Source organism: Aphelocoma coerulescens, chromosome 8, assembly GCF_041296385.1.
Source record: "Aphelocoma coerulescens isolate FSJ_1873_10779 chromosome 8, UR_Acoe_1.0, whole genome shotgun sequence".
Classification (NCBI taxonomy): domain Eukaryota; kingdom Metazoa; phylum Chordata; class Aves; order Passeriformes; family Corvidae; genus Aphelocoma; species Aphelocoma coerulescens.
In genome coordinates, this window is record NC_091022.1 from 28,296,004 (window position 1) to 28,413,142 (window position 117,139).

At 50.7% G+C, this 117,139-nt stretch overlaps 7 protein-coding genes across 10 annotated transcripts; 2 read left to right on the plus strand and 5 right to left on the minus strand.

Annotated features, from left to right (window-relative positions):
* Window positions 1–441: 441 nt before the first annotated feature.
* Window positions 442–4,708, minus strand: LDLRAD1 (low density lipoprotein receptor class A domain containing 1). The gene is made up of 6 exons (XM_069023423.1): window positions 4,688–4,708; window positions 4,251–4,305; window positions 2,554–2,685; window positions 1,994–2,131; window positions 1,372–1,500; window positions 442–653 (listed from the first exon to the last, which is right to left on the minus strand). The coding sequence occupies exons 1-6, from the start codon at window positions 4,706–4,708 to the stop codon at window positions 508–510; spliced, it is 621 nt and encodes a 206-aa protein (XP_068879524.1). The 3' UTR covers window positions 442–507.
* A 3,454-nt stretch (window positions 4,709–8,162) lies between these two features.
* On the minus strand, window positions 8,163–16,654 carry TMEM59 (transmembrane protein 59). Its single transcript, XM_069023466.1, has 8 exons — window positions 16,220–16,654; window positions 13,995–14,100; window positions 11,762–11,856; window positions 11,408–11,560; window positions 11,062–11,146; window positions 10,669–10,753; window positions 9,839–9,947; window positions 8,163–9,125 (listed from the first exon to the last, which is right to left on the minus strand). Exons 1-8 carry the CDS (start codon window positions 16,637–16,639, stop codon window positions 8,970–8,972), a joined length of 1,209 nt encoding a protein of 402 aa, XP_068879567.1. The 5' UTR covers window positions 16,640–16,654; the 3' UTR covers window positions 8,163–8,969.
* TCEANC2 (transcription elongation factor A N-terminal and central domain containing 2) lies at window positions 16,638–22,117 on the plus strand. Its single transcript, XM_069023468.1, has 4 exons — window positions 16,638–16,823; window positions 17,874–18,015; window positions 19,241–19,434; window positions 21,178–22,117. Exons 1-4 carry the CDS (start codon window positions 16,722–16,724, stop codon window positions 21,364–21,366), a joined length of 627 nt encoding a protein of 208 aa, XP_068879569.1. The 5' UTR covers window positions 16,638–16,721; the 3' UTR covers window positions 21,367–22,117.
* Window positions 22,118–27,990: 5,873 nt separating this feature from the next.
* CDCP2 (CUB domain containing protein 2) lies at window positions 27,991–34,914 on the minus strand. The gene is made up of 6 exons (XM_069022916.1): window positions 34,839–34,914; window positions 32,832–33,179; window positions 32,409–32,753; window positions 31,580–31,933; window positions 29,514–29,692; window positions 27,991–29,346 (listed from the first exon to the last, which is right to left on the minus strand). Exons 1-6 carry the CDS (start codon window positions 34,912–34,914, stop codon window positions 29,032–29,034), a joined length of 1,617 nt encoding a protein of 538 aa, XP_068879017.1. The 3' UTR covers window positions 27,991–29,031.
* Window positions 34,915–38,365: 3,451 nt separating this feature from the next.
* Window positions 38,366–49,844, minus strand: CYB5RL (cytochrome b5 reductase like). Of its 2 annotated transcripts, none has more exons than XM_069023470.1 (7): window positions 49,621–49,645; window positions 48,502–48,681; window positions 47,514–47,662; window positions 46,305–46,392; window positions 43,171–43,275; window positions 41,864–42,067; window positions 38,366–40,241 (listed from the first exon to the last, which is right to left on the minus strand). In XM_069023470.1, exons 2-7 carry the CDS (start codon window positions 48,676–48,678, stop codon window positions 40,038–40,040), a joined length of 927 nt encoding a protein of 308 aa, XP_068879571.1. In that variant the 5' UTR covers window positions 48,679–48,681; window positions 49,621–49,645; the 3' UTR covers window positions 38,366–40,037. The 2 variants fall into 2 exon arrangements, with proteins under 2 accessions (XP_068879571.1, XP_068879570.1); XM_069023469.1 differs by lacking the exon at window positions 49,621–49,645 and adding an exon at window positions 49,750–49,844 and having other exon boundaries at window positions 38,367–40,241.
* Window positions 49,845–50,113: 269 nt separating this feature from the next.
* On the plus strand, window positions 50,114–54,093 carry MRPL37 (mitochondrial ribosomal protein L37). The gene is made up of 7 exons (XM_069022335.1): window positions 50,114–50,501; window positions 50,724–50,907; window positions 51,371–51,486; window positions 51,978–52,163; window positions 52,457–52,614; window positions 53,099–53,302; window positions 53,870–54,093. Exons 1-7 carry the CDS (start codon window positions 50,114–50,116, stop codon window positions 53,945–53,947), a joined length of 1,314 nt encoding a protein of 437 aa, XP_068878436.1. The 3' UTR covers window positions 53,948–54,093.
* Window positions 54,094–59,661: 5,568 nt separating this feature from the next.
* SSBP3 (single stranded DNA binding protein 3) lies at window positions 59,662–114,049 on the minus strand. Of its 3 annotated transcripts, none has more exons than XM_069023473.1 (18): window positions 113,819–114,049; window positions 113,625–113,697; window positions 113,382–113,443; window positions 112,724–112,808; window positions 77,090–77,179; window positions 69,217–69,297; window positions 68,350–68,409; window positions 66,299–66,365; window positions 66,115–66,191; window positions 63,231–63,295; window positions 63,083–63,131; window positions 62,815–62,850; window positions 62,574–62,628; window positions 62,014–62,084; window positions 61,206–61,284; window positions 60,982–61,010; window positions 60,693–60,794; window positions 59,662–60,087 (listed from the first exon to the last, which is right to left on the minus strand). In XM_069023473.1, exons 1-18 carry the CDS (start codon window positions 113,872–113,874, stop codon window positions 59,959–59,961), a joined length of 1,266 nt encoding a protein of 421 aa, XP_068879574.1. In that variant the 5' UTR covers window positions 113,875–114,049; the 3' UTR covers window positions 59,662–59,958. The 3 variants fall into 3 exon arrangements, with proteins under 3 accessions (XP_068879574.1, XP_068879572.1, XP_068879573.1); XM_069023471.1 differs by having other exon boundaries at window positions 60,027–60,142; window positions 113,819–114,046; XM_069023472.1 differs by lacking the exon at window positions 69,217–69,297 and having other exon boundaries at window positions 60,027–60,142; window positions 113,819–114,047.
* Between the last annotated feature and the right edge of the window lie 3,090 nt (window positions 114,050–117,139).

Here is a 117,139-nt window from a genome sequence, read left to right on the forward strand (position 1 = left end):
AACACAGAGCCCTCAAAGTCACTGCTGAAACCACCTGCAGATGTGTTTTGAACACAAATAGAAGCTTCTCCTCCTGCCAGTGAAGATCAGGACTGTGAAGATGTGTTGGAGGCTCACCTCACTCAGCTCTGCTCCTTGGGGCAGTTCTCAGTGTCCCTCACATGGCTGCCTGCAGAGGCCCCAGCACATTCATAGAGGAGAAACCCCGGCCCAGGGCTGTGCCAGCAGTGGCTGGTGAAGCATCTCCAGCACAGCATCGAGTCAGTGCTGCCCATGCAGGAAGTGCTCACCTTCACACAGCAGCAGACTCCTGGGAGCTGTCCCACAGATGGTCTCCAGCCAAGGGCTGCCACACGCCCTTGGTGTCCCTGGTCGGTGTCACTGCACTGCTGGGGAGGATTTGCTTGGGCTGGAGCTTCCCAAGCAGGCAGCAGGGCAGGACCCCAAGGCTCCAGGGTGACGTGTGGGAAGCACCGTGCTGTCCCCAGCAGGGATGGGTGCCAGGATTCAGGGTGTGCAGATGAACTCGTCAGACCAGCCCAGGCAGTGCTGGATGCCGTCCCGGCACAGCCTCCTGGGGATGCAGGAGCAGAACTCGTAGTGCACAGGGCTGCAGCTCCACCACTCCCACCCACACGGCGGGCAGGCGGCCACTGGGAAGGACGGAAAACAGGGAACTGAAATGCTTCTGCTGCACTGACCCCCTCCCTCCTTCCTTACATGGGTAAAACCTTTTCATCCCCCAGCAGAAAAGCCACTGTGACAACCCTGCGACTGTGAGCCCACCAAAGAAGACACAGGTTTGGTGCTACTCATGGGAGACAACCAGAGTGTGACATTGCAATGACCTTCATGGCAGACAGGCCATCCTGGGAGGAACAACTAACTGTAAGTCTTTTTTCCCCCAAACTATGGAGCTTACTTAGGAGCAGACCTGCTGCTCATTTTAGCGAGAGGAGGATCTCAATGGCTTTGAAGCTGCTGAGACTCAGCTCCCACCCAGCTCAGAGATGTGCCCATCTGCTGACCAGCTACCAAAGGCCAAAATGAATGGTCACTACTGACTACAGCTACACATCCTGACGAAACTGTTCCACATCAGCAAGCCACAGAGGAGGAGCAACTTTTGGGTCTGGGAGCAAAGCATGAAGCCTTTCCTCTCTCAGTTGCCACCAGGCTTTGATGCAGAAGCCTTGGCAGCTGGTGGGATTGAGTCTGCATGGTTCTTATTCACACCCTATCCCAGCTATTCTGTGTTTTAGTGGTGGATGCCAGCCTCCAGGCATTTCCAGCAGCATCCACAAGCACCACACCTGTACAACCTGTCACAATCCATCAGCAGAAAAGGCAGGAGCCAGCAGACAGACTTACAGCTCCCCGTCTCGTCAGAGCAGTCCCCGCAGTCGTTCATCCCGTTACACCTATGGTCAGCATAGACCCAGGATCTGGGGTTACTGCAGTGGAAAACCAGGTATTCTGGGAGGCTGTGGGGCAAGTCACCTGCAAGGACACACACACAGGACGTGCTTAACTCCACCAGGCATAGACACACCAGCTAAAATGGAGATAGCACACACCAAAGGCTGCTGTCAGGACACTTCCCCTGCAGTATCAAATAAACATGAGCAAATGGGGAAGCTCTGTCACTGGACACAGGAAATCTGCCCCAGGTTTCTGTTTTATTTATTTTCCCCAGGGTGACTGAACAGTAAATTACCTATGTAGGCATACAGCTTCATTGATGGAGGAAAACTACAGCATGGTTTTAAAAAAAAACCTGGGAAGATCAGAGGAGCTTGGAGTCTTTGATTCCCGGCATTCCTGCTAGGTTTTGGGCAGTGCCATGTCTCAGCGTCTGCCTTACAAAGGCTCTGCCAGGCTTATCTGCTCACTTAGGCAGCTGGAAGCATGGAACAGGATTAGAGAAACCGTGGCTGCTGTCTCACAACTGGAAGACCAGTGCAGGGGGGATGCTTACAACAAAACCACTCACCACAGAGCTGCTCCTGCTCATCCTCTCCATTCCTGCAGTTGCTGACCTTGTCACAGACCCAGCTGGCTGGGACACAGGTCACACTGTCATCACACAAGAAGCCTGTCTGGTTATTGGGGGCCGTGCAGAAGCGGTTCACTGAGGGGAAAGCAAGAAAACCTTTATTTTCCAGCATTTTTATGATACGAGGAATAGATCAAGGGGAGTAAAGGGGGGGTTCTGAAATTAATTTTTTGTTCTGGAAATAACCAGGGGCCAGGATTAATCTCTAGTAGGTTCATGGCAGAGTCTGAAAAGCACACCAATAGTCTTAAGTGTGACAGTGCTACCCAGAATTATCCCAGCCCTATGGAGCAGGACAGCAGAGCCAGGGAATGGCTGGTGGCCATTTGGGCTGTGCAAAGCTGGTACAGCCCCCACCACCCTGCTTGTCCCTTTCCTTCCTCCTGGTCTGTGCTGGAGAACACCACTAAACACACAGTGATGGACATGAGGGCTGTGCTCATGCACCACCTTTTTTGCCTCCCTTACCAAAACAATAACCACTCTTGGGATACAACCTGGTGCCCGTGGCAGGAGTGCCAGTGCCACTCCCAAGGCCAGGGCAGCCACAAGGACGAGCAGTGCCACGGCAGAGATGCAGAGGTGTCTCTGTGTGCAGCCAGTGCAGGCACCACATGGATGGCAGTGGCCTGGAGGAGGAAAGAGAGAGAGGTGAGGGCCTGGGGAAGGGTCTGGGGTGTTTCAGAGGGGAACAGTGCAAGGACACGAAGCTGATGTTTTGGGGTCTCTGCATGCGAGACTGGTATGGGCTGCTGGGGTTTAGGGGTTGATAGCTGAGTTTAAAGAGCCAAGCTCCAACATTAAACACCTCCTCACAGGGAATTTTGCTGCTTGCAGTGTGGAAGAACCTGTGCTGCTGTTACAGAGCACCGGGATTGAATGGCACAAACTCCGTGTCTCCATCAGAGCTCATCCTGTGGACTCGGATGCAGAAGGATGAAGGCCAAGCCTCTGCCCAACCCTGTGGGACAGCAGTGACACCAAAACACGAGGCAAGTCGGTGTAAGGCTGGGGAAGGTGCCCTCCCAGAGCCCACAACAAAACTCCTCAAGAGGTAAGATTTCATTTTAGAGCACTTCGGGCTTTCTGCCCCAACCAGGACTCACACTCCCACGGAATGAGGCTGGACTATCAGCACAAAATGGTGAGAAGGAACTGAAGAGCTGCCCTTTCCCTCCCTAACGACATCTCCACAACACAGCAACCTTCCAGGGACTCCAGCTTTCAGGAAGTCAGGTACATAAATCAAACCAACTGCAGAAGCTAAAGGCCAAACCCACAGTCATTGCAACACAAGGGCAGCACACATAGGAGCAACGCCAGGCACCCACCCTCACCTCAGCAACCTGCACCTGGAGCTTTGCCTCTAAACCAACTGGGTATTTTCCTCCATTCCTTCATATTCCCACACCAATAGCAAAAATATTAGTGTGGTCATCTCAGAAACGTGTAATCAGTCACTTAAGACAATCCTGCCTTTATAATTGATTTTGGTATATTGATTTTTGGTATATCTGAACACAAAAATCTTTAATTATAATTTTAAAAAGCTTTCAGGAACTTAAAGAACTTTTAAGTTAGAATTTGTCTTAGCTGTGCTTTGTGTTTACTTAGTTGTTTCAGTGTTCAAACTCAAGGGAAGGCACAGCCTTTGCTCAACAGCAAAAGGATCCTGATTCCAGCAACCTCCCCCTCTGTCACACTCAAGCAGGAGCCAAACACAGAACATTTCAGCTCAGAAGAGAAATGGTGAATTACAGCATGTCTGTGTCTACAAAACACCTCTGACCAGAAAGCACAACCAGAAATTACAAATAGACTTGAGTATAAAATAATGGCAGTGATGAAATGTTGCAACCTGACCTACAGGATTGTTATTTGATTCTGTTTGATCTCACCTTGTCCTTCAGAGTATGGGCAAAATTTGCAGAAGTTTGCCTATTAAGACGTATGGGAAGCCCACAGCAAGCTCATTATGACAGACAAGGATCACCTATCATACCACTATACATACGACTGTCAGCTCCAGGCCAACAGCTGAAGTTTATTAATTTTATAGTCTGGATATTTCACTACAAAGAAAAGGAGGAAAATCAGTCCAAACAGCCCATAAATACTGGTTGTATTTTATATTACATCAATAGTTTCAATTGACTTATACTTTAATAATAGAACTCTGCATTTTATTCATTACCTCTTTCTCCAGAGAAGGACTGTGTTGAACCAAAAGTAGCTGCATCACCGTTTCTCTAGAAGGAAAGGGATAAAAGGTTGTTTACAGAATCCCACAGCCACACAAACTTTGCCCTTCTAGTTCTCACACCATCTTACCCAGGAATACACCATGTACTCCTTTATTACATACAAGCAAAAGTTGCCTCGGTGGAAACATGGCCCAGCTTTAATTCCCAAAACAATCGACCACATACCTTTTAAACCTTAACTACCCATTTGTAAAACAAACACTAACCAAGTCCAGTGCTTTATAGCAACACCTCTCTTTTGTATCAAGTTAAGTAGAAGCAACTCAAAATCTCAGAGAAAGCAGTAATAAAGAGGTCAGGCAAATAGCACCATCAAGAACACGAGTACTTCAGAGAACATCAGTAGGATTTTTCTGAAGGACTGTACCTGGGGATGAGTTTTGTTCATGCTTCCCAGAACTCCAGGGGCCACAGGGAATTCTCTGCACCTCAGCAGGAGCGATGTAACCGGGATACAAACCCAACAGAGGCAGGAGAGCAAGGAGAGCACTGCACAGGCAGGAGGGGACTGGCAGGGCAGTGCTGAGCCTCTGCTCCAGCCCTCAAGGAAAGCCGACCACAAATTCTTGTGTCACAGTGTTTCACAGCAGGGTTCAGACAACTCATAACGCAAACATTTAGGAAGCCAAGAGCCCTGCTGAGAGTCCGGAAGAGGAGCACTCACCTCTAGCTCATCCTGACCGCATTAACCCCAGTGCCAGCCAGAGGAAAACCCCTTTCACAATGAAAGCTTGAGGGAAGAGAGTCTGCACATCTTCATGAAGGTCTCCTTTCTTCACACCTCCTCCCCAAGACAGAGCTGTCACACTGCCCTTGTGGCAGCACCAGCCCAGACTCCTGCCAGATGATGAGATCTCAGGAGAGCTGTGCAGGATACAACATCTGGAACAGCTGCCTTGCTTGGGCAATGAGCATAGGCTCAGGAAATCCTCCAGGGTCTTCTTTTACTTGTGTGCTTGAATTTCCAGGCCTGCAGGAAGTCTTAGCAGCTCAGCCTGCAGCAAACACGAAGTTACAAATACATTGCAGCCTTCTAAGCTGGCTGCAGGTCTCGGCACAGCACATGCAGAGGGAGTTTTACAGCTTCAAGGATGAAATTTCATGAGCAGGCAGTAGTGGGGAGAAAAAGCACCAGCATAAAGTTTTTGAGGAGCCCGGGTTGTTCTTGCAAGAGTTTACTAAGAGCCCTGTGTAAGAGCCAGGTCAAGCAGGCCAGCTATGCATACCCTGCAAAACAATCTACAATGAAGAGTTTAAAATGTGGAGTAAGCCCCCTCTTGGAGACAAATGTCCATCTGAGATGTCCAGAGAGGGACAACACAGCTGGGGAAGGGTCTGGAGCACAAGTGTAATTGAGGGAGGGAGCTGGGGGTTTTTAGCCTGGAGAGAAGGTGGTTCAGGGGGACCTTCTCACTGTCTTCAACTCCCTGAAAAGAGGTTGGAGCCAGGTGGGGGTTGGGATCTTCTCCCAATTAACAAGCAACAGGACAAGAGGAAACAGCCTCAAGTTGCACCAGAGAAGGTTTAGATTGGACAGCAGAAAAAAATTTGTTTACTGAAAGAGTTGTCAGGCATTGGATCAGGCTGCCCAGGGCAGTGGTGGAGTAACTACCCCTAAAGCCATGTGGATGTGGCACTTGGGGACATGGGTTACTGGTGGCATTGGCAGTACTGGGGGAATGGTTGGACTCATTCCTGGAGGTCTTTTCCGAGCTAAAAAATTCCGTGATTCTACAGCCTGACATCTACCACCATCTGTTTCCTGCTGCAGGATTATCAAAGTCAGCTGTAGCCAACCAGGGTACAGTTGGATTTTAGAGCAGTTACCCACATCAAAGACTGCTTAGAGTTCAGAAAAAATGAGTTCATGACAGTGAGGTAAGAAACAGAAGCAAGCCTTTCTGAAGTTTAAAAAATTTTTTTTTTAAATTGCTGAAGATCAGAAAAGCTGAAGAGGCAGCAAATATTAAAGTATCCAATATGATAGGTTATTGTTAATTCTAGCACCCAAAAATCCCCCAATTTCCCCCAAATGTACCATGGCTATTTCTGCCAGCAGTGAATTGCACACACTAAAGAGGGTCACCTCATTTGTGTCCAGATGATTCCATTCTAAATCTGATACAGGCTCAGTTGAACACACGCCTAAAGAGAATATAAAATGCTTTCCACCTGCAATTTCAATAATTTAAGGCCTTTCATTTAAATAGTGGTTTTGAGCAGAGATCAAACCCAAATTGCAGCCTCTGAAAATGGAGATGTTGGTAAGTCAAACATTTGACAAAAAATGAATAGGAAATGATATTTTGCAAAGCCAAATGCCAAGATGGCTTAAAGAGTCCATTTAGATTAGAAGTCTTGAGAAACAGTTCAATTGCTTGCTAGTTATCTGATTTTACTGAGGGAAGATCTTTTGATAAGTTTACAAGTACAACACTTACCAAATTCCTCAGGCTCTGGCTGGCTCTGGATACAGCAGTGCCAAGTGCCAGAGTGCCACAGGCACAGAGCTCTCTGTGACCCAAGAGCACAGTGCTGAATCACTGGCTGCACTGCACAGATCACTCAGCTGAAATGTCATTAAACAGCAAACAAAAGACAAAACACCCAATGAAAGCACAAGTTGTTTGCTTAACTCGAGCCCAGGGCTGTAAGCAATGGAGTTTTGAAGAGAAAGTTTTGTGAAATCAAGTCATCAGCCTAACAGAGGTTGTACTGTCCACGCTGGAACAAGCAAAGAGCCACGTCTGCACGGAGCTGCTCCCTCTGCAACCACACGTAATGGTAAAGAAAAACATTTTAACAGACTTGCAAACATTTCCATGAGCTGTTCAGTTAGAAAAATGGGGATTGCTGAAGTCTCTTCTGGAAATCCCAAACACCACAGTGCTAAGAAGATGGGCACTAATCCCTGAAGTAAAGCCAGCATTGGCAGAGTAATTGCTGAACAGGGTTGCACACAGCAGATCTGAGCTCTGGCATCCCCAGCAGAGCGGGGCCGTGCTGGGCTTTGCTTGCGCCAGCAGAAACGCGGCTGAATCGCTGCTGCAGAATCACTGACGGGGATCTCCTGTCCCTGCCAAGCGAGCAGTGGCCCAGACAGCACCCTGTCCCTTCTCACAGCAAGGCCTCTGCAATGACACCTACACAGAGGGCAAAGGCTGCTGCCACCCAAACTTCTGGGCTGTCCCACTGAAGAGTTCAGCATGAAGAGGTACTGCTAATTTAATTCAGATTGCAGTTGCTGCAGGCTGATAGAAACCGGCTTAAATCAAACATCCTTAATGGGCTGAAAAAGCTCCTGACAGCCACACTGTTAGAGTGCTGCTGGACTGGGGTCTGCACATTCCTGCCTGATGGCCCCTGCAAGCCCCCATCAGCTGCAGTCACACAACCATCTGCTCACAGCCAAGTTGGGAACCACCACTGAGCCAGGTTTAAGTAAGGGAACACATCACTGAGTCAGAGTCTTCACACTGCATCACACCCAGAATCTCCATAGTTCTTCAGTACCTTGTTTTAAACCTTTGAGGGAATTCTGTCTAATCAACAAAAAGATGACAGTGAATTGGAGACCATGCATTCTAGCCAGCACTCACGTAGACACCCTAAAATAAATCACTGACACCCCCAACTTGCCAGGACTGAGGGAACCAGCATATAATAAGATCCACAAAAAACAGGTTAGACATGAGGGATACTGTTAGTTGCTGTTGCTGTGTTAGTGAATCACACAGCAAAATCAGGTCACGTTGCTCATGAGAGGAAGGCTACAGACAGGCTTTCACGCTGAGCCTGTTGTGGTCAATAATTAACCATAGCAAAAAGCTATATAGTCAACATTTTCTATACAGTCAATTTTATTTGTCTGCTCTCATTTCTCAGGAATCAACTTGTTTCTGTAAATGAAGTTACAAGACCAGAATAGTTAATCAAGAACAGAAATTAGAAGTCTTCAAAAAACACAAGTGCTAACTTTACAAGCAATTTAAGACTTAAAGGCTACAGTTTGACAAAATAACTGACCATGTTATGTTCTGCATGTGAAGGGATATGTCTGTAAATTTTAACACAGTTTCCATCTTTCACAAGCTGAGTTCTAGCTTACAGTACCTCACAAATGCTTTCCACCTTGAATATTGCCACACCATAGAAAAAATAGATTTCTATTTTTGGAGACAGGGTTGTTTGTGCATGGACATTAACAAGTACAAAAAAATTCAGCAGATAATTTTATAATATTTTCTCTTAACTACAACAGAAAGTGCAACACTAGAAAGGCATCTCCTGCCTACTTAAAATGTCTTAATACCTTTACAAAGCTTACTCTGACTGTACACATTACATCCTAGAACACACAAGTTTGAAAGTGTCCTGGCAGAAGTATGGAAAGCATGCTTACAACTTCTGTAAGCAAAAAGACACATAAACACCAGTGAGAAGTGATTATGCCTGGAAACAAACATAAACTCATGTCTGAATGTGTGAATCTTCTCTACTAGCTGAAAACAAAAATCCCATGACATTTGTTGATTCTGCAACTTTATTTGCATTTAAAGACTGGCTGCTAAGCTTCTCATCTGAAGAACCACCACAATCAATCAGGAGTTGCTAGCTCTGTTAGAATTAGTCTATCGGATCCAACGGATTTAAATTGCAGATTGATCCAGATTGACTTTTGTAGGAAGAGGTCCTGCTTCTTCATGTTCCTCAGTCTTGCATCTAACCACAACAAGTGCAGAGGGTGGGTATCTGTTGAGTTTTTGCTCATTCATGTATTCCAAATCTCCGTAGATGCTCAGCTTCTGAAATATTTAAACAAGTTACTTTAAGACAAAATACTGTGAATAAAATAAATTTCAGCATACAGCTGCATTCCAGGCTCTGATGGATGCAGCCCTGCAACACAAGCTAACCCAGGCTTTCTGCAACATCTGAAATTCATGGCTAGAACTGGACTTGCATCCAGAAGAAATGCATTAAATCTGCCAGAAGAAGGGCAGATACAGCGTTTGTGCAACAGCTCCTTTGGTGTGCAAACACTGAGCCAGGACTCTCTGGGCACTGGGAGAGTGCCTGTGCCCCTTGATCAGACTCTGCACTCACCAATACTGTGCTGTCCCTCTGTTCTCACTGTTGATCCTCCTGCTTAAACCCATACTGGGTCCCCCCTACACCACCCAACCCTTGGAACAGCTTCATTCCCAGAGTAATGAGAATCAGCCTCCATTTGTTCAGAGTAATCTGAAGGTTGTTGAGAGTAGAGTACTACAAACCAAAAGACATCATGTCTGAGTAAAGCTCAGAGCTCCTGTGAGCCACAGGAATAAGCAAGCATGCTCAGCTATAAAATCATCATTCAAATAAACAAAATTGGCTTGCCATCCACAGCCACAAAATAAAAAACCCCCTCTTTCTAACTGAACCTCCCCCAAATATTTCTTAGTCTCTAGACAGCTGTAACATAAAAGCAATATAATGAATAAATTCGAAATACTGCAGCTCTGAAATGCAGTACCTCAGATGGAACATACTGCTCTACAGCTGTAGCTACAGTTGCACAACAAATCCAGAGCAGCACCAGCACTGACAGGACGAGCGTAGTGGTTAAAATCCAACTGGAATTTCTGAAATGAGAAGAATGTTGATAAATTTTATAGCCTGAATACAAGACAATAGACTCTATAAAGTCTGGCTCATTTTTGACTGCCTTTCCTGCCAATTCATTTGTCTCTGGCTCTTCCAGCTACACAGCCCACTGCAGACTCCTGGGTATTCTAATGCCTCTTTGGTATCACAAAAGACTTGCTGGATTCTGTTACTGGGCCCTTAGCATCCTCCTGTTTACAGATTTAAAAACCAGTTCTTCTGTTATGCATCTGGGGGCAACTCACTGATCCTGCATGTGTAAACTTTTAAGGACAAAGTAAAAAAGCTTTAATAAATACATACTGGGTATTTTCAGCCTGGAAACAAGACATAGCAGTGTGCTACATAACACAGTCCCAAAGAAGTGCTTTGCCCTAAAACACATCCAGAGCTAATGAACAGGCAAAACACAGTATTGACTAAACAGTTCCCAGAACACACTCAAAAAACAGTGCAGGAAATTATCAATATGTTGTTCACTTGAAATGGAAAGGAAAAATCAAAGTTGGCAGGACAGCCTGCACAAAACACGGGTCCAGCACAGCAAAGCAGCACTAACAGTCAGATACAAAATTGTGACGCTGTGTGCATCCTGAGCCTACAGACTTGGAGACCTTGAGACCTCCCAAGAGTGCTGCACACACAGAGGAAAGGCCTTTATCCTCCTCAGTGGGCACAGACATCCCAGGCCATACGTACATGGAAAGACACTTGAAGAAGCTGTCGTTTGCTCGCTCCTCAAAGAGTCCCCGGAATGTCTGTGAGCTCCCTGGACGTCCATCTGCTGAGGTACAACAGCAAAACAGAGGTCAGGAGAGCAAGGACAGGGAAAACCCAAACCCCACACACTGTCTGTGTAGACAGCATAAAAGGAAGCTTTTAAACCAGCCCCAGCTTACAGGTTTCCATTTCCAGCAGAGCTGGATTTCTACCACAGTTTGCCAAGTGTACACAGTGCACTCTGCACAGTAAATAATTACATTGCAGCTTTATAAAAATTTGCTTTCATATGCCACCTGTAACTTCGTTTTTTAAATTTGCATGACAGGGAACATTTGCATTTACTCTTCCAAAACACAAAGAACAACTTACAGGCTGTTTTACTCAGCGACAAGGATCCTCTTGTATCTCCAGTTTCCTGATCAAGCTGTGGAACATACTGCACTTCTGGCTTTGACTAAAACAAAATAAGGAGTTAGGAGATCCTGCTAGAAAGCTTCCACTGATTTTGGTAACTTACATTTTCAGAACTATTACAGAAATTAACCTTAAGACATGCTCCATTCTTTTAAGTTTGAATTTTAAAATGGCCCTAAAGGCAGTGAAAGACTAGGAAAAACGAAACACTTTTGATGGTGCTCCACAGTCTTTGGCTGGAAGGAGCAGAGTTGAAGTCAGCAGCCAGGACACCTTAATCTCAATGAAAAAAAGGAAGCACCTGGAATATGACAATTTTGCCATCATCTGCTTGAAGGTAGAAAGTCCATGAGGATGTTATGAAGCTCTGAGCTGAGTCCATCATGTCACTCCAGAACGATCTCACCAGTGTCAGAGGAAAGAGGAGATGAATTCTTGGCATCAGGGACATTAACTGCAAGCACAACATTAACATTTTTTCCATTTGTTTTTATTTGAGAAGGACAGAAGTTATGTTCTTGCTCACCCCTTGCCCCATGTCTAGATTTCAGTCCTCAGGAAGATTTATTTTTCCATTGAAGAAATTTAAAAATGAGAAGACACACACAGAACAGAAACAAGTAGGTGGTATTTGAAAAACATGTCACCTACTTACTTGCTCTTGCCTTAACTCAGCAAATGGCAACTGGTTCTGGCATCCAAGATGGCAAGCATATTGTTCATCAGATTGGGAGTATGCTTCAGTACAGGCTGCAAGGGAGAATTTCCCCAAATGAGATGATAAATTCTGCATTTTAGTTAAGAAAACATTCCCAGTGTAAGTTGGATCAGAAACAAAGCAGCAGTTGACAATCCCATTTGCAGAGGAAGATATGGCAATCCCAGGGTAGCATTTGCTCTGAGGTCTAATGACAGAATCAGAGCTTCAACAGGGGAGTTGAAATCTGGCTGCAGTCAGAGCAAATGATCACCAACGTTACCCTGGCTGAGCTCAGGGATGCAAGTTCTCATGGATCCTTCCCACTGCCACTATAGCTTTCCTCTACATATCACATAAAGCATCAGAGAACAGAGATGGAATCCTAAAGAGAACAGAGGGACCATCAGTCCATTAAATCCCTTTGAGGTAACACAGAAGCCATGGTACCACAGGAATATCAAGGGAGTGTTTCCTGCTAATACAGAAACTGCACTGAAAGTACTATGGAATAATTTCTTATGAAAAAGGAAGCTAACTCGTTGTTTTACAGAGAGCTTCTATTAATTGCTCACTAGAGATCATAAAGACCAACAAATCTAAAATATTTGGAGAGAATAATTTAGTTTATTCTGCCCATGGACAAATCAGGCAGATGATATACAGGCACAGCTCTCCTGCACAATTCTAAAGCTTACGTGGACTGTGTTGCAGTAGTGCCTGAACTAAAAAAAATCAAACCAAGAAGCAACACAGAGGACAGGTGCTCTCCCAATTTTCCAGAGGAGCAAATGGACCATCATAAAGACTAAGAAGCTGGCAGGAAGCATGGCAGCAGCAGCTAAACATTTAAGTGTTCAGCTCATGGCACCTGAGCAGCCATTCCACGCTACAACTGCCACAGAGTCAGTGTTTGCAGGAAGCACCAGAGACAGAATTGAGCAGATCAGCCAAGATGGATCTGCCAAGCACAGAACACTCACTCAGGGCACCCACCAGCAGATTACAGAACATAAGCCAGCAAAGACAACAGTCCCAGAAAGGGGAGTTAAACCAGAAGCAACTGTTCCATTACTCTACATGTGCTCTATTGCTACGTTACCCTGCTTTATGGCACTCTTTCGTGTGTGGTTTGACAACTACACTGACAGGCTGTATCACAGCTACACACACAGTGTGACAGACTGGAGCATTAGCCCATTTCTGGAGTATTTAGTGCAGTTTTGTAACACATCAGCATCCTTCCATGTCAGGCTTCTGCTTCCCTACCTGAGCTGGCCACAAGCTCTCTTACTTTCACAAGCCACTGAGAGGACAAAAGCCTTCCTGGAGTGCTGGCCTGGTGCTTACTGGCAGTAAAGATAGAGAGTTCCTACCTTTCATTTCTGAATAAAACATTGAATCAGCTTCCTCAATATTATTGAAAGAAAGTTCTATACAATTCCAAAACCACTGTTAGTTAGCCTGTATCACACACCATCCCTGGAGGAATTTAAAGGTGTGGCACTTGGGGACATGGTTTAGTGGTGGGCTTGGCAGTGCTGGGGGAATGATGATCTTAAGTCTTCTCCAACTTAAATGATTCTGTATTTCATCTTCACTGTGAAATCTTTGCTCTAATACAGATAGCCTGAGAGAATTAGTAACCAATACTTAAAGGCCTATTCCAAACAAAACACGTACTTCACTCCCAAGGGTTTTGCTGCAGGGAAAGCTTAGGATGTAGCCTAGACCACAAGTTACAAGGCATATTAATATCTGTGTTCTTGCTCCACTTAAAAATTCACTTCTATACACAGATTTTTCAGGAATGGCAAATGGGACTGATTGTCGCAGGGAATTATTAAAAGACAAGTGTTCATTTGCCTGGATTTTCCCCCAGGCATTTTGTGTTTTCTATGACAAACTGTTTATAATAAAATGAAGTATTCCTAATTTATTTACAGAGACTGATGATACTTGAGAAGTTCAGGAAATCAGCAACACTAAGGAGAAACTCACAGAAAACAACCTTCCCCTGAGATTTTTTTTTTTTTCAAATATCCTGTACATAGACTTTAAGAAGCTGTTAAACAAACCCAAAGCAACTGAAGGAATGCCACCAATTTAATACCACCCTTTCAGACATTGCAGCTCTCCCCTCCATTATGTCTTCATACGATGGGATGTTGAAGGGGCTCTGAGGGCTCACCAGAGTCGCATTCCTGTTTGGTCCGATTCAAATCGGCGCCATCGTCCACAAACTGACAGATGGAGAAGAGTCGGCAGCCCCGCTGGCAGGCGTACAGCTCCTCTTCCTGGGGAGGCACAAGGACAGGCTTGCATCCCTCCAGTCCACAACAGATTGTCAGAAAACAAGCATTTTTTTGTTGTTTGGTTGGGTGTTTTTGTGCTTCTTCCCTCCATCAGACCTACAACCCAGCTCAACGTGACGACCCGAAATAAACCCAAGCCAAGCAGCGCTAACAGCTTCCGGATTTATTTCAATCAGAGCTTTTCCTTCTGCAGTGGGCAAACCTGGAACAGCAAATGCTGTTTTGTAATTCCAGGCACACAACTCACAAGCAAAATGAATTTTTAAGAAAATGTTGTGTTTGAAATTAAGAGACAGTGCTGTAAAAGATTTATTGATGTTTAACCCTACAAAGAGTATCAAATCTCCATTTTCAGAACTGAAATGGTAAAACCCTAACCCTAACCCTTCTAAAACTTCTAATTTTTACAGTGTAATACAATGTATCTAATCAGACTAATGACTCTAATCACAACTATGACAGAACTATCACAGGGATTATTTTCTAATGTCCTACACAGCATCCTGGTTATCTGCTTATTGCCAGACCAGCTCCACAAACACAAGTGTTTATTTATTATATTGAACTGAAGGGCAAAAGTGCTTCCTCACTGCCAACCATTAAAATTAAGCAAATAAAGAAATCCTACACCTAGTATTTCTTCTGTCCACAGCACCAAGGGGATGGATGTGAACCGAAACCTTTGTCACCGGAGTGTCCCACCTCTGACCACACCCTGTCACTGAGCCGTGAATCAGAACTTCAAAGCCAGCAGCCACTCGAACTGCACAGGTGCAGAACAGGCTCTGAAGTAATTTAACAACAACCAAACACACACCTCTTGTACAACCTGTTGTAAACGACCTGGACATTGTAACTGAGACCATGAGTTCACGTGCTTTAAAGGCACAAGAGTAAAAAATTGTGAATATAAATTAAAATTCAAGTCTCACACTGACAAAGTGGGTGTGCCATCACAGAAAACATCTTCTGTAACTTGATACCCAGATAAATCAGTTTACAAATATATTTCCATGACAGTCTCAATGAAGTTTATCTCATTTTCCAATCACAACAACAACAACTTCCTTCAATTCCACCAGCAGTTTTGTGACAAACAGAACAAACACTAAACGTAAAGGAAGATGTGATTGTACTAGTGAACAGTTCCAACAACACATAACAAAATTAATATTCAAGAACTAAAGTAGCAAAATTCAAAAGTGCAATAAAAATCACAGAAATATCAGCCCTCCTTGAACTTCAAAAGGTCCTGCAAGAGAAACAAGAGCAACGCACCAAAACAAGCCATAAGCACACATGAAAATTTACTTTTATTTCACACAACTCCCTGCTCCTTCTCTCCATGGTGACACCAGGATCAGCTACAAAATCCTACTGAATTCCACGGGGAAGCAGACAAAGCCCTGTTACCTGATCCTGGCACTGCTCCACTTGCCTGCAGCCTTCCTGTGAAATCCCAAATCTGGGATAAGAGTGCCACCTGCTACACAGCTACAGCTAATAATGAAGTTTATTGCCAAAAAAGAACAAGGAAAGATGAGATTTTTGATCCAGGATTTTCCAAATTTAAGCCCGTAGTTCAAAGCTGTACAAAGCATGAACCAACAGCAAAACTCTGAGGTATGAAACTAAATTCCTATCAGACACTATTTCGGTATTTTATCATGAGATAAAAATTTCCCATAAAGGCTCTGACGAGCTACTTGTTTGTCATCATTTATGTTTCACCCTTCAACATCCAGTGCCGCACTGGCACCCTGACTCAGGATCTCTGCGCTGCCACAAACGCAGCACTCTTTTAGTGCCCAAAATATGGAACACCCCCAAGCCAAATTACAGCTGCCTTTTTAGGAACAGGAAGAAAAAACAGGAACAGCAAAACGCCCAAAACCCACAAAAGCCCCAGCACTGACAAAGCTCTACTTTGACAACAGCGCTTCTTTGGCAAGCGGCAGCCTGCCCATCTATTTCCATAACGAAGTATCTGTCTTTAGAGACGAGACGGAGCTGCAGGGGGAGAGGGGCAAAGGAGCGGCCGTGCCGGCCCCGGGGAAGGCGGAGGGAAGCGGCGCAGGTGCGGGGAACGGCCCGCCCGTACCTTGGGGTAGGTGTGCAGGGAGTAGGTCAGCTGGCAGGCGCGGTGACACGACGCCGTGTTACCCAGCACGGAGTCGAAGGCCTCGGAGGAGGCGGCGGGGAGCGGCCCTGCGGCGGCTTCCGCCTGGATCACCAGGAACAGCGGCAGGAGCAGGAGGAGGACGGCGAGGCCTCCCCGCCGCACCGCCATCTTCGTCCCTCCGCCCCGGCACCGGCCGCCGTCGGCCTCTCGCGAGATGTGCCCACGCCCCGCGCGGGGCGCGCTGGGAGGTGTAGTCCGCGCAGCGAGGCACGCCCGCCCGTTCCACGGAGCCTCGCCCCCGGCGGGCACTACCGTGCGGAAAGAACGAGGCAGCGGCACCGCCTCCCGCGCGGGGCCTGCTGGGAAGTGTTGTCCGCACCGCGGGGTGCCCCCGGCCATCCCATAGGGCCTCGCCCCTGGTGGGAACTACCGGGCGGAAATGGTGGGGCGGCGGCGGCGGCTTCCGTGAGGCCGGGCTGACATGGATCGGTTCGTGGTGCGCCGTGCCCGCGATCCGCAGAGCCCCCGCCGGGCCGCGCCCGGGCCTCGCGTCTGCCGGCAGGTCACCCTCGAGTCCCTCAAGGCAGGTCACCGGCGGGAGGGAGCGGGGGCACGGCCCGGCCTCCCGGGCCCGAGGAGGGTCGTCATCCCGCGGCACCGGGTGCGGCACGGGCGGGGCAGCGCGGGGCGGCGGCGGAGGAGGAGCGGTGTGTGAACACCGGCCCCGCACCGAAATCTTTGCAGGGCTGAGGTGGGATCCTCGCAGGGAAGTGGTTATACAGGTGCAGAGGGCTCTGCTGCCTTGGAGGGGGTTCCATGGGTTATAACTCAGCGTGGTGCAGGGTCAGGCTGGGCAGACGATTCTAGGATAGCCCGGTGGCACCGCCAGCTTCAGTATTTCCAGCTGGCTCCCTTCCCTCCCCAGCAAGGAAATCCCTTCACTTCACTTCATGGATGTCTTGCGTGAGAGCTGCACAAGAGCTGAACCCCTCTTGGTCACTTGCTTGTAGAAACACAGCAGCAAAACATTAGCTGCACCAAAAAGTTCATCGATGTGTGGCAGAAATCAAAAGAATGGTTGCGTAAAGCACTGTAGTTGTCTGACCACTGCTGAATAAGATGCCTCACATCCAAAATACGAGACTTGAACTGTTTGCAGTCTGTTCTGTCAAGGTCTGTGGCAAAACCAGTGAAAAACGCTGCAGCTGTGCAGTGTACTCAGGTCTGCATTCGTGTTCCCTAATGCTTTGTTTCTCACCTTGCTGGCATTATTTTACTTTTGCAGTCAATCTGAGTGGGATTCTAAGGATAATCGGCCACCTCCCCCTTAATCCCTTTTCCTATTTAGAGACATTTATACAATGGATTCCTTAAATTCAGAACACTCCCAGGAGATGTTTGCTGTTACCTGCCCAGAGTTTGGCAGACCAGGGTGATGCCTCTCACTTTGCTTTCTGGTTACTCGGGTCTTGATTTGCAGGGGTTTTCTAATTCCAAGCAAGTACCCATCATATATTCTGTGCCATGATCAATAATTCATGCATTGATAACAGCCCCATTAGCTGAAATGAGCACAGTGTCCTTACTTATCATAACAATGTTCCACTTCCCTAATGGCTTTTCTCTTTCCCAGAGAGTTGTGGTTGTGGAAGACATAAAACGATGGAAGTCCATACTTGAGCTTCCTGGGCAACCAAAAGAGAACCTGATGGAAGCTTTGAAGGAGCTGAAGAAGAAAATACCTTCCAAGGAAGTGTTATGTTCCACTAAAATAGGTACATCTGGTCTATCTAAACTCTGAATATTAGACTGTCTTGTGTCTGCTTGGCTTGTCAGTACACAAAGAGACTAGTCTGGAAGCTTTTTAAGAAATGAGGAAATTGCTGCCAATGAAATATTGTTGATATCAAGCCTGCAGTTTTCACAGCTTGTACTGAAAAAGTCAACTGTCCTCTGATTCCTCCCAGGAAATACTGCATCACCCCTTTTGTGGTCAGAGTTTGGAAGAGCTCTCCTTGGTACCTGTGTGTTTTATTCCTTCTGCTGTCTGTCAGTGCTCATTTATCTGATTTGGCTAAATCCTCTGAAGGTGTGAGAAAATCTCCTCAGACTGGCTTCCTGCATCCTCATCCTGAGGAATCCCCGGCAGATGGGCAGCTCCATGCAAATGGCACAGCCCAATGCCTGCCTCTTTTCCGTAGGACTTGGGGGAGGGATAATGTGTGACCACATGGTCCCTGGCTTTCCTGAACAGGGAGAGCATCCCGGCCTTTGTTTGCCATCAGAGCAGGCGGATCTGTATTCACAGAGCCCTGGAAAAAGAGGTGTGATCCACCCCTTTCCCCATCCTTCTGATCTGTCGTTTCATTTGCTATCTTCAGCTTATTCAGGCTTTTCCCGGGATTTTTCCTGTCTGAAAAGCGCCGGGCTGGAAGAGCCACTGAAGCCTAACACTGACATCTCCTGGCCGACAGCGCTCCTGGCCAGGGAAAAACACCCCTTTGGAAGCAGGAAGGTCCCTTTTGTCTCCTCGCAGGGGAAAGCCTCCTCTGCACTGCTAGGCCCTCTCGACAGGAAAGATTCTGCTTGGAGTCACCGTGATGTTCACATGTTAAAGTGCCGCAGCCATCACCAGCAACATCTGCTTCCTTAAAGGGGTTTCCAGTAAAAAACCAGCATTTTTTATAGGCCAAGCTTAAAAGCTTTCACCAGATCCAGAATCTGTGTAAAAAACTAGTGTAGCCCTGTGTTACATAAGTGTTGCTTCACACCTTGGTGACTTGGAAAGGTGATTTTCACAATTCCTTGCTAATTTCTCAGGCTCCATGCTTAGCTCCTAGTCATTTTGTATATATGCTTGTGTCAATGCTTTGGTTGTTTTGCTGAGACTGCCTGAGTTAAAAACATGTGTGGCTCCTTTGGCACAGATGTGATTTGGCTGGTGTCAGTTGTATTTTTTTCCCACCTGCCAGTCCCAAAAGAGCTGTTCCTGTTTTCCAGGTCACACTGTGAACAAGATGCGCAAACACCCCGACCCGCACGTGTCCGGCCTCGCCAAGGACATTTACAGGGAGTGGCGAACCTTCATCAGGGACCACTCCAACAGGCCCTCCATTGAGGTCAGGAGCGACCCCAAGACTGAGGCTTTCAGGAAGAATGCTCGGAAGCTGCTCTGTGAAGCCCTGGAATTAGAGGTACAATTCAGAGGCACTTGTCTGTGGTTCAAAAACTTCCTTCTTGTAGGAATAAGTTAAACCTTTTCCAGCCAGAGCTACTGCCAAGCAGAGTGGGGACAAGACCAGGTAATCTGTTCCTATTTTTAGGGATTCACAGCACATCCCTATTTATAAGTAACTCCATTTGCAAGGTAGATAATGTTTTTTGGTTGTTAACCAAGTGAACCTGCTAATTGTAAGCAAGGTGTATTTGCTGTCATTTCCATAACCTGTCAACAGATTACTTGTGTAGCCACTGCAGTTGGGCTGTACAAGAGAAGGAGGAAATTAATAGAGCATGAAGTTTTTCCTATTAAACAGCTGTGGAAGCAAGAGTGGGACTTTTTGGGTGTTTCCTAATTCAGTCTTTGTAAATTTAAATCTATAGCAAAAACGGAGAGGTAAGGTTGACAGTATATAAAGTGGTGATAAATACCAGATCCCTCAGGTATGTTTAACTAAATGGACAAGGCTTTGCTGTAAGGCTTAATAATAGTTTGCTTGGTCTATGAAATGCCATAATAATTATCCTTTTCCATTTATTCATTAATTATCCTTTAAATGATGAGTCAAGCGTTAAGCACTAAAGAATTTCAAAGTTTTGTGTTTGCTGGCTGTGAGAACAACCTCTCCAGCTTCCAGTCTGGTGCAGCATAGAAGGATGGTTTGCTGTTGGAATGCCTCAGAAAGGTAGGAACTTACCTTTGCTGGGTCAAGCTTAGATCTTAGCACAGCTATGCATGGTGATTAGACTGGTAGTAAAGTCTAAATCTGTGGGATATAAAGACTCAGGTACAACCCTAAAACGAGTAGAATTGGGTAAAGCAGAATTGCCTCTGAGCAGGACTCACCTGAAAACACCTGCAGCCACCACATGTGCAAGCAGAGGTCACAGCAGTTGAACTGCCTATAAAGGCAGGGGAGCCACAGCTGCTGCACCGACACCTGAGAGACTGACAAAAAGGAGAAGGGAAGGTGGGGCTGAGTGGGTCCAAGGGGCTTTTTAGTGATGGGTAGCAAAACCTGTGTGGTGAAGGACTTGCAGGAATACTACTTGGCTCACTGGAATCTCCTGCATGCAAAGCATGGGAGATCCCCCATCACAAAAGGCAGAAGTGAAATTAAAACCATTTCTTGAAGGGTGGGGGATTTTTTTCCTAAACTGTGCTGAATTACAGGTTTTGGCACACGTTGAAGCAATAACTACATAATTAACATTTAGCAAATCCCTTTCTGCGTTCTTAATTACACCTTCTTCTACACACAGAGAGCCCACATTTCCCTTTATAGCACCAGGCAGAGTTGCCAAGTGTTTGGCATGTCTTAGAGTTGCTGTTGGAATCAAGTTTAAAATAGTATCCAAGGTATCTTATGTCAGCAAGATCAAAAGTGAGCTTTATGGAGACACTACAGCATAGTTTATAATTGCAGTTGAGCTTGATACCCAAAGCTTGTCACAGATTAGTTTCCTGTTGTGATGGCAAAGTACTGCCACCCAGCTGGAGGTGGGGATATGTTCCCTGCCACTGACCACGTTGCCTTGTCCCTTAATTGCTAGGGTGGAATTAAATTGCTCTTCCTGTTACACTTGTGATGGGAAGCAGATTTCCTTGAATCTAAGCTGATTAATGAAGAAACGCTGAAAAGCACCAAACTCCAATTTCAATCAGCTGGCCTCCTTATTAAATGTAAAGATCTAATTTTATACTTTGCTGTTTTCAGATTGATCACCCACTGGCTGAAAATATTGAGCGCGAAGCTTTTCATCTCTGTTCCCGCCTCATTAGCGCTCCGTATCGCAGGGCCGTGCGAGCCCTTGTCTTCTCATTAAAGCACAAACCTGAGACCCGAGCAGGAGTCAAGGCTGGCACACTCACTGTCCCTGCCTTTGTACAGAGCCATAAAAAGTGAGGTGTTGAGAATTTCCTGTGCCTGCATTTCCCTGGAACTGGGAGCCCTCCCTGTGGTGAGGGGAGTGCAGGAGGGCTGACCGTGTGTGACTCCCTGGCACCACTCCATGAACTGGGCTGCTGGAGGGAAGAACTAATGATGGAATGGGTGCTATAAATCTGACTTGGTAAAAATCCATGTGGGCTTGTTGCAAGGAAAGTTTCTTCTACTCTGCTGTATATTTTCCATCCTTGCTGACTCACCTGTTTCTCTCTTCTGCACATTTGTCATAGCTCAGTTTAGCTCCATCCCTGATGTGGATCTTTAGGTGTAATCAGCTGAATAACCCTTTTAAAGGAGCAGCTCTGTGCTGTGCTGGTTGGAAATACTGGGAATTCAGGGTAATTTGTCCATGGGAGGGGATTCCTAGTGGATAATTGCAAACTCTGGTTAGCCCTAAGTCAGCCATGACTGCTGCAGGTGGGCCCTGCCTGTGGCAAGAACTGTTTTGCCAAGGTGATTTCCCTTTGCTGCATTCCAGAACTGGATGCAAAATGGATTTCAGTAACTTCCATCATCTCAGCCATCCTGTAATTTGGGGCATTTTCTAAAGCCCCAGGGTATAGGTGCTATCTAATGCCTCTGCTGTTCAAGGAGCAGCTCACTCAGCCTTCCAAACCTCACTCATGATGTAAACGTGGTGCTTGTTCTTACTGTAATGTGAAAGAAAACATGTAATGAATTTTCTAAATAAAATGAAATACTCCTTTTACAGGCTTTTTTTTTTTCCTCCAAAAGGAACATGGTTCAGAATGTTTGTGTGAACAAATCTAAGCAACAAACTATTGTTTAAATTCTTTCTGGTTACTGAAAACTGGAAATCTTGTCGCTATATTTGCTCTGACTTCTTTTGTGCCACAAGTTGTCTCGTTCTCCATAAGCTATTACTGAGGCTGTTCCAGGCATGGTGTTCATGTCTTCACCTAAAAAATTACTGACTGCCATTACTTGGACCTGCTAGATACCTTTTTCTTCTGTAGACCCTTAGCAGAAACACCCAAAATTTAGTTGAGGTGTTGAAATTTAATTAGATAATTGAGGGTTCTCTTAGAAATATCTACACTGCTTTGTTTGCTTGGGCCAGTCCAAGGCCAGTTTTGCCTGTACACATTGAAGGTGTCCCCAAACAGCTGAACACAGAGGTTTCATTTGTAGGACGTTAAGGCTAGGTGTGCTGGAGGCAGAAACTGGCAGATCCTTGAGTGGTGATGGTGTGGGTAATATTCAATAAGATGTAACACTTGTTGACCAAGCTATAGCAAGAAATGGGAAAACCCTCAGTTTCTTACAAGCAATCAGCTTCATTTCCCCCTTAAATAGCTTCAAACTGCACAGCTGTGATTGAATTTGTCTATCCTGGACTGTCAGGAGGGGTTCAGGATCAATGAATGACACAGGTTTTGCATCAGAGCTGCAACGCCAAGACCTGCAGTATTTATTTTTAGCTTCCTGTTCCTGGTGCTGGGCTGTGTTTTCTCTATTTGGGTAACATGTGAGAAGCAAAATTCCTGAAAAGGAGGAACTTCTGGTCTAAGGAAGGCCAGGCCAAGGAAGTTTCCCACACAGGTCAGATACAGTCCGGCTGTGCCAAATACTTTTCATTTAGAAAGTAACTTCAGGGATGCAGAGTTGCTGCACACAAGCAGAAAACTCTCCTATAAACTTCCTCTATTTAATGGTTGATGGTTTTGCCCCACTTGTTTCAAAGGAACCCAAGTGTAAAGCTCTGGGTCCAGTTCTTTTATCTTGATGTTAAAGCTGGCAGTAACATCTGGGCTGAGGATTCACAGACTCAGCTTTGCAGAAAACTGACTGGAGGAACTGGAAAAGAGTCTGGAGAGTTGGACTCAAGACCCACAGCACAGGAGGGATTCAGGGAACAGGGAATGAATGCTTTAAGGACAAAAACAGAGGGGAAGGTGGGGAAAGGAAACAAAAACAGAGATGGGAAAGCAATAGGCCAAAAAGGGCTTCGTTTTCCCAAAGGGTGATGCTGAGTATGACAACAGGATACTTGATACCTGCCACTAATGAAGTTTTTAATTAGTCTATAAAAACAGATTCCCTCCATGGAACAGTGTCACCTGCACACTGTTTATTTATGCCTTGGGTTACCTGCTGAATCAGTTGGCTGGTCCTTGGCTCTTCCTTCCCTTCCGTGGGTGATGCAGCCCAGTCTTCATGCTGGGAAAACCCTTCTAGATTAACATGGAGGATAAAGGGGCTTTGTGCTCAGTTTCTCTGGCATGGAGACTTTGAAATCGCTGGTTCCCTTTTTACAGGGGAGATGTTAAATGAGGGAGGCACCCAAGCTAGAGAAAAGTTCTTATTTTTCCCTTTTTTCTTCCAGATTAAGCCTATCCCACAGATTCCTTTCAGCAAAGGGGTACATACATAAAGCTGGCAGACCTCTAGAGAGCTGTTGCACCCAGTGAAGAGAGGAGGGAAGCACCTTCTGGAGGTGTCACCTCCTGATCCCCCTCCCCATGCTTGGGGAATACAGCGTGGGCTCAGGGCAGCACCAGGAGGGATGGAAGAGGGAATTCACTCCTGCCAGAGCTGACTTCTGACCCTGCCTTCTGCAGAGCAGATTTGGGAAGGCAGTAGGTGACAGCTTGCTCTGTTCCCCATCAGCAGGCACAGCTCAGGAGAGCTTTGTCCTGCTGCAAATTACTTGGGTGAAAGAAGATGGGAGTAGACAAGACCCTCCCTGTCATTTGGAAAAGAGTGCGCAGCAGCTCACCAGCTTTCAAGAGGCTCTTCAAAGGTTTCTTCACAAAGAACTCAAACTTTTAGATCTCATTTGCTTCCCTGGCAGCCCTGTAATATGAAGGGTTGGCTAAACTGGCCCTGGATTAAGAGACATTAAGGCAAGGAGCAACCACAAATGCCCTTTGGAGCCCAAAGGAGGCTCCAGGAACTTCCCTCCCAGGGTATGTTATGGAGCAGAAATTGGGGGCTGGAGCAGTGAAGGGACAGAGGGAAGCAGAAAAGAAGAGGTAGAGGGAGGGAAACACACAAGGGAATTCCCCAGCCCAGCTGACCACAACCAGCAAAGCCCTGCTCCTCCACAGCAACATTCAGGTGGATGGACTGGCACCTCACAGGAGGGGAAACTGAGGCACAAAGGAACTCTGACATGTCCCTGGAAGCAAAAAAAGGGAAGCCCATGCCAGGGTTACACTGCAATTAATGATGCTCCAATTCTTGTGCTGGCAGTCCCCTGAACAACATCCATGGTCTCTGCCTATTAAACTAGATTATGGAATAATCCTTGCTAATTATATATTATTATCTAGCAAGCAGTTATCTCATGATAAAGGGTGCTCCTATAATGGACAAACACTGTTCCTCTAGCACAGCCAGCCCCAATGGCAAGGAAAACAAAAAAGCCAAAATAATTTCTGCTGTGGCCAATATTTTGCCTAAGCTGGAATGTTCACATTGCAAACACTGCACTCCTGTCCCAGACAGAGGAAAGAGGAGGAGAAGGGCTGCAACATGCAGAGCCAGCCAGAGGGAGAAGGCAGGATCAAATCTCTACCCTCCAAAGCTGCCACAGAGACATGACTGTAAGCTCAAAATCCAGCTGTGAACTCTCCCACCCATCACGGAGCACTCAGCCTCCACACACCAAAATCCCCACGAGCAGGGCCCTTGCTGTCCCCGGGGCTGTGATGATCAGGAAACAGGGCTTAAAATAAGCTTGGAAAACAGCTCCCGGTAAATGCCGTCATTGCATTTTTAATTGTCCATATGCTTGATCCATTATGTTTTCCCAGATGGCTGGGCTGCCTGACTACTGCCTCCTCATCTGTGCCACTGTGGCCAGGGTCTCCAGAAGCTATCTGGATCCCCAAGGCAGTGACACCCTCATGGCAGGATCAGTGTCACTGTGGCCAGGGTCTCCAGTGGGTACCTGGAAAGCTTTGTCCTTCCCAGCACAAAACCACAAACACAGATCCATCCATGCCAAGCTCCTGGAGAGCCATGACTGGCTTGATGGCAAAAGTAGCTGGTGGCCTCCTGGCCTTATACACCAACCCCCAAGAAAACCACCCTGAGGAGCAGCAAACCTGCCCCTGCTCCATCCCCTTGTGCTTTCCCAAGGGCTAGTCCCTGTTAAATTACCAAAAATGTTTGAGGAGAGGATGCAGAGGATGCACACCACCAGCATCCTCAGTCATGGGGCTCAGCTCCAGCACTGGCTCCCTGGGTGTCACAAGCATCCCATTCCCAGACTGTGGGATTAGAGTATAAAAACTGAAAAGACAAATAACCCCCTGAGCAGAGGAATAGGGGAAGAGGGAAGAAATCACTGGAGGACCATGGGTGTCTCCACAGAAAACTTATAGTGAACATTCCATAGAATAAATTGCCTGGGAAGGGGTGGATCACAACACCCTGTGCTTGCTGGGCCCCCCGTGGGATGCCTGGTGCTGCCCAGTGCCCAGGGCCTCTGGGAAGAGGGAGCTTGTGCCAGCAGCAGTGCTCATTTTGGGGCACTTCCATCATCATTGTCTTGTCCAGTGCAGCAGCACAAAAGCACATCCCGCAGCAGCACACCCTCACAGTGTGACACATCAGGAAAACCTTCCTGGTAAATAGAGAAAACACAGAGAGCATGGCTGAGATTTTTCGGATATTTTAGCACAGCTTCTCTGCAGCAGGAGCGATTTCCCCAGGGAAGGAGAGGAATGAACCAATTGATCCCCTGGGGGCTCTTGCAGTCCTGTTTTCTATGATCTACAATTTTCCAACAGTTCTTCACCGGATTTGCACGCAGACGTTTGCAGAGGGATAACAGAGCCTCTCCCTCCCGCACAACAGCCAAGCCTTTGTCTGCTCCAGAGAGACACGACTCCACGTCCATAAGCAAAGCCAGGAAATGGGGTGGCTGCATCCAGCCCGGCTCAATCCAATCATCATGCTCTAAATAAATAATCAGATGAGCAACGGGAGTGCTGCCCGTGCCCGCCGCTCTCCCGCTTGCTCTGGAAGCACCGGGCAAACGCTAAGGAGGGAAACTGAGGCCTGATGTGTGAGCACCACAAGCATGGTGGAGGGAAGGAGTGCTGGTGATGGATCCCTGGTACCTGTTGGCCACTCATCTGAGCAGCTTTTACATGGGAAGAAGGGTTTGTTTCAGGAAATTACCTGGGCAGTGCCCCTCCTCTGCTGGGCTCTGTCCCCAGCCGGCTTAACAGAGGATGCCAGCGAGCAAATTCCTGCAGGGCAGGGAGAGATTGGATCCCTAAATCTAGTGGAGAGGCTGACACATGGTAGAGGATGATTGGAGGCTGAGGAGAGTGGGTGTTTGGTGAGCACCAGCGGCTTTCCTCGCTCCAAGTGGGATGACTGGCTCAAGTGGCTCACTGCTGGTGGCAGATGCAGCTGTGAATGCCATCAGAAACAAGTGGGTAAAGGGCTTTTGGAGGCATTCAAGCTGCATTAATCACCCTGTCCATGACCCCTGCAGGCCTGGGAGTGCTGGGGATCCCCTTGACTCAGGAGCAGAGCTGCTCCCACAGCTGCAGCCCTGCATCCGCAGAGATGTGTGCAGGGGAGCACTGCACCCAGGGATGCTCTAGTGGTTGTGAACTGGAGCCAGAAGTGGAAACCCTCCCTGGGGCAACCAGGTCCAACTCCTTATTTGAGTGCAACACCAACAGCTACCCAGCAAAGACTTTTTTCCTGCAAACCACAGGGTTCTGGAGGCTCCAGCTGGGCGAGGAGGTGCCTGTCCTGCAGGCAAGGGCTGGATGCTGCTGGGTGCTGTGGGCTCCCCGCCAGGCACGAGCAGCCGCAGTGCTCACCTGTTTCAGCAAAATCTGGGCCACCAAGAAGGTTAATTATATCTTTAAGTTTCTTTCAGCTGTCAAATCTTGTAACTATGGTCTCAAGCTGACAGTTCTATACCCAGCAATTAAGCGGCAGTGAGGCTTTGCAGGCAGCGGGGGGGGGGGGGAAGGCTGGCCTTGTTTACCATCTCTGCACACAACAGGCTCTCAAAACATTCCCTTAATGGAGCTTAACCGTGCTGGCAAATATTTCCCTCGGAAATCTCACATTTGCCGATGTGTTGCACCAACAAACGCCAAATCAATCCAGGCTCCGATAACGAAGGCTCCTCATTAGGAGGCATGCGCAGCTCTGTGCCTTCTTCCCTCCCCAGACACTCTCTCAGGGCTGGTGCAATCCAGGAGGAAAAGCTGCTCGATCATCATCCTATTCCTTTGCTGCTGCTTCCTCTGATGCCCTGATGTACAGAACTCTCCCAGAAGGAAGCAGGACATCAGTCAGGGCAGCCTTTCACTGACAGGACTCTCCTATCAGTCCCTGCTAAATGCTGGATTCAGCAGCACAAGGGGTTTGCTGTGCCCCTGAATGACCACACTGGGACACTTTAGGATCTCTCCATGCACTGCAGTGTGTTTCACACAGGCTGGAGGAGGAGGGGTGGCCTCTTTCCATAGCAAGATTTCATGTGGCTTTGACACATGCTGGCTCTGACCCACAGGGATGAACACAGGCTGCTCTGTGACAGCCACTCCCTCTTTGATGCCAAAGGGGAATGTCCTTTGTGCTGCGGTGGCAAAAGAGGCAGGCAGGGGTTATTCGGCCATCCATCAGGGCTCTTTGTGACGATCCCCAGTTTTCTGGAGGGGCAGACGATCACAGGACTCTTATTTTCCTGCTCTCAGGTGCTGAGCTCACCTTCTGCAGGAACCACGAGTGCAGGTCTGGTGTCACTGAGGTCCCAGAGGAGCCAGCCCCTCCTGCCAAGGTTGTCTTTACAGGGTTACCAAAAACCTCCACGCTCCAACATCTCCCCAAGCCGTAGCAGGATTTGCCCATATTTTCAAACTTCAGGAGTAATGCTGTAGAAAGTTGGCAGCCATGGACACCTGGATATGCTGTAAAGGAGGAAAACACAGAGGAGAAGAGGATTGTTCTCCTCCCCTCCAGCTGCTGGTGGCTGAGGCGCTCAGATGAGTCCTGCAAGAAGGTGAGACAACATGAGAAGATCAAACGAGGAGCTCCAGGGCACAGCGAATGCATCTCATCTCATCACCCACAGACACCCAGAAACATCACCTGGGAGCACCTACATGAGCTACATCTGCGTGTGCCAGGTGGAGATCCCTATAACACAGCTCCACAGTCCTCCCCCAAGCACGGGCCGGGAGCACAGAGAACATTTGTTGGGAATATAGCTACATTTGGGGATAGTTTGTACCTCCAAGAACTCAGCTAGAAATAACTGACAGGAAGATTTGCAGCCATCGGCAAACAACGTTCCTTTCCTGAAAGCAGCAGCACTACAGGGAAAACAAATTGAAGCAGGTGCGGGAAGAGTTAGGGAGTGCAAGAATTGCATTCCTGAGCCAAATGGACAGATTGAGACAGAGGAAAACAAATTGGGAAGGGAAACGGCTGCCTATTGCCCAGATTTTTCAGGCACTTGGAGAACGTGGAGGTTGGGTTCACGCTCAGTTTCAGGGCCTGGGAGCTGTGTCTCTGTTAGGGCAGCTGTGTTAGGGCTCAGCCTGGGGTGAGGGTGGATTTTGGGGTGCCTTTCTGCCCCAGGCAGGACTGCAGTCCCTGGAGCCTGGAAGGAGCATCCTAGAGAAGCACCAGCCCCACCACTGCGATGACCATGAGGAGCCCAGCCAGGATGCAGATGCTGATGAAGACGATGTCGCTGGTGTCCTGGCTCTTGATTTCACGGGTGTCCATTGCTTCCCCCTCCCGCTGCTGGGTATCCACCAGGTTTTCTGCCTGGCTGAGCCTGGATGGATCAGGGCCAGCGATAAGGGTCACTGAGGCTTCCTTCCTCTTTGGCTCACACTGCACCTCGTACTGGTGGATGTCCTCCTGGTCTCCCACCGAAAAATCGAGGTAGAGGGTGCTGACGATGACAGATGTGTTGTTGCGTCTCTGCAAGACAAGGGACACGGCTCCTCAGGGTTTTGGAGGGGCTGGCCATGAATCAGGCCAGTATCTACTGGGAAAATGTGAAAGGGACCAGGAATACCTCTCTGCAGCCAGCACAAGGCTAACCATGTACACAGCTTGCTTTAAAGGAGGGTTTGCTGACTGCTTACCTGGGATTCAGTGCCACAGGTGTCGAATCTGGTGTGTATTTTAAAGTTCCTGCCAACCACCTGGGCTGCACAGGAGGGGGTCCCCAAATAAATCCTACTCCTCTCCAGCTGGGCCAGGGACTGCACAGGGATTTGGATGTGGAAGTCCGTCCGGGTGCAGCTGACGTTCATGGGCACAACTATTGGGACAGAAAACAGGGTGCACATGTAGGAGCAATGGTGACCCCAGTCCCTCTCCATCACTCTCCTTCTAGCACTGTGTTTGGCCTCTCTGGATGTAGAAAGCATCCACACAGGGAAAGAAGCAGGGAGGAAAAATACCCCCCTCTTTAAAGTGAATCCTTGCTCAGCTTGAACTAACCACTTGGGCAATATGAATTATTGAATTATTCCAGCTCCCTCTGAATCTTGGCCTTATGAAACTGGGAAGATGCAATAAAATCAATACAAAAAAATAGTGTCACTTTGCTTCGCTTAGTGCATTATAAAACCATTAGAAGATTTACCAAATAACTAAAGTGCATTAGATCAAGAGGAGAAAGCGGATCCTCTCTCCTGGCGTGAAGGCTTTCATTCAATGGCCATAAATCACACACACCCCGCCCAATCCATGCCTTTTGGTGGGCCTGAAAGGGAAATATCTGCATGGCTGAAGGGCTGTGGGTGTGGAGGAGAGAAGGAAAATATCTGCATGGCTGAAAGTCTGTGGATGCAGAGATTGAGGTGCCCCTCTGCGTCTGTGGGCTCCTGAGGAAGCTGGTGGCAGGGAGAGGCTGGTGTGTCCAGTGGGAGCAGCTGCTCTCCTGGCAGTGCTGGCAGCTGGATGTGCCACGCAGGATGTTAATCACAAGCAGATGCTGGAGTCACTGGGCAAACATAGCCGGCAGGCTCAGCTCTATGGAGGGAGGCTCAGTTTCACATCCAAGCCTTTGTCCTCCCCTAGCATGCATCTGGCAGTGTGTACCAGGGGATGCAGGAGCCTTGGGCAGCTGGGAGATGTCACGCCCCTCTCTGTGGTAGCACCCCATCTATCTGTCTGCAGGCTGCTCCCTCTGGAGCAGGGTTTCTCCATGACCAGTCACAGACACCAAGATTCTCTCCCTGCACATGGCTGTAAACAGTGTGAAAACAGTGGGACAAGGACAGGGACAGACCTGCTGTGCACACTACAGCTCTACTAAATGTTCAGTACCACTGCTCTCCCTCCAGAGGCTGCAGAGGCTCAGGACAAAACTCTATCTCATCTCTAACTCCAAGAGCCACATACCTCCAAATCCTTTCTGCTACACTGGAAATAAGGAACGATTTTGCAGCTGAGGGATAAAACCTAGGCCAGTCCCTGCGTTGCCTGTGCTGCCAGTCCAGCAGCCCTGCTCTGGCTCCAGCCCTCTGGAAAGGCTGCCCCTAGCTGAATCATCCCTGACCCACAGGTCAGCTCAGATGTAATTATCTTGAAATACAACAAATGCCATAAATTTGCTGGCGTTTGAGGTGCAAAGGTTGGCAAATAGAGGAGGAAGGTTACACACCGCTCCTCCCACCAGCTATGGACATGCTGGCTGGGACACAGGGCATGCCAGCAGCAGGGATGTGCCAGGCAGGGCTGGCCAGGTGGATTTGGGAATGCTGTGCCCCGGGGGTCCTGCCCTCCCGTGCTGCTGCCAATGGAGGAGGGGACATGGTTTATGTCTGCCTGCTCCGCCATGTGCTGGCAAGGCCGGAGCATCCAGGGGAGCAGGAAACAAGGTTGTGATGTTTGAGCTGGTCACCTTCTCTGGGACTTTGGCCCATTAAAAACCCCTGGTTTTCTCTCCCTCACACCCAGAGAGAGGAACAGGAGCACAGCAGTGGCAGACACACAGAATTCGAAGTTGGAAAGCATCTCCTGAATACTAAACATGAAGTGCAGCTCACTTGCCACGTCTTCCTCCACCCCATCCCTAAGGAGCCATGGGCTCTGCTCCTACAGATAGGAACCTTCACTGATGATCCTTCTGGAAATTACATGGTCTCAGGCATGTCCCAATGGAACTAAAGCACTGAGGAGCACCCAAGTGGGACCTTACCTCCCACATAGGAGATGGAGAAGCCCCTCTTGGCCGTGTTGCGGTCAGTGTGGAGGACCAGGAGCAGCCGGTTGCTGCGGGAGGTGATGGGAGCCAGGCTCTCCCGCCCACACCACCGTCCCAGCAGGGATCCATTCTCAGTGCCACCATCAAAGGCAGACAAGTGATCATAGTCACAGCCACCTGTCAGGCTGCTCCGGCCCTCCAGCTCCATGTCCAGGAAGAAGACCTTGATGCGGTAGCCCGGGGGCAGCTGGATGCTCCACTGGCACCTGAGGTTGTTGGGGTAGAAGTTGGGGTACTGAGGGCTGGAGAAATTCCCTTTGATGGTGCTGAACACCTCCTGGCACTCACCTGCTCAGGGAAAAAAGGGGAAAGGAAAAATCAAAAGCAAACCTGAAGCTCCCTGGGTGTGGATGAGTGATCACTTGTTTTACTGCTAAAGGATGCTCTGCCCTTCACCTCACTGCTCCCTGCCTTGCATTTGGCTGATGGACAACCAGCGCTTTTGGGGGATGGAAATTCCCAAGGTAGCCAAAGTCATATAGGAACACATGGGAAAACCCATCTACCCAGGGAACAGCATGAGTAACAGAGAAGGGTGGCTCTTGCTCAAGAGAAGGACAGCCCAGGGCTTGGAATGGCCACAGTGATGCCATTTGCATTGTGTGATGGCTTACACTTCACACCATCATCTCATGGGATCTCCCCAAAGGGATCCCCCCATATCATCTCCTCTTGCTGCTGTGGGAGGAAGAGAATCCCCACCCCAATCCAGTGCCTGTCCCCATGTCCTTCCCACTGCCCCACCACCCTGAGACCCCCGCACCCGAGTAGAAATGGGCCTTGAAGCCCCTGCCACCGATGTTGAAGTCCGACTTGAAGATGATGAGGAGGTGTGGGGTGGAGGAGATGGTGCGGGGCGGGCGGGTGCTGCCACAGTAACGTCCCAGGCGGGGGGCAGTGATGGTGGGGCCATCAAAAAGGGCCACGTAGTCAAAGCCACAGCCTTGGCCCCCCTCCATCTGGAAGTCAGCAAACACCAGGGTGAGGGGGCCACCGCTGCTGGCCCCCCCGATGCTCCAGCGGCACTCGGCATCGTTGGGGTAGCTCTCGGGGTAGCGGGGGCTGGTGATCTCCCCAGAGAGCCCCGTCAGCTGCCCACCGCAGGCGTCTGCAAGGAGGCAAGGATGATGATGAGGGAAGAGAATGGATGGATGGATGCTCAGTGACCACCACCCCTCCCTGCTACCTTTCCTGTAGGCAGCGGCAAAGCCGTGCTTGGCCACGTGCCGGTCGGAGCGGAAGACCACTGCCATGACGTGCCAGGCGGAGGAGAAGGGTGGTGGGGGGCTGTGGCCACAGAAGGTGCCCAGAAGGTTGCCCCGGTCCCGGGCAGCCCCGTTGTAGACCTGGAGGTAGTCGTAGGCGCAGGCGTCGTGGTACTCCAGCTCAAAGTGGCTGAAGGACAGCAGGACGGAGGAGCCCTCGGCCACCACGATGAGCCACGTGCACTCCGTCTCGTAGGGATACAGCCCCGGGAAGTTGGGGCTGGAGAAATTGCCAGAGGGTGCTGAAAGCACTCCCCCGCATTTGATGCCTGGAGGACACAGAGGTGGGTGTGATGTCCCCTTTCCAGGGGAAGCCCAAAAGAACGGAGACAGGATGCACAGCACCAGCTCCATCCCATCACCACACTACCAAAACACCAGAATCCTGCAGACCTCCACTGGGCTTGTCCACCCACTCTCCCTGGAGGATGCGTGTGCCCCCATCACCTTTCATCCCTCCATGTAACCTCTTTGCCCCATGCTGCCCCTGTGGGGGCTGCAGCAGGGCTCAGCTGTGCCCTTGAGCTTGTCCTGCCAGTGACAGCACAGCATCCACACCTGTTTAGGGCAGGGAAAAAGGAAGTTGGGAATGAGTTTTAAAGGCTCAGTGGTTCCAGGATCGCCAGTGCCCCAGCTGCCCAGCCCTTCAGCTTTGTGCCTCCCACTGACCACACTCCCTCCATATAATGGTGGTATCAGAGAATTTGAGCTGGAAGAAACAGGGGTGAAGGGCTTGATCTGCTGAACAATGAGTTATGCATGTAGGGATCGATTTCCTAATGAAATCTTTATACTGAGACACGGTTATTATAAAATAAGGCTGAGAGGGGGCCGGCTGTCACTTGCCCCTGGGTCTGATTAGGGCTGGGGTGAAGAGGCTGATACAGGGGGCACATACATCATGTCTGGGAGGGATGCAGACCCTGCATAGCCCCCAGGAGACATGTGTGGGTTCCCAAACAAGGCTGGGTGCTCACTGCCATCAATCTGGGCCAAGTATATTGCAAATCAATAGTCAGCCTGTGCACATCGCTTTTCATCGTGCTCACTGGCATGGTGACCTTCCAGCAAGGGGGGTCCTGGGATGTGTGGGATGCAGCACCACGTGTGTGTGTCTGGCCAGATCTAAAATCACCTTGCTAATTGCTGGGGATAGGCAGTGAAGTAATATGGGGCTGGTACAGAAGGAATAACGTTGTTGAAATAAATACCCAAGAGGGGAGCCTGCGGGAGAAGTGAGTAGCCACAGTGCAGGCAGATGGATGGATTAAGGGCTGGGAGCCTTGGGGTGCTCTGGGAAGCCCAGGTGTGTGTAGGTGGGGGGTGAGCAGGCACCACAGGGCAGTGGTGTGGCCTCAGGAGCACCTGCACTAGGGCCAGGGATGGGTTTTGATTTCTGGCACAGCCCTTCTGTGATAAAGGCCCTGCTGCTTTTGGGATGGGGGTTTGCTTGGCCCACCCTATCCCCTGAATTACTGTGTCATCTGCTAACCCTGCTCTGCATCCTGGGGGACGTTTCATCCGGATAAGGTGAGAGGTCTATTGCATGCCTGCCACACACACATACACGTATACATATAAATCTATAGGCGTATATAGATTTATATAGGCAAGTGCAACTCCAGAAGCTAACAAACCCTTCACCAAAGCACCTGTACACCACAACAGGACAACCCCTACCTGCAATCCTCAGTAAGGTAAGCATGAAGCAGAAACCCAAGCATGGAGCAGTGTCCCATACTTGCTGCCACACACGGTGACTCCAGATCCCAGCTCCTTGCCCCTGGCCTGAGCCAGACCCTCTCCCTGCTGGAGAGCTGGAACCCACTGACACCCCAGAGCCACTGTGGCACCTGCAAACGGCCCTCCCCTCCTCAGGGACCATGGATGCCCATCCAGCCCACTGGGAGCTGGGACCAGGCTCTTACCTCTGCTGGGAGCATCCTCGAGAGCCCCGCAGAGCACAGCCAGCACTGCCAGGCAGCCCAGCCCTGTGCACCCCATCCTCCAGCAGGCAAATCTCCCCTCACCAGTGCCTGAGCATCCTTTTGGAGCTGTCTATCTGGGAGGAAAAAAATAAATAAAGAGAGAAATAAATAAAAAGCAGGAGGACTGTAGAATTAATAGCGGAATGAATAATTCATCGCTTGTTTGAATTAAGAGCAGCAAGGTAACTTGATCTATTCCTCCCTTCCTTCACTCAGTTTTAATGATCTGGATCAAATGTCCCAAGGATTTACACTATACCAGATACCTTGTCAATACACTATATTTAGAAGAGATATTAATGTTTCAGAAATGGTGTATAACGGCAATAAGTCTGGGCTGACAATATGCCCTTAAGGGGCTATGAAAATAATTTAGCTCGCCAGGCAAGCCAGCGAACCAAAATGGGAATTTCAGACTTACCGCGGAAAAGCATCTCAGGAATTAACATGATTTATACTGCGGCACCCACTGCACAAAGCCAGCTGGTGGTAAAGGCTAGAGAAACAGGGAACAGGATTGAAAGGCGGCCGCGTCTCCGCGCCGGCTGCCCAGTCAGCATCCCTGCAGCAGGAGTCCAGGCTCAGCGGGATGCTCAGCCCGGGGAAGCGGCAGCCGTGAGCACTAAAGATAGCAAATCCCACCTCCCCCGAGGAAGATTAGAGATGAATTGTGACTCATGGGCAAAAAACATCGATTATTATAGAACCTGCTAAGGCCTTGGAGAATTGCCACGTTCTTCCACGCTGGCTCACGCTACTTCTCGCCCAGGCTCTTGGATGCACTGAAGGTAATCAAGCCTTTGGGTTTGGTGGGAAAGATGTGCTCCTTGTGCTGTGCCACATTAGCTGGAGAAACCCCAAACCCAACAGCAGCTCAGTTCCTTCCCTCCCGCCCAGGAGAGAAAAGACTTTCCTGCTGCCACAGCCCACACCCACATGAATGCCAGGAAACAAAATCCCACGAGGGCCTCCCAGCATGAGGGACCTGTGCTAAAAAAGTCACCTTCAAAGCAGCAGGGAGAGAAGCAGTGAGTACCTCTAAATCTCAGGCAGGAGACAAGTTGCATTTATTAATTAAGCAATGAGGATCGATGCCTGAGACATTTCCTGTGGATTAATGATGGGCTGGGAGGTGCTGATGGCCTGAGGTGCAGCTAAAGACCATTAATACCAACTGGTCATGAATCCCCAGGAAATGCTCCATGCCAAGGTCGTTAAGTGCCTGCATATATTTACGGGGAATAATAACAACAATAATATTTGTACAGGCTCTCTCCCCACTACCCAGCCTTGCTGGAGCCATGCCGAGGGCTGCTGGGAGCATTGGGACATCCCAGCCAGGAACCCACTATCCTAAGCCCAGCTGAGGCAGGGAACATTGGGTTCTGTCCTGGGGCACTGGGCACTGCATCACCCCACCAGCACCAGGACTAAGTGCACAATGGAATGAGGAGGAGCAGGGCAGCTCCCCCTGTCCCTGGGCATTGTGTGAAGATCCTGCCCCAGTGCAGGCTCTGGGAGATGCTGTGATGCTGGCACATCTCCTGCTGACCTCCCAGGCACATTACAGACCTTAATTAGCTGCTTCCCTAATGGCTTGGAGAGGAGGTCTGTCCTTGTCAACAAGTGTGGGCTCACACAGCAAAGATGCAGGAGAGGTCTGGCCATGGCACAGGGGTCTCTCCTGGTATTCTCCATTGCCAGAACCCTGGTTCATCCTGGAGGAGTGTTCAGCCCTCCCAGCCACCATCCCCTGGGCTCAGGGACAACATGTTCTCCAACTTCTGTGTCGCTGCACTATGGAGCAACACATTCATCCTCATCACGTCCATCCTGGGCAACACCCTCTGTCTTCCAGCCTTTCCAGCACTGCCTCAGAACCGAGGCAATGCCTAGGACGCTGGTACCTGCACAGCTGCTCCTCTCCCTCCCCTCAGCTGTACTCTGCATCCACGATCCCCAGGAGATGGGGGGGCAAGGGCTGTGCAGCACAGCAGCTGTGCCCCACTCCCAGGAGACGGCATCCATCAACCACCAGCACATTCACCCTTCTCCTGACCCGGAGATGGCCATTCCCAGGGCCTGAGCCCAGGCAACCCGGTTGTCAGCTGCAGAGTGGAGTGGGAAGGCAGAGGGAGGCAGGCGGAGAGTGACATGCAGCAGGGAAGCAAAGGAGCCAGGCATGGAGGTCTGGCTGGAAGGGGCTCTGGAACAGCCCAGGGTACTTTGGCACCGGCCACGGTGGGTGATTTCAAGGTGTGCCATGTCAGGGCTGCCTCTGTTCCTCTGTGGGCAAATTTATAAATCATGAGTCAAAAAGGCATTTGATTCATTTAAACAGAAAGGACGTGATCAGGACTGTGAGACTTCAGAGAAGATCAAAGGTTTAAAAACGGTCCCCAGGAGAAACGGGAATTATTTAGGCAGGAAATAATGAGATGAAATTAAGAAGGTATTTAGGCTGCACATGAGGAAGAAGAAAGGAAGCGAAGCGAAGCCCCTTCCCCCGTCACAGCGCTGCACGGGTGGCAGGGGCTTCCTGGGGGCAGCCAGAGATCAGGAGCACCAGCAGCAGCCCCCCACCTGGAAGGAGAGGCAGGCTGTGAGCCCCTGCCCTGGCTGGGCATCAGCTGCCCACTCGAGCTCACACACCTCCAGCTCCACAGATGCCCCAGTCACCAAGAGCACCGACACCGATTGCCCATGAAACTGCACCATGGGGTGGTTCTGGGCCTCCAAAGGGAAGGAAACCTCTCATCTTCCCCCGGCAAGGAAAATTCTGCCCGAGAGCCTTTCCATTCCACATCCCTGCGTTTGTTTGCAGGAATCCACGCCATCCTCTGAAAGGGGCTGTCCCCATGGGGGATGGTTGGGATGAGGGGACTCGTGTAAGAGCCAGCCTGAGAAACAACAAAAGGCGGGAGGGGGAAGGGAGAGCAGGGCAGAAAATAGAGAACAAAGTGCCTGCGGGCGGTTTAAAGGCTCCTTCGAGTTCCTGCTTCCAAGGACATCATCTCCCCCATGGAGAATGTCTCGCAAAGCCCCTGTCCCCTCGGGCGGGACATGCCCCGCTCCTCCCGCGCGGCCGCAGCCCGCCCTCGCAGGATGGCAACCCGCAGCACTCACAGCTTGCTCCGTCTCTCACCACCCTCCCTTTGAGCCACGAACAAAGACGGAGCTGCGCGGCAGAACGGCCGGACCAGCTGGGTAGGGTTTAACCATCGTGGCCCATATGTGCTGAAATACCCAGACATATTGGGGTTGTGTTTAAAGGAACAGTCCCAGCTTACACGCAGAAAGCCGGCACTTTTCCAAGGCGAGCGTGAAGTTTTTTACCTTGGGCCTTGGCAAAAAGGTGGGGTGGGGTTTTAGCAAAATCTCAAAAAGACATAATATTTAAAGCAAGAGGAATAGAAGTAAGATTTTTCACATGCTTAATATCTGACAGAAATATTTTCTCCATGTTCCTAGCTAAGGCCAAAGTAGGGAAAGTAAATGGAGAAAGCATCTCATTATTTTATCAGCCTGCGCTGCAAAGAAGCACCTTCACTATGCAGTGACTTAGGGTGGCTGAAGCACATCGTGGATTGGAGATGAGAGCTTGCCTTGGACCGACCATGGACACCTTCCCTGGATCTCCATGCCTTTAAAGCCAGAACCCTATTTTGGGTTAGGAAGATGGCTTTCTTGTCAGCCCTTGCTCTAAGGAAGTTAACATAAAAGCTGCAGCTACACTTGATTAATTCCACGCATTTGGTAACTGGAGACAAATCTCAGCAGCGCAAAGCGAACTTACACTCCCTCCCAAATGTGTGAATTGAGCTACCACTTCAGTGCACACTGTGTTTTTTGTGTAACAAACTACATCTCCTTTGTGTAAGGTGTAGTGTTAGACACAGGTACAAAAGAAGGCACGAATGATAATGCAATAATCATCTGACACAGCCAGGAAAACCCCAACACAGGATGGACTGGGAATGAACAGAAAAACACAAGGTGTGCAGAGAAGCTGTATTTCCAGGCATAGATACTAAACACAGCAGTCTAAGAAGGTAAAAGAGTGGACAGCAGATACCTCAGAGGAAAAACAGCAGCATTTTGGACTGAAAAGAGAGGAAGGGGACCAGGTGCCCAGGCTGGGTGCTGTGCCAGGCTGCCTCCCGAGGCAGCTCCCTGGCTCTGCTCCGTGTCCCACAGGGAAGCACCCCAGCAGACCCACACAGCTTTCCCTCCTCAGGTGGTGTTCCTGTATGCTTAGGGAACCTCCTCAGGCACCTGGGAGAGTCCTGTGACAACACCAAACAGCTGTTTATTTGAAAAGAGGTTCAGTTTAATGAGCCAGGGCTATGATACAACACTTAGGGGACATGGAAAGCAAACAGCCATCCTCCCTGACAGACAGCAGCTACAACCTGGCCACACTCTCCCAGTTTTGGGACACGCTCTTTGTCTCCCCAGGTAGCATTTCAAGGGTTAAGCACAGGGTAGGTAGCACAGGCTGTGCCAGGGCAGCAGCTCAGCCTGCCTAAGATCTCACTAGCCATAACGTATCATTTCATCCTTATGGATAGCTCTTCCATATACAGTTGGAAAGGCTGTTTCCAGAGATCAGTGCCACCTTCTCTGTATTAGTGTACAGTGGGGAAACTGAGGCACAGGGAGGCTGAAGGGACTTGCCTGACATCAGCCTGCACATGACAGAACCAAAATGATCCAGACTCTGCCGTTCTCTTGGCCTGGTAAGGATCCCTGAGGATTCTGTCTCTCCTCTGGACACCTAACAGGGCACAACACCACTGCAGAATAACACAGGTTGCAAAGCAAGTCACCAGCCTCCGTATTACAGCAGAGCTGTGTGCATGGTACAATAAGCACCCCCTCAGGAGATCTCTCTCTCTTAAAACTGCACTTGAAGATTTCCATTAAAATTACCACACTGGTCCCTGAGGTGTGGGTGGCACACCATGTAGCAGCCACTCTGGAATGGCACCCATTCCTTAAAACACCCAGGCGTGAGGATCAACAAATAGTTGCTCCAAGGAGCTCAGTTTTCTGAGCAGGCCCATTTTGTGCAATGTCTGCAAAGAAACAAGGACATTCAAGGCTCAGCCTCAGGTTCCTCAGGTCAGGAATATCCTGCTAAAAGACAAAACAGGAATTTTCGTCAATTTCTGAAGCTTTCAAGTATCTACTCATATCTTCATTGAATGCAGAAGAGCCACAAATTAATACAAATGGCTTTCTTCGACAGGATTTTATTATTGTCTTCATCAAGTCTTCATTGAGATGACCAGTGTATGTGTTTTCCTGATAGCTCCAAGGAAGTTTTTCCAGTGAAGTTTCCTGGAAAGGTAAAAGGTTTGCTCTGTGTGATGTTAAAAAGGACAACATTGCTTAGAGCTGAATCTCCCTCCTCCCCTCAGAGTAGTACCCAGGATGATTTTCACCTTTGTGACACCATGTGGGTGACACTGACCCTTCCTTAGAGCTGCATTCCTCTTTCCAAGCCCAGATGAAATCTTTCCCTGCCACAGGACCTGGCCACTTGCTCAGAGGGGACTGAACAAAACCTGAGTGTAACTATCACTAATAAATGCTGCAGACCCTTCTCCATCGAGAACCATCTCCCATGGCACCTTTCCTATCCCCAAGTCCCAAGTCTATTCCTCTCTATTGCCTCTCCCATTCCCAAGTCTCTTTCAGTCCCATCTCCCTTGACCAAAACTGAAAGAAGCCAGCTCTGCTCCAAATACAGCTCTGATCCCATGAGAAGTGTCAGATCCTGTGGTGCTGGATCCAGCAGGGACTCCCCTGTTGCAATTAATCAGGAGCAGAAGGTGCTCAGATGTGGTGGTGACAGGCAGCACAATGAAACACAGACAGATACATAATCCCAAGAGGGAGGATGCACGAACCAGCCTTGGACTACCACAAGCCTGCTAAGAGAGGAGGGAAAAGGGAGAGAGGAGGGGCAGACAGTGTTGACAGGGGTCAGGTGGGTTTCTTGCCCTTCGCTGATTGAATTTCAAGACCTCCTCATGCTCTTGAGACAGCCATCAAAGAGTTTAAACACCCTGAAAAGGGTATTTAAGCCATGTCACCAGAGACAATTATGGTTATGCTCCTACAGAGCAGCTGAGGGGGTGCCCAAGTCACCAGCACTTTTCCCCCTACCAAATCTCATCTTGCCGAGGCCGCATGTGGAACAGAATGTATGAGGCAGTTCCACTCTGAGAGATACAAAAAATGATTCATCTGAGAAACTAAAAATGCAATGGGATTCATTCCCTTAGCATAAATAATTCTTTCTATATCCTCCCTGCAATGAATCCTCATTTCTGAAGGACATAATTTTTAACCACCAAATCCATGCAGAACACAGGCAACTTTGGGACCAAATGGAAATGAAAAAGACTGCTCAAAATATAAGACCACTGAGAGGTATGCCCTCCTCCCATGAATGTGGCAGAAAAGTAATTTTACAGAGGGGGAATCAACTTTTAGAAGTTTAAAAATGGATCAGCAAGGAAAAATAATTGCTGGGAAGTTGATGCTAGCACACCAGAGGAGAGTTCTAGCCATGAGCAATGAATGGAGGGATAAGGACAGATTAAGGCACTGGTATCAGGAAGAAAAAACCAGCTTATTTGCTGTATAGGTGCAGCAACAACTGTCTGAAATGGGGGGGAATAATCAACAGTGACTATGGAACAGCAGGTCCATCCCAACAGAACAGCTCTCAGGGAAGCAGAGAGGGACAGTGATGGTCACTTCCCCAAAATTCTCCAGACTAGGAGCAGTATGAGTACATGTAGCAGATTTAAGAACAGCAGCTACTGGATCACAGATTAGGCTGAATGACTGGGAAAGAATTAAGATCATGCTCATGGAAAAGTGGAGGAGGCAGAGGCTCATCCAGCACACAGAACCCTCACACAAACACACTTCATAATCCATTCATTTACCTGGCTTAGGACATAAAATATTCTAATGTTCCAGTACCGAGCCAAATCCTGCAGAAGAGGTTTCAAATAAATTTTGTCAAAGGTAGGGAAGCAGCCAACAAGAGTTACAAAGGTTTCATCCTCTTCATCATCTGTTATGGACTGGAGAATGGGAATCATTGGTGCAAGGCCGGTGCCAGAGGCCAGCATGAGGAGTTCTCCATGCTAACAACAAAACAGAGAATTTGGAATGAGCTGTGATGGCTGGAAATGGGTGTGCTCGTGGTCAGTTCCTCTTGCTGCCACATTGGTAAAGGGTCTCTTGAGAAACAACATATCAGAAGGTCATGAACAGCTAAATTCACATCTCAGAATGTATTTTTCTGAAAGGGATTACAGAAAGCACTTAAAGGGTTTAGATATCAAATCTAACAAAACTGGGTTTTACCCAAATGTAATAATCTATCCTAACTTTAGCCTTGATTTCAATTAATTCACATTCCAGTTTCAATTCTGCAGTACGCTTTGCTGACCCACTGTGTGTTTTCTTCCACTGGAAATGCTCCCTGGGTTTCTTCTGGTTGCTGCAAAGTAAAATCCTGAATGTCCTCTGGAGAAAAGAAGTATGTCAGGAAGCAGGACACAATTGCTCTGCATAGAGCTTGGCCACTCAGATTTTGCTTATTTTTGTTGGGGGGGGGGGAAACCCCACCAAAACAAATCCACCAAAAACCCCACAAAGCCTTGGGATCTTAATGACCAGTGTTTCAATTTAGCTCCTCATTTGAAAGGTCAGAATTAAGTAACTGAATTAGTGTGTGTGAGAAGCCTCCCCCTGAAACCAGATCTGCCTTTCCCTGCAGCCAGCCTGGTATTGGCAGGTGGGATCAGCGTTTGGGGAGCGACCTGACACCTCAACAGCTCAGGGAATACCCAAGGGAGGAGAAGATTAACACCTCCCCTTCGCCTGTGCTCAGTCACAACCCAGATATGTGGGTCAAACCAGGCAAAAACCCATCCACACTCATTGCTGGTGCAAAGAAAGATGTGCCCTTTGTTAGGCACATCACGAACTTCTACTGCAAGTGATGAACACAGAGCCTTGCTAATATGTTCCTGTCTCCCATCCACCTCCTCTTCCCTCTTAAATATTCTGCAGTTCAAGAAGGTGTTCCAACTGACTGCTAATGCTGTCACACTGTACAGTAACCCAGGAAGTCTCTAAAATAATAATGAAAAACAGTAATCAAATTGAAGTCTTCCCTTCAGAGTATTGAACAAAGCTTGCTGCCACAGGCTGAAGCATCCTATGTCTCTTAGGAACTAACCTTATTAGGTCGATATGGGAACCCTCCAAACGGCCCACGCCAAAAGACCACATCTCCTCTTTTCCACGTTTTTATGTATTGTGACATTAGCCCAGCTTCATAGCACTAATAAAAAACATTGCACAAAAGAAAAGAATAATTATACTCCATTGGAAAGTTTCCCAGCTTAAAGTCGATTATAAAGTTAGCTACATTTAAATGAAAAGGGGACAAAAAAACATTTCGTGTGTTTAAAAAAGAAAAAAAGAAAGATCTTTCTGTTTGAAAAATAACTCAAAGTTATACCCAAAACAAAGACATTTAAATTAAATCATATTGGAATCACTCCAGCTTGACTATAATGTAAACACAACCCCCTCTCACGCAGCCTGAATTTCCAAAACTGGAAAAAGCTTATCAGAGTTCTTGCTTACAAAGCACACAGAGAAGAGTGTCTTGAATGCAAAGCAAAATGCAGGCCTTCAAGTGTTCTCCAAATCTCCGGGTATGGGGTCTGGAAATGCCCTCTGGGTACTATTAGTTACATAAACACCACACAGCTCTTGCTTTGTTTCAGTCTCTCAGATGCTGTGCTGATACAATTAGTGACCCAAAGCCAGGTTTCTCGTTTGTAAAACTCTTTGTTTTCAGAACAGATCATCTGGATGCTGAGGGATGCCTCCACAATTCCAAAAGAATATGTTAATATTGGCCCCATGGAAGAAAAACACGAGCAAAAAATCCTGCTTTACTTTCTACCAAGCACAAACAACATTATCCAGGCTGTTGCCTGCAGGAATGCTGATCTCACTCATGACTGATGAGAAGGGAGGAGAGGCTGGAAAATGAAGGGCTTGTTCAAGCAGTCCTGTTGCCATCCATGCCCTAAATGTGTGTCCACTGTGTGGTTAAAGAGAACAGAAGTGAGCAAAAGACTGGCCACAGTCTGAGACGTGGCCACAGAACCAGAACTGGCCCAAGCAGCAAGAGCAGAGAAGCCCAAAGCTGCAGCACACGATGGATCTCGCCAGGATAAGCCTGGGGAAGAGCAACACAACCAGGGGCCAGAAGATGGGATGTGGTAAAAGCCCTTGGCAACTCCAGCCCACACAAAATAAGCGTATTTGGGGGTATTTCCTGCACAGGCATTGGAGAGAAGCCCAGCTCCACACCCCGGTGCCTTGGCTGGCCACCAAGCTGCACTGCAGGCAAACAAAATTGGTGAACCACAAAGCAGCTCAGAAAAAGCGAGTGAGGGAGCCTGTGCTTCTGCTTGCAAGCAGTATTAGCTAAGAAAGAACACAGATGCTCCTCCCCTCCCAGCCCCTCACTTAAACCTGAAATATTAAGAAGTATTAGCACCAGTTGTTACATTCAAAAGGTAAATCACACACACATCCAGGCTCTGAGTTATTGTCAGAATCATTTTATGTTCAGAGGGCTCTGGGCAGGTGCTAAGTCTCATGCAAAGAGTGTGCAGTTGCATCAAAGAAGCAAATTTTATACCTCCCTTCTTCAAATACATCTGGAAACCCAAGGCAAGAGCAGAGAAGTCAGGCCCACTTACTGCCTATTCCCAAAGGACCAGGGTAATGGAAACTGAAACAATCCTTCTTTCACCAAAATTATTTCCAAAAAATTGAAGTGAAAAGTCATTGAGTGGATTTAAAATGAGTTTTTCTAAATAAAAAGAAAAAAAAAAACCCACAACTCCTGGGGGAAAACTTCCACACCCCATTTTACATGGAGAGAAACCCTAACATTATAAAATCACTCAAAAAGAGGGTTATGCTCTGTAAATGGCAACTCCCTCACTCTTAACTGTAGTATCACAAATGCAATGCTGTAATAACAGGAGACAGAAGGGTTTGAACAGTGCTTGGATTGCATAGTAATAATAATATACTACTTTCCAAAATTGCCTCAATAGTGTGAAATATACCACAACCTACAGAGTGAGTTATAAAAATGGCTGCTTTACACTGGGTGTTACCAACCTCTTTTGTCACTGCCAGAGAATAACTATAGCCCCTTTTGGGATGAAAGGTTCTATATAAAGGAAAGGTATCATTACAATCATTACTATTATTATTGAAATGCAAAACCTGTGAGTAATGAGCCGCTATACATGAAATTTCACAGTCATCCTGTGAATATATCCTATTAATGCAACTCAAATGCAACATTTCTCTCCCCTACCACACACCAATTGCCACAAGAATGGGGAAATGACCCTCCCACAGGTGTCCTAGAGAAGCTGTTCACTCTTCTAAAGAGCAGGGTTTGTGTTCGAACACACAATGCATAATAAACCCCACAAACATGAAATCCTGGAAGACAGGCAGAGGACAAGTGGCCCTTCTCTGCAAGCCACCTGGGGTACCCAGCACTCTGAATTTCACACCTGTACTCAAATCTGTGTCTGCCCTGGGGAATCACTAGTGACATACAGATGCAGTATTGGAAAAACGTTCAAGCTGGTATTTGCCACACAAAGTAATCATTTACGAGGGCCCTACAAACTTATATGAGACAAATTTCCAGCCAAATCTCCTATAAAATCCTTTTGAACTCAACCAGCATTTTGTGGTTGTCTCCAGAAAGGCAAGGGCACTTGTCCAAAATGGGCTCTGCCACCCTGTCCACTCTGACAGATGCAGCCTGTGCCCATGGGACACCTCTCTGCCCCGTGGGCAGAGTCCCTCACAGGCTGCTGCTCCAGAGCCCTGTCAGCACACCAGGAACAGCTGCCCACTGACAGAGGGGTGTTCTTCAAATAAATACAGGGGGGAGATAAGGGCAAACATGTCCCAAAATCAGTGGTTCAGCTGGGCTGACAACTGGGTGCGATTTCAAAGACAGCCTGAAAAAGCAAACTGAAAGGCAGGAAGTGGAACGGACACCTCTTTCCACCTGAGGGGCTCTCCCAAGTGCTCCAAGGGCTTCTGCTGCAAAGCACTTGTTTGTGTGTCAACTTCTGCTTTCAGTTTTGTGGGAAAAACTGCAATTTTTATCAGCAAAGCACAACTGCTTCAAAACAACAGAGGAACAGTCCATGAGGGATTTGAGACAGTCTCACTTGAAGCACTGACAGCACGCTTGGTTCCTAAAGAAAACACCTTATACTCTAATCCATATTGTCCAGGCTTACTTACTTTAATTAGAACTTCAAAGTAACCTTCTGCATTCCCAGGGCTAATTGGAGTATAGGCTCTCTGGACCTCCAAACCATTCACCACTCCTCTGAGAAGAGAAACAGGAACCCCTTGTGACTTGGGTCAGTTGGGATTACCAAACTCCTGCAGCTCTCTGGGAAGATGGGGCAGGCAGTAGGTCCTCTTTGCAGCAGCCCAGCCTGTGCACAGGTACAAAACCTTCTTCCAGAGGCAGAAATCTAGGGGGAATATAAGAGCTAACAGAATCTTTTGTTTTCCTGGTGGCAGCCTCAGCTGTACCACATCCAGCTCCTGGACACACCCCTGAAAGGGATTTTGTGAGAACATACAAGAGTGGCAAAAGGGAGAGAAAACACTTCAGTTTGCTGTTCCTTTTGAGCTGGGGTCACTTTCTGCATCCAGTCAGCACCTGATAATCAAACAAAAGCCAAGGCACAGCCTTGACCTCAGGCCTTGTCAATATAGACTGCATTTTCCTGTAAGTCTTCCCTTTCCATGGAATTATCCACCCTGCTCTATGCTACTGACCACGGGAATTGATTGAAGTGACCAAACTTTTTCTGAGCTGCGTGATGAGCCAGGGCTGAAGGGAGGAGCCTGTGCTGTCAGCAGAGCCAGCTGCACACACCAGCCCTGAATGTACCAGGGACGTCAAGAGATGCCCATCAGTGGCATCCTAACAGGACTTTCTCTATCTGGCAATAATCACCACAGATGGCTGAGAGACAGAAACTTTCCCCAAGTGGCCCCTTTCTGGCAAGCAACAAACTACACAGGAGGGCTGTTTTGCTAGAAATCAGTCAGGCAGTGCCTGGGTACTGGGGTACTGAGTTACCCCAAGATATAGGGCCTAAAATACTGAGCTCTGGGACAAGTGCAGCTCATTGTCTTCATTCCAACACGCTGGAGTAAATCATCTGCTGTAACATCTATTCTGTAAGTTCTTCTTTCTGCAAATGGATTTTCTTAATCACACCTAGTTCTTTCTGACCCACCAACGCAGGGATAATGCTGAACAAAACTACAGCTTTTACCTTAGAATTAGTAGAGGCAGTGAGCTCTTTCATCTGTGTCATTGTGGAGGTACAGAAATCATGATTTGCCTGCTATGAAGCCTTTGTCTATTGACAAAACCCTACGTGTTAGGTTACATAATGCAGACTGTTTAACTAGCACAGAGAACAATACCTTAACACGATATGTTGTCCTAAACTCAATCGCAGGCTGCTATTTCCCGGTAATTCAAATTTGTACTGGTAGGTGTCCTCTGTCAGCTGCTCCACTGAGCTCACGCTGAATGCAGTGAATGTATCTGGATTCAGCTCTGAATTGTTGCTCTGCAAGAACAACAATAAATAATTACTTGGTTAGATGGTGTCTTTTATGATTTCATTTTTCTCTGGAAGCAAACGTGTGTGCTAATTTAGTGCCAGAGATACTCAGGACGTGTATTAAACGCTGAGGCCTGGTGCAAATTCCAGCTCTCTGCTGATTCATTATCATGTTCTGCAGCGTGCACTTTGGGATCTTGCATTTCTCCCCACCACCACCTTTTTAAATTACACTTTTTTACACCTTACAGCAAGGTCATCCTATTATGACTCACTGCAATCATTTTCTCATGTCTGGAAACAAACAGAAATAATTCTGCTAAAAGAGCCACACGCTGCTTTGGGGGCAACTTTGCAACCCGCTGATGGCCACAGTGAACAGAAAATATTGTCAGTTGTTTCAGCTGATCTTTTTTGCTTGACCCAGCATAGTTAATCTTATGTAAAAGGGCACTGACAGGCTTAAAAATTACACTCTGAAGACAACTGCTCCACCACACACAATGCAGCTTTTTTCAGCATCAAAACACAAGCCTAAGGATCAGGAAAAGATGAGAAAGGTGAGGAAAACAAAGCTTCTCGGAGGAAACTCGGAGAGGAGAAGCTGCAGAGCCAGGGCTGTAATGCGACACCAGGGAGAACTCTACACTTGGAAAATCACATTACAGCAGGGAGAGAGCGGCCAAGGGGGAGGGTGAAGGCTGAGTTTGGGGAACTGCATTTACAGCCATCTCTTAAGGCAGCACTTGAATTTATTGCTGTATCCCTCACCCATCACCACAACCCCACACCCGAACAAGTACGATCAAAGCACAGGCTCCAGGATGCACTGAAGATAAATCAACCTGCTCCTTCTTTCCAACGAGAAGGCTTTTGTCTTGCAGTGCTTTGGCTCTCTCCCACTGTGCAAGCTCCTTCTCGTACACGTCGTAGATGCAGGGCTTGCAGCCGCTGCCGCAGCACTGGGATGGAGAAGGTTCCTGAGGCCTCAGAGCCAGCCAGTCCTGCTCGTTGCCACTCATTGCCTGCAAAACACAAGCCCTGCATCAAACCCAGCACGCTGAAAAGCAGCGCATGCTCATCAGCTGGGTGTTTTTGGAGAAGGACTGAGAAAATCTCTCTCGAGCATCTTGCACGTGTATCAAACTGAAAACCTGGAGCTGATCTGTGTCTGCAACACCCCATTTTTGCTCGAGTGCTCAATGCCTGGTGCAGAAATGCCAGGCCTCACAGCCATCAGAGCAGAGCCTTAGCCCAGCCTCAGGCCCTCCTCCCCAGCCAAAGTTACACCCTTTAATCCTGCTCGTTCTGCCGTGGTGATCTTCAAAACAGCAGCTTGGTCACCCGGAGCAGAAACATCTTAAAAATCTGCTGCTCGGTCCAGGAGAAAGGGTGACAAACCCAACCACCAAGACAATGGGTAACAAACCCAACCACCAGATGTGGCCTGAGTTTTGTGCAGCTTTGGAACATGGGAGGGCAGCGAGCTGAAAGCAGCGTTTAAGAGCCAAGAGACTTGAGGCAAACAGGGCAAAGTCTGAGGCAAACAACCACTTTGGTTATGGGCTTTGAATATGGCTTTAAACGCACAGGTAGTGGAGGGCAAGAAGCACAGGATTTTATCCCTTGCTCCCGCTGCTTCCGAATGAGTTGTACCCATTGAACACTCCTCAGGTCAAAATCATGCTGCAGACCTCGCGGGGACCCTGCTATTTTTACACATCGGCTGAGTTAAGGCTGTTCACAACGCGCTTGTCCGCATCCTTTGAACACAAAGCGGTCCACAGGAAATTATGAAGCCACGGGTGACGAAGCGGAGGAAGCGAACATTTAGCGCTTCCAGCAGTTTCCTTGTCAAGGTCAATTAATTAACTAACCTTCACCCCTGTAACAGAACACACTTATTTTAAGGAGGGGGGTGGGAACGGAAGAGAGAATCAAGGGCCACTAGTCCAGCTTCTCACCGCGCCCGCTCTGTCCGGAGACCCGGAGCACCCACGGGCTACGAACGGGGGTAACCCGACGTGGCCGCGGGTGAATCCGAGACACCCAGGCTCGGGGCTGCGCAGATTTACAGAGTTTCGAGCACTTACTGTGCGCGCCCGAGAGCTCAGATGCACCGACCCGGGGGAGCGCAGCCCCGACCTCCACTGCCCCGGGACACGAGTGACCCCGCCGGCACCCGCCCAGGGACGGCCCCTCAAGTGCCCCCCGCCCCACAGGCCACGAGACGCCTCTCCCCGCCCACTTCCCCATTCATCAGCCCAGCACCTGCCCTCACCCGCCCGGCAATTTGCCGACCCTCCCTTACCGCGGGGCGCGCCTGCCCGCCATTGGCCGCCGCCGCCGTCAGTCACCGGGGGTGGCGGTGGGGGAAGAGCTCTCGCCAAGATGGCGCCGGGCGGGTGCTGAGGCGGCGGCGGGAGGAGGAGGAGGAGGAGGATGGCGGTGGGGCCGATGGCGCTGAGGCCGATGGCGCTGAGGCGGGCGGCTGCGGCTGCGGCGGCGGCGGCGCGGGGCCTCACCCGTGGCTTCGTCACCCGCGCGGGGCGGCCCCGCCACCGCGCGCCGCTGCCGCGCACGCCCTGGACCGTGCGCGGGCCGCCGCCGGAGGTGCTGGCGGAGATGGCGGAGCGGCGGCCGGTGCGGGAGCAGGTGGAGCTGGACACCATCACGTACGCGGGACGGCTGCATTACATGCCCGGCCTGGCCCGGCCGCGCTTCCCGCCCTGGGACCGCGGCTGGCGTGACCCCTGGCACTCGCCGGGGCCGCGCTACGAGGAGATGCCGCTGTACAAGGAGCGCGGGTGCTACATCTGCCATCAGGGTGTCCGCATGCTGGAAGGTACCACACACCCCGCGCTGTCCGCAGCGCTGCCCCTTCCCAGACACTTGGCCTTCTCCGCCTGCCAAGGGTTCTCCTCGCACAGAGTGTAAAACACGGGCTGTGAAGAGCCTGCCCAGCCCCATGAGCTGCCAGGCGTAACATATAGAATGGTTGGGTTGGAAAGGAGCCTTGAGGATCACTCTGTCACCTGTGATAGATCGCGTTGGGTTTTGTTTCCAGGAGTGCGGCAGGCGCAGTGGCTCACCAAGACGAAGCTGGTGGAAGGTTTGCCCCCAGCCGTGCAGGGCATTGTGGATAACCCGGTACACGGGCTCCAGGAGCTCGAGGAGAGGGCGAAACACGCGGTGTCCCACGCGCGGCTCTGGGACACGGCAGAAGTTGCTCCCAGGAGGGAACACTATTGGTGAGTCCTCAGCTGTAGGGGAGGTTTTAAACGCTACAAAGAAAATTCATACATAGGTCTGTTGTTGAAAGAGGGTCTGCTGTGCAAGACCCTTTGCGTCAGATTGTCAGACAAAAAACCCAACAACCAAAGCAACAAATAAAACCCAGTTCTGAATATTGACAGTAGTACTGGCATAAACACTACACTAGATTAAAGCTTCTTTTAGGCTAATGTCTCTGTTTCAACTCAAGATTTACTTCTAGCTGATGCAGAATATCAGTTTTTAAAATAATTGTAAGCATTACCTCTGCCAACTTAAAACAGGACTGGTGTGTGTGATACCGATCTGCAATCTCTGTTTGGGAGTGTTATGCCATCATATGTTTTACATACAGTAATTTTACAGCATTTGTGCCCCAGAAGCATCTGCCTGCTATTATGATCTCATTTTTATGTAACTGTTTCTTTTCTCATTTTACAGCCCAGTGCTGTTTGAAAACCTGATGCATATATGCCGGTTAATGTCTGGGAAGTATCCTTCTCTGAGTAAAAGGATGTTGGCTAGAAACTGCAGGATAGCAGCTACGTGGGAAAGAGGTCAGTTGCTGCTGTGGTGGAAGAATTTAGCTCTGTAAGATAAGAGGGGTAGCAAAGCTCCTGGCTTTAAGGCTGAGGGCTTGGAGAAAATGAAACAATTTCTGGAGCCAGGTGATTCTGGTTTTGATAGTACTGTTGGCATGGGCAGCCTTGGATGATGGCAGGATGCTGTCTCTGAGGAGATTATTAGGTGTTAATCAATATTGACAAGATGGTGGGAGAAGGGAACCATTGTCTCAGGCCTGATTGTTTATTTTCATGTGTCCTAAATCACTGCTGTTGTTTTTCTAAGGATGTTTAGTTAAGAACCCTAGCAATTAACACTGGCATTTTAGAAGAAGAACCTACAGCTGAGCTACTATTTAAAATGGTTTGGAGGTGAGGGGGAGAGAGTGAGCCTTGCAGAACAGACTTGCAGAAGCAAATGTATGTACATCTTTCCCTAATGTTATTTCACCAGTGTTTGACTGTAGCCTAATTTCCCTCCCCAGAATCCATCCTCCTTCAGGTCCGTGGCCTGAGTGGAATACTCATGAACTCTACGACCCCAATACCACCAGTAGCCTCCAAGGAGGAGATACTGGCCACCACAGAACATGTTCTGGAGACCTTCTATCCCATTGCACCTACAATCGATCTTCAGGAGGTGAATGTGTACAAAGAGCTCAATGATACAGGTCAGTGTTGATGATAATTATCTGTCTGAGTACAGGTTAACCTGGAGTCCTTGTCCTTCTGGGGGGCAGCTGAGAGTAGGGAGTGTGTGGGAATGAAGGGACAGAGGAATGGGCACAGATTTGCAGTGGAAGTGCTCCAGACCTGTGATGAGTACACTGTTGCCTAAGCAGGACTGAGGAGAAGAACTTAAACCCCAGCAAACTACTTGAGCAGTTCCTGAAGATAATGGGAGAAAACCTTGGCTGCGTAGTGTCTTCCTGAGCGGTTTCTGACATGATTACATGCCCTTTAGGTTTTGCAGATGGTTATCCTTACTCTCATCCTCACACCCTGTTCTTCCTGGAGTCGGCCAACGTTCGCACCGACAGGTTCAGACCAGAACAGCTCCGTGCTAAAATGCTGATGTTTGCTTTTGGCAACGCGCTGGCCAAGGCCAAGGCGCTCCACGGGGTACGTATGGGCGGCTGTGCTGGGCCTCTCTTCTTCCTCTAGTGCTCCAGCCAGTGGACAGGGGCCTGAAAGCCCCTCGCAGTAGTTGTCACATCCAAGCTTCCCTGTCCAGAGGTCAAAACCCAACCTTCAGAAATCCAGAAATCCACCGCTCAGCAACGAGCGTGTTTGTGATGTAACACGCACTGGGGTGGCATGGGCAGGAACCAGGGGGTGAGTTCAGCTGTAAAACTCTAACCCATCCCACAGCTCAGTATGTAAATTGACACTTCATTGCTGGCTGAAGGAGGCATTTTAATTAAAATACAAAATCTACATTCAAAACTTGTTTGACTAGGGTAATTTTCTGGGCAAGGTAACAATATATTTATTTAAATCCTGGCTTTAAACCAACCCAAAGATGCAGAATCAGCAAATACTTACACAATTTCTGTTGTAACTAGCTTTTAAAACATTCTCCCCCACATGCCCCTTCTTTTCCTAGAATGATCCCAGGGTTTTGGAGCAGCCAGTAGTGGTGCAAAGCATTGGCACAGATGGCCAGCTCTTCCAGTTCATGGTGTTCCAGTTAAATACAACAGACCTTGTCTCTAGTGATGGTGTGAAAAATCTAGTCTGGATTGACTCTGATCAGAACCTGTATGAGAAAGCCCAGTGTGTCCCAGAAGTCAAGAAGAGAGTTGTTACGGTAAGGAAAACTTGGGAAATGGTCATAGAAATGCTGCCCTTTCACCTCAGCTGGGGATCTGGGAGCTGGCACAGAGCTGCAGCAGGTTTTAAACCAGCTGGAGGGACCTGAAGTGGGCATTTGCCTCATTTTTACCTAAGCAGGTGTTTCTGAGGGGACCAGTTCCTGAGTATTTGTAGTGCTGATGTGCCACATGCCAAGCTTAACGTGAACTCCTGCATACAGATATCCCCAGCTATAATCCACCATCTCATAATGTGCTTGTTTAAAACCAGCTCTGATGAAGGGAGCGCTCACATGCGACCATCAGCCTTGCTGGGGAGTAAATAGAGCACAGGGCTGCCAGTACTGGTTGTACTGGGAGGGCATCTCACTGATGGGCAAAGGGGTGCTGCCCTCTGAGACTGGCACCAGTGGAAGTACCCCCACACAAACCCTTCTGGGGAGGGAGAGCACGATTTGGAAGCTGCCATGCCTGAAAGTCTTATTCAAGCATGTTTAAAGCCGTTGTTTGTCTACATTAATCACTTCACTGCAAACTGAGCATCCGTGTCTTTTTCTCTGCAGAAGCCCGCTGGAATTTCTGGCTTTCAGCCAGACACATTCAAGAAGTTTCTGGCACTGTATCTGCATGGAACTGTGTGAAATTCAGCTCAAATGAAAATACTTCACCAACTGTACCTGCTGCTTCCCTTTGCCAGAACTGTCGTATAATTAAAGAAAGGTGGATTAATTTACTTTAAAAAATAAATTATATTGTTACTGAAAGTAAAAATTTTTTTAAAACTAAATAGTGCATGAAGAAACTCTTTCATTTTAGGGGCTCACCTCTGGATTTGGGTTAAGAGAAGTCATCAGATGCATCCTCCTGCACTCTTCCTCCATTGCCTGGGAAGAACATAAGCCAGTCATTATTCCTCTGCGCAGGCTCTGCTCTCAGTGTGCATCTGCACAGAGCCAGACTCAAACCTATTCCCGAGGTTGCTTTGAGTCCCTCTGAATGCAGAAGAGACTTAAAAAGCTTCAAGGGGAAAGCCTGAGCCACAAGCCTTTTTCATTCTGCCTGGCTTTGACTTTGTTTTACTCCTGGCTGCTGTGGGATGCGTCGTGCTGCCCTGTGCTTAGTTCCCAAAGCACTTAATCGGAGGGATTGCTTTGTTGGATCTGTAGAACCACAGTCCTTTTATCCCCCAATCCTGGATGAAGAGACCTGTGCATTTGGGGAAAGTGGTGTAGAATGTAGCGGGAAACTTTGGTGCCTGTAGCTGGTATTTGCTGCTAAAAATACAAAGGAAGAATTTCTTCCTGCCACACAGAGTTAACTGAGCAGGAAGCGTATTCTTTTTAACATGGGGGGATTAGTGTGGGTTTTGTATGAAAGCTAAATTAGCTGCAGCCAAATGTAGAATGTTTTGCAGTTCTGATACCCTCCAGCACATGGGAAGGGAGAGGACAGCCTGTGCTATTTTAAGGTGTGGAAGAGCACATTTCCAAGAAATTCATCTCACTTCAGCGTCTTGTGTCAGAGGCTGGTCTGTGCTTTGTGATCTCTGGCTGCCTGGATGAACACCCCAGTTGTGTGTTCCAGCCCCAGTCCACGAGGCAGCTCCACTCTGCAGGTTTCAGGAACATGCACCAGTCCCATTTGAGATCAACAATTGCACCCTGTAAATTGGGATGCAGTGGCTGCAAGCTAAATCAACAAATCCCTCCATAGTTAGGAGGAGTGCTTGAAAGAGAAATAACCTCCTAAGTGTTGCATTGCTCTGCATCATGTTAATCCTGCTTGCTCCAGGGATGCCGAATTCAGCTCATCGGAGTAAATCTGCTCAGGTCTGTGATTTGCACCCAGGTGTTTGGGAATACATTTTAACAGAGCTGTGCTCTGTGGAGCCTGTCACACGCAGTGGGTGTTTCTTTCTCGGACTGTTGGCTCCCTGCTGTGTCACACAGACCCTACTTGACATCCTTTTGCTCTTCCAGCTTCGGGTCATTACCCGTCCTAGGGAGGAAGCCCTGTAGGGCAGCCAGCTGCCCATTAGCATTCCTGAGGAGAGAATTTCCCTGAGGAAGCCTAGTGGAAGAGCGGCTGTGGTGGGGAGGGGTTGTGTAGGGGTGGAACACCTCATGCGCTTCTAGTAGATGTGGGAACTTGTGGGGATGGTCTGTCTGGAAGAGGTAGAGTCCCTTCAGCTGCTTTTACCTCTCAACAAAGACATCTCTGTCAGGGCACGCAGCTGAAGAGGAGAGAACGAGGGAAGCTGGAATCCTGCTGTGTCCAAGCTGAGCTGAGACAAAGCACAAGCACAGGGAGGGATGGACGAAGGCAGAGCAAAGGGAGTTTTGAAAAACAGTGGAAGCAGCGAGACAGGGGATGGTCAGCAGGAAAACAAGGCTTCAGGGGTTGTGTGAGGCATCAGGAAGCCACTGGAGGTGAGGGGATCTCACACAACAAGCATGTGAGACCATGTCCCTGCTTTGCTTGGGCACAGCCACTCTCACCTGAGGCTGGGGGCAAGTGGTACTCGCGTGTCGCTGGAAGGAGCATCTGATCCTCCTGCAGGGAATGCTCCTCTGAGGGTCTGGAGGGGAGCTCAAGGTGGGGGAGAGTGGAGCTCCCAGCTTGGCACCTGGCACAGATGCTCAGCTTGGCCTGTCGTGGTCCAGGAACCAGGCAGCCCCTACCAGCTGTCCATGGTGTCCTGCTGTGTTTCCCAAGCACTCTGCATGGCTCAGCTCTCCCAGTTCCTCCAATGTGGCTTGCTGGAATCAGCCCAGCTGAGGGAGGTGGGATGGGGAGCCCAGCAATGGGTCACAGAAGCACATCTGGGTTGGCATCAATAAGTTATAAAGGCTCGTCAGCAGACGAATGGCGTTACCTCAGCACGGACCAGGGCCAGGCATTAACTTTTCATGAATGGCAGCCGGGGAAGCAGAACATGTAAGAATGGGATGGCAGGAGCCTGAGATAAGGAGGCAGAGGAGCCTGGCAGAGAGCTCTGCCCACAGGAGAGCTCTCCAGGACCCAGAGAAGCCTGCCTGCCCACAGGAGAGCTCTCCACCACTCCATGCTCCCTCCCCCTGAACCACTCCCATTGCAAAATCCAGCACAGACTGCACACATCATGCCAGCAAGTACACACTGTGCTCAGCCCAAAGCCCCTGGTTGTTCAGATCCTCCTCCTGCATTTAATTTAATGAAAACTAATGGGGGAGACAATTATCCCTGAGGCTGGGCTCAGGAGATGTTTCGAGGAGGGAACTTGGCAGTTCCATGGAGATAGTTAATAATACCAGCCTGTAACCCTTAAGAACCAACAGGAAGGACTTTTCTATGCCCTGCAATAAAAAGCACAACAGGCAGCAGTGCAAGCTCTGGGCAGCTGAGCAAGGCCTGGGTAGGCAGGGATGGCCCCAGGGATTTGTGAGGGCAGGATTTCCTCATTGGCCTCAACCCCTCAGGGGTCATGATTCCAAGTGATGGACAATGCTCACACTCTACTTTCTGCAAAGTACAGGGGGACGTGATTGCCTGGACCAAAATCCACACTGGGGCACGGCTGTGGGCCCTGCACATGGACATCAGTGGCATTACCCTGGAAGCAAACCTGCCCAGGCAGCAAAGGGTGCAAACACACCCTGCTCCTCTGCTGAGGGGCTCTGCAGGCACGATGGTGGTTCCCAAACCCAGCAGCCATCCAGTGCATTGCCCCCTTGCCCTTCTGCTCCTCGAGCACCCGCAACCACACGGCGCTCGCTGCTGCAATTCCAGCAGTGTTGTGGCCGCGGGTGCCAGTGCCAGGTGGGAGCATTCCCCAGGAGCAGCAGAGCTCCAGGACGGCCCACAGCCCCCCGAGCCCACAGCCCACACCTGAAACTCCCCACAAGGAGGGAGAGGGCTCACAGCCAGCCACGTCCTGCCCCAACTAGTCAAAGGGAGAGAACAAGTCTCACACAGCAGCTGCCGGGAGCGTTTCAGGCATCTGGCACTTGCAACCACCAAAGGCCTAAAAATCCCCAGTCTTTCCCCAAATGCTGCAGCAGCCTCTGATGCTGCCCATTGGGGAAGCAGGTTGGGTTGCCTGCATTTCTCCATCCCCAGTAGCTCCTGGAGCTGAGTTTGTTCCTGCAGTGGTGCACACACCCACCCAGCACCGCAGCTCTTGCCCAAGGAGGGGGTCACAGACCCCACTGCAAGCCCAATATTTATATATTTGAAAACAACACTCGTGTCTTCCCCTCTCCTTCTTACCTCCCAGCAGTGCAGCAGTCCGGCAACGGGAGGTAGCAGGACCCAGCTCCTGTCCCAGGGAGCTGCTGCAGGGGAGACCAGCCTCCATTGCCACGCTGGCATCCCAACTCCTCCAGCCTCTAATGAGCAAAGCCTGGGGAACAGTGTACAAGAGAAAAAAACCCCCTTTTTAGCCCCTAAAACACCCCTCTCTGCCTGCAGCCTGGTGGGCTGAGTGTGGGGAGGGCAAGGGTCCAGCCAGCACATCCTCAGCCTGATGCAGACAACACTGACCATTTTCTAGGCAAAATTTTCAAAATGCTTAAAAAAAAAAAAAATTCCAAGAAACAAGCAGGCATTGTTAACCTTCACCCAGGTCCTGAACTGCCCCCAAACCCCTTTGAGATTTTGAATTTCCAGCCTCAGCCAGCCCCCCCCAAACACCACCTTCTCAGCTCTGCATCACCTCTGCTCCCATACCCCAAATCTGGGGTTTGGTCCTCGATAAAAGGTTGGAAAAAAATACCCAACTCCCACCCTGGGTCTGGCAGCAAACACCAGGAACAAACTGCAGAGCACCGAAATCAAATGTTTATGTTGATATTTATTACAGCAGGGGAAGGGGGAGACGGGGGGGAACCATTTCATTCAAAAAACCATCCCATACCAATGAAGACAATAATTTAGCTATTCATTTTAAAATACATTAAAACTGGTCCTTTCATTTCCTCACGTCAGAACAAAAAATTAAAAAAAAAAAAAAAAAAAGGAAAAAACCCCCCAAAACCTGAACAAGATGAAAAAGTGGAAAAGGTAAAAAGTTGACCCCTTGGGGAGCCCCTGGGTATGCAATGCAACAAATCTGCATTCAGTTACTTGGAAAATATTAACCTGGCTGTAACTATGAGACTGACACCCTCAGACCCCCCATCCCACCCACCCCTCCCGACTTTCTACAGGTAAAGTACAATGAAAATGGCCTAGGAAAAAGAAGGCAAACATTAAAAAAAAAAATTATTGGTATTACACACTAAAAAAAAAATGTTTTGTCATCTCATGTCTTGCAGTCAGAATAATAAAAACAAGCCAAATGTCCCCCAAAAACATTTCAATGAAGGGGTGCGGAAAAAAGACATCCCTTTAATAAAACATTATCAACAAATATCGTACACAAACTACAATGTATAATAATTATTTTTTTTTTCCCCTCTCGGTAATTTTCGAACCAGACTACAAGGTAAGAAAAAACACTGAAACAAGATACAATGCTTTCAATAATCCGCACAAAGGTCAAATCCAAGGGAGAGAATATTTTACAGAATATGATATACATGGAGCAGAAATGGGAGCTGGAGAAAAACAAAGACCAAACTACAGGATAGTGTCATGTACAGAGATCCCAACCCGCCGCCTTGGCTCGTCCCTTCCTCTCCCACCAGAAGGAAGGGCCTTCGATGCTTGCCATTAATTTTTATTTTCTTATTACAGAGCGAGCCTACAGAATAGCAAGGTTACATTTTAACAACAAGAATTCTTTAAAAAATATCTCCATCCAGTTCCAAATCATAGATAAGTGAAATCCTGACAAGAGCACATCTCTAAAGAAAAGAATCCCCCCCACCCCCCCAAATACCACCAAAGCAAATAAAACCCCCAGAAATTCCCAAAGTTAGCTGGAGATCACAGTTTCAAAGTCCCAGGTCAGATTAACCCCTTTTTCCCGGTGGATTAAAAAAAAAAAAAATTATTAAAAAAATCGATTTTTGTAGTGAACCAGCTGAAGGACTCTGGGGAAGGGAGGGACAAGAGATTTCTTCTTGTACTCAGAGGGGGGGGAAAGACTAACACAGTGCATGCCACAGTCACAGAGAGCAAGATCACGATTCATTCGAGGATGTGATCCTAGAAGGGGTCACCTGCGTTAACAAGTTTATAACGAGGTGGTGGAGTCTCTTCCCCAAAGCAGATCTTGTTAACTGGAGGAGGAAGCGTTGTGCTGCAAACGAACAAAAAAAACCCCCCAAAACAAAACAAAACAACAAAACAAACAAAAAAAAAAAAAACAAAAAAAGAAAAACAAAAGAAAAACAACAAAAAAAGAAAAACAGGCCTTCTGAACGAAAACCACCATTGTAAACTGTCCAGTTTATTTAAAAAAATGACTACAACAGAGACAACATGATTTCATATCTAGACTAGCTTCCTGGTGTCGCACGGCACAAACATACAACAGGTTCGGTTTCTGTCTTTATTTAAAAGAACAAAGCAAAGAGATCGGAGTTGGGTGCTAGAGGCTTCCGTTTGTTTCCAAAAAGAAGTGTCATGTACATATATAAACCCTTCTGCACAAAGAAGGGTCTTGTCATGTCTTGAAATATTTTAAGTTTTGTCCTTCATGTTTTATGGAATAAAAAGTTCAGCCTTTTTATTGCATGAAACTAAACCTGGGGTTTTGGCCCCCGCCACATGTGTCCCTGCCCATACACCTAGCTTCTTCTTCTTCTTCTTGCATAATTCGTTGAGATCCTCCGAACGGCAGCTGACTCTCTTGATCCTGGAGAGGAGGAGGGGGAGGGAAATCACACACTCATCGTCATGCTGGGGGAATACTGCAAGAGAGACAGAGCCACGGTGAGAAACCAGGTGGGTCAGACCCCCGGACATCGAAGAGGGGGATGCAAAAGGAGGCTGATGACAACTACACAGCAACCTAATTGGATCTAATAAACCAGGAAGAGAGGATATGCTGGAGACTCCAATTTATCAGGGCCTAATCTGTGCTGTAACTTGCTTTTCCGGGAAGAAAATCAGCAGAACAGTATGGGGCGAGATGCAATTTAAAACAAATAATTAACATGCACATGTGTATATGCTGCTAATAGAGGGAGAAGAGGAGGGATGTCTGCAGCCACCCACGGAGCCTCGAATCGGCCAGGCTGCACTGGTGCTCCTCTCCACCCTGCAGATCCTCCCCCCTACACCAGGTACAGCCCTGTCCCAGCACAGACCCCAGACTTCCACCCACTGGCCTATTCCCTCCTGCCCATTTTTCTGTCCTGGAGCAGCTCAGACACGGCATAATCCAGGTCCAAGCCCACCCATCCCTGTGCCAGGACACCTCAGGACTGTCTCCCTGTCCCCAGGCAGGCACTCACTCACATTGTCATTTTGGAAGGAATGGAGAAAGTTGCCTCCCAGCTCCCCGTCGTCTCTTGGAGTGCCCGGGGGATTGCTAATGCCACTTATGTTGTTTGGAGAATTCTGTGGGAGACAGGAGGGGAGGTGGTGAGCAGGTGCCCACGCCACCCCCCTGAAACGCCACGGGGGTAGGACACAGCCCTGCCCACCCCAGTCACATTCCCTGTGTCCCCATCCATCAGGGTCACAGCAGCACCCCAGTGCTGAGGAAAGGGGAGAGCCCACACACCCACCCTGCAACCCCACTTACTTTTGGAAGTCCATCTATGTCTCCTGACCCTGCACAGGGGAGAGAAAGGAGAAGAGCCTTACTGGGCCTGCAGCCATGGCCCTGTGCCCCTCACACCCTCACTGATTTCCACCCAAAGGCTCTGCTTTGAGCACTGGTGCAAACTGGGGGCTGATCCTGGGATGGGAGCAGGCACTGGGATGCTCTGCCAGTGTCCCCAGGGCATGAAGGATCACCTGGCTCACCTAACGATCCGTTCATGTGATGGGGCTCCATCCCGCCCATGCCGCCCATGGGGCCGTCAGAGCCAGGGCCCATCGGGAACTGTGGAAGAAAAAGGCAACAAAACCAAAATCAGCCACGAAACAACCCCAAGCAGCTGCCACGGTGGCTCCTGAGGACTGTCCCTGCCCCAGCCATCCCTCTGGAGCAGGGCAAGGAGGGGCATATCACAGAATGACTGACTGTTAAGGCTGCAAACGTCCCTTGAGATCACCAAGTCTAACAGTCAACTCAGCACCACCACTAAACCATATCCTGAAATGCCAGATCCACACATTTCTTGGACACTTCCAGGGATGGTGACTCCACCACTGCCCTGGGTAGCACATTCCAATGCTCAGCAACCCTTTCCATGAAAAAAATTTTCCTAATATCCAATCCAAACATTCCCTGGCATGACTTGGGGCTGTATCACCCCCCAAGGCTGCAGGGCCCATGGTCCTGTGGGTTCAGCTATAAAATCGGCTGGATGGCAAACCCAGAGCCATGGCAGCACAGAGGGCTCCTTCCAACCAGCATTCCACAGGATTTAAGGTTGCCCATATCCCACAAAACCCAGCACCTCGGCTGGAGCAGCAGGACCGCCGCTCTCTTAATAAGCATAAAAAATTAACAAAGTCGCCCAAGAGTTAATCGCTTTTTGATGGTTTGTTTTATTTCTGTTTTGTAACAAATGGCTGAAATCAATTAAACTACTTTACTCTCAACTGATGAAGTTAATTATGATTTGTTATGGTATCTGATATGTAAATTATTAGAAAGCAGACTTACATTCGATCGACTGCCTGCGGGCGGTACTGGATTAATCATTGTGTAGATGTTGTCACTTGAATTTGTTGAATCTGTGGAACAGTGAAGCCCAGTAAGTCGGGTGATTAATTCATTTCTTAATTAAAACAAACTCATGCCACTTGAACTCATTCTTTTGTATTTTATCACCCAAAATTCCCTCTAACTACCACCATTTTCTGGCTAATTTGTATTTAATGAAGATCCACAAAGTTTTTAATCACAGAAATTCAACTGTGAAAAATAATTCAACTCCTGGCTGGGAAGGGTGGGGAGGTAATTCCTCACCTTCCTAAGCCCCACAGCATCCAGATCCATAGGGGGATGTAGGAACATCCCCAAATGCCATCCCAAAGCCAAGCAGCCCATGCCACTCACTTCCCAGAAAGCCAAAAGCCACAAAAATTGGTCATTACCAATAGGGCAGGGATCACCTGTGCTCAGCAGTACAACCCCAGGGATGTGAGTTTCCTGGCATGGGAAGGGGAAGGAGCCTGGGAGGGCTGGCCCTGGAGAGAGGGGGGGTCTCAGGGGGCTCATACCTGCAGGGCTGGGCATGATGGGTGTCCCTGGAGGGCCACCGCCACCGGGCGGACCCTGCGGAGACAAAGCCGGCGTCAGATGTGCAAACATGAGCATTGCCCACCTTTCCATGTTTTCAAACACCTCCCCCAAATCCCACCCCGCCAAACCCAGGCCCAGTCACCTCCCATGGCACTGATTCCCCCCCAAACCACGTGAACTCCTGACAAAAGGACAGACAGCTGGGGCAGGAGGACTCACCACGTATGTACCAGGCGATGAAGAAGAATATGGGATCTGTAGGGACAAGAGAGACAGATTCAGCCATGGGGGGGTCCCACAGGCTGGATCCCAGCAGGGCACAGCCAAGACCCCCAGTGCCCCCTCAGCCTGGCCACGATGGGAGTCCCAGCAGCCTAAGCAAGAGGCTGGGGAACCCCACTCTCATTAGCAGGACTCAGCTAACGGGGAATGATCCCGTTTGCAGGACACTTCCCAACCAACCCAGCTCTTGCCCCAAGACACTCACTGAGTTAGCACTGCTGGGGTTCGGCCACGGTCTACCGGCGCCCGGCCCCCTGGGGACAGAATTAAACAGGGGAAAAAATAAATGTTGTGCTTTCCTCCAGACAGCCCCGAGCCAGTGGTCCAACCTCCCAGCACAGGGATTGCCTTACATGTTAATTCCAGGCATGCCAGGACCTAGGGAGTTGGGTGGAGGTCTCATGCCGCTGCCGTAGTTCTGCAACGATAACCAAGGGTCAGTCTACCGTAACAGGAAGGGACACCAGAGAGACAAGAGAAAGGGGAAAAAAGGCCAATAAACAAACAAAAAACCAAGCGTGTCTGTGTGCAAAAATGAGCTTTAAAAAAGAAATTAATGATGATAAGCCTAAGAGGCAATTGTGTTCACAAAAAACCAGGCAGCTGAATACGGATGGGATCCAGGCAGAGCCCCAAAGTTCCCCCTCCCCGCTCTTTGTGGAGGGAAAACATCCCCCTCCCAGCTCTGGGAGACAATTCTGTTCACAGTCCCCAGCAACAGCCTTTTGGATTTTTCCCTTTGTGCAGGAGAAAACGGGCAGGAGGAGAAAAGGCACCACTTGGAAGGTTCCTGCTGCAGTGTAAGGATGAGGAAAGTCTGCATGAGCTCCCCCCAAGATGGAGCACTCCTTGCTCCCTGGATGGCTGCTGGAGTAGGGAAAACCAAGCCAGGCTTGTTTTTCTGTTGCTCCCCAGCTCTCTGCTCCATCCCCTGGAGCGGGTCTGCAGCTGCGGGGAGTGGGCGAGGACAGGCAGCCCCCTGGGCCTCCTCTCCTGCCTTATTCCTCCCTGGCTTAGCCTCCAGCTGGGACCAGGAGCCTCAGATCTGCATGCCTCCTCTCCTAAAACCAGCTCTAGTACAAAGCCAAGCCCAAGGCAGCGGAGGAAGAGGAATCCCCCGAATGCCGCGCTCCATTTGGTCTGTGCTTTGCTCCCTGTGCCCTCCAGGCGACGTGCAGCCGGATTTAGGTCGCGCTGCCGCTCTTCCCCTCCCACCTCCCTCTCTGTAATGCATCTTTTTGGACTGTATTTCTGCCATTTAAAGAAAAAACTGCTACAGCAGGAGGAGGGATGGCTGGCCACTTCCTACACCTCAGCCCCCTGGAGTGCTCCAAGCTGGATTTTAAGTTCAATGCTTTAGTGCTGTCAATTTTTACCTGGATTTACGGATGCACCAGTGCGTGGTGCCCTGCTGAGGGCATCACCAAAGTTTGTTTTGAAAAGGCAGAAAAGGGTTTTCCCCAAACAAATTACCAGCGAGTCCTTAATTGATTGAAAATTCAGCCATTTACACTGAATAGCAGCATCAAGCCCCTTGTTTTAAAAAAAAAAAAAAAAAGGGCTCAGCATTTTTAATTGGAGCTGAAAGGCTGGAAAACGAAGCCAGCTGAAAGATGCTCAGGGAGGGTGGGGAGGGAACGCAGCTGTGCTGAGCGACCTGGGCAAGGCACCGCCAAAACCCACAGAGCTACAAACCCTCTTCATATTGGTGCTGGCAAACCCTGTCCTGGCTTCTGCAGAGCTACAAATGGGACTCTTAAAGGGAAAAAGGCAGCGGCAATCAGCTGAAAGGGATGATTCATCACTGCTGTGTAATAAGGAGCTGCTGTCAGGACGCCGGGATGTCCTGGCTGGATGTTCTGCAGCCCTCTGGAATTGTTTGAGCAGTATTTAGGAAGGTCCCAATGCAAAACTTAAAGGAAGCAAGCCCTGGGCACACAAGGTGTGAGGGGCTGCTGGGTCTGGGTCGGTATTTTTGGTGGCTGCCTGCGCAGGCGCCGATTCCTGGATGGCTGCGGGGAGGCAGCGCCTGCGGGTGCCAGATTGGGAAGCCCAGCGCTTCTCCAGGGAAAGGCTGCCTCTTAAAAAACCTCTCCCCAATGTACACACACAGGGAACGGTGGAGTCAAAAATAAAGCTCTGAACATTTCACAACTCCTGCCGGCTCCCAGAGCCGCCGCCATCCCACGCGGCGCTCAGCGCGCGCTCGCCGCTTCCAAGTTTCACGGCGAGCTCTGGCAGTGGGAAGCAGCCTCCCCCGGGCAAGCCGCCGCCACTCGCCTTGGCGCAGGCCACGCTAGCAAAATGCATTTTTTCTTTTTTTATTTTGGGTGCAATCCTCCAGGAAAGGAGGATTTTAAGCACAGCAGCAGCGCTATGAGACGGCTTGCCTGCGAAACGATGCTCACGCAGGTTTTTTGTCCCCTACCCTAGGATGGATGGAGATGGCCGAGCACCCCCAAGCAGCATGCTCAGGTTGGTGCTAAAGAGATGATACAACTCTCTCTTTACACAACATCCACTTATCTCAACAGTCTCCAGGGGAAAAACAAAACAAAACTCCAGCGCACCCGCTCGTCTCCTGACAGACTCTGATCCTCGCGCTACAAACTCCACGTAGGCGACGATGCAGAGAGGATAAACCTCCAACCAAAATATGGTAATCTGGTTTTGAAGTCTCATAGAAGGAACAAACAGGAGTGAGTCAACAACAAGCCACTCCATAAAGTGAATCAACGGAACGACAGCATGTATTAACCCAGATCTGCTTAATTTCAAGAGTTTACTCCCCTTTCCTGAAATAGAGAGCTCAAGCAGGCAGCAGGAGGGGCAGGTGGAGGGGAACCTCGCAGGGGAAAGCCTTATTCCCTTGCTCAAGGGATCTTTGCCATTTCTTTTTATTTATTAATTTCAAATGCAAGCCTCCTTTCCCTTTCCTGCTGTTAGGGTTGTAACTGTTTCCCAGGCAGGCAGTGTAATGCACTCAAAGGCTGCTCCGGTGCGGAGCTAAGTGCCATCCCCTCCGACAGAAGGGCAGGAGGGAGGCTGCAATACCCTTAATGAGCTCTGAAGACCTCACTCCTGTTAAAAGGAGGGATTTCCAGATGCAAGCCTAATGTAAAATGCATTAACACTAATGGGGGGACAGGGTGTGTTGGGGGGGGGGAACTCCCAGCCCTCTGAGCCCCAGGAGGTTGTTCCCACAGTTTGTAGGATGCGCTTTGGCACTGGGCTTACCTGCGGACCGGGACCCATGGGGCCCATCCCTCGTGGAGGATTCATCCTTTGCATGGGGCCGCCCATGTTAGGGTGCCCTGTTGGGAGGAAAGCAGGGGTGTTACGTGGCACCGCAGCCACTCTGGGTCCCAAATTAATAGCTGATTAGGAACATCAGTGCTCGACCCTCCTCTGCTGGGTTTACCTTGCTGTCGCGTGGGATCCATCGAATTGGGCAGCAATGGCTGTGTACCGGGAACGGCACCCGGGGGCTGTGAAAGCAAGGGAGCAAGATTAAAAAAATAAATCCTGCATCCCGCTGCATCCTGCTGCATCCTACATCCCACTGTGTCCTTCTGCATCCCACATCCCACTGCTACAGCCTCCAGGTGTTTGCCTCCCTCATCCTTCTGCAAACCCCCTCTAAACCTTAAACAAGGCGCCAGCGTTTTCTCCTCCCGCCAGGCTGCGTGCTCTTGTACCTTAGGGAAGCAGGGAAAAACCCAGGCTGAGCAGGGCAGAGGTGTCAAATCCAGCAGGGAAAGGTGAGGAGCAGCATGGCACCCTGGTAACACACAGCACCAGGGCCAAACCAGGCAGTGATTCACTGGCTGTGGTGGGGAGATGCTCCACGTGTAGCAGAGCAGGGCTGGGACCCACCCCCACGCAGGCTGAGGGGAAGGTGAATGCTCCCCCTCCCCAAACTCCCATTCCACTCGGGCAATGCTGCTATTTAAGCTTCAAAGGCTACTCCAAACAGATAAAGAGGAAGAAAAATGCAGATACTGTCTGCCTGAGGGAAGCAAACTGTAAACAGTTTTGCGACGGCACTGCTTTTTACTTGGATGCCAGCACAGAGGATCCCAGTGCTGGAGCACAGCACAGGCCCTGGGTGCACATGGCTGTGCTGAGGCAGAATCAGCCCAGTCCCAAGTTTTTTGCAGGCTGGAAGCTGGCAGCAGGAGGAAGATAAACCAGGGGGGTTGCAGAGGGGGATATTTACACTTCTGCTGCCTGACCTTCCTGCCTGCCTGTTTATTCCTCTTATCCCTCAGGATGTGACCATAACCTTGCTGAGCTCTGCCTAGGTACAAACATGTGCTTTATATGTGGTGTTTGGGGGAATAAAATGAAATCATTCTAATTAACTTTACCCACTCCTGGATGCTTGATCCTGCTGTGGGAACAGCCTCCCCAAACCAGTCTCCCCTGCCTCTCCTGCCTGCTCAGTTCGCTGTGCTCACCTCCAGCAGAGCTCAAGATGAGCCCAGAATCGCTGCAGGATGGGGTCCTGTTAAAACTGACCCATGAGGAGGTGCAGTGAATTAATACCTTGTTAGAACAGCCATCAGTGCCCTGGGTGGAAAGCTCTTCCAGCCACCCTGGCACAGGGGTCCCCCATTAGCCCCTTCTGGGTTTTTCTCAGCTACATCTCAGCTGTCTGACTATCAGTTAGCAAGTTCCAAAGATTCAAGCCTCAAATTCAGGCAGCACAAACCCAGAGCAAGCTGGTACACCCTATTTCCTGACTATCCTGCTCTTTCTGCTAATTAGACCTACAGGAAAATAACACTGATAGCCAAAAAACAAGCTCCCGAGGTAATTTTTGCAGAGACACCTCTGCTGCTAAAAGGAATTACAGGTTTCCTTTAATTTCCCTTTAGTGACAAATAACCTCTGGCTTGGTCATTACCCTATGGATCTGCACAGCATCATTGGGAAGGAGACAAATTCCTTAACCAAAGGCCACGCATGCGTCCAGGCAGGGCATGGGGTGGAAGCCTCAGTCCATAAGGCCAGAAACAAACTGCCCTTGTATAAGCTGGGATAAGAGGATAAACCCAACCCAAAAAATTCAGCAGTGACCTGCCTCGCTTGACCCTGCCGCTGATCTAAACGCTCGGTCAACCCAGCAGCAGGATTATCTTCATCACTTTAATTTTCTGCGATTGCAGGGAAAATCCAGGCGGACAGCGAGCACGCGGCACGGCACAGCCCTGCTGGGAACACCACGGGCAGAAAGCAGCACATTCCCTGCTGCTGTTCCCACCCTGGATAGGCCCAAACCTCAAAATAAAATTAAACTACCATCGTTAAGTGACACCTGATGCTCCAGCACTAGGAAAAAGGAGGGTGACCAAAGGAGGCAATGCTTGCCACCCAAACCCAAGGAGCATCTGCAGGACACCTGGCCCTCGTCCCCCTTCCCAAATAACAGCTATCCCTAGGAAATGTAGAATCCTGGGAGTGCAGTACCTGGTTGCCCATCCTGATGGGGGGCCGGGGACCTCCGGCGTAGCGCGGCGACATGAACGGCTGTGGGGACACAAAAGGGGGTCAGGGCTGAGCTGTGGGGAGGCAGCACGCTCCCCACGCACGCTGGTTAGCCTGTACACACTGCTTTTGGTATTTCTGTGGTTTGGTTTTTTTTTTTCTGGAGACATCCTTTTTAAAAAAGTTATGTTTCAAAAGGGAAAAAAAAAAAAAGAGAAAGGTGTCTGGAGTCCGTTTTTTAGACATTTTCTCTGTAGGTTTATTGTTTGAGAGCGTGTTTGACATTGGCAATACTAGGTGAGGCTGTTAAAATTAGTGCATGGGTGGGAAACCCTGAGTGTTAGATAATGTTCAAGTTTAAATATATAGAGATATATTAAAAAAAAGTGGCAAATAAGCACATACAGACACGCACACACAAAAAACCCCAGTGCTAAGTACTGAAAAAAAAAAAAAAGAAGAAAGGCTTAAGGTTACTTCTTTTTACAACTGCTGCTACTAACAGAAGCTTAAAAACCCACATCAAGTTAAATTTCTCAGGCTACCTTGGGCAGGTAAAACAGTCTGATACCCACGATTGACTTCTCAGTTCATTGACAACTGCATATCCAAAAAACAAAAAACAAAAAAAAAAAAAAAAAGAAAAAAAAAAGAAAAAGAGAAAGAAAAAAAAAAAAAGGAAAAAAAAAGGGAAAAAAACCAACATTTTGCTTCAGAGCTGGGGTGCCCGGGGGGATGCTCCCCGGGGAGCGGGTACCCGCTGCCCAGCATGCTTACAGAGGGGGGAAAAAAGAAGTAAATCGAGCGCACGTCCCAGTTCACAGCCCTACCCATCACTAGTGTCTTTACCTGACTGTGGGGTCCCATCATGCTGCTAGGATTGTGGGGTGGAGGCTGTGCGTGTGGCGAGGGCTGTGACCCAGGCGGTCCCTGTGAGGTCAGACAGTAGAAGGAGGTTATAGATTAGCACATGAAAGCGCAGAAAGAGCTAAAAAAAGGATTCACGGGTGGACCTGTTTAGTCGGGGAGTCAGTTCTCCCAGTTTTAAATTATTTTTTCCTTTTTTTATTTTTTCTAAAATTGAGTTTCTATTCATTTGCAGCCGAACAATGAGTTATGATAGATGCAAAAAAAAATATATTCTCAAAATCAGGATATCTGTCAAAATACAGTGGCCACATTGAGGGTAAACGGTCCAGTGGTTCAACCAAGTCTGCAATGATAAACACACAGGGAAACACTTTGCAGGGGCGTGCAACGAGGGAAAAAAAAAATATGCAGGAGAGGACCAGAGAGGTTGGGGGGAAATACAAAAAACACCCCCAAACTGGAAAAAAAAAAAAAAAAAAAAAGAAAAATTTAAAAAAAAATCCTTTTTTTTCCTCTCTCATCCCAAAGGTTGGAAACACCTCTGGGTTTGTGTTTTGACCGTGGTTCACTGGAGGTGCTGGAGTGAGCGCGGAGGACGAGGAGCACGTCCCAGCTCACGCTTGGGCAGCGTTTGGCCGGCACAACCGGGGCTGCACCGCCACACTGAAGGGATGCAACATCCTTCCTCGAGGTGGATTCCCTAAGGACGCGAGTAAAATGGCTTGCGAGCAAAGAAAGGATGTCTAGGGGAAAAAAGGAGAGATTAGTTGGTGCAGGTTTAAGGCTGCAATGCAGCAGTCGCTGACATTTTGGGCTTGAACGCCCACTTTGGTTTTCCTTTTTTTTTTTTTTTTTTTTAATTTCCCTTAAAAGCACAAAATGAAAATTTGCTTGGAAAAACCGCGAGCTCGGTGCAAGAAACATACCGGTGCGTGTTAACGTGAGGAAAGAAAAAAAAAAAATAGTATTTCTTGAGTCAAAGGAGGTGTAATTGGTAGAGAAAGCACAGGAGCTCTGTCAGTAGGTGATGGGAAGCGACGGCAGGCTCCAGGACCGGCGCCGGAGCAGATGTTCTCTACCTGCCTCGTTACTAATTTCAACAAGTGTTCGCCTTCTAGCTGCTGCCAGCAATGGCATGGTTTGTTACCATGAGCAATTTTCTTAATTAACAGACATTAATTAGCCATTTAGCAATTTTGCAAGCATTTGTTTAGCAGCTTTCCTAAACATGAATACCACTGTGATAATGGTACTGATTAGAGGGTCCCCTAATTAACAGTACAGGGAAGGAAAATTGAAATCACATAAATTAAAAAGGGAGGGGAAGTTAATGAAGGCAGGACATATTTGCACCTGCAAATCTTTTGTACGGCAGAAACTTGAGTGCAATGTAAATAAAGTAAGAGGGTGGGTTTTTTCTTCTTCCCCTTTTTTTCTTTTTTTTAATTTTTTTTTTAATTTGAATGGTTCGGCGGTGAGATGGAGCCAAGCGGATTTAAAACCAACAGCCTCCTGCCAGCCTCTCTGCTCCAGCCGCTGAAACCCCACCACTTACACCACCATTTATTCTCCAGGAGCCAAAAGGAACTAGGCCCTGCCCTTACTGCCTGGCCAACCTCATCTGGACCAGGTCACAGCACCTCAGGACAACCCTCCCCCTGCCTTCTCCATCCATGTCCCACCAGAGTGGAGAAGACAAACCTCTGAGGTCCAACTGCAGCATCAACCTCCTTTAGCAGAAGTCCTCTCCAGGCATTGAAGTTGACTTATTTCTGCTTCTGAGTTGCTAAGTCTGTCTGTGAATGCAAAGTGCAGCAGGAGCAGCAGATAGCTCCCACTCTCCCCCAGTGAGGTCTGGCTACCACCAAAGCCCTTCCTACACGTCTCAGCCACAGGATTTGGGGTAGGGAAGATTAGAAGAGGTGAATGAGTGATGAAACCAATTGGAAGGTAAAAACCAGGGCTGGCAGAGGCCAAACCTCAAGCCCCATCACTGCAAGAGTCAGTGTCCCCCAGGATGCCTGCCTTGTGCTGCAGGAGGGGGTCATTGTTGTCCAGGTACTGATGTCCTTCCCCTTGTATCCCACAGCAGGTGAGGATGTGGGGTGAACAGGTATCAAACACGTGGGAGACACGGCCACCTGAAAGCACCCTGGCTGGGCCTGAAGGTGATGCTCTGGCTCTGCATTTCCAGCTGCAGAGCAAACAGTGTTTGATTATTGGAGAAAAAACATCTATGGGACATGGCAGCATTTCCAGCAGAGAAAAATCCCCTGTGGCAGCTGGATCCAGAGAGCATCCGCTGTTTGTGCTGCTGAGTGCATCCTCTGGAGCGTGGTCCTGCCCCAACACCAAGGCTGCTCCCGGGATGCTCCAGGCTCGGCGCCGCAGCATCCTTGCCCTTGCATTATCCCATGTGGTACCGTTCCCAGAGGACACTTCTGGATAAGGTGATCCCCAGCTTGTGCAAATGTTTTGGCAGGCAGGTAGGAGATGAAAGCAGCTTTTTTACTTTTCCTTCTTTTCTTGCTTTTTCCCAGCAGCAGCATCCAAAACGCTCGGTCGGAGCTGCGACTGCCGCAGCCCCCTTGGCACGGCTGCCCTGCTCCGTCAGGAACGCAGCCCCTCTGGACAGTGTTATCTCCATAAATATTTGCAGATGTTTCAGGGCTGGGACCCGTGTAGGGCCAGGAAGGCCTGCCACAGTGGTTGCCTTTTTGCACGGAATTGCCTCGCTGCAGAGGAAGCAGCAGATGCTCCCGACGGATCACGGCAGTTGAGACAAGTGTTTTGCAGAGACGACATGTGGGCTCCAACCAACAGAACATCCCTTTTTTCTTAAAAAAAACCTGTGTTTAGCAGTTATTAACTACTCCTGTTAAAAGAGAAGGTTGAACACATGCCGTCCTGCTTCCTCCAGATCCCTCTGTCCAGCCCTGGAGACACATCCCTGCGGCACAGCTCCTTCTGACACTCCATGCTGGGCAAGCAGGACCTGCTCTGCAGTTGCTTCACTCTCATCTCCAGACCAGCGCTCTCTCCAACCAGAGAAACTCCATAATCTAATAAGTTTTCCCTTTTTTCCCCAAACTGGACACTCTTGTGTGTGGGGTTATTCTTCATCTTCCTGTAGCTGCCTCAAAAAACATCAAAAACAAGTCCACAGCTGAAACGGTGTTAGAGGAAACTCTTTCCAACAGCTGTCGGTGCCCCAACCTCTGCTCTGCTTCATTTTTTTCTCCCCTCTACACTCCAGGGACTTTCAAAGCCCAACCTGGCTTGCTGGACAGCCAAAGTTTGCTGCCACAGCTGCTTCCTACAGGGAGTTTCCAGGAGATCAGGTTATTTCCACTCTGTCTTTCATGAGCTCGACTCCTCAAACTTCTTGTAAAATATTAAAGATGGAAAATGGCATGAGCAATCATAGCTCTGCGTGTGTCAATTTATGTTTCCAGTGTAATTCACCACAAATGGATCATGTTTTATGGGCTACATACTTTCAGCTAATGGGGGAGTTTTGCTATTTAAAAACATTTTCAAGCACGTCTGGGGGTGGCAGAACAAGGCAGGACGGTACGAGAAGGCAAAGCATCACTGCCATGAGACACCGATGGTTTCGAGATAGCAATAGGGAGGCATCTTGTGTTTAAAATACCTGCCCCTGCCTGCCAGTTTTGACGTTAGAAAACACTAAAATAAATTAGATGGATATTAATTGAAGCCATGCCTGGGTTTATTGGAGAGGAGCTTTATTTCTACTGAAGGAGAGAGATGTTTTGCAAGTTGTCAAGAAAAAAATGAGGTATCACTTTAGCCTTTAGGAGAGATGCTCCAGTTGCCTCCAAAGAGAAAGACCCTGGTTGACTTCCAGCATGTGGTGCTGGGTGAGGACCTTCCCGAGAGAGGGCAAGGCGAGGCCAGGAGAGGTTAGACAAGGCAAGGCAAGGCAAAGCAAGGCAAGGCAAGGCAAAGCAAGGCGAGGTTAGGCAAGGCAAGGCAAGGCAAGGCAATGCAGCAAGGCAAGGCGAGGCGAGGCGGGCCAAGTTCCCCCGCAGACAGCGAAAGGCAGTCGTGGGCAGGAGCTCTGCCTCGCCTGCAGCTGGGGCTCCCAACTGCAGAAGCCTGGTTTTAAGGAATATGTTTAACACAAGCTCTTCAGGAAACAAACCCGTGTCAGCCGGAGCCAAGAACAGTCACCTCCATCTGGCTGGAGCACCCGAGAGAAAGTTGACTGCAAATCCCACCATATGCTCCAGACGCTCGGTACAAAAGCCTCGGGCATCCTACTAAACTTCCAGAAAAAAAACTTTCTCTGATGCTTGCTTTTCCTTTCCTCCAGCTTGTAGGCTACCTTCCTTCAAACCCTGCCTGGTGCAGGCTGGTACCAAGTTCTACCCCAGGATTTTGGGAAGAGCAGCCTGGTTTTATGGCTCTTGTGCTGCCTCACAGGAACTGGCTGACCAGAGCTGGTGGCACCTGCCGAGCAGTGCCAAATCCCACTGAGACATCAGGACAGCTGGGCAGGGGGAAAATGGTGGCCTCCAAGGAGGGAGCAGGACAACATGGACCCCTTCCTATTGTCCCTGGCTTTACCATCCTCACCCCACGGGCGACCTCACCCAAAGACGGAGGTCTCCAGGATGCAGGGAGGAGAGGCGGGGAGGGCAGGGGATGTAGGGGGGGAGCCCCCCAGGCTCTGGAGCCCCCGGTCCTCCCCAGCTCCAGAGGTCTGTCTGCATTAGGGGGCAGTGTGGGAACACGGAGCAGCCGGTGCTTTGTTTTGGTGCATCTCGGCGCCGAGCCGCTGATGCATAGCTAACGCAGCACCGACATTGATTTATGGTCAACTTTCCATTTCATCAGCGCGGGGTACGGGGCGGCGCTGGGGAGAGCAGGCATGGCTGGGGGGCTGCTGACTTCCTCCCCCTCTCCCCCCCATTTATTTAGTGGTATAAAGGTGTGATATCAATTGCTTTCAATTTTTCCTTTTCCTTCCTATATTTCCCTGGCACCCCCCTGTCCCTCCTGCAAGGGATCTGCACCCCGGCATGAATCCAGCTTTCAAAACAAAAGCAGGAATGCCTCTGATGACCTTTAGGAGGATGAGCAGAGGGTTTGTTTGCTCATCTCAACGGGACAAAGAGAGAGATTTAAATAAAAGCATCTACCCATGCTGGCCATCAACCCAGCCAACCTTTTGTCCGGAGCGCAGCCGATGCTGTGCCACTGGCTGGCACCATGAAATACCCCAGCAACCCAGGAGTGCCATGGGCCTCTCCTTTCCCATAATTTTGGGAGATTCTGCAGGCTACACTTCCCTTGGCCCCTGGCCTGAAGGTGCTGCTGAGCCCTGGCACTGGGAAGGGTATCTCACTGCAAGGCAGTGGTTGTGGATGGGCGCTGTAGCCCGGAGTCCTTCTTGCTTTTCCCTTTCCTGGAACATTCCTTCTTCTCCCAAGCTCACTCACATGGGTTTGGGCTAGAGAGTCCCAGGAACAGTCCATATACATTTTCTTCCTTTGCCAATCTGTGGTGGACAGCCTCACATTCAGGGCTGGGGGCGGTCATGCACCCCCAGGGTGGCAGTGCAAGGTTTCTGCTACCTGAGCTTTGCTGGTGACTCATTTCTCAGCTCCCTGTGTGATGCCCCACCATGCCTGGACATGATCAGTCTCTCTAATTCCTCTTAAAAACTATCTGCCCGTGCCTGCTACCCTTGGGAATATCCCTTGCAGGTCCCTGGTGCAGAAGAGTGAGATGCTGAAAATCCCTGAGTCCTCTCCAAGCAGTCTCCTGGCACGAGGATGGCACTGGCTGAGGTGGTACCACCTCACTCACTCCCAGGGCTGGCATACCAAAGGTTGGGGAAAAATCCTTTCTATCTTCTGTGACCTTTTTGTTTTTGCCCTCTGAATTTAGGCACTTTAATCTCCTACAGATAGGAAATTACCCCCGAGCTGTGACTGGCTCCACACTGAGCCTCCAGCCCACCTCTGCAAAGAGCTGCTCTCCAGCATCTCCTGAAGCTGGAATCAGCTCCAGCACCCGCAATAAATCAGACAGGCTTTCATGGAGGCGATGTTCAGACTGTGTTAAAAGGTGGGATTTTTCTTCTGCTTTCCATCCCGAGGGCTGGGAGGAGAAACCAGATGTTGGAGGGCTTTCAGGAAAGGCAGGCTCTTGAGATGTCACATGTGAGCCATATGCACCAGCACCCACCCTCTCTTCCCTCCGGCAGCGCTGGGGATGGGCAGCATCCCCCACACGACACCTGTACCAGTGTTATTACATTATCTGGGGCTTCAGGATCCCCTCCTGCTTCTGAGCCACCCCCTGCCCCAGAGGCTCCCAGGCCAGCTGCATGGGAGGCAGGGAGCTAGGATGGGTTGTTTGCTCCTGAATCAGACCCTCGGTGCAAAAGTGCTACAGGAGGGCAGAAAGGAAAGAGGGGGGACAGCTTGGGGGCTGTCAACAGGAAGAGTCGAGACGGCAGCATGAACAGTAAGTCTGGAGAGATGTGACTCCTCTTCCTCACCTTTCCCGCTCCGGGAAAGCCAACCCATACTCTTGGTGCCTTGCCCTAAATTCATGCCAGTTCTGCAGCCCTCGCAGCTCGGCGTGAAGCAGAAGCCCCAAAGGACAGTCAGCTTCACCACGGGGCGAGATCAGGACGTTTTGGAGACACATTTGTTGGAAGTAGCAGCTTGGCACTCGGATTGCTGGCAGCAGCTATGACCTGCGAGATTGCATCTCCGCCGTTGGCTTCACCCCCTGCCGCCGAGCACTGCTACAAGATTCGCCTGTTTTAGGGTTCCCGATCAATATCGGATATTCTTACTTTGTCAGAAGCATGTTCAGGAAATGGGATCTCTCTTTCTCTCAAAAAAAAAAAAGACAGGACCCTCCTTCCCCCTTCCCACACAAACGCAGTCGCTGATATCGGGCTCAGATATCGCCACAATAAATCACAAGCTCCTTATCGAGCTCGCCTGTCTACTGCCCGAGAAGTTCTCCCATATACAAATCACAAGCCCAGATTAAAAAAAGCCCAGCTTGCCAAAACAAATATTCCTTTCAACTCTTATCCCATTTTTAACACGAACAAGTGTTTCGTCCTCAAGCAGGAGGATTTTAAAGCACCGAAAGCTTATGTTGCTGCAAACCAGTGCAGCTCACCCCAGGCAAAGAGATTCCTGAGAAAACCCCCAAGGTTCGAGGTTTGAAAACTCCTTTTCTTTGTGCTTGTTGATGTCCTTTCTGTCAGCGTCACTCCAAACATGTTAGCCCCTCCTCTGTCAGCTTGGTGTGGGATAAGGAAGGAGTGAGGGGATGTTGGGGACTTTGCTGGGTATTTGCTTACAAGGTGCCTCCACGGCATTCAGGGATTTGGCTGGAGCCCACTCCCGCCTGCAGCCGCAGCCAGGGCTTGTTAATGCGTTCAGTGATTGCATTTGGAAAAAATCAAGTGGTTAACCAGAGGAGGGGGAAAAAGCTTCAGGAATCAAAATCCAGAATGTTTTCAATTACGCCCGTCTGTTAGGACTGGAGAACAAACACAATCCCAACCCAAACACAAACCAAGCAGCTTTGTAAAAAAACACTGGTTGTAAATACACAGTAACCTCTTTGAGCGAGAAAGGAATTTGCTTTAAGGCCACAAAAGATAGAAAGCAAATGTGGAAGGACAGCAGAACACAAGTTATTCCTAGACAGGTCAGCTGTGCAGGCATGCTGCTTCCCTAGCATCCTCTTGGGGAAAAAAAAACAACACAGGCATGACAGCGCTGACACCCAGAGCGAAAGCAAACACGTGCGCGGGGTGGAGGGAGCACCGGCAGGAGCGGCAGCCTACCTGGAAGAACCCGGGCGGGATGGGGCCCCCGGGCATCCCGTCATTCGGGGGAATGTTTCCAAGCACGGGACTCGGGGCAGCAGCTGCGCTCTGCGGGGAACAAAACCAGGGCAAACATGGTCAGAGTTACGACAAAAGCACATCAAAAATGCCACCTCTCCTGCCACATCATACTGAGTCGATCTGCCTTGTATCTCTGGGGCCCTGAGCATCTTTCCCCCGGAGCATGCTCGCAGCTGGAGGGGCACCGGTCTCTGTGACTCACCCACGGAGGGGATGGCCACACAGAACCTGGAGATGATTCTAGGGCTTGTTTATTCATTTATCCAAGCACTGAGTCTTGTTAATCCACCAAGGAGCCTCATCCAATGTGTCATTTTAGGCAGAAGCTGCTTGAAAGCTTTGAAAATGCTTCTCTCCTACCTCCCCGCCATGCTTGATGGTTTAGCCCTGTCCTTCCAAAATTATGCTTCCCTGACCTCACCAGCATGCCAAGGCTTTATTATTCATTTCCAAATTCATTGTACTCAACCTGTGGAGTCACATTCCCCTTCCTGCCTCCCCAGAATGAGCCACCAGCACAGCTCCAGCCCCAAAAAGGTGGGACAGAGACAGACATAGGGTACCTGCACACCCCACTTGCTCCTTCTCAGCATCCCTATTTGTATTTATTCACTTCTTCTGGGAAAGCACCAGCATTATGGGAAGCTCCCACTCTGATGGAAAATACAAGAAAAAGATCTTTCCCTAAAAGCCACTGCTGGTGACACACCCCTGTGGGGTTAGGAGCAGTACCTGTGCCATCCAAGTGCAGCCCAGTTTACCCACCACCAAGGGACCTCCATTCCCAGGGCAGTTATAAAGGCACCTCAGTGCTGTTAATTAGGTTTGGATCACTGAACTACTCCCTCCACCAATTTTTATGATGGACGTACCCACCTAAAACCATAGTGGAAAAATTTTCCACTGAGGAAATCCCATGAACAGATGGGGTACATGTGAGCCTGCTCAGGCTTGGTTTTACCCACTAAACTCCACGTCCCAACAGCAGCTGAGCCAGCCCCGGCTCCTGACCGCATCTGATGCAGCAACAACCACAAGATGTGAGCAGAGGGGGAAGCCAGGCTGTCAGGGCAGCCTGGAAAATTAAGGATTATTACTAAGGACTACGGATTGCCATGACAGGATCCCCATGTTTGGTCGGCAATCTTGCTATTTCTGACCATAAAGCCTTGCAGAGGCAGGGGAGCACCCGACTAATCATTGCCTTGTGCCTTCCCAGGGCATCCCTTGTACCCCTCATCACACTCTCCAGCAGGAGCTGGCGTGCAGGATGTGGGATGAAGGCCAGGACCATGCCGGATGAGTGGTTGGTTTTACCACCCCAGCATCTCAGAGCTGCAAGTGACACAGACAACAGCGGAGGCTGATTCTCCAGTAAGAGCCTGCCTTCATGAAATAACCGGTTCCCCCTGAGGCTACAGAGTCCTGCAACCCCAGGCACAGCCCACACCACACTCCCCCCGTGCCCCTGAACAAGGCATCCTGAGCAGCCTTTCCCCCATCAGCAGCAAAGGCCAGATCTGAGTGTTTTTACAGTTAATAAAAAAAAAAAGTCCTGGCAGGAAAAATAAGCCTGCCCATTCCAGGCTCTTTTTATACATCAGACGGCAGCAAAAATAGATGGGAGAGGGAGTGAACCCACTTCTCCCCCTCCCTCCATCCCCCCAAGTGGGTCAGCTATAAAAGTAAAACCAAATCTTAATCCAAGGCCATGAACATATTGCAGTTTCTCTGCAAAGCAGATGACGGTTCTTAATGCAAAAATATATAAGACCGAGCCCCAAACTGCAGCAAGCCCATTTGGAATTTCCTTTATTAAACCCTCTATCACGCAAAACGCTTCTCTCCCAAGGCGGCAAGCGCTGCAATAAAGCTGCCAAGGTGATATTTTATGGTTTCAAGAGATTTCCAGCACACTATAATCCTTTGCTTGGGGAATCTCCCAAAGCGAAATGGATCCCGAAGTAGTGGGGAGTGAGGAGGCACACGGATTTGGGGATCCAGGGGGAAAGAAAGCTGCTCCTCTCCTCCCATCTGCAACAGGGAGCAGAGGGAGAAGGGCAGAGGAGCCAAAGAAAATCTTGAAGCAAATGCCCATTTTTCCACAAAACCACAGAGTATTTTTCCGTGTTAAACACCCTGAAACCTCACCTATGCCTTCGCGGCGTAAACGGGGATTTAAAGTTCCTCACACATGTGGCGCTTGGCAGAACTCGGTAATTAAAAACCCGCAAGTGCCCTGAGCATATTGTAGGATGGGAGCCAAATTGGTCAGCCCTTGATGAATGATTTACAAGGCTGCAAAGTGACATTTTATTTCTTTTTTTATTCCCCTCCCCATCACCGCTGCTAAGGTAAACACCGAGGCACCTTTAGCCCTGGTGAAGTGATGGGAATGAAGCCGTGGCTGGAGCAGCTCTGTAAAACACTTGGGCGTGCCAGAAATGAAAGAAAAAAGGGGAAAAAAGACACCAGGAACAACTTTTCCAAACGTTAAGGGTGAGCACCCAAACCCTAAGGGTCAGTGCCCAAACCCAAGGGCTATCCAGCACCCATTTCCAGGACTTTTTGGCCACGCAACTCCTCCCACATGGTTTATATTCACCATTTTGTCCCAGAAACTCTTTTTAGGGACTCTTAGTTGCAGTTTGCTTTTAAAAGCTCTTTCCTTAGGTGAATTATCTAAAACCCATCGAGTCTCTCTGGTGCAGATACAGACAATGTGCAGTTGCACAGAAGCTGGCCAAAAGGGGCATGGAACTGCTGTGCCACCACGTCCAACCAGAAGCACATCAGCCACATGAGGGTCCCCGTTGGCACGTGACACCCTGAATTTCCTTCCACCAAAACACATGGAAACCACTGCCAGAAATGAGCCAGGACAGCTCTGGCAATGCTGGCACGCCAGCTCATTTGCCTTTCGTAAGATGGCAAATTTTCTCCACGTTGGAAATCAATATATATGTGTTCCTGGGGCGCACATGTATAGCTATATACACAAACACACATATGTATTTTTAATTCCCTGCCACATACGTTGGTATTTTTCCTCTTTTTTTGGTGGAAGCCAGCGGAATGATGACAATCTGGATGACCGCGTTTCGCTTCCAAACCAAAGCTCTCAGTTAACACACCGGCCTGGTACGCCAGCAGATGCCGTCTAAGCCTTTAAATCGCACACTAATTGCACTAATTGAGCTAACAGTCTCTGTTTCGTCTCCCTACCCTGAGTCAACCAGCATCTTCTGGTACTGCTGTAGAGATCCAAGCTGTTGACTGTAGTGTTATTTTGTCAGCCATTAAACGATTCATCAGAGTCATTAATTGATTTATTACCGCTGCCTGCGAGTACAGCTTTGCAAATAAAGAAGGATGGAGGTCAGGAGGCAATAGAAATCGGACAAAACAGCACAGCCAGGAGCTGGGCACTTGAATTATCGATAGGAGCCCGCTTGCGCAGGACCGCCGGCATCAGGTTATGGAGGAAAAAAAAAAGGGAAAAAAGGAAAAGATGTGCTGCAAAGCTGGTTAGGGTCTTCAGCTGCAATCTATGCAGGATGTAAAAGGGCTATTAAAACCATCTTGTTTTCTTAACCCAATCCTTCAGGAGAAACCAGGTTATTCCGCTGTATTAACTGTGCTGAAGAGCAGCAAGGAAGAGGCACTGGCGTGGCTGCCTCACGCAGCTCCCCGGCCTCTGGCACATCCCCACCAGCACTTTGGTGTCACCCACATTTGCTTTCCTAGGCCGGCTGAGCCGGGAACACAACTCACCTCCGCTGTCCCACAGCCCTGGGAGGAGCTGCGGTCCGGTGCTTTTATTGATTTACTTTCTTTACTGCAGGGTTTAGGGCTTTGCTGGGCGTGAGGGCTTGCTGCGAGCAGGGTGCGGCGAGCCGTTTCCTGCCCCCCGCCCTGCCGCACGCTCGGCCCCAGAGCAGCCGTGAGGCACCACCGAGGCCCCACAAGGGTTTTGGGGGCTGAATTTAGAAACCAGAGCAGGTGGGTTGAAATCACCGTCGCCACCAGAACGTTGCTGCTCCCAGCCCCCAGCTCCAGGGTACCCGCCTAATAAAAGGCAGTACCCTGCAAGAGAGGGCTTGGGAAGCTAAGGAACTTTCTGGATGTGCTGTCCACACACAGGGCTGCTGCAAGGGATTCTTCCTCCTAATCCCCATTGCTGGGCATTGAAGAACAGCTTGAAGGTGGGCTAAGGCACTGCACCCCATCCTGCAGGGCTCTCAGTGTCATGGTGAGACAATGGTGGCAATGGTGGCCAAGCCTCAGCTCACCACCTACCCAAAAACCTGCCATGCTTCACCAACACAAGCAAGGGTTAACAGAAACCATCTATGAAAACCAGGTTACAGCTGGTGGTAGTAACTCTGCCATTAAATGCAAGCTGGTGTCCCCACTGCATGCTCTAGGAGACCATCTTGCCCCAGCATCCCATACTGGCTTTCACCAAACACTTATTTTTAATAAAAATAACCTGCCAACAGTGGTGCAAGGTGCTGCCAGGCAACGGAGAGGGTGCTCCATTCGTGGGAAGCACCACCAGCACTGGCTGCTCAGCCAGCCACAGCCTCCATCAACCTAGCAGTGAGATGGGGAGAGCAAAAACACCTTCATGGCACAGACCTAGAACCAAACTAAGGGTGGCTGGGTATTTCCTTTTTGAGCCCCAGCTGGTTTTGCCCTCTCTCTCCTCTCCAGAAGAGTGGATTTTGGCTGCATCTCACACCTCACAGACACTATGGGAGCAGCTGCCTTGGGTAGGAGCACGCGGGGGTGCTCAGGACATGCTGGTGATCTGGTATCTATCTGTCTCCTTTGATTTTATTTTTTTGCCTAGAGCACAGGCTTTGGAGCCTAAAGAAGAAACCAGCGTGCAGGTCAGGACTTAAGCAGGCTGCGTAAACAGGTAATACGGAATTTAATTGGACTCCAGTTAAGCCTTTTCATCTCGTTAAAGCTGCCTTCATCTTATATAGCCAGGTTTTAAATTTAATAATAGAACCCTCCCACACCTCAGAGTAACCCGATTAACACCACGGAGGACGACATGCCGACCGCTTCCTCCGGACCGAGCCCTCAGATCCTCTCCCACATCAGCCCCCTCCGCGGGTCGGTGCCAGCGCCTGTGTTGCATCAACGTGCACCAAAATAAAGAGAACACCAGCCTGCTGCAGGTTCTGAGAGTGCAACTGCCAGCCACGTGCCAGCAGCGGGCACCCACTGTGGCACCCACTTCAAAACCACGGCACCTGCAGAGCCTCTCGGGTGGGCTCAGCGTGTTTTTGGGGCATGCTGTGCTGGCCAGCTGGGGTATGCCACACTCCATCCTGCTTCCCCCAGTGCAAGCCACTTGGCTGGATGCTCCAGAAGAGAAAACAAACCAGTTTTGGTTTATTTTAGGGTAAGAGGAGGTAAAAGAACATTGGGTTGAAGCTTTGTGTATTTGCCAGATACAAAAACAAACCCCCAAAACAGATTAAATGGGCTCATAGCAGTATCACCAAACCACCCAAAAGCCATCACTGTGCTCCCATAGGACACCACGCTGTGCATACAGGTTCAGCTTAATTATACTTCTGCAACACCACAAGCTTTTTGTGCTTACTTTAAATCCATCACCTGTGAGCCACCTGGCACACAAAGCTCCAGCATACACTCTGGTCGGGAACAGCCACACTCAGCCACTTTTTCCCTCTCCTTTACAGAGAAAGAAACAACCCCCAGCCCCGTATTTTCCTTGAGCCTTAAAAAAAAAACATTAAAAAAAGGCACAACAGTTGAATGGTGTTTCAAGCTAATACGGTTTTTTTTGTTGGTTTTTTTTTTTTCCCCTCCCTTGTAAAGGATAATCTGAGACAGCAGCTCCGGCCACGAAACAATAGGATTTTAATCTCTTAAGTCGGCGTCCCCCTTATCCCCGGGAAGGAAACCCCTTCAGTCATTTACAAGTTTGTAAATAAGGCTCTTGGTAGCATCTCGCGGACATCTGCTCCGCCAGCCCGCCAGCGTTCCTGCTAACATTTACAAACATCCTTCCACAAACACCCAGCGCGCTCTGCTGAGCTGGCTTTCTCTAAATATATCCCAAGGAAATAACTTGGCAGGGCTGCAAAAATTTCACAGCGACCGAATTAAAGGGGGGGTGGAGAGTGGGGGGGGGATAAGCATGGGAGGTGTAAAACAGACTAAAAGCAGTTAGGCTCCGTTTTGCACACGTGTGTGTACAGGGAGGTTTACAAAGGGAAACTTGTGGGAAGTGAAGCCGGGCTTGCTGGAAGTGCTTCCCCTGACTCAGGAAGGGTTTTGCAGAGGACAGCACTCCAGGGCTTCACACCATGTGGTGGGTGTTTAGATTCACCCCAACCCTGCTATTTAGGGATGCTTTGCCATGGGCAGCCCGGAGTGCCCCCTTATCCCTGGCTTGGAGTGAAGGTGAAGCTGATGGTCCTGGCCTTCCCACTGCCAGCATCCTGCCCAGCACAAGATCCAGGTCCAGCTACACCTTAAAACCAGTGTGTGAACCCTCCCCACTGCCAAACAGCTTAAATGGATCCCATGCAATTAGCACCCTGAAAATGCTGTAAATACACAGGTATTAATTACTATCAATTCTTCTCTAATAATCCCAGCAACAGACAGGCCAGGCTCTTTTCCAGCAATCAATACCATCCATTTCAGGGTCTACCTGCCAAAAAAGTGATATAAAATAATTATATAAAATTTTCATTAGATAATGCAATTGCTTAGGACTATTAATCTACTGCTCATCTATCAGTGTGGGATGCTCAGCTCTGTGAGGGCCACCCGGCAGCTCCTTGCACTAACAACCCGCACTCCCTTCTGCACTGGACACTCTGTGGCTCCACTGAAACTTGCTCCTGAGGTACCCACACAAGACTTTATGGAAAGCCCACAGATTAATTTCAGATTTTAAAAAAGTCACAATTTTTAAAACCAAGAGGGAAATGATCCCAGCAAGCAAAGCTGCTGGGAGAGGTGATTTCCTGGAGTTTGCTACAAAGTTGTCATAGTTAAGTTCCACAGGACTTTACTCCCAGGGATGCCCCTTGCTCCATGCTGCAGTTTCTGGGGTGTAACTACATGGGACTGCATGGCTAGACACTCAATGGCACGTGCACCAGCTCACCTTCCATCCTTCCCTTAAGCTTCACAGCTAAAATCAAGTCCTCTCTGCTACCAGCCTTTGAAAAGATCATATTAAGGAAAATACTGCCTCCCTCTCGAAAAACTAGCAATAATGAGGTGATGAGGTGCAGGGGAGGCTGCTGGTGTTGGCAGCTGGACTTCTGCTTCCCAGCGCCTGCTCTTCTCTGCTCCTCTGCCTCCTTCCAGATTGAAACTGCCAAGTGCATTTTGGAAGAGGTTGTAAGAAAAGCTAGATTTAAACTGGTAATCTAATTCAAGAAGGAAAAATAATAATAACCCGTGACTTTAGAAAAACGCCACACCACTGCACCATGTGCATTTGAAGAAAACTAGTTTTAACTTGTCCAGAGGATTTACTGACAACTAACGAGGATATTGCCAATCCCATTGGCAAAACACCTCAAAGGCATCCAGAGTCCAGCAGCAATTTCCCCATTAAAGATGGGTGCAGATTACAAATATATTTTTCAAATTCCCCCCCCCCCCCCCCAAATTCTTGCCCCCTTGTGTTTCAGCCGGTTGATGTCATCGGTTGCTCTTTGCAATGAAAAACAACACAAAACAAGCTGTGAGTTTGCATGGGCAGTCAGTGGTGCCTGGTAACTAACCCTCATCAGAATCCAGGGAAGGGGGTGAGACCCCCTTTCCTGGCAACTGCCTTTGCAGTGCAGCAGGAAACACCGTGACCTCCCCGGAAAAACATCCTTTTCCATTGTCTGGGCAGTTGGATGCTGTGGGATGGAGCACTGACATCCCAGCACAGCATCCAGCACTTCCCACCCCCAATCCAGGCAGAGAAGACCAGGCCCTGGCTCTACCCCACAGGAAAACACCCTGGCTTTCTCCATCCTCTCCCGCCGCAGGGAAAGAGAGGAGAGAATTAATGCAAATACTCCCATTCTTGTCGTGCACTTGAATGCCAAAATATCCCATTTGCTTAAGCCTATTTTACTGCGAGCAGCTGCCCCGGTATTATTCCCCGACACCAAAGGCAAAGGGCAAAAGAAGTTGGTCCGGAGCAGGTGAACACCATCTGCCTGTCCCTGACAAGATGCTCGTGGCCACCATCTTCGTGTAATAACACAAAGCCTGTTTGAACGCCTGCGAAAGGTTACGGCGGCGCTTTTTGAGCAGTGCCGTAACCTTTCGCGGGCGTTCAGGCGGGTTTTGTGTACCTACGGAGGCGGCCAAGCATCCAGCCCCGCTCGCAGCAGCCCCTGATGGATTTGCCTGCTGATCTGTGAAAGTTTTTCCACAGCGAGCCCTTAAAAAAGGAAATAATTAAAAAAGAAAAAAAAAAAAGAAAAAAGAAAAAAAAATCCCCTTCTCTAACAAAAGCAGCAGGTTTACAAAAAAAAGAAATCACCATTTTTAATAAAGGTGGTTCTGTTGATGCTTGAGGGTGCTTTGTAGCACCTTCTCTGCACAGCATCTTCCATGAAAAATGCTCTTGGAAGAGTGCCTTAAACTGAGACGGAGGTGGCAGCTGAACTTAACTAAGGGCTGTGACTTGCTGCACGGGGACAAAGTCCAGCACATCCTATAAACCCTGGAGAGGCGGATGGGGAGGAAGGCGGTGGACTTTGCACGGGAGCAGCCGGCACTGCTGTGGCCAGACCCAGGGCAGCCCTTCAGAGCCCTAAATTAACTGGGATGGATGGACTCAGTGCCAATTTGAGGACTGCTGTATTCAGCAGCAGTGATGGCTATGGGCTTTTGTCCTTGCCACCACCCAAGGAACACCCATCCTACAGGACCCACCCTCCTGGGAGCACTGCTATGACTAACCCTCCATGTTTCTGCACCCTTGATTCATCCCAAGAAGCCCGTATGGAAATCCTTCATGAGGCTGCAGCTGTGCTCTGAGAGCCAACCCAGCCCTCGACGAGCCATTGCTGGGACAGCAACACAGAGCACCACAAGGAAAGCTGCTGGCAAACCCCAATCCCAAGCAAGATGGGTTTTGCGACTGAGTGATGATGGAGAAAAGCCATCATGCCTTGGCATGATTCCCATGATTTCCAGGGTGATGTTTGAAAAACGGTGAAAATATTCTTTCTGCCCTTCCTGCAGACCTTTTGACTGACATCCTGCCTAGGAAAGGAGCCACAAAACGTCTCACATGCTGGCATCCCTGCAGCGTTTTGGTGTGGAGCTATGGAGCCGTGGTGCATCCTGCATCCCTGCAGTGTTTCACTGCCCAGTTTGGAGCTGCAGAGCACCCTGCGTCCCCACATCCCACAGCAGCAGCGGTTGGCCACCAACAAGGTCACAACACATGTGACTTCCCAAGTGCTGTATCCCAGGCTCACCCATCCCTGGGGTGCAGGTTTGTCCAAGCACCACTGCTACTCTTTCCAGGCAAGCTGAAAGCCTGAGCAAACAGCTCAGGTTGGAAACACACCGAGCGCAAGGGAAGGTGCAACATGTGGGTGTGAGGCGGTGGCAGGAGGAAAATCCCAGCTTTCCTCACCACCTGCCAGCACAGGATCCCAGCCCAGGCCATGGGCATCGCTTTACCCCAGCAGCACTGAGACTGAGCTGTGACTCCAGGGGCACAGACAAACCTCAAGCAGCACTAATCGTCCCCAGAACTCATCTTTGCGCATCTGCCAGGGGTCAGAGATGAGGATTTTTGGGGAGGGGGGATTGCAGCAACTTTCCCCTCCTCTCCACTCATCTAATCCTCCAGGCTAATCCCTTCCAGCCATATGGAGCCCTCACATCCCAAATCTGCTCCTGGGCTGCCCCTTCGCACCCTCCATGCCCCTGGGAGTAATGCTTTGGACCTCAAAAGTGGTGTATGGGTGGGGAAAGGGTGTGATCCCCCCCTCCAGACCCCTGAGAGATCCCCCAACCACTGCACACACAGGGTTTCTAATGAAAATTCACATTAAAACACTCGAAATCCAGACAAGGACAGCCCCATGTCTGTTCCCTTCCCTTTTTCAACAGTAGGGTTCATTGCAGTTATTTGTAGGTGCTGCCCCCCAAAAATAGTGTTTCCTAGGTCTGATAATTGCTCAAGGCATTTCAAAATTAATAGAGCAGCTAGAGCAAAGGACAGGAGGAGTAAATCTGACGTAAGCCACTGTGTAATTCAGTGTTGTTCCCAAGAACTGGTGGCTTTCTCCACTGCCAAAAAAAGCCAGGGGCTAACTTGGAGGGGGCGCAGATCTCCCCTGGTAGGCTGGGATTTCTTGGGAGGGGGAGGGTGAATGGGAAGAGGCATTTTAACCATTTCAGCGTGTTCTGGAGGAGAAGAGGTGCACATCCATGGGATGAGATGGAATTCAACACACCAGCTTGCCTCCTGCTCTGCTTCCTCTCGCCTGCCTTTACCTGGGGATTGGAAACACCTCTCTGAAGTGGCCCCACGTTTTATTTACCTTACTACCAGCTCTCTGCATTGCTTTGGAGTCACTGCCACTGGCGATCCAGGCACAGCTGAGCTGCAGGACTTCCCCATGGAAAAGTCCCCCTGGGGTTGCACAACTGACAAGGTGCACATTGGGATAGGGGAGGATTTCTGATAAAAACATGGGTTTTTAAAAAATCCCCGTTTTTTTGCACAGAGCAGTTTGGTTAGATGCGACTCCAAGCCACGTTACCCTTAAAGCTTACAAAACAATAATTATTTCTCTTCTAAGAGCACCTCTCCCTGTCAAAACACAGTGGTTAATACAAACCCCCCATTTATGAACTGGGAGCTTTTTGAAGCTGGCTCTGGAGGGACCCTATAAAACCAGCGTGCAAACCCCTGCCCCCTGACCCAGCAATAAACTGGTACGTGAGGCAGGAAAACTTAAAGTCTGGAGAGCAAGGGAAAAAAAAAAAAAAAAAGAGCCCCAGGCTTTCAGACAGCAGAGAGGGGGAGGGAGCGATGTGAGAGCGCTGAGCATCACTGCAAGGTCTTGTTTAGACTGGCAGTGCTGGGAAAAACCTGGCTACAGTGCCGGTGAGCGGAGTTCAAGGGATGGACCGGGATGAGGAGTAGAGGGAGCACAGGCATGGTGGTCATGGCCGTGAATTGATGGTGGAAACTTCCTGATAGGCTTTTTCTCTTTTGTTTGTTTCACATCCACCATTTGATATCCATAGGTAAGAACAGCTCCTTCACTCCCCACAGTCAGGGCTGCTCTTTCAACACCCCAACACAAACCCAGGCACGGGCTGGCAGGTTGACACTGCTGGCATGGGCCCCACAGCACCCTCCTCTCCAAGGTGACATTCCTACAAGCACCAGGTTGTGATGCTGACCCTCCTCAATCCCCAAAGCTGAGCATCCCAAAACCTTCCAGCTTTGAGAGCTGCAGCCCCTCACCTCCCTGAGAGCAAAACACCTCCAAACCCCACAGGGAGCCACAGGCAGACCCTAAGCTCCCCCAAAGGCAGAGGATGGCCCATGGCATTCCAGTTAGCTTTTCTAGGTCTTAGCACAGGCTGGAGAGAACCCCCCTCCCCTGCCCACCCCTCCTGCGGCACCCCACAGATTCCTGAGTACTGGCGAAGCTCCAGGGCTCTTTGGGGTTTCTCCCTCCCCTTGTCCTGGTGGGACAGGGTACCCACCGTAGCAACCCCCAGCACCCACCAGGCTTTCAGTGGGCAGTGGCCTCTCCTGGGAAAACTCTTCCCAGCTGCAGCATGGAAATGACATGAGGGACGAGGGGCCTTTGTGCAGGCAGCACCCTGCTAAGCTGCACAAAGCTGGGAGCAGGGGGGTTCAAAGGCTCCTGGTGCAGGGAAGGGGCCCCTCCATCTTCCCCCCTCCCCGGGCACCGGCTTTTGTATCGCCTTGGCCGGATTCGTTAACTCCCCTGCCGGAGCTGGCTGGGGCCTCCTCCGCCTGCAATCCCTGCGGATTTTACCTCAGGGCAAGAGCAAGGGGGGGAGAAAAGGGGGGGCAGCCCAGTGCCTTAAAAGAGCCTGGTAAAAACAACAGACTGCAGTTGGGGGATAGATACACGATGGCTTTAAAAAAGCACACCGCCGAGGAGAGTTTGATGGCTCTGCCAAAAGGAAAGAAGTGTCTTCCCACTTGCAAACAAGAGTTAATTATAGAAAAAAAGGCCCAGGAAAGTGTTAAAACCATCTGTGCCATGAGGAAGAGGCTGGGGCTGGGCGGGTGAAGGCAGCAGCGCTGACAGCTGCTGTGTACAGGCAGCCTGGACCGCTCCCCCGGCGCCGCACTGTGCCCTGCCATCCTCCTGCCCTGCCATCCTTGCTGTGACATCCTCCCACCCTTGCCATCCTTGCCCTGCCATCCTTGTCATGCCATCCTCCCACCCTGCCGTTCCTGCTGTGCCATCCTTGTCACACCACCGTTCTCCTGTTCTGCCATCCTTGATGTGCCATCCTTGATGTGCCATCCTCCTGCCCTGCCATCCTTGTCGTGCCATCCCTGCCACACTACCCTTGCTGTGCCATCGTCCCTAGCAAGCCACAGGTCCTACCTGCCCTAGTATGTACTGTGGATCCCCAGCAGGATCCCCCCAGCAGCCTCCCTCCTGCAGGGATGCACAGGGCAGGAGCTCCAGGTTCACCAGGAAAAGGCACCACCAACCCCCAAAAGTAGCCTGGATGGCACAAAAGGGACATCCCTGGGACGCAGAGTGCAGCCTTGCCAGGAGACCTACTCTAAATATGTCCCACTGAAGCATCACACTGGTACACCCCATGAGACCTCTAGGCACCCGTTTTCACCCTAAATCCTAGAGAAACATGGCCCAAGTGATGATGCCAAGCGCCCTGCACTGCCTCCACCATGTCCTCGGCAGGGCAGAGGATGGACATGCCTCCTGCTGTGGGAAGGACGGAATCCACAGGAGGCCAGACCAGCCCGCAGGGCTGCACACAGCGCCTGACCCCGCAGCCGGATCCCAACCGCTTCACAAATATTTACCTAGCTGGTTTTTAAACAAACCCCAAATGCCGGAGAGTTTAAAGTCCATGTCCTAAACAGCTCCTGCCTTGCTCTTGCCTGCCCTCGGGTCCCCAGCCGCCTGCCTGGGGAGCCTCCAAGCCCCTGCACGCTGCCCCGACCCCCGGGTTTAAGGAAACTGCAGGCAGCAGGCTCCTGCCTGGTCAGGCAGCCGGGCTGGAGGCAACACTTCTGCCTCTGATTTTATTAGGGACATTCAGGCTGGATGATGCCTGAACACGCAACCAGTGCATTTCAGAGGAGCCCTCATGCTGAGGAGCTTCCATATAGATTCACTGCAGAAAATAATTAGCCATAATTAAGGGTTTCTGGTTTATGGCTCCAACAATTGTTTAAACAGCAGAGCCCTGTTCAAATTAAGTTCAGGACTCACCAATTAATATTTCTTTACCCCGCTATGGTTTAGTTTCAAACTTCTGCTTGGAGAGCAGCCTGGGCTGCACAGATCAGGGCCAGAGCTGCTACTCCTGCGAGCAGGCAAAGGAGCTGCGCAGTTGGGTATGGCCCCAAAATCACTTTATTTTGAAGCAAAAACCTGTTGCGGGTAAGAGACGGGAAAAAGGAATGGAAGGATAAAACTGACGGGTGCTGGAGAACATGACAGTGGACGAAGAGCAAGAAGGTGCTGCCAGTTTGTAGATAGCTCTGAGACATGACACAGCACCAATGCCCATGGCCCAGATGGATCAGCTGGAATCTTGGCTCACCAAGTCTGAGTTTGAGGCAGTTTCAGGCTCTTCTATGCAGCAACTACCCACCAGGCCAGCCCCCGCCCCACCTGCGGCGCTCCCTCCCTATGGACAACATATGGCATGTTTCACCTCATTAGAGACATAACTAGCAGAAATAATAACCAAGTCTTCACACAAAATCTGAACTAGTGCACTAGAACAGGCTCTTCAGCATCGAGGTTTTTGGTGTGTCCCACCAAATCCTGCTCCAAATCCAGCTGTGGATGCCGTAGCCTGCTTGTCCTCCACACCACCAGCCTGGGCAGTATCAACTGGGCAAAGCAGAGTTAAATGTGGAGATCAATATTCATATCAAGGCAGCTTCTGAGAGGTTTCAGTTGGTTAAGTAGCCTCGAGATTTTGGCTGAGAAAGGCAGTGCTGCTGACGTGGCCGTAGGTGCATGCCGGGGTCATCTATACAGTTGTGATCTCCGAGGAAGTTGCTGACGAGAGGGAATCATAGAATCACTGATGTCAGAAAAGACCTCTAAGAACATCGAGTCCAGCCATTCCCCCAGCACTGCCAAGCCCACCGCTGAACCACGTCCCTGAGGGCCACGTCTACACGGCTTTTAAATCCCTCCAGGGATGGTGGCTCCATCCCTGCCCTGGGCAGTCTGTTCCAAGGTTGGACAAGCTTTTCAGTGAAGAAATTTCTCCTAATATCCAGTCTAAGCCTCCTCTGGTGCAACTTGAGGTCATTTCCTCTCATCCTGCCTATTCCAGCAGTCCCAGGCTGCTGGGATAGGATGCAGGAACCCCTCATGGGTGGAAGCCTGCAAGCAACCTCCACAAGACATACATTAAAACTTTACCTTTTTCCACTTTTTAATTAACACCGGCCCTCTGTTAGCAATGGTGAAGGGGCGTGTCACCGTCCACCACGACGCACCACGCTGTGATGCAGTCCCACCACTCTGGACCAGGTAAAGGACAAGAAAAGGGGAGCCCATACAATGCCCTGCTAGGAGTTTTGTCCCCAGCACGGTGAGAACATCACATGAGAATGCTGGCCCTCAGCCTGGTTAGCTTCTCCTCTCCAAGGAAGATCCTGAAGCCACCCCAGGGCCACCAAGGAAAGCACAGATATGCTGCAAATCAGTAAAACTCTTTCCACTGTTTTCTTTGAGGAAAAAGGATGTTTTCCCCTGTGTCTACTTCCTCCATCAGAAAAAACTTCAGAGAGTCCTGGGAGCAAAACCCCAATGCTGCTCTGTCACCCAAAAGGGCATCTTCATGGACATGTGGTGCCTGCCCAGAGGCACAAGCTGGGAGCACCACTGGCTCCTGCCAACTGCGGGGTTTTTCCGAGTATGACCTAAGAGCACTGTGGGAAGCACGCACAGAAAACAGCCATATCATAAACCAACTCAACTTCATGACCTGAGCGTTTTTAAGACACAGAAGGAGCCTTTGTACTGTGGCCATAACTGCAATATATCAGTTAGCCATCGCTTCCACCAAGATCTAGTGCTCCAGATATCACAGCAAATGCTGACTTAAAGACCCATATCAAATACATTATGATACCACTGTTTCCCGTTACCCACGCTGATGATTCAATTAATTTAAAAACAGCAGTGAAATTTAATTTCACCATTAACCCTGCAATTCCCAGCAAATGCCAGCTGGGAAGGCAGCAGCCACCTGCCCAACTTTGGATGGACCGGAGGGGTAGGAAGAGAGTGAAGGGGTAAAATATGAGGAAATACAGACGTAAGAAGTAAAATAGGGCAAGGCAGGATCTTTTCTAAACCCTCTGAAGGGCTTGAAAGTGTAGGAAAGTTTGCAGGATAGACAGGACAGGAAGCAGATGAGGGGTTGCAGAGCAGCACCCGCAAAGGGTTTTGTTCCCAACAGCCTCTTCCAGGAAAGGTTCACTCTCCTCCTTCCACGTCCTTCCATCAGCACCACTCAAATTCACAGGGTCCTGCCCAACTCCAAAGACAAACACCAAGCAGAGCACAAAATACACCAGCAGACACCCTCCAAAAGGGCAACCCCCGGAGCCTGCCCAGGCCTTGCCTTGGCTCCATCAGCAGGGCCAAGGGTTAACAGGAACCATCAAATGGAGCGCAAGCTGTTCTTTCACGGGGGTAAAAGGTTGCCCTTTCGAGATCTGCAGTGATGGTCTGCACGTAGGCTCAGGCCTCAGGTCAAGTGGGGTTCACCCAGGGCTTCAGCAGGCAGGCCAGCTCACCACGGAGGAACAGCACAGAAGGGACACAGCCGCCCGGCGAGCTTCCCTCCCCGACACGTGGCCGGAGAAGAATAGTTAGCCCAAGCAGAGCTCTCCCATCTGCTTTTGTTTTCCACTCTTCAGTCCTGGGCTCTGCTAAAGCCCCTGAAGTCACCGGGCATCTGTTCTCCTCCACCCATCGCAATCTGCCAGCCACCGCCGCTCTGACAGCCATCCATCACGCCGTAATACGCTGACCACGAGACCCAGTGGGACATCATTTTCAAGTCAAATGCAGCAGTTAGCATAAAATAAAGCATCGCCTTGGTTTGTTGGTTCCCCCCCCCCCGCCCCTTCCTGACGATCCCGCAGCTGCAGCAAGGGATTCGGTATGCAACAAAAGTGAGGGGGGCGAAAAAGGCACAGGAAAATGGCAATTCTACTCTTCTGAGTCATAACAATTATGACGTTGTGATAAGAAACGTTTTCTATGAATTTTTAAGTACCAGTAATCCTGTTTTGCAATTGTCCCCCGGGAACAAGGCGACAGATTGAATGGGGCTGACAGTTATTTCCATCCTGACGAACGTGGCTCCAACGCGCCGTCTCCTCCCTCCAAACTTCCCGGCCCAGCGCTCAGCCCACCGCTCCAGCTTGTTTGGTGCAAGCAACGTGGAGCTGGCTTGGCCACTGGTGTGACTGAGGACATCCCCAAACACCCTCTGAAACTGTCCCCCTGGCTCCAAACCCCGAGCACATACTCTTCTGTGCACCCATAGAGCAGAGCTGCCCTCCAACAGCACACAGAGGGAGGAGATGCACCCATGAAGCCCCTTTTCCTTGGACACACAGCCATGCCCTCAGGAAACCTTCAGCTGTGAGCTATGAGGTGAGTTGAGCATCTTGGTTCCCCCTGATCCTGACACAGCAAACAGCCTTGGAGGTCCAGGGAAGATGGGGATCAACAGCGAAAGCGCTGCTCGACGTTTCACTACTTGAGATTCCAAAATTTTCATCACCACTCTAAAACTCTGCAGATTTATCTCACTGATACAGGAGAGAAGGCGGCAGGAAACACCTTTTTGTTCGAGTCTTTCAGACTGGGAACAAAACCAGCTCCTTTTACCTCTTTTGTAAAATGAGCACCGTCATCAGAATCAGTGCCGAGGAGCGAATTTGTTTTGCAGAGGATCAAATAAATAATGGATGACGAAGGAAAGCTGCCATGGCGAGACTGCTCGGGAGATGCTCTGCTCTAGGCAGCCTCTCCTGAAATGCTAACAGATCCTCACACTGGCTCCTGCTCCAGCAGTGCTCCCCAAACACAGGTACCAAGGGGTGCACTGGCCAAAGTGACACCCTCCAAGACATCAGTGACTCGTGGCTGTTGTCTTTGGCAACCTCTACCTATGATGGGAATGTGCTTAACTGCTGCCAGGCAAGGACAGAGATGCGGGATGTGCTCCTGCAAACCCAGGGCGTTGTGTGGGCCCTGGGAGCAGCCTGGCACAGAGCAGCACCCCTACTGGAAAACATGGCTTGCTGTCCTCCAGCGCTGGCTATTCTCAGCCACCAGCCTGTCAGTAAGTCTCAATCAATCCTTTCAATAAACTGGGTTTTTTTTTTAAAAAAAGCAAATACTAAGTTTCTGCTTCCCTCCAAGCAGTCACCCCATGCCTCTCCCACCTTCCCTCTAGAATGGCTCTGTGCCACCACACCAGCTCCCAGCAAGAGCAGGGATGATGCCACATGCCCATCTACAAGGGAAGCCTGGGCCTTCAGTGCTCTACAGCCAGGAGACATTAAAATCAGCCTGTCAATTTACATGCAAATTTATTTTAGATGCGACAGAGGGCTTACAAAAGAAGGTGTACTAGATGCTGTTTGCTTCTGCTAAGGCTGTTGTGATTTGGCTCCCAAGGGTACTGGATGGGTGAGCTTGAGGGGTAGGTGCTGGGATATAGAGGCTTTCACCTCTGGATCAGTCTCAGGCTGAAACTGAACTCCACAAGGACCAAAAACCCTCAGTGTGAGGGCAATGCAAGCTACTGCTGGTGCAGCAGGGCAAGCACAGAAGCCTGCCCACCACCACTGCCCCTCTGCCTGGCAAATCCTCTTTGGTACGATTCCACCTTGGTAAGATTCTCCCCAGCATCCTTTGTCTTCTGCTTTGTTTTCCTTCCCTGAGCCCGGGGAAGCCTTCCTCCTGTCCTCCTCTTCCTCCTGTCCTCCTCCCCTCCTCCCTGTCCCCACCACCACCGCCCCAGGGCCAGGCTGCTGCACCCGGCAGGTCCCGGGGCGGTTTCTCAGAAAGCGCAACCGTTTCTGCAGAAAGTTTGGCAGTCTGGGCCAATGGCAGGCGTTTCTTTAATCAACTCAAATGGCATTTTCTGCAGATAAGTCTCCCACTCTTGGCCGCCAAGAAAAAGCCAGTCGGACGGCAGCAAGGAAAAAAAAAACCCCAACACAACCCCCACCCCCCCACAGAGGCTGCAAAGTCACCGCACAAGCTCGCGGGGTGATTATTTATAGCCTTTCCCTCTGCAAAAGCCAAAAATAATTGTTCCAGCCCAATTAATGAATTTCTGAACGCTGGGCTCAGGGGTAGCCAGCGAAGAGCACTGCTCTGAGCTACTTGCAATGTACTGGGCTCTGGGATAACGTATTTAAGAAGGGGGAGAACTTATTGTGCAGGAGCAATTGCAGCCAGAGAAGAGTGAGAACATGAACGCAGCAACCCTGCAGACCCCAAGGTCAGTGGGGAAGGAGGGGGAGGAGGTGCTCCAGGCACGGGAGCAGAGATTCCCCTGCAGCCTGTGGTGCAGACCATGGTGAGGCAGCTCTGCCCCTGCAGCCCACGGAGGTCATGGAGGAGCTGAGATCTACCTGCAGCCCATGGGGAACCCCACACAGGAGCAGGGGGATGCCCAGAGGAGGATGTGACCCCATGGAAGGGACCCACGCTGGAGCAGTTTGTGAACTGCAGCTCAGGGGAAGGACCCGTGTTGGAGAATTTTGTGGAGGACTGTCTCTTGTGGGAGGAGCCCCATGCTGGAGGGAGAGGAAGAGTGGGAGGAGTCTTTCCCCCGAAGAGGAAGGAGCAGCAGAAACAGCTGTGATGAAGTGACCACAGCCCCGATTCCCTGTCCCTCTTCACTGCTGGCAGGAAGGAGGGAGAGAAAAGCAGGAGTGAAGTTGGGCTTGGAAAGAAAGGACGGGTAGGGGGAAGGTGTTTTAAGATTTAGTTTGTATTTCTCATTATCCTTTTCTGATTTGATTGGCAATAAATTAAATTAAATTTTATTTGAGTCAGTTTGGCCTGTGATGGTAGCTGGTGAGTAATGCTTCCCTGTCCTTATCTGACCCATGAGCCTTTCATGGTACTTTCTCTCCCCGTCCAGCTGAGGAGTGACAGAGTGGCTTTGGGGGTCACCTGGCACCCAGGTGGGGTCAGCCCACCACCTGCAAGTGGCACCTGGTGAGGTGGGATGGTTGAAGGCCGTGGGCGTCCCCAGAGAGCCGTGGGCATGGAAGTGCTTCCTGGATGCCAGGGTTTGGTGAGGAGGACGTGTCTTACGAACTCATCTCCACGGGGCTGAGCTGGAGCTCCCAAGAGGTTCCCCAGTAAATGGCTGGACTCTAACATGGTTTCACTACAGCCAGCACTGAACCCCAGAAATCCCAGTGAAGGTCTGACCATGGTCACCAGCTGGGAGCAAGTACGGGAAAACACTGAGTTGGGATCCTTCCACCCTGTCCCAAAGCCCAGCAAGACCAAAAGCCTTCTGCAGCCCCCTCCTCAGGCACCTTCCCCCAGACATTTCTGCCCTCCCTCAGCTTCCCATTTCTCCTCACAAGCCCTCTGGTTTTGTCTGGAGAGCGTTATTCCTTCTCCACAGGCTCAACCCACTCATGCCACCACTGCCTTTTCTATCACCAGGAGAAGAGGAGCAACTGCATTTGCATGGGAAGAGAGGGGTGGAAAGCACCAGGCATCCTCCCCAAGTTCCCAAGCTCTGCAAGCAAACCTTCTCTAACATAAAAAAAAGATTACATTGTCCTGGTTTTGGCTGGGATAGAGTTAATTTTCTTCCTAGTAGCTGGTACAGCGCTGTGTTATGGATTCAGTATGAGAACAACGTTGATAACACACTGGTGTTTTTGCTGTTGCTAAGTAGTGCTTACTCCAAGTCAAGGACTTTTCAGCTTCCCATGGTCTGCCAGTGAGGAGGGGCACAAGAAACCAGGAGGGAGAATGGCCAGGAGAGCTGACACAAACTGGTCAAAGGGATATTCCACACCAGAGAATGTCATGTCCAGTATATAAACTGGGGGGATTTGGCTAGGAAGCACAACTGGTGCTTGGGGACAGGCTGGGCATTAGTCAGTGGGTGGTGAGGAATTATATAGCACATCAGTTATCTTTTTTAGGTTTTACTTCTCTCTTTCTATAATGTCTCTTTTCATTCCTATTACTGTACTTTATTTCAATTATTAAACCGCTCTTATCTCAATCCATGGGTTTTACTTTCCCCTCTCGCCCCTCCCATTCTCCTCCCCATCCCACCGGGGGAGAGGTGTGAACAAAATGTGTGGTGCTTAACGTGGTTTAATCCCAACCAGCAAATCATATATATACCCCATACACATAGCATGTGTGACAAACATCCATAGACCAAAACTGCTGGTGGTGGAGCTAAGCCAAGGGGGTAGTTCAGGCAGACAGTTTTGACTGTCCTTGCAGTCAAAACTAATCCCCCAGGTTGCATATCACACATCCTGGGAATATTCATCTCTTGGCTACCCCCTAAACAAGCTAACCACTCACAACCCAGCATGAGCCACAGGCACAGCAACTGAGGACATGGGTTGCCTTTGCAGGTTGAAAGCCTGGGATCCCTCTGCACCCCACCTCTGGCTGTTGGCTTGACCCACTGGTAAGTCTTAAAAAAATACCAGTTTTGTAAAAACAGGTAAAGCAGAGAGAAACCCAACTGCTCTGCTGGCTCCAGCTGAAGAGCTAGCAGAGGAACTCATGTGGGAACCCGGAGATGCTCCCATAGCAAACCCACAAATAAGACACATTTCTTTCTTTTTAGAGACAGCATATACTTCTTCCTTATTGGGGAAGTTTTCCTTTGGTATCCCCCTTGGGAGGACCAGATGTGTCCTGCTGAGCCGCTCTCATGACAGCAAACACCCGAGGTCCCCATGAGATGCACCCTATGCTACAGAGCACCCTGTGCCAGCACGTGCTTCCAACTCAGGCACCCAGCTGAGCTACAGATGCCTAAAACCACCAAAAGCCTGCCCATTCCCTTCCATACCACTCATCCCACCCCACAACCATCTTCACCCTGGCACGACCCACAGCGGGAGAGGCGCGTATCCTCCTGGCGATCTGCATCCTCCAAGCAGCACGAGCTGGGGCTCGAGCATGCCAGCGTGGGCTTCAAACTGAGCTAGAGGACCCCGAGTGGGAGGAATGTGGGGCAGGGGGACCCTATCTTTACCCCTGCAAAGCGCTGCCCCCCCTTCCCGCGAGGCTGCGCCGGCTCCAGCCGCTCCCGTGATCCAAGCGGAGCAGATGGCACGCGCAACACTTACGGCTTCACTTTCCAGCCGCCATCGCAGAGCTGCTTCTCAGCAGGGCGGAGGCGGGGGGGGGAGACGGCTTTTTTTTTTTTTTTTTTTTTTAATATATTTTCCCTGGGAATTTTGATTTTCTTTGGAAAAAACAAAAAAAACCCCATGTATAATCCTGTGCTTGAGCCCCAGGAGCCCCTGGCAGCAGAGCACAGCGCTCCGTGCATGGACGGTGTGCGCTGGCTGATTGGCAGCCTGTCCGTCTGTCCGTGCCTGGGGACCCAGCTGACCGCCCGAAATCCCCGCCGAGAGGGACAAATCCTGGAAAGCCTCACAAAGCAGAGATAGGGGAAAAAAAAAAAGGGATGAAGTGATCGAAAAAAGGGCTTTCTAGGGATTCCGCTGGCTTGCCTGGATTTCCTCCCTTTGCCTCCCTCCAGCCTTTGCCTCTGAGTGGAGAAGACCCAGAGAGAAAGCTGAGCGGTTTCAGCTCCCTGGGACATTGGTCCTCCTGCTGTCTCCACCAGATAAGATGGAGCAAGGGAGATGCTGTCCCAGCCGGGGTGAGGACAGGCTCTGGGGCCATTTACCAGCTTGGGGATCAGACATGGGGTCCGGTGTCACTACACACCACGGTCCTCTCATCCTACTCCGATGGCTCAAACCAGGTTTTCTACTTCCCAGTGGAAGCCAACACCTCAAATGAGGCTGGGAAACCATAAATCTGGGCATCGCAGACACCAGATTGCTTTCAGCAGCCGCGCTCTGCACAGAGCTCGGCGATAAGTAACAAAAAGTCTGCGCTTTGCACCGCTGATTTCTTGTCTGGGGATGCATAAAACCTGGAGATGACAGATCAGCACCTCGATCCAAGAGCATCCCCGCGCTCGCTCTGCCGGAGAGGCGGGTAAACAAAGGCGGCTCTCCCCGGCGTCCGCAGGCAGCTGCCACTGACGCCGTGGAGTAGTGGGAGGGGGGAAAAACAAAAGAGGTCTGCACGCTGGGATCTGTGGGAATGGGATGCCCCTGGCGCTGTCCTGGCCCTTTTATTCCACTGGTACCCAGAGGGAGCTTGGCCCCAGCCCTTTGGACACCTTCGTTCCCTCAGGGTCTCCTTGCCCAGCCATCCCGGCTGGATGCCAAGGGCAGCATCACACTCCATAACCACTCAGGATCTAGCAAGCGAGAAAACATCCTGGATTTGGGCACAGAGAGTGGCTTGGCCATCCTGGTAAAGAGCTCAATGATGATTTGGACCAGGATGCAACAGTTCTGTGCAGACGGGCACTGTCAGGTGTGACCACCATCCATTCGAATCCCATGCGGGACTGTGCAGGCAGAAGTTTGGGCCCCCATCTGATGGTGCATAGAGATTTACTGAGGCCAAATATTTGGCAAGGAAGTTTTGTGATGCAGTTTCTTAATTTAGATGGCTCCACTACTGGCAAGGACAAGCGGGTGGTCACCAATGCTTTCCACAGGGTGGTCACTACAGCAAAAGAAAAGGGACAGCGCTGGGAAATGCCAACCTGAGGATGTTTCCAAGAAAAAAAAAATAGAAGGCAGCCATGGCTGTGGCACTGAAACGCCCAGGTCTTGGTCTATCCATCCATGGGCATGTGCTGGTTGTGCCACTTGGCCCAGTGGGCCCAGAGGAGCCTAAAGCAGCTTGAATAATGCTGCCACACTCCTCCCAAAGCCCACCAACCTTCCCCAAAACACTGGCTGGATGCTGTATCTCAACTCCATCACCTTTTCCAACCACTATGCTTCCCTGTTTGTGCCCCATCTGTTTGTTGAAGCACCACAGAGCCCAAAATACAGGGTCTGGAAGTGCCAATGAGCATACCTTTAGCTCTGGGGCCACATGAATTAATTTCCCCAAGCCACCACGGCAAATCCTTTCAAAGCAGGAAAGGCAAGGTAGGAAACCATCTTTACAATCCTACAGCTGAATAATTATCACCTGGGCTGCGGGAAGCCCTCTCCCCCTTTCTGAGCAAGAGCTCCCAGGACCCACCAGCGCCCAAGGAGGGGACTGTGCTGCTGGCCCCTCCAGGGCTTTGCCAAGGAATGCCGGGGGCGGCAGCGGGGGGGAGCAGCGGCGGTGGAGGCGCTGGGAAGGGAACCAGCTGGAGAGCCGCAGCCTCATGAAATAATGAAATGCCAAACCAACCCCTGCATCTTCCACAGTCTCTCAGGTCACCTACCAGATTAGGAGGCCTGTTGCTAAGGCAACCATATCTTGCAAGTGCTAGCTGAACTTCCCCATCGGTTTTAACCCTTTAAGGAACAAAAAAAAAAAAAAAACCCTTCTAAGAAATATATATAAAAATAAAATGAAGGGGTAACGCTGATGATGCAACGCACAGGAGACCAGCAGAGGCAAAGGGGGGCAGCTGGGAAGGGGAAGCAAAGGGAAGGCGCCCCAGCAGCCACCTCCTGCGTGGTGCACGCCGTGCTGGCTCCCTTCCAGGCAGTTAATAAAATTATTCGGCATCCACACACGCACGCAAGACCCAGCAAACTTTCGATGCGCCTGGCACAGCACCAGGGGAGTGAAAAAAAAAAAAAAAAATATAAGCCCCCCCTCAAAAAAGGCAACAAAAAGTCAGGTTATACATAGGAAATGGGGGCAAACAAAGCAAAAATGGAACTTTTTTTCTTTGCCTTTTTTTTTCCTCTGGTGGCCTCGCAGACGCTGGGCAAACCCTGATGCCTCGGCAAGCAGCCGGCAGCCCGGCGCCGCACGGGAGGGGACAGATGGCCGGCGCAGCGACATCGGGATGGAGACGATGGGCACCCGTGGCCACCCCGCCAGTTCTGCTGCAATCCATGGCCAGGAGCATCCAGAACGGGGATACACGACTTGTGCTCTGCGGCCATAAAATAATAAAAATAGCCCCTTCTACATGCAAGGATCATGTCCCAGTGGGGTGACGGGGACCATGGCCCCCTCCTCTGGAAGGATAAAACCCCATTCAGAATGCACACCAGGCAGGGAGCCCTAAATCTTGCAGCTTGCTGGGTTAACAGGGAGGCCTGCGAGCAATAAGAGGGAAAAAAAAAAGGAGCAAGGCAAAGCACAGGCAGCACAAGGGAGAAGGAAAAAAAAAAAAAAAAGGAGGGAGAGGAGAAAGAGGCATGGAAAGGAGGAGAAAATGTGGAGCGGCATAAATCAGGCGCGCGGGGGGAGCCAGGGAGCACAGCAGCACGTGCTGCGTTCCAGGCGCACAGGCAGCGCACGCGGACGGTTCCTGCCCGGCAGGGTGAGCACCGGGAAGCAACCGGCCTCATGCCCCAGAGAAAGGCACCCCCAGCCCCTCCTGGTGCTAATTCGGTGTGGGGTATTGGCTCTGGTAGCCAGCACACCGTCATTCCCATGTTAAAGTCTCTTTGGGAAAGAAAAAGCCTCTGCCGGTGCGGGCGCAAAAGATACGCGATGGTAAAAATTAGAAGGGTTTTTGCACCCTTCTTCCCACCCTCAGGTCAGGTTGGGGACAGCAGGTGTGACAATTCCTGCTGAATTCTCCTCAAATGAGAACAGCAAAATGGAAACTTGCTCCCAAAAGCTGCCCTTCTTCCCATCAGCCTGCTCCAAATTCATAATAAAGAGAGGGGCAAGGCTCAGTGCAAGCCCAGCTTTGCTCTCACTGAGGGGCTGCAGTGAGACGGGCTCACACCATGCTAAGGGACTGCTGGCATTGCTGCCTGGCTGTGATCCTGCCCTCTGACCTCAACCACCATGCCAGCACCCCTGCACCCTGCCAACCAGCTGACAGGAGAAACTTAATTAGCCATGTCCATCAACCCCAAACATCTGTAACCAGCAATATTTACAACCAGAAATAAAGAGGAGTGACCTTCGCGGTGTTGAAAGACAGCTGGGTTCTTGTATTACAACAGTGGGGACAGGCAAAATTCATTATCTCTAATAGCCATCCTTATAACCAGATTAAACACAAGGGCAGCAATTCCATATTCCCTGACCTGCCACCGTCCCCATCCCGAGCAGAGGGGAGCTCCCCCTGGCACAGCACTGCTCACACAAACCCCACTGCTGCACACTCAGCTGATGTTTATGCATGCGGCCATCTCCATCCCTCCTACCCAAGAAAGACAATGCCCAGGCTCATCCCACCCCAAGGGCCACAGCTGGGGTCACATCTCTCCTGGTACTCCAGGCAGCTCTGAGGAGATGCTCAGCTCCCCTATGAACACTCTGGAGGTACCAGGAGTAAGCTCCCTGCTGCACCAGGGATGCTGTGGTGATACCTGGAGCCAGTGCTGGAGATGTTTGCTCAGAGGATGCAAGCAAAAAGCACTGAGTTTCCAGCACGCATCACCATCGTCACACCCTCCCCTGCACAGACATCCCCAGGCACGAGGGGTTTTGTCCTGAAGACGCAGCCAAGGCTTTCACCTCTGGCTGCAAGATCCTCGTGGTGCCGATCACCAGCCAGGGAGCCAGAGCCTGTTATTTTCATCACAGGATGTTCTCTGTGGGGACCTTCAGCTGCCAGCCAGGAGAAACAAGCCACTGGAGAAAACCTGAGCCTCCTAATGGCTTTTCCTCCACCAGCCCCAGCTCCTGCAGCAGTGTGAGGGCAGCTCCTTCTCCCCAGAAGATGAGCACCAGTGGGGCCAGCTGGTTTCTCCAGCATTCAGCAGCAACAAGTCAAACTGCTTGGAAAACACTTAAGGTTGGGGGGGAAGCTTCAAATGGACCAAGCGGACGATGCACCGCGCTGGAGCAACGGTAAAAGTTAAAATTAATTAGCTGGCAGGATGACAAAGAAGCCATTGTGCAGCACGGTGGAGCAATCCAAGTACAAAGGCTTTATATAAGTCATGTTGAAAACTCCTTGATGACTGCAGGTAAGGACAGACAAGCTGTCAGGACGTGCCACAACACCCTGAAGGGCTCCGGGATAAGCAAGTAAATCTGCTTTTAATGATGAAATGAGCCCTGGGAGCCTCAGCCTGGACCTTCTCTCCAGCGGAGACTGGCAAAGGTGTGAAGCACCTGGGTGTTATTGGTGCTGTAATACCCAGGATAAAACAAAACCATCTGTTTTGGGGTTTCCATGGAAAACTGCACTTGAGCCGGGCTAAAGGGACCCATATGCATCGTGGAGCAGTGTTTGCTTCCTTGTGAGCTCCCACCTCCATCCCCAACCATACTCCACAAAGCACATCCCTGCCAAAGCCCCCCGATGAGACCGAGCATTTCACAGTGTGGCTGTCCCTGCCCCAAACCAGACCCCAACAGGGTCTCACAAAACCAGACCCACCTCCTGGTGCACGCCTTGCACAGAAAAACCCCAGAGTGTTTCCACCACCAACGGGCAGACCCTGGTTCTGTTCCTCAGGAAGGAGTGGGCACCGTCCCAGAGCTACGAGGACGCAGGCGCGGGGCTGAAGCTGTGATGGAGAGTCACCCCAAGCTGCCACCAGCCATGACCCCCCCACCATCCTGCTGGCAGATGGGCACAGGGAGGCTGGGTGTGATTTACACCCCACCAGCTGCACAGCTCTCCGGAAGAAAAGAGCCAAGGGGGAGAAAAGCACCTCTCCCTCCTTCCTGGTGTGAGCATCGCTCCTGGGCAGGGAGATGTGGGGGTTCGAGCAGCTTCTGCACTAGAGGCTGCCTTATCCCAATGGGGCTTCCCCCAAAAAACAGGACAAGCACCCAGTGAGGGCGAGGCAGAGCAGGAGGGCAAGGAGGATGCTCTGCCAGGCTTTGGCAGGGCAGAGGAGCCAAGCGTGACGCAGCACCCTTATCTGCCCACCCCAAACCAGGGCGCCTCAAGGAAGCGCCCTGCCCCTTTCCTCAGCATGCTCTGCCTTTTTTCACTTTAAAAAAAAAAAAAAAAAAAAAAAAGGCAAAAACCACAACCCCAAACAACCAACCTCTCAACTGCTCCCCAGCCCAGAGGCTGGGCTACAAAACACTGCCTTGGGGCAGGGAAGCAGTCGCCTGCCTGCCTGGGGACACAGCTGGGCACTGCCAGCTAGCCATGGGGTGACAGAGGGGCATTTCCCACTTTACAGTTAGCACAAATGGGTAAATAAGCAAAGCCAAGGCTTGGGACACCCTTGGAGCAGAGCTGTTCTGGAAGGAAGGAGATGCCAGCCGGCCACTCGCTGTGGTGGTCACCAGTCAGTGCTGGACCAGGTGAGCCAGGTACGATGGCAGCTGTACACAGAAGGAAATCCATGTCAGGTAGGAGGGACTGGCTGTGGGCTGTTGTACCTGCTGGGAATGCCATGGGATGCCAGCACCCCAGCTGTGTTGGGCAGGTCGTGCTCACCAGCAAGCCAGAGCTGCTGCAGTGCATCCCCTGCTTCAGTTTGTAGCCAAAAAACTCCAATTACAGGTGCAAGCTCAGCCTTGAGAGATTGTAAAAAAACCAGCCCAAATTCAGGGAAAATGGAAAGGAAACCCCCCCACCCCAGACCCTGTTTGAGGCAGGCAGGAGGGGTGGTGAGAGCTCATTTTCACTACAGAAAGCTGCCGCACCCCAGGAGGAGAGGCACCAGATCAAATGTTCAAGGGTTGATGCAGAAACATTAAGGAAAAAAAAATTAAAAAGAAAATGTTAGCTCAAGACACAGCCAGAGGTCTTCCTTTGGACTTTATCTTAAGGCAGCAGGCACAGCCTCGCACACGGACAGACAGACAGACAGACCCCACAGCCTCCCACCCTGCCTGGAGAACGCAGAGGTGGAAATCACCTTGCTAAAAACCACTGGTCTTGGTGGCAGTGGCCATGGAGAAGCAAGAGTAAGGCAAGCGGCAGGGTGTTGGATGGCCAGGCACAAAGCACTGCTCTGTCCCACCACTCCAAAATATACAGGCACATGCACCTCTTCCTTTATCCCTATGTTCATCTCAATTCTGCATATTCCACAGATATAACTGCACATGTATACACATTTTTTTCTGCTTAATTTTGTTACTAACAGTCACCATGCATGCCGCATTAAGCTCAGGCAGGAAAGTGAGCATTTCTCATCTTATTCCTTTTATAAAAAAAAAAACAAACATATATATATATTCATTAAATGCACAAACCCAAAACAAAAGAAAAGCTGGTCTTACCATACAGAGCTGTGCCCCATCCAAACCCAAACTCAACCCAAGCCCCCCAGGTGTTCCTCTTGCCCTGGCTAGCACAGGAGACTGGTGACACCACTCTGGGGATGAGAGAAGGGAGGTGGCAGTGGGCGGGTGGGTCAGCAGCAGAGTCCCATTAAATGTGGGAAGCAGCACCTAGAAGCCATCCCGTATTTTGGAAATTCCCCCCTTGACTGCACAGCTGTAGCTTTGAACTCAGCTCCTGGCACTTGTGGCAACAATCGGGACTTTTGAGAGAAGAAAAAAAAAACTGAACCCCAAACCGAGGCAGAGGTATTTGTTTACTTGCAAAGAGACATTTTTGCTCCCTGCAAGCCTGGAGGAAAGCACTGTTTCTACCCCACCAAGACCCCAACCCTGGGCTGTCCCCCCAGGGATCTGCAGGGTGAGGACTCAGAGAGAGAAAATGCTGGGAAATAAGGAGGAACGTGCTCATGGGCTGAGCAGAAGCCTCAGCAGAAGTCAGGGAGCCTCCCTGACCCACGACTGGGACGCTGGCAAGACAGGTGTGTGATGCTCATGGGGACACAGCCCATTCTGTGGTCCCTGTGGGCAGGGCAGGGCAGGGCAGATCCCAGCACCAGCCAGGCTGGACACAAGGTGCTCCGGGCGCTGCACCGGGTGCTGCACCGCTCTCCCCCAGCCATCCCCTCTGTTCCTAAGGAAAATCAGGAACAAACGCGGCTGCGGCAGCTCCCCCCGGAGCACACCCCCACCAGCGAGGGCTTCGCACAGCCGGGTGCCATTTCGGTGGTGCCAGCTCTGCCGCGGGAGCGTGAGCGGCAAGAGAGGAGAAACAGCCAGAGCCCCCTGCCCGCTCCCCAGGACCAGCTCTGGCAGCTGTTTCCAATAGAACCAGGGACAGCTTTACAAGAGAAAAATAGGGAACAAAAGGTAGGAGAAAATCCAAGTTTCCAAGGTAAGGAAGGAAATGATCAGGAGAACAGGAAAGTCTCACTCGTACCCAACACACGGCGTCCTGACCTAACACCTCCCCACTGCCCGCTGCCGGACAGGAGTGCCCGTGCCGGCCACAGCTTCCCCGGCACGGCTTGGCACGGTGGCCCCTCGCCCTCTTTGTTCCTGAGAAGGGACCCCCGCACGCCGGGGAGGGCAGGGCTGCGAGCTTTGTGCTCGCCCGGAGCCCAGCATCTGCCGGGGGCAGGCGCTCCCCCCGCAGCGGGTCCCCTCGCCGGCCTCACCGCGCTCGCCCACGTGGCCGCCGGGGCAAACAATGGGATGGCGCTGGGCTGCCGCGCTCGCCACGCAAGGCCTTCCTCCTCCTCCTCCTCCCCGCAGCGGGCTTTGCCTGCCACTGGAAGCTGGCCCCTCTCGAGCACCGGGGGGAGGGGGATTAAAAAGATACTATAAAAAAAACCCCAGGGAAAAGAAAGAATACTCCAATCTGGCTCGCTGCTGCAAACGGGCTCGTGGCAAGGCGAGGGCACGCTGACCCGCACACACCGGGATGGGCAACGGGGCAGCAGGGCAGGACCTCCATGGGCAGTGGCCAGACCCCAGCACCCAGCCATGCAGGGGGTGCCCACCCGCGGCACAAACCCCCACCTGCCCTCCCATCCTCAGGATTGAAGAAATCCTTCCTTTCCTCCCATCCCACTCCCGGCTTTTTTGGAGAACCCCCTCCCGGACTGGAGCCAGAGAAACTTTGCATCTTCGCACCATTTGTTGATATAAAATCCATCCCCTGCCTTACTTTTGCAGAGGCACTCGGGGTGGGGTGGAGGGGAGGAACGTCTGTTTCTATTTGAAACCGTCAAAATTAGCATTCAGTAATTAAAAATCACACCCTTTCTCTTAATAACCTAACCAGCATGATACAATCAGGTTGTGCCAACTCTTTAATCTAATTGACTAATTACAGATTTTAATTTAGTCAGTTACTGAACAACTGTTGACAATTTGTTTTCATTAGGGACAGAACAGGATAAATATTTAGGCTCCCCAGTCAAAGACTAAGACATAAGCTCTGGGCTCTGACCTCCGGTTTCACAATGGAGCCTTCTCCATGGGCATCACCCGTGGAAAGGTGCTGCTCTGAAATGCCCTGGTCCTGCCGCTGGGCAGCAGGAAGTGGGGCAGCAGAGGTTGCTCCAACATGACAGCCAACGTTGTTTAAAACACAATATTAGACTAATTCATCTTTGCATGGTACTCCAGCAAGAGTGGGCTTCAAAGGACACCCAGGCTCACCAGTACCCTAAACTGGGAGGGAAGGCTGAGCCCAGCACTGCTGGGAGAAGGAATATCTGGATTTATTTATTTTTGTTGCAATTTTTTTTAAAGTGATGTGGAGTTTTGCAGCTGCTCCTGGCAGCCTGCCACTCTTGAAGGAAACTCCTCTCTCTGGTTACCTACCAGGGAACCCTGTCCCTGCAGAGTGGAGCTGGATGGAGCCCAGACAGAGCGCAGTCCTGCATGAAAACAGGACAGAGCTGTGTGTGCCACTGCTGAGCCACATGCCCAGGGCTCAGGCAATGCCTGTAGGGGGGCTCACACAAAGCTGTTCCCAGCCTGTCCCTGCATAGTGATAAATCTGCCCCAAAAACATCTCCTACACAACACATTTGCAATACACTGGCTGCACACAACAGGAGAAGCTCTAATGTGCCATCACCACCACCACAGAGCTACTCATGGACCAACACTCTCACACCTGCTGGTCCCACCCTCACAGCCATGGGTGCTCTGAACAAGGTCTTACAACCTTCACTGGTCCCAGAACACGAAAAGAGCCTGGCGTGGGAGAGGAGACAGTCACACCAAACCCCTCATGCATGAAGAGCAACCCTTCCCACGGGTCCCACAACGCCACGTCACCTGCCAGTGCACCACACCATGAGTTGGCCACACAGACCCTGGGGAGCAGAAGGTGCTGTGACAAGGAAATGCTCCCCTGCAGCCCAAGAATACCCAGGCAGGGACGCTGGGATGGAGTGCCTCTCCCACACCTGGACGGGGGGCAAGAGGCAGATCCAGCAGAAAAGAACCATCTCTGGGACACCCCCCAGTCTGTATGGCCAGCAGGCCAGAGTCCTGCCACCCTCTTGGGCTTCACCTTGTTCCCACTGAGCACACTAACTCCAGCAAACCTGAATTATCCATCCATCCATCCATCCATCCATCCATCCATCCATCCATCCATCCATCCCCACGAGCTTCAGAAGCCCCTGAGATCTCAATCCAAGGGGAACTGTTTAAGATGGAGGAAAAAGAAGGAGCCCTGGTTGTCTCCAACCAAGATGGGAGGACAGGAACACCAACCACATCATCTTTTCCCAGACCAACCATCACACTTCCAGCAGCAACCACCCCACTGCCGCAGAGCATCCTTCCAGACCCAAGTTAGAAAGAACTGCAGCAGCTTTCCAAAGTTAAAAACAAAAACAAATAAATCAATGTTTTCTGTTAATGGCAAGTCAAAGCCACAGCTCCGCAGATCTTGTGCTGCAAAGAAAACAGCATTTCAAAAGCTCCCAAATGCAGGTCCTTCTCAGGAGGAAACTGGAGGAAACAGAGGAAGGGAATGATAAAGTCAAAGTCTTCATCAACTAAAGGCTACCCCAAGTTTTCTCTCCTGCATGTTGACACGAGCTGGCTGTGCAGGCAGAGCAATACCACAAAAAAAGTATGTAGCAACAGTCAACTAGATTTAAGTTCATTTTCTGTAGCTCGAGGCCAAAATCGACTCAAGTGGTTCTGGTGATCAAGTTTTCTGCAATTCCCCTTTCTATGTATTAGCTCTTTGACAGAAATTCACTGCGGTATTTAAACTGGCAGTCATCACCGCTAACTCAAATTGTATTGGCTTTCACGGCGTTGAAATGCTCAACTGCGACCAGCCATCGGCCAATTCCCAGATAACGCGGCGGCTGAAATCCCCTGTCATGACGAGCGATCCCGTTGCGAGCTCGCCGGCTCCAGGAGCGTGCCGGAACGCTGGCACGCTCGCCACGGGGCTTGGAGGAGCCTAAATCAATGGCTACCAGTTGAGTTTTAGGAGCTGGTGGGTGCTTGTGGGGCTGTTACCTCGGATAAACTCTTTGGACACAGGTGGAAGAAGATGACTAACAACCCTCCAACCAACACAACCCGACAGTTGTGTTAACAGACACATAGCCCTGCCAGAGACAGCAGGATCGAGCCGTGCAGCATTCCTCCTGCCTGTGCCAGGTGAATCCCCACTCCCATCACTCTTCTCCCAGCACGCACCTTTCTACTAAGTGCCAGGAGGCTTTTGTCCCAGCTTGGGAGAAAAACCTCAGGGGAAAGGTAAAAAGCAATACTCCCAAGTGTTCACAAGAGCCCACAGTTTTCAAGGATCCCCTCAAAAAAACAGCGGTGGGATTTCTCCTTACTTTATTTTCTCACTGAAGATTTAAATATTTAAAACTTGAGGGGGAAATAGGCAATTTGTCCTGCTGCTCCTAATAGTTTTCATACAGTTATGCTGGAAGATGAAGTGGAAATGACACAGCATGCAAATCCCACCGTTAGCACCCCGCTAACAAGGAGCGCCACTCCCCCTTCCCAAAGATGTGTCTCCCAGGCAAGAACCCCTCTGGTGCTCACTCTGGGAAGGTGACATGCCAAGCCCCAAATGACTCCCAAAGCATCCCCTCATTCTGTCCTTACAGTAGCACAGTCTCTGGGCTAACATACACTGTATTTTGGGCAAGCACCAAGCAGGACACAGAGTTAGCCCATTCCTGGCCAAGTGTAGACACAATGCCCTGCCAACCTGGGGCAAGACTTAGATTGGAATGTTTTTAACCACAACCACCACATGAAGCAATTCATGACTCACTGATCCAGCCCCATTTGGGGCTCATATCCCATTTTAGCTGCTATGCACTGCTGATGGGTTGCTGGGTTTGGTGTTTGACACTGCCCACCGTGCTCACCAGTACCGGCAGCCTGCCCTGGAAGCTGGAGTGAAACAAGGAGCTATTCACACTCCCATGGTTATCATTCGGTTCTTTGGTCAATATTTAAGTTTTGGCCAGGCAGCTCCCTTGCCTTGTAAAGTACACGCTGTGCCAGGAAAACACCGCTCCTCAGAGAGGGACTGTACCGTGAGCATCCATCACCAGCCACGCCACAGAGAAGCACAAGCCCTGTCTTGGGGCCAAAACATGCCTGGGGAAACCAACCCAGTGCCACCAAGCCAAGGCACAGGGGAGGGAAAATCTTTTTAGGAGTTACCCAAAAAGTAAAGCACTTGGGGCTGTTACAAAACTGCATGACACCGAGAATTAAAAACAATCAGGATTGTGTCTATTTACTGTAAGCTTAAAGCAACGTGTACTAAAGAAGTTTATGCGAATCATCTAATGCACTCAGACCTATTGTTAGAATTATTACCAAGCTAAAAAAAGATTAATTTCTCTAAATACACTAAATCCTCAGACATGATGAGGAGGCTGCTGTGGATGGAGCATTACCATGTCTTGCTTGCTAATGTCATCTTCACCTGTGGCTCTGCTGCCCAAAGATCTACCTTTGCCTTGCTCGTGATGAGCCTGCTGTCCCATCTGGGCTCCCGAAACCCCCACAATTTGCCCCAAAACATCCAGGAAGTGAGCAGAAGCCAACAACTGACAGATGTACTGCTGGCTGTCAGCTCTGACCCTTAGTTCAGGAGTTCACCGTTTTAATCCAACCCAGTGAAAACAAGCAATGCAGAGAGCAGCCGCAGAGACAGACAGACACACAAACTCCACCTAGCAAATACCCAGACACACTTCTCCCATGACCCAGAGGGGTGGGAAGAGACAAGAGGGAGCTCAGCAGCCAGCCAAGGCTCTCTGGCACTGCCTGTGCCCCAGGGCGACCGCTGTGTCCAGTGCCAGCATGTGAGAGCACCGTGGAGGTCCCTGAGACGCTCCTCACCAGCAAACCCTCACACATCCCAAGCCAGGCATGTCGAGGCAACGAGAAAGTTGGGAAGGGAGGAAAAATGGTTTCCATACCATAGTCTCCCTGGAGCAGACAAAACCAGCTCCTGCTACAAGGTTTAAATGCATTTGACTGGGGTCCAAGCCCGCAGCCAGGTGACTAATCCTTTGATGCAAATTCCTCCCGATGCTGGGGATGCGGGCGCCGTGTGCGGGACGGGAGTGGGCAGCCCACTGGAGCAGACATGCCATGCACCCCTGCCAGGAGATGTTTCTCTGGGAGATACCTCAGTCTCAAGCATGCCACCCCAGAAGCATCATCCATGCCTGGGTCATGCTGCCACCTCTGCAGATAGCACCCCAAACCATGGAGAGCCAAGACGCACAACGACCAACCAACACAGGTCTGCAACCCCAGCTTCAACAAGACAACACCTCTCCCTTGCTGGGATCAAGGGACGCCTCAAGATATCAAGGAAGCCCCCAGCCTTGCCAAAGGCAGGGAGGTAGTAACTGGGGCATTCAACAGTAGCTTGGGGAATCCCCCTTCTCCTCCCCACCAAAATCCAACTCCCGCCTGAAACATCTCACCATCACAGTGTCCTCAGCATTAAATATCTCACCATCGACCCTCTATAAACACTTTGTTGTCCATTGCTATGCAAAACTTCTTAATTCTACCAGTAGCCTGAACGCCTTTAAGTGCTTAAGATAACTATCTGAGCTCATTTACATAATTGCAACATTATGAAATACTGTTCAGTCAAATCAGAACATTGTTGGTTAAAAAAAACCCCATGCTTTTTGCCAGTCGGCTACATTAGGTTGGCTCTCGGTGCGCCGGAGCTCCCCAACGCCGTAATTACCGCGAGGATTAGAAACTTGTTACTCACGTAGTCATGAAAGGCTTTGGCTTCACTCGAATGTTCACAAGTGTCTCGCCTTTCGGGAGCTGCGCAGTACAGGTCCCAAAACACGCTGCATGGCAGGGAGAGACAGGAGAGGAGCAGTTACTCATCAGGGATCGGGCACCCAGGTCAGCGCAGGTGAGCGGCTTCCCACCCCACGGGGCCCACGGCTGGGATAGGACCTCAGCTGGATCCAGCTGTGCATCCCAGCTTCGCACCGCTCGGACCTGACCGTCAGGAGCGGAGATGCTAGGTACTTAAGGAAGCAAAAGTAGCCCTTTAAGAGACAACACCTTGAAGGGATAACCCCCGTGGGACTTCAGGGACTTCTCCCAGCCTCGCTGCCGCCCAGCCCTGCTCCCCTGGGCGCCCCAGTGGCACCGGCACAGCCTGCGGCTGGCCCGGCAGCTCTCCAGCGGGAGCCCTGCCCGCCGCTCCCGCGGGGACGGGGGTGGCTCCGCCGCACCTCGACGCCGCGCGGGGAGCGGGAGCCGGGGCGGTTCGGGGCTCGCCGCCGCTGCTGACTCACGCCACTGCCGGGGCTGCACCCCGTGGGGCCCCGCGACACCGGCGCGCACCCCCCGAGCCCAGGGGGCTGCTCCCACCCGCGACGGGACACCGCCGCCCGCCCCCCCGCACTTACCACCACCAGGAGTGCAGGAAGCCGGGGGGCTCGCCTAGCGTGATGTTCTTCTCCCACCGGATCTGCGGGCGAGAGGAAGGCGGAGGGGGGTGGGTTGGGAGGGGGGCGGTGTGGGTGGGGGGTGGTCGCGGGTGGGCGTGGGCCCCCACGCGCGGCGACCCCCCGGCGCCGCCGCCGCCCCGCGCAAGATGGAGGGCGGGCGTGCGGCGGCGCACAAAGGGCGCGGGGGGCGGCGGGGCTCACCTCGGACAGGAAGGTCTGCGCAGACTTCTGGGCGCCGACGTGCAGCAGGTACTCGTAGACGTACAGCGCCAGCCTGCAACAGCCGAGCGGCGGGTCGGATAAGGAGGAGGCGCCCCGCTCCCGCCCCGCACAAAGCCGCCCCGCCGCCACCGCCGCCCCGCTCCCCCCGCCGCCGCCGCCGCCGCCGCTCTTACTTCTCCCGCGCCTGCCCGTCCGAGGGCACCGCCGAGCCCTTCCCTTTGGCGAACATGGTCCGCGCCGAGGAAGAGGGGGGCGGCCGCCAGGAGCCGCCGCCGCCGCTGCCGCCGCCGGAGCCGCTGCGCCCGCCACCGAGGGAGCGCCGGGGGCTGTCAGAGCGCCGGCCGCCGCCGCGCCCCCATCGCCCCGCGCCCGCCGCCGCTCGCTGCGCCCAACGCGCCGCTGGCCGCGCACCCGAACGTGGCCGCGCCGGGCGCCGCCCCCGCCGCCGACGGGCGCCCGGTCCCGCCAATCACCGCCCGGCGGGGGCGGGGCCTTCCCGCGCCACGCCCCGCTCCGGAGGCGGCGGGCGGCCTCCCGCGGTGGGCAGGGAGGGCGGGCGGCGGCGACGCGCGGTCCTAGAGCGCGCCCGGCTCGGCCCGCGGGCGGCGCCGCTCCCCCAGCGCCGAGCGGCGCACGGGCCCTTTAAGGCGGCGGGCCGCGGCGCGCAGCGCGCGCTGATTGGCCAGCGCCGCGGAGACCTCGGAAGGGGGGACTTGAAACCGCCCGTGGGGGGGGTGCGGGGGGGAGCGTCGGTGCGGCCGGGCGGGCGCTGCCGCTCCGCGGCGCCGGGCGGGACGGACCCGGCGGGAGGCAGGGACAGAGAGAAGGAAGAAGGGAGGCGGCCGAGGGCTGGGCACGCCGCCTTCTCCTCCGGACCGGCCCCGGCGGGTCCCGCCCGGCGCCGCGCACCCCAGCCCCGCGCTGCGGGCGGTCACCTCGAGGCTAGGCGCGCCCGGCTGCGCGGAGCGCTGAGTAGAGCCCGGGGCCAGCCTGTCCCGGCTGCCAGCTCCAGTCACGGGGCTTGCTCGCTGCGCTGCCCTCAGAAACACGCGGGGAAAGCCGCCCCCTCCGGGTTGGGTGGGGGTCGCGCAGGGTGGGCTGTGGGGAGCACTTCTGCCTCTCTCCGGGGGCTTGGGCAAGGCCGCGCTGTGTCCCAGGGCCCCCCTCATTTGTGAGCCAGGGCTTTGCGTCCCTCGCCCCACCAACATCCGTTTCTGCAGGAGCCCACCAAACTAACCACCAGTGCTGGCCTCGGGTGACAGTGCCCACGGGGACAGATGTTGGAGCAACACAAAAACAAGGGCTTCAAGCAGCTCATTCCCCCTGCCCTGGCCTCACCTCTACCTCCGAAGTGACTGGCTGAACAAAAACCGGCCGGGACGGCGGCTGCGCGCTGGGTTGGGGTTGTGCGATGAGTTGCCCACTGCTGAAACGGGGAGGTTGCACTTAAAACACGGGGGAGCTTGTGTGTGAGCGGGGCCATGCGCTCCGTGCGAGGGCAGGGAGGCTCGGGGCGGCGGCGTGGGGAGCCGCGGGGCGTGGGAGTGACTCCTGCGGCGGCGGCAGCGCTGCGGCGCCCGTGGGAATGTTCACGGCCATCGGGACCTGCCTGAGCAGGGCCAAACTCGCTTCTTCACAGTTTAAATTGAGGTTTAAATTGAACTGGGGGTTGGGGGGGGGGGGGGGGAGGGCGGGGGAGAAAAAAGTCTTGCAATGCGGTAGGTCGAAAAGGATCAAAACTTGTAGGCGTCCGAGATCATCTCAGCAGAAAAGGGGAAACCTGGGGCTTTGCCCAAGTTTTGGTTTTTAGGGTGGGGGGAGTGACGGCGGCGATGACAAGGCAGGCATGTGGGGCTCTGCTCCACGCACGCCTTTGCGGCACAGACCGGAGGGACAGGCCAGACAAACCCCAGACTTTGTGTCTCCCGAGCCTTTGCATCCCTCTGCTCCTCTGCTGCTCTGATGGGTTCAAAAATAACTAGGAGCGTCCCCTGGGACTGAGGTTATGGGATAAATCTGACCCTCCAGCAGTACGTGAGAAGTTCACTAAATATCCCTGGTTAAAAATAATACCGTGATACCCTGTACCTCCTGCATGGAGGTGGAAAGCACTAATGCCGCTGGAATAATGAGCGCTGTGCCCTCGGCAGCGAAAGGGCCTCTCTGTTCCCAGAATATTGCCCTGCCCTGCTCCTGTTCATCAGGAGCTTGTTTTCTTCTAACTCATTCGTTTTCTGGGATAGGTGAGTAGGCAAAACCCAGCCACCATTTCTCCCCAGCCCCCTGAGTAGTGTGGGACATGAAGCAAGCCCAGGGAAATGAGATGGGAGACAGGATCCCTTCCTCTTAGGTGCCTTCAGCAGTTTGGTTCCAGGTCTCCAGCCAGGAGTGGAGAATGTTTCTGAGATGCTCAGAGGAGGGAACAGCCCGAGAAAGGAGACAGGAAACCAGCTCGGCTTTCTCTCGTCTCCTCCGGACAGCTGTAGTTCCCAGCTGTTTCTAGAGGAAATGGCCAAGAGCAGTTGATGAAAAACTTCCCAAAGTGGCACCAAAGGAAAGCCCGACCTGCCAGCTGCCAAACACCAGCACGGCAAGGGCAGAAACTCCCAGCCCGTGTGAATTCACCGGGCACTGGCCCTGCCTTCACATCTTCTGCAACCTGATGATTAGAGCAAATTATAAGCTGGTGCTTTGGACCAACGTAGCTAAAGATCAGAAGGGAGACTAATTTCATATCATCACCACCACAGAACGCAATTAAATGGCTCTGCAAAGTTTTAACGCAAGTTATGACAGGAAATTTAGGAAAAAATAAATCCCCACAGCCAAAGCCAGCAGCTTCATCTGGCCGAGTCGCAGGAGGATGTACCAAGGCTGCCGAGCGCTCCCAAGGCTTGGAGGGTGACCTGTAGGCTACCTTACTTGGTCAGACTTTCTCTTCGTCAGGAGTTTTTCTTGGGTTGCACCAATCAAAGCACCAGAAGTCATTAAAAACCCTAAACCAGGACCCAGCTGGTTGTTTTAAACAGCTGCCTGTGGATTTCTCCCAGCTGTCTCAGGGTGTCTCCTATGCCAGGGCTGCATTGCATGGCACCCACCTGGTGGGTACCCAACAGATCCTGCTCCACTGAACCTGAAGGCAGGAGAAGGTGCTGTGTGCTGGGGGAAAAAGGCAGAATCCCCTGGGCACAGCAAAGGGAAGGCTCAAATTTACTGCACACTGCCAGCGGCTCCGCTGGGACTGCTGTGGGATCCCCGTGGGCAGGCTCCCAGTGGGCAGGGATGTGCAGCAGGAAGGACAGGTTTGGGAGGGAGTAGCTGTGGGAAGAGTGGCCTCTCCACGTTGCATATTAATGCTCCTTGTGCTTTAATTGCAGTGGGACCTCTCGCGCAGAGCCATTAGCATGCAATGCGGAGGAACGTGTATTTTTGGGATGCCTGCCTGGCTCGCAGACTCTCAGCCGTGGGGAGGGGGTAGGCTGTGGGATGCAGGG

Coding starts and splice junctions, on each gene's coding strand:
- CDCP2 (XM_069022916.1), bottom strand. CDS start 34,914: ATGGGGTGCACAGGGCTGGGCTGCCTGGCAGTGCTGGCTGTGCTCTGC. Junction 33,180..34,838: donor CGAGGATGCTCCCAGCAGAG/GTAAGAGCCTGG, acceptor TGTGTCCTCCAG/GCATCAAATGCGGGGGAGTG. Junction 32,754..32,831: donor TGCCGCTGCCTACAGGAAAG/GTAGCAGGGAGG, acceptor GCCTCCTTGCAG/ACGCCTGCGGTGGGCAGCTG.
- MRPL37 (XM_069022335.1), top strand. CDS start 50,114: ATGGCGCTGAGGCCGATGGCGCTGAGGCGGGCGGCTGCGGCTGCGGCG. Junction 50,502..50,723: donor GGGTGTCCGCATGCTGGAAG/GTACCACACACC, acceptor TTTTGTTTCCAG/GAGTGCGGCAGGCGCAGTGG. Junction 53,303..53,869: donor TCAAGAAGAGAGTTGTTACG/GTAAGGAAAACT, acceptor TTTTCTCTGCAG/AAGCCCGCTGGAATTTCTGG.
- TMEM59 (XM_069023466.1), bottom strand. CDS start 16,639: ATGGCCGGGGGCACCCCGCGGTGCGGACAACACTTCCCAGCAGGCCCC. Junction 11,561..11,761: donor CTGAGTTAAGGCAAGAGCAA/GTAAGTAGGTGA, acceptor TTGTGCTTGCAG/TTAATGTCCCTGATGCCAAG. Junction 9,126..9,838: donor AGCAGTATGTTCCATCTGAG/GTACTGCATTTC, acceptor TAAATATTTCAG/AAGCTGAGCATCTACGGAGA.
- SSBP3 (XM_069023473.1), bottom strand. CDS start 113,874: ATGTTCGCCAAAGGGAAGGGCTCGGCGGTGCCCTCGGACGGGCAGGCG. Junction 68,410..69,216: donor TGATGGGACCCCACAGTCAG/GTAAAGACACTA, acceptor GTGTCCCCACAG/CCGTTCATGTCGCCGCGCTA. Junction 63,132..63,230: donor GGCATGCCTGGAATTAACAT/GTAAGGCAATCC, acceptor TTCTGTCCCCAG/GGGGCCGGGCGCCGGTAGAC.
- LDLRAD1 (XM_069023423.1), bottom strand. CDS start 4,708: ATGAACAAAACTCATCCCCAG. Junction 4,306..4,687: donor TGAACAAAACTCATCCCCAG/GTACAGTCCTTC, acceptor CTTTCCTTCTAG/AGAAACGGTGATGCAGCTAC. Junction 1,501..1,993: donor TGAGCAGGAGCAGCTCTGTG/GTGAGTGGTTTT, acceptor GTGTCCTTGCAG/GTGACTTGCCCCACAGCCTC.
- CYB5RL (XM_069023470.1), bottom strand. CDS start 48,678: ATGAGTGGCAACGAGCAGGACTGGCTGGCTCTGAGGCCTCAGGAACCT. Junction 47,663..48,501: donor TCGTTGGAAAGAAGGAGCAG/GTTGATTTATCT, acceptor TTGTTCTTGCAG/AGCAACAATTCAGAGCTGAA. Junction 42,068..43,170: donor TCCCATATCGACCTAATAAG/GTTAGTTCCTAA, acceptor TTTTGTTGTTAG/CATGGAGAACTCCTCATGCT.
- TCEANC2 (XM_069023468.1), top strand. CDS start 16,722: ATGGATCGGTTCGTGGTGCGCCGTGCCCGCGATCCGCAGAGCCCCCGC. Junction 16,824..17,873: donor TCACCCTCGAGTCCCTCAAG/GCAGGTCACCGG, acceptor TCTCTTTCCCAG/AGAGTTGTGGTTGTGGAAGA. Junction 18,016..19,240: donor GTTATGTTCCACTAAAATAG/GTACATCTGGTC, acceptor CCTGTTTTCCAG/GTCACACTGTGAACAAGATG.